The 144,179-nt window shown below is 40.1% G+C and overlaps 1 protein-coding gene across 1 annotated transcript; it reads left to right on the top strand.

The window, feature by feature from the left end:
* Positions 1–23,478: 23,478 nt before the first annotated feature.
* On the top strand, positions 23,479–127,494 carry CDK15 (cyclin dependent kinase 15). Its single transcript, XM_064286807.1, has 13 exons — positions 23,479–23,835; positions 24,564–24,713; positions 24,925–25,022; positions 28,332–28,411; positions 49,873–49,967; positions 50,740–50,802; positions 60,162–60,285; positions 61,908–62,028; positions 76,493–76,586; positions 79,786–79,849; positions 97,664–97,712; positions 104,614–104,753; positions 121,668–127,494. Exons 1-13 carry the CDS (start codon positions 23,713–23,715, stop codon positions 121,775–121,777), a joined length of 1,311 nt encoding a protein of 436 aa, XP_064142877.1. The 5' UTR covers positions 23,479–23,712; the 3' UTR covers positions 121,778–127,494.
* Positions 127,495–144,179: the final 16,685 nt, after the last annotated feature.

Genomic DNA, 144,179 nt, shown 5'->3' with positions numbered 1-144,179 from the left:
GTTTTTGTTGTGAACAACTGATAATAGAGATTTCATTTTCTATAATGGAGAAGACAGGTGAAACATTTTGGCATGGTTCAAAAAGTCTGTTTTTGACATGTTGACTTTGAGATATCTCTTAGGCACCCAAGTGGAAATGCTAAGTTGTTTTTTGGTGTTGTAGGGAGAAATTGGGCCGCAGGTAGATATTTGAGAGCCATTTGTATATATATATGCTATTCAAAGCCAAGGGGCTAGATGAAATCGCCTAGGAGGAAAATATGGATAAGAAAGAGAAGCTAAAGTATAGATAGGGCCAGGACTGAGCCCTGGGAAGATCTGAATTTGGAAGTTGAGCAGAGAAGAAAGAGCAAGCAAGGATGATTGCAGAGGAGTCCCTAATGAGGTAATAGGAAAACCAGGAAAATGCCCACTTCACAGAAATCAAACAGCCTCTCAAGAAGGGTGACGTGATGAATGGCGTTGAATGCCCCCACACAGTAAAGTAAGATAAGGCCTTTGGGTTTGTAACATTAATCTCTGGTGACTTGACCAGAGCAGGTTCAGTAGAGCAGTAGACACAGAAGCTTTACTGGGGTGAGTTAAAGAGAATAGGAGGTGGAGAAGTAGAAACTATGACTAGAGATACCTCCTTCAAGAAGTTTTGCTGTGAAGAGGAATCAGAAATTGAGCAGTTGGGGACGTAAAGGGCAAGTTATAGAATAGATACCCCAAACCCAGCTATGAAAAAAAAAAAGTAGGTGTGCTAGCAAGGCTAGACTTCCTACTGGAAAGAATCTGGCCTTGCAAGGAAAAAAGAAGAGAAATCCAAATATGTCTATATATATTGTCATATGCGCCATACTGTCAGCCCAAAATCTGGGTTGAATTTACTTATAAATACAAGCTCTTTTATCATGCCATGTATTATACTAATTTACAAACCTAGATGGTTCTCTTCTTAGATTCTAAGCTCTCAGAGTGTTTTATGCATTTTTTAAAATTCACTAGAGATTAGCACAGTTTGAACTTTAGTAATTTTTTAATAAATTTGTTTATTGATTTTAACAATTTGTTGAAATGCAGTTCATTGAAACAGACATATGAACTTAGTACCTCTTCTGCCAGTTATGCTGATGGCCATTGGTTCTAGTTCTTAACCTCTGATTACTCACTGGAACGAATTGATTCTCCCACTTTCCTTTTAAGTCACATAAGACAAGGATCCTTCTGGGATCAAAGGACAAGAGGATTGAAGGCCATGACGTAAATATCTGCCTTGGCACAATCCAAGAATGTGTATCTATCTGTGTGTGGCGGAGGGGAGGAGGTAATATGGCCACTAGAAGGTAATGATATCTGGACTAATTTTAATAATATCACAATATCATATTTTTTATAATATATTGTTTGAAGAATGCCTCATATGTATGATAGGTATAATTATTCCTAAATTACAAATGAAGAATTGAGGCCCAGTGACTTGTCCAAGATAATCCAATTATGCTAAGGGCAGAGAAACTCAAGCCCAGGTCTCCAAAATCTAGACCTCCAAACTCCAAATCCTCTGGTTTCCCCTCTCCCCTGTCACATACACAGTCCAACCCCCACTGGATCAAGGTGTTGAGTTTAGGACTTGGGTAAAACACAGGGCTCAAGAAAGAGATGATAGAGAATGTGACAGAAAAGAAGTAACAGTCAGAGAAGGCCAGTATTAGAACCTAACAGAGAATAAGACCGTGGAAGGGCAATATTCAGGGATATGCCTCAGAATGGGGTCAGAATGAATAGTAAGCAAACATTGATTCTAGGCCACCATCCTGTATGTGTGTGTGTGTGTTTCAGGTGAGAGGTGGCATACACACTCATATATACCTACTATTATTTAATAGCCGTTTATTAAGAATCTAAAAGGAATATAAGATACAGTTCATATACTCAAAGAGCTTATTTACCAACCTTTTAGGAGAATAATAAAAATAGTGTGATTAGAATGCACAGTTCAGAAAATAAGTGATCCAGGAGTTCAGCTTGAGAGAGATCAGTGGGGGGATCAGAAAAGCAAGGAGAGGTTCATGCCAGAGATGGAACCTCAGCCTTGAAGGACTTGGAGGAGGGATAGGTACAGAGGAGAGAGAACATGACAGGTGAGAAACACACGAAGTTTCGGTCACAGAATAGCATGGAAAGTTTGTTAGACAGTTGAAGCTACTTAGATGGGTGCAGTAAGTAAGTAGAGGAGCTGACAGGACAAGGCATAGGTGATTAGAAGCCAAGCTAAGGAATTTAGACTTGAATCCATAAATAAGTAGACAGTCTTTGATGGTGTTAAACTTGATTACATAGGTAAGTATCAGAAGTAAAAAAGTAATTTAAAAAATATACTACAGAAAGATCTTCTGGGCTTTCAAAGTAGAGTTATAGGCTGTATTTTAATCTATTTTAACCATTAAAATGGAGACTGTGTGTGTTACCCTTTTTATTCTTACTAAATTAGATTACATTTTCTCTCTCAAGTTAAAAAGGGTAGTTAAGAACATGTTAGACCTTTGTTTTAAAAGCAATGCTGAGATTTTAAGTGGATGAGATTTTAGAAAGGGGCACCCAACTCTCATTGACATCTGCGAGCATTTTACTATGTGGCTGAACTTCATGCAAGAAGACAATGACCAAAATAAGGAGCAAAGACCTGCTGGTGACATAAAATAATATGGTTAAATGATTTAAATAGAAATGCTTCTACTCATCTCCTACCAAAAAGTAGTCAGTGGATTGAATGACTAATCACCAGATGTAGGTAAGCAGATGCTAACTTGTTATTTTTAGAATGGAAGCACATGGCTATAGAGAGCTGTTGAGACATATATTCACAAATCCTGTAACATAAGTAGCTATTACAGCAAGCATATTTTAAATAAAATTTTATTCTATATCTGAATTATTTTTATGGAATGCATGCCTAACAATGTTACACTCCCCTCTCTTATTCTTTGTCTCAGTTTTGTTAAGAAAACCTATTCTGCTGACATATTTTAGCATTCTGATCTCAAGTTAGACATTTTAAATCACTTCTCCCTCCCCTAAAAATAAAGAGCAGTAGTTTGGGGCTAAAATACCTCTTTCTTTCATGGATTACAATGTAAATTATCCTCAGCTTATTTTTTAAAAAAGAAAAGACAACCTACAAAAAATAGTCTCAAATATTTATTTTGCAAGTGAGTTGCTGGACTCTTCGAACGTGCTTTCCCATAGAAACAATGAGGTGAATAGTAGCTCAGTTCCTGTGCTAACCAACAAATGCTATTTGATTTATGGTGTCGCTCAAATACTATGCACTTGCAGTGAAAAACATAGCAGAAAGCATTACTTTTGCAATATTTTGTGATTAAAAAAAAGGAGGAAAAAAACCCTTCATATTGAGTGAGTCATTTTTCATGAATGTGTACTTAAAGAAAGCTTTAAGAGACAAGGATGAGTTCAATGGAAGTTGTGGAGTACAGCTGGGGAAGAGGGAAAGCAGTGCCTTGGAACCTGAGGAGAAAAGAAAAATGAGTACCCTTACATACACAGGGAAATCCTGGTGGCATAGTGTTTAAGAGCTATAGCTGCTAACCAAAGGGTCACAGTTGGAATCTACCGGGTACTCCTTGGAAACTCTATGGGGGCAGTTCTCCTCTGTCCGGTCACTATGAGTTGGAATCAACTCAACGGCAAGGGCTTGGATTGTTTGTTTGTTTGTTTGTTTTTTATATACGCATATCAAAATATCCTCCCATATTTTGAGCCAAGTGGAAGAAGTTAAAAGCCCGACAATTAAAAAAAAAATCTGTATATAAAGCCTCACGTTGCCAATCTGTTTGCATGCTACTGTCAACTGTCATAAACTCGCCCTATGGGGGCACAGGACAGCCACAATGCCGGGGAATGGGGAGCTGATTGGAAACGACTGTTCCTGTTTCCCAATAATGCAAAGTCATAAAACAAACAACAGTCTGTCTTTGTTTAAAACTGATATTTTGTTCATCGTGGATTTTCTTTTGCATTAATTTTGATTTTTAAAAACATATATTAAAATATTCTTTGTCTTGATTATGAAATTTTTGGACATCCCCTTTTGCTTTATGCAGTCCTGGTGGGAAGCAGTGAGGAAAGAAGTCACACAAGGGAGCTCCCCAGACTAAACGATTCCTTTTTTTTAACTTTGGGTTTCCAGCTCCATCAACCTTCCTTGGCTATTACAGAAGGCTCTGCTATGGCCAGGAGCCATCAGGCTACTGGGGGGCTGAGAGCTGAGGAGTGGCAGGCTGTACTTCTGAGGGGGAAGCTGCCTAATCAATTTGCAAAAAATATTAGATTTTTTACGACGTGGTTTAATTCTCTACGTTTTAAGGACTTGGGACCAAGTCTGACTGGTCCATTCCTGGTAACTACTAGGTTTATAAAGGTTTGTAAAGGCAGTTTGAAGGAATAAGAAAATGAAGTAAGTTGGTAAAAGTTGTGGAGAGAAGAAAAAATTTTAAAAAGGTCTAGAGCAAACTTGAGAAAGAGATTGCGTGAGGTGGAATCAACTTGGGTGTGAGTGGCAAGGTCCAAGGGAAATTGGGCTGGGCTGTGTGGTGAGAAGAGAGATTTTGGAGTGAGGCATTCTTTTGAGGAAAAAGAGATTGGGAGGAAAGAAAAGCTGATTTGGCCAGTTCTCCCTCCTGGCCACCAAGTGGTGCTGTCATTACAGGTTTGGCTGCTTTCTGAGGGTTGGCCACGTGTTTGTGGATATCAGCTATTTACAAGTCAGGTGCTGTACCTTGCATTTATTTGTATTTATGTACCCACAATATATGCATATTTTAAATTAATAGTAACTTTTAGGAGACATTTTCAAACAGTTCTAAAACTACTGTTTTTAGTACTGCAGTATATGCTGTACTTCCATGGGAAAGGATAGGTTTCCAAGCTAGACCACTTCACTTTGACAGAGCAAGAAATCTTTAGGGCATTGGTAAAGAAGGTAATGGGAGTGTTTTTATGCATTTCACAGAAATTGACAATGACGGATTGTACAGAGTTACCGTTATTCTTTAGTCAACAGCCTGGGCACTTCTGCAGTGAACTAAGGCCCAGAATGTATACATTGACTGTGAGGGGCTGCTACAAAGCTGCTAGAAAGAAATACCTGGAGTTGAAGATAGTGGGTGGAGGGAGACCACCTCAGCCTCCATTTTCAGAAATGCATGTTTCCTGCCAGAGAGAAAGTTCTTCCTTATTGGCTGGGAATACTATTCTGAGTACCAAGAAACAAAGTTTTCATCCATATACAAGGGAGCAGTGTGCTGGGTTGATCTGCCCACTGTGTATCAGGGGAAAGAGTGCTGGCTCATAGCACTTGGGTACTCATTATATGGAGACATATTAAGAGCACAGACCTTGGAGTTAGATACCAAAAACCTGCTGCCATGGAGTCGATTCCGACTCATAGGGGCCTTTAGTACAGAGTAGAACTGCCCCATAAAGTGTTCTAGGCTGTAATCTGTACAGAAGCAAATTGCCAGATTTTTTCCCTTAGAGCTAGCTGGTAGATTCAAAGTTAGCAGCCAGGCGCTTAACCACTGCACCATCAGGGCTCCTTGAATCGGATACCAAAAAAACCCACGCCTTGGAGTCAATTTTGACACATAGCGACCCCACAGGATTTCCAAGACTGTAAATCTTTATAAACGCAGACTGCCACATCTTTCTCCCACAGAGCCACTGATGGTTTTGAACCACTGACCTTTTGATTAGCAGTCCAGCACTTTAACCACTGCACAACCAGGACTCCTTGAACCAGGTACCAGTGGGTTTAAATTCTAATTCTGACACTCTCTAAGGAACTTCAGACAACCCCTAGTTTCCTCATCGAAAATTGGGCAAAGAAATATCTACATCACAGGACTAAATGAGACAATGTATGTGAGGTGCTTGTTTGTAACAGATCAAAAAATGATAGCCATGTTAGGTGATAATGGCTAATGAAGGGAGAGAGGACCAAGCATGAGCATGAAGACTCTGTGGTATGACTAATTATCTCCCTAGTCTTAACTGGAATCAAGGAGGAAAATGGTCAAGCAGGTTAAAAGCATGAATTTTGAAACCTTGGTTGGAATCGCAGTTCCGTTGGTTCCTGCTTGTGTGGCCTTTGACAAATTATTTAATACTTTTGGCCACAAAACTGTTATGAGCAAATACAAGTAAACCATGTGTTTGCTTATTATCGTTCTTGCTTTCTTTTCTACCTATATCAGAAGACTTGGAACAAACATGTGACAACATGCCTCAGTGTGGGGCCTGATTATCTGTATTTGCAAATCTGTTCCTTATTTTAAGAAATCGGACTTTAAAAATCATTCTGTTGGCATGATGAAAATGTTTTGGAACTTGATAGAGATGGTGGTTTGTGTGACATTGTGAATGTACTAAATGCTACTGAAATGTAAACTTTAAAATGGTTAATTTTATGTGAATATTATCTAAATTAAAAAAAAACATGCTCTTACATTAAAAGTAGAAAATTAAATATAAAATTGGAGTCCCCTATTTCAGTGGGCACCAAATTATCAGTTCAAGTCATTTCTGCAAATTCCCCTAACCCATTCATACTCAAGAAATGAAAATAAACAAGCAATCATACAAATGTGGAGAACAACAGGGAAAATACCTGGTCTGTAGAACCAAAATTTTATATTTTGCTAGACTGGAAATAATAAGTCCTCCACTTTCCCAAAACCTACAGGTATTCCAAGGAGTCCTACATTTTTAAACAATTTTTTTTCCCCAGCACAGTGTAGAGTACAATTGCATTGTTTCATAAGCTAAGCCATTCTGTCACAAGAACCCCTTGCAATTAGATTTCCTTACCTGCCTGTGAAATGTCTTTTTAAGTCTGTCATTTGTTTCCAGTAGTTGTAGAATGGGGGCCTGCACATATGGAATCACTCAGCATTCTTGAGTGTTCCAGCTATAGTTAACAGCTTTGATCCATAACAGGTAAACTACACTTTCACAAGCGAAGGCCAGGTTGTGGGGAAAGGCTGAATGAGAGGCAGGAATTTAATATCAGAGCAAGGAGCATAGAAGTTAAGACTAGGAAAGGAAACATAGAAACTATACATTTGGCATTTCTGGCAGAAATTTCCAGAGCTCTAGAAATTGTCTTCTTAAATCAGTAAGCACTTGTGAAATTTGGAAAAATGGCCAACTTGCTCTACACACTCAATCACTCATCAGTTTTGAACCTTGCTCTTGCTAAAAGGTGGTGGAAATAGAAAATAGCACTGAAATTTACATCAACCTTACTATAAAAATTAAGTACAAATGAACAAGTAGCAAACTAATATACAATAATAATATAAGTCAAGACCATAAATGCCTGAAAAGCTATAGATGACTAGATGTCATGTGCTTGCAGTTCTGTTTATTGTCAGCAGACAGCACTCTGAACATGTAAAAGTTTCAAGTTAAGGCACTCCAGGAAGAAGGAAGAAGTATAATTTCAGAATTGTACTCTGTAGCTTTTATTTGGCCTAAAGATAATGTCACCTGCCTCTTAATGAATGAACAAGACTCATTTAACTATTACTGACTCTTTCAAAACATAATGACTAATTTAAACCTATTAGGCCTAATTATAATAGAGAAAATGACTGTGATGGTTAAGGTTGTGTGTTAACTTGGCTCGCCACAATTCTCAGTGTAGTTATGTAATGATGTAGCTTGGCAGTTATGTAATGATGTAGTTTGGCAGTTAGGTAAGATTTAATTTAGCAGTTAGTTTGTAGTCATTCTCCATGATGTGATCTAATGTAATCATCCAATCAGTTGTAAGAGTTGTAACGGGAGTTTGCTCGCGGGTATGCAAAGGGGAGTTTGCTTGGGGGTATGCAAAGGGGAGTTTGCTTGAGGGTATGCAAAGGGGAGTTTGCTCGAGGGTATGCATCCTATATATATATATGTTCTGGCAAAGCTCACTTACTTGCTGTGGACCCTGCATCTGGGTCATCATCATCTGACCTCCAGTTCTTGGGCCTTGAGCCAGCAGCCTGCTCTTTTACCTGCCAGACTTGAATTCTTCAGCTTGCACAGCCTGTGAGCCAATGGCCTGCCACCTGACCTGCCCATCTTGGCTTTGTCAGCCCCTACAGATACATGACCGCATGTCTCTGTCAGTTTGTCATACTGTGGGCGCTTGCATGTTGCTGTGATGCTAGAAGCTATGCCACCGGTATTCAGATACGAGCAGGGTCACCCATGGAGGACAGGTTTCAGCTGAGCTTCCAGACTAAGACAGACTAGGAAGAAGGACATGGCAGTCTACTTCTGAAAGGCATTAGCCAATGAAAACCTTATGAATAGTAGCAGAACTATCTGATATAGTGCTGGAAGGTGAGCCCCTCCGGTTGGAAGGCACTCAAAAGATGACTGGGGAAGAGCTGCCTCCTCAAAGTAGAGTCGGCCTTAAAGACATGGGTGGAGTAAAGCTTTTGGGACCTTCATTTACTGATGTGGCACAACTCAAAATGGGAAGAAACAGCTGCAAACATCCATTAATAATCAGAACCTGGAATGTACGAAGTATGAATCTAGGAAAACAGGAAATCATCAAAAATGAAATGGAACACATAAACATCGATATCCTAGGCATTAGTAAGCTGAAATGAACTGGTATTGCCCATTTTGAATCAGACAATCATATAGTCTACTACGCTGGGAATGACAACTTGAAGAGGAATGGTGTTGCATTCTTCGTCAAAAAGAACATTTCAAGATCTATCCTGAAGTACAACACTGTCAGTGATAGGATAATATCCATACTCCTATTAGGAACACCAGTTAATATGACTATTATTCAAATTTACAAACCAACCGCTAGGGCCAAAGATGAAAAAATAGAAGATTTTTATCAGCTGCTACAGTCTGAAATTGATCGAACATGCAATCAAGATGCATTGATAATTACTGGCGATTGGAATGTGAAAGTTGGAAACAAAGAAGAAGGATCAGTAGTTGGAAAATATGGCCTTGGTGATAGAAACAATGCCGGAGATCGAATGATAGAATTTTGCAAGACCAACGACTTCTGCATTGCAAATACCTTCTTTCACTAACATAAACGGTGACTATACACATGGACCTCACCAGATAGAACACACAGAAATCAAACTGACTACATCTGTGGAAAGAGACGATGGAAAAGCTCAATATCATCAGTCAGAACAAGGCCAGGGGCTGACTATGGAACAGACCGTCAATTGCTCATATGCAAGTTCAAGCTGAAACTGAAGAAAATCAGAGCAAGTCCACGAGAGCCAAAATATGACCTTGGGTACATCCCACCTGAATTTAGAGACCATCTCAAGAACAGATTTGACACACTGAACACTAGTGACCGAAGACCAAGTGAGTTGTGGAAAGACATCAAGGACATCATCCATGAAGAAAGCAAGAGGTCATTGAAAAGACAGGAAAGAAAGAAAAGACCAAGATGGATGTCAGAGGAGACTCTGAAACTTGCTCTCGAACGTCGAGCAGCTAAAGCAAAAGGAAGAATTGATGAAGTAAAAGAACTGAACAGAAGATTTCAAAGGGCGTCTCGAGAAGACCAAGTAAAGTATTATAATGACGTGTGCAAAGAGCTGGAGATGGAAAACCAAAAGGGAAGAATACGCTCAGTGTTTCTCAAGCTGAAAGAACTTCAGATAAAATTCAAGCCCCAAGTTGTAATAGTGAAGGATTCTATGGGGAAAATATTAAATGGTGCAGGAAGCATCAAAAGAAGATGGAAGGAATACACAGAGCCATGATACCAAAAAGAACTAGTCGATGTTTAACCATTTCAAGAGGTAGCATATGATCAGGAACTGATGGTACTGAAGGAAGAAGTCCAAGCTGCTGTGAAGGCATTGGTGAAAAACAAGGCTCCAGGAATTGATGGAATATCAATTGAGATGTTTCAACAAACAGATGCAGCGTTGGAGGCGCTCACTCGTCTATGCCAAGAAATATGGAAGACAGCTTCCTGGCCAACTGACTGGAAAAGATCCATATTTATGCCTATTCCCAAGAAAGATGATCCAACCGAATGTAGAAATTATAGAACAATATCATTAATATCACAGGCAAGCAAAATTCTGCTGAAGATCATTCAAAAACGGCTGCAGCAGTATATCAACAGGAAACTGCCAGAAGTTCAGGCTGGTTTCCGAAGAGGATGTGGAACGAGGGATATCATTGCTGATGTCAGATGGATCCTGGCTGAAAGCAGAGAATACCAGAAGGATGTTTACCTGTGTTTTATTGACTATGCAAAGGCATTCGACTGTGTGGATCATAACAAATTATGGACAACATTGCGAAGAATGGGAATTCCAGAACACTTAATTATGCTCATGAGGAACCTTTACATAGATCAAGAGGCAGTTGTTCGGACAGAACAAGGGGATACTGCATGGTTTAAAGTCAGGAAAGGTGTGCGTCAGGGTTGTATTCTTTACCATACCTGTTCAATATGTATGCTGAGCAAATAATTCGAGAAGCTGGACTATATGAAGAAGAACGGGGCATCAGGGTTGGAGGAAGACTTATTAACAACCTGCATTACGCAGATGACACAACCTTGCTTGCTGAAAGTGAAGAGGACTTGAAACACTTACTAATGGAGATCACAGACCGCAACCTTCAGTATGGATTGCATGCACCTCAATATAAAGAAAACAAAAATCCTCACAACTAGACCAATAAGCAATATCATGATAAACGGAGAAAAGATTGAAGTTGTCAAGGATTTCATTTTACTTGGATCCACAATCAACAGCCATGAAAGCAGCAGTCAAGAAATCAAAAGATGCATTGCGTTGGGTAAATCTGCTGCAAAGGACCTCTTTAAAGTGTTGAAGAGCAAAGATGTCACCTTGAAGACTAAGGTGCGCCTGACCCAGGCCATGGTATTTCCAATTGCATCATATGCATGTGAAAGCTGGACAATGAATAAGGAAGACAGAAGAAGAATTGACGGCTTTGAATTGTGGTGTTGGCGAAAAATATTGAATATACCATGGACTGCCAAAAGAACAAACAAATCTGTCTTGGAAGAAGTACAGCCAGAATGCTCCTTAGAGGCAAGGATGGCGAGACTGTGTCTTACATACTTTGGACATGTTGTCAGGAAGGATCAGTCCCTGGAGAAGGACATCATGCTTGGCAGAGTACAGGGTCAGTGGAAAAGAGGAATACCCTCAATGAGGTGGATTGACACAGCGGCTGCAACAATGAGCTCAAGCATAGCAACAATTGTAAGGATGGCTCAGGACCAGGCAGTGTTTCGTTCTGTTGTGCATAGGGTTGCTATGAATAGGAACTGACTTGAGGGCACCTAACAACAACAGATACATGAGTCAGGAGATGCCTCCAGCCTGACGTCTGACCCATGGACTTGGAACTTGCCAGCCTCTACAACTGCGTGAGCCATTTCCTTGAGATAAATGTCTCTCTCACCCTTTGTGTGTGTGTGTGTGTGTGTGTGTGTGTATGTATATGTATATACATACACTTCACTGGTTTTGCTTCTCTAGAGAACTCAGCCTAAGACATTTGGTACTGGGAGTGGTTCTAGAGAAACAAAATCATAAGGATGAGTTTTCTGAATTAGTTCTCAAGTCTGACTAATCTTAAAGGCACTGATGACTCTGCCCCCAGTAGTAAAGAGGGCACTGCTAATCCATGGCGTGAAGTGTTAATATTAATAAGCAAAATATCACCACCAATAGATCAGGTATTGGTGATAAGCAAGGCTCCAGGTGATCACATATTTGATACTTTTCTACAGTTTTGTCAGAATGAGACGTACAGGGAAGCTGGTTGGTTGATCCTGCTTTTGCTAGAGAAAGTGGTGAAAAAAAGAGATGAGCTCAGGTCTTCAGGGTCATAGCTCAAGGACTGCATAAAAGACCTCAAAGTTGCCACTTATGCCTTGAAAGAAAGCCTTATTTCTTGTAACAGAGCTGATATTGCCAAAAACCAAACCCAGACTCTTATCATAAGAGTGGCTGAGTGACAATGCCAACTGAATTCTCAACCTCAAATCATGTCTGAACATATCCCTCATTTGGGTGTGCTACTCTGGCCTTTGGAGCCCTGGTGACACAGTGGTTAAGAGCTATACCTGCAAACCAAAAGTTTGGCAGTTTGAATCCACCATGCACTCCTTGGAAACTCTATGGGGCAACTCTGCTCTGCCTTATAGGGTCTATGAGTCGGAATCCACTCGACAGCAATGGGTACGGTGTGGTATGACGGGGTTTACCTCATTGTCATGAGGCTGTGAGGATCAACCTTTGTGCCAGCATGGAGTCTGGCACAGAGCAAGCACTGACATGAGAGCTGTTGCTAATATTACTACTATTAGTCTTACTATTATTATTATAGTTCCCCATTGGAAGTAGATAGGAATATAAGGAAATAAATGAATAATCAAAATGTATGAACTTCATGTGAATACATCTTTTTAAAATATTGTTATTTTTCTACTTTTTATTTAGAAAATTCTTAGACATACAAAAATGAACCTCCATATAAATATCATCTAGCTTAAACAGTTATCATCATTTTCACAAATTTTGTTTTTTTCTATTCCCAACTTTATTTATTTTTTATTAACTTTTATTGAGCTTCAAGTGAACGTTTACAAATCAAGTCAGTCTGTCACATATAAGTTAATATACATCTTACTCCTTACTCCCACTTGCTGTCCCCCTAATGAGTCAGCCCTTCCAGCTCTCCTTTCGTGAAAACTTTGGCAGCCTCCAACTCTCTCTATCCTCCCATCCCCGCTCCAGATAGGAGATGCCAACACAGTCTCAAGTGTCCACCTGATATTATTAGCTCACTCTTCATCAGCATCTCTCTCCCACCCACTGTCCAGTCCCTTTCATGTCTAATGAATTGTCTTCGGGGATGGTTCCCGTCCTGTGCCAACAGAAGGTTTGGGGACCTTGACCGCCGGGATTCCTCTAGTCACATCCAGATCATTAAGTCTGGTCTTTTTATGAGAATTTGGGGTCTGCATCCCACTGATCTCCTGCTCCCTCAGGGGTTCTCTATTGTGCTCCCTGTCAGGGCAGTCATCGATTGTGGCCGGGCAGCAACTAGTTCTTCTGTTCTCAGGATAATGTAGGTCTCTGGTTCACGTGGCCCTTTCTGTCTCTTGGGCTCTTAGTTATCGTGTGACCTTGGTGTTCTTCTTTCTCCTTTGCTCCAGGTGGGTTGAGACCAGTTGATGCATCTTAGATGGTCGCTTGTTAGCTTTTAAGACCCCAGACGCCACATTTCAAAGTGGGATGCAGAATGTTTTCATAATAGAATTATTTTGCTAATTGACTTAGAAGTCCCCTTAAACCATGGTTCCCAAACCCCCGCCCTTGCTCCGCTGACCTTTGAAGTATTCAGTTTATCCCAGAAGCTTCTTTGTTTTTGGTCCAGTCCAGTCCAGTTGAGCTGACCTTCCATGTATTGAGTGTTGTCCTTCCCTTCACCTAAAGCAGTTCTTTTCAGCTAATTAATCAGTAAAAAAACCCTCTCCCTCCCTCCCTCCTTCCCTCCCCCCCTCGTAACCACAAAAGTATGTGTTCTTCTCAGTTTATACTATTTCTCAAGATCTTATAATAGTGGTCTTATACAATATTTGTCCTTTTGCCTCTGACTGATTTCCCTTAGCATAATGCCTTCCAGGTTCCTCCATGTTATGAAATGTTTCACAGATTCGTCACTGTTCTTTATCGACGCGTAGTATTCCATTGTGTGAATATACCACAATTTATTTACCCATTCATCCATTGACGGGCACCTTCGTTGCTTCCAGCTTTTTGCTATTGTAAACAGAGCTGCAATAAACATGGGTGTGCATATATCTGTTTGTGTGAAGGCTCTTATTTCTCTAGGGTATATTCCGAGGAGTGGGATTTCTAGGTTGTATGGTAGTTCTATTTCTAACTGTTTAAGATAACGCCAGTTAGATTTCCAAAGTGGTTGTACCATTTTACATTCCCACCAGCAGTGTATAAGAGTTCCAGTCTCTCCGCAGCCTCTCCAACATTTATTCTTTTGTGTTTTTTGGATTAATGCCAGCCTTGTTGGAGTGAGATGGAATCTCATCATAGTTTTAATCTGCATTTCTCTAATGGCTAATGATCGAGAGCATTTTCTCATGTATCTGTTAGCTGCCTGAATATCTTCTTTAGTGAAGTGTGTGTTCATATCCTTTGCCCACCTCTTGATTGGGTTGTTTGTCTTTTTGTGGTTGAGTTTTGACAGAATCATGTAGATTTTAGAGATCAGGTGCTGGTCGGAGATGTCATAGCTGAAAATTCTTTCCCAGTCTGTAGGTGGTCTTTTTACTCTTTTGGTGAAGTGTTTAGATGAGCATAGGTGTTTGATTTTTAGGAGCTCCCAGTTATCTGGTTTCTCTTCATCATTTTTGGTAATGTTTTGTATTCTGTTTATGCCTTGTGTTAGGGCTCCTAGGGTTGTCCCTATTTTTTCTTCCATGATCTTTATGGTTTTAGTCTTTATGTTCAGGTCTTTGATCCACTTGGAGTTAGTTTTTGTGCATGGTGTGAGGTATGGGTCCTGTTTCATTTTTTTGCAAATGGATATCCAGTTATGCCAGCACCATTTGTTAAAAAGACTATCTTTTCCCCAATGAACTGACACTGGGCCTTTGTCAAATATCAGCTGCTCATACATGGTTGGATTTATATCTGGGTTCTCAATTCTGTTCCATTGGTATATGTGCCTGTTGTTGTACCAGTACCAGGCTGTTTTGACTACTGTGGCTGTATAATAGCTTCTGAAATCAAGCAGAGTGAGGCCTCCCACTTTCTTCTTCTTTTTCAGTAATGCTTTGCTTATCCGAGGCTTCTTTCCCTTCCATATGAAATTGGTGATTTGTTTCTCTATCACCTTAAAAAATGTCATTGGAATTTGGATCGGAAGTGCATTGTATGTATAGATGGCTTTTGGTAGAATAGACATTTTTACTATGTTAAGTCTTCCTATCCATGAGCAAGGTATGTTTTTCCACTTAAGTAAGTCCTTTTGAATTTCTTGTAGTAGAGCTTTGTAGTTTTCTTTGTATAGGTCTTTTACATCCTTGGTAAGATTTATTCCTAAGTATTTTATCTTCTTGGGGGCTATTGTGAATGGTATTGATTTGGTTATTTCCTCTTCGATGTTCTTTTTGTTGATGTAGAGGAATCCAAGTGATTTTTGTATGTTTATTTTATAACCTGAGACTCTGCCAAACTCTTCTATTAGTTTCAGTAGTTTTCTGGAGGATTCCTTAGGGTTTTCTGTGTATAAGATCATGTCATCTGCAAATAGAGATAATTTTACTTCCTCCTTGCCAATCCGGATGCCTTTTATTTCTTTGTCTAGCCTAATTGCCCTGGCTAGGACTTCTAGCACGATGTTGAATAAGAGCAGTGATAAAGGACATCCTTGTCTGGTTCCCGTTCTCAAGGGAAATGCTTTCAGGTTCTCTCCATTTAGAGTGATGTTGGTTGTTGGCTTTGCATAGATGCCCTTTATTATGTTGAGGAATTTTCCTTCAATTCCTATTTTGGTGAGAGTTTTTATCATAAATAGGTGTTGGACTTTGTCAAATGCCTTTTCTGCATCAATTGATAAGATCATGTGGTTTTTGTCTTTTGTTTTATTTATGTGATGGATTACATTAATGGTTTTTCTGATATTAAACCAGCCTTGCATACCTGGTATAAATCCCACTTGATCGTGGTGAATTATTTTTTTGATATGTTGTTGAATTCTATTAGCTAGAATTTTGTTGAGGATTTTTGCATCTATATTCATGAGGGATATAGGTCTGTAATTTTCTTTTTTTGTAATGTCTTTACCTGGTTTTGGTATCAGGGAGATGGTGGCTTCATAGAATGAGTTGGGTAGTATTCTGTCATTTTCTATGCTTTGAAATACCTTTAGTAGTAGTGGTGTTAACTCTTCTCTGAAAGTTTGGTAGAACTCTGCAGTGAAGCCGTCCGGGCCAGGGCTTTTTTTTGTTGGGAGTTTTTTGATTACCGTTTCAATCTCTTTTTTTGTTATGGGTCTATTTAGTTGTTCTACTTCTGAATGTGTTAGTTTAGGTAGGTAGTGTTTTTCCAGGAATTCATCCATTTCTTCTAGGTTTGCAAATTTGTTTGAGTACAATTTTTTGTAATAATCTGATATGATTCTTTTAATTTCAGTTGGTTCCGTTGTGATATGGTCCTTCTCGTTTCTTATTTGGGTTATTTGTTTCCTTTCCTGTATTTCTTTAGTCAGTCTAGCCAATGGTTTATCAATTTTGTTAATTTTTTCAAAGAACCAGCTTTTGGCTTTGTTAATTCTTTCAATTGTTTTTCTGTTCTCTAATTCATTTAGTTCAGCTCTAATTTTTATTATTTGTTTTCTTCTGGTGCCTGATGGATTCTTTTGTTGCTCACTTTCTATTTGTTCTAGTTGTAGGGACAGTTCTCTGATTTTGGCTCTTTCTTCTTTTTGTATGTGTGCATTTATCGATATAAATTGGCCTCTGAGCACTGCTTTTGCTGTGTCCCAGAGGTTTTGATAGGAGGTATTTTCATTCTCGTTGCATTCTATGAATTTCCTTATTCCCTCCTTGATGTCTTCTATAACCCAGTCTTTTTTCAGGAGGGTATTGTTCAGTTTCCAAGTATTTGATTTCTTTTCCCTAGTTTTTCTGTTATTGATTTCTAATTTTATTGCCTTGTGGTCTGAGAAGATGCTTTGTAATATTTCGATGTTTCGGATTCTGGAAAGATTTGTTTTATGACCTAATATGTGGTCTATTCTAGAGAATGTTCCATGTGCGCTAGAAAAAAAAGTATACTTTGCAGCAGTTGGGTGGAGAGTTCTGTCTAAGTCAGTGAGGTCGAGTTGGTTGATTGTTGTAATTAGGTCTTCCGTGTCTCTATTGAGCTTCTTACTGGATGTCCTGTCCTTCTCCGAAAGTGGTGTGTTGAAGTCTCCTACTATAATTGTGGAGGTATCTATCTCACTTTTCAGTTCTGTTAAAATTTGATTTATGTATCTTGCAGCCCTGTCATTGGGTGCATAAATATTTAATATGGTTATGTCTTCCTGACCAATTGTCCCTTCTATCATTATGTAGTGTCCTTCTTTATCCTTTGTGGTGGATTTAAGTCTGAAGTCTATTTTGTCAGAAATTAATATTGCTACTCCTCTTCTTTTTTTGCTTATTGTTTGCTTGATATATTTTTTTCCATCCTTTGAGTTTTAGTTTGTTTGTGTCTCTAAGTCTAAGGTGTGTCTCTTGTAGGCAGCATATAGACGGATCGTGTTTCTTTATCCAGTCCGAGACTCTCTGTCTCTTTATTGGTGCATTTAGTCCATTTACATTCAGCGTAATTATAGATAAATAAGTGTTTAGTGTTGTCATTTTGATACCTTTTTATGTGTGTTGTTGACAATTTCATTTTTCCACATACTTTTTTGTACTGAGATGTTTTTCTTAGTAAATTGTGAGATCCTCATTTTCGTAGTGTTTGGCTTTATGTTTGTTGAGTCATTAGTTTTTCTTGGCTTTTATCTTGAGTTATGGAGTTGTTATATCTCTTTGTGGTTACCTTATTATTTACCCCTGTTTTTCTAAGTAAAAACCTAACTTGTATTCTTCTATGTCGCCTTGTATCACTCTCCATATGGCAGTTCTATGCCTCCTGTATTTAGTCCCTCTTTTTTATTATTGTGATCTTTTACATATTGACTTCCGTGATTCCCTGTTATGAGCATTTTTTTTTTAATTAATCTTAATTTGTTTTTGTGATTTCCCTATTTGAGTTGATACCAACTTAATTTTTTTATGGAATATTTTAAAGCAAATTTTTCAAAGTATGTTATATGCTACCTGTAAATTATTTAATATGCATCTCTAAGTAGTTAAGCATTCAGCTGCTAACCAAAAGGTCAGCAGTTTGAATCCACCAGCCGTTCTTTGGAAACTCTATGGGGCAGTTCTACTGTGTCCTATAGGGTCGCTATGAGTTGCAATTGACTCAATGGCAATGGGTTTGGTTTGGTTTTTTAACTGATAAGGGTTTTTGTTTTGTTTCGTTTTTTACCTTTTATTTATTTACTTATTATTTATTGTGCTTTAAGTGAAAGTTTACAGATCAAGTCAGTCTCTCATACAAAAACGTATACACGCCTTGCTACTTACTCCTAGTTGCTCTTTCTCTAATGAGACAGCATGCTCCTCCTCTCCACCCTGTGTTCCCCATGTCCATTCAACCAGTTCCTATCCCCCTCCACTTTCTCATCGCACCTCCAGACAGGAGTTGCCCACCTAGTCTCATGTGTCTACTTGAACCAAGAAGCCCACTCTTCATCAGTATCATTTTCTATTTTATAGTTCAGTCCAATCCCTGTCTGAAGAGTTGGCTTTGGGAATGGTTCCAGTCTTGGGCCAACAGAATGTCCGGGAACCATGACCTCCAGGGTCCCTCTGGTCTCAGTCAGACCATTAAGTCTTTACAAAAATTTGAGATCTGCATCCCACTGTTCTCCTACTCTGTCAGTGACTCTCTGCTGTGTTTCCTGTCAGGACAGTGATTTGTGGTAGACGGGCACCATCTAGTTCTTCCAGTCTCAGGCTGATGTAGTCTCTGGTTTATGTGGCCCTTTCTGTCTCTTGGGCTCATCTTTACCGTATGTCTTTGGTGTTCTTCATTCTCCTTTGCTCCAGGTGGGTTGAGGCCAGTTGATGCATCTTAGATGGCCACTTGCTAAGGTTTAAGATCTCAGACACCTCTCATCAAAGTGGGATGCAGAATGTGTTCTTAATATATTTTGTTATGCCAATTGACGTAGATGTCCCCTGAAACCATGGTCCCCAAACCCCCATCCCTTGATAAGGGTTGTTTTAAAAATATAGTCACCATGCAAAATTAAAAAGAAATCCTTAAGATCTTCTAACATCTAATTCATATTAAATTTCCATATATCTTTTTACAGTTGATTTGTTTAAATCATGATCCAAACAAAGTCTATATATTGCATGTGTTCGTTGTGTCTCTTAAGTTTTTAAAATTACCTTCTTTTTTAAAATGCCATTTGATTTGTTAGCAAAATCAGGTCACTTGTCCTCAGTTTGGCTGTTTGGTTCTTTGTGGTGGTAAGTTCTCAGCCCTCTGTATTTCTTGTAACTTGTTTTTCGGTCTAGAAACTTGATTAGATTCAGGTTCAATTTTTTTTTCCTTTAGTCAGAAACACATCATAGATGGTGTCTTAGTTTACTGGGCAACTGTAATAAAGTACTGCAAATTAGATGGCTTATAAGAACAGAAATTTACTGTCTCACAGTTCTAGAGGTTAGTAGTCCAAATAAGGAGCCCTCGTGGTGCAGTGGTTAAGAGCTCAGGCTATTAACCAAAGTCAGCGTTTCAATCCAATACCCGCTACTTGGAAACCCTATGGGGGCAGTTCTACTCTGTCCTGTAGGGTTGCTATGAGTCGGAATCGACTTGAGGGTAACAGGTTTTTTGATTTTGGCAGGCCATGTTCTCTCCGTGTCTCTCCTGGCTTCTGATAACCTCAGGCATTTCTCGGTGTTCCTCGGCTTTTAAATACATCTTCTCATGGGTGCCTCTCCCCTTTCTTGTGTGACCTCATGTTAACTTAATTAAAAACATCTTCAAAGACCCTATTTCTAAACAAGGTCACATTCACAGGTACTGGGGGGTTGAAATTTCAACATGTCTTTTGGTGGCTATTATTTAAAAACAAAAAAAAACTGAAAATAACAAACGTTGGTGAGGATGTGAAGTAAATGGAACTCATCCATTGCTGCTGGGAATGTAGAATGGTGTACCCACTGTGGAAGACACTTTGGCAGTTCCTAAAAAAGTTAAACACAGAATTGCCACTTGACCTACCAATTCCACTCTTAGGTATGTAACCAAAAGACTTGAAAAACAAGGACTCAAAAATATACACCAATGTTCACAGCAGCATTATTCACAGTGGCCAAAGGTGGAAACAACCCAAATATCCATCAACAGATGAATGGATAAACAAATTGTGTCTATATCCATACAATGGAATATTATTCTGGCATAAAAAAGAATAAAGTTCTAATACATGATGCCACATGATGAACCTTGAAAACATTATACTAAGTGAAATAAAACAGACACAAAAGACAAATATTGTATGATTCCATTATATGAAATATCTAGAATAGGCAAATTCACACAAATACAGTAGATTAGAGTTTACCAGAGGCTGGGAGGAGCGAGGAATGGGGAGTTATTGCTTAATGGGTCCAGAGTTGTTTGGGGTAATGAAAAAGTTTTGGAAATATATAATGGTGATGACTGCATGACATTGTAAGTGTAATTAACGTCACTGAATTGCACACCTAAAAATGGTTAAAATGGCAAATTTTATGTTATACATATTTTACCACAGGGAGCCCTGGTGGTGTAGTGGTTAAAGTGCTCAGCTGCTAACCAAAAGGTTGATGGTTAGAACCCACCAGCCACTCTGTGGGAGAAAGATGTGGCAGTCTGCTTCCGTAAAGATTTACAGCCTTTGAAACCCTGTGGGGCCATTCTACTCTGTCCTATAGGATCTCTGTGAGTCGAAATCAACTGGACAGCAACGGGTTTTGCTATATTTTACCACTATAACATTTTTTTAAAAAGCACATCGCAGGTGGTGCTGTGTACTTCCTGTTGCATCACAAATGCATCACGATATCTAGCTCAAACCAGGTGCCTTGACACGTTGTTGTTCTTGTGTGCCATCTAGTCGTTTCCTACTTATAGCAATCCTATATGACAGGCTGTAATCTTTACAGAAGCAGAGCGCTAGGTCTTTCTCCTGTGGTGCTACTGGGTATGTTTCAACCGACAAACTTTCAATTAGCAGCCAAACCCTTAACCATTGTGCCACCAGGGTTCCTTTACTTTGACATAGCATGCTGTTAAAATAGTATTTTACATACACCAAAAAAACAAAACTCATTGCCACTGAGTTGATTCTAACTCATAGCAACCCTATAGTACAGGGTAGAACTACCCCGTAGGGTATCCAAAGAGCGGCTGGTGGATTTGAACTGCCGACCTTTTGATTAGCAGCTGAGCTCTTAACCACTGCGCCATCAGAACTCCATTTTACGCATAAAAAAAAAAAAACAAACCCTTTGCAGTTGAGTTGGATTCTGACTCATAGGTACCCTGAACATTAAATACATTTATGTGGAAGGAAAGAGGTAAAGAGGGTGGGAGGAAGAGAGGGAGATGTTTCATGCAAACTTGTCTCTCTCCATCATTGGCTAATATCATTATCTGTACAGGAAGAACTTATTTACTTTGGTAGGTGCTCACTACATAGTTTTTGAATAAATGAAGGAATAATTGACTACTCCTTTGGGACTTGGTTAGTGGGTCCTTTGGGACTTTAATGACGTGGATGGAGTCAAGATTTTGAGATCTTCATTTGCTGATGTGGCATGACTAAAAATGAGAAGACACAGCTGCAAACATCAATTAATAATCAGAACACGGAATGTACGAAGTATGAATCTAGGAAAATTGAAAATCATCAAAAATGAAATGAAACGCGTAAACATCCATATCCTAGGCATTAGTGGGCTGAAATGGACTGGTATGGGCCATTTTGAATTGGACAATCCTATGGTCTACTATGCCAGGAATGACAACTTAAAGAGGAATGGCACTGCATTCGCTGTCAAAAAGAACATTTCAAGATCCATCTTGAAGTACAAACCTGTCAGTGATAGGATAATATCCATACACCTACAAAGAAGACCAGTTAATACAACTATTATTCAGATTTACTCACCAACCGCTAAGTTCAAAGATGAAGAAGCTGAAGATTTTGACCAACCTCTGAAACCGATCAAACATGTGATCAAAATGCATTGATAATTAGTGGTGATTGAAAAGGGAAAGTTGGAAACAAAGAAGGATTGGTAGTCGGAAATATGGCCTTGGTGATAGAAAGCTGCCACAGATCACATGATAGAATTTTGCAAGACCAATGACTTCTTTATTGCAAATACCTTTCTTCGGCAACATAAACAGCAACTATACACATGGACTTCACCAGATGGAATACACAGGAATCAAATCAACTACATCTGTGGAAAGAGATGATGGAAAAACTCAATAACATCAATCAGAACAAGGCCAGGGGCTGACTGTGGAACAGGTCATCAATTGCTCATATTCAAGTTTGAGTTGAAGCTGAAGAAAATTAAAACAAGTCCATGAGAGTCAAAGTGTGACCTTGAGTATATCCCACCTGAATTTAGAGACCATCTTAAGAATAGATTTGATGTGTTGAACACTAATGACTGAAGACCAGACAAGTTGTGGGTTGATTGCTGAAAGTGAAGTTTACTTGAAGCACTTACTGTTGAAGATCAAAGACTAAAGCCTTCAGTATGGATTACACCTCAACATAAAGAAAACAAAAATCCTCACAACTGGACCAATAAGCAACATCATGATAAACAGAGAAAAGATTGAAGTTGTCAAGGATTTCATTTTACTTGGATACACAATCAACACACATGGAAGCAGCAGTCAGGAAATCAAAAGACGCATTGCATTGGGCAAATCTGCTGCAAAAGACCTCTTTAAAGTGTTAAAAAGCAAAGATATCACCTTGAAGACTGAGGTGTGCCTGACCTAAGCCATGGTGTTTTCAGTCGCCTCATATACATGTGAAAGCCGGACGATGAATAAGGAAGACCAAAGAAGAATCAATGCCTTTGAATTATGGTGTTTGCAAAGAATATTGAATATACCATGGACTGCATGGACTGAATATACCATGGAGGGACCAGTCCTGGAGAAGGACATCATGCTTGGTAAAGTAGAGAGTCAGCAAAAAAGAGGAAGACCCTCAATGAGATGGATTGACACAGTGGCTGCAACAGTGAGCTCAAGCATAACAATGATTGTGAGGATGGCACAGGGCTGGGCAGTGTTTCATTCTGTTGTACATAGTGTCGCTATGAGTCAGAACTGACTGGCAGCACCTAACAACAACCACCTCTGGGAGTATTAAGTCTGGGACTATTGCTTCAAGGTGAAGAGGTGGAGGGGATATCTTCAGCTTTCTTCCTGTTGTATGATTCTGTGCTTTCTTTATCTACTAAAGTTGGCTAGATTGCAAATTTATTTTAAAGCTGAAAAGCAAAATACTTTCAGATGAAAGGCAGGAAGAAAATACTCCTCAAGGTGTCCACTTTAGCACCAGTCAAGCCTAGTAAATACCATTATCATTTATATGGATAAGCAAAGTAAATTCATATAAATGATGTATACTAACAGCACTGTCTTGTGGCTGCAGTCTGAAATGAGAACCTTAACTATGCCTGGTTTTATTCTATCCCACATTAGCCACGCTGCTTGCAGTTGGGCACCTACGAATGAAGACAGCAGCCTTTCTGATGTATAGTGTCTTGCGCTGATAACGGAAAACTGCTGAAGTCATGAGGCTGCTCCAGGCAAAGCCCTCATGTGAGTCATATGAAACCTCCAGCAATTCTGACCTCTGGCAAAAAGAGAGTGAACAAGGTCAGGAGAGGCAGAGGAGGAGAGGTTCAAGTGTGGATTTTCTCCTTGAACCTAGAAGATTATGGGTCAGGAGCTGTGTGCAAAGACTCTACACCCTGGATGCAGCTGCTATCGTTGTTCAGAGAGAAGCAAGGCACACAGTTGTCAGAGGACTCAGCCTGTGACGATGGAGGCTGCGGTCGAGGTATTCGTGTCCCTGGCAGGAGCATCTTTCTCTATCGATAAATCAAGGAGTTCAGAGACCCCCTTTCCGTAGTAGGGTCTGATTTTTCTGCAATAGGTCTAGATCAATATAAAGAAAATTCTATTAAAGTCACAGAGAATTTATGGCTGTTGTTATCATATTGGGAAATGTTCTTGTAAACCAAGAAGGAAAAACAATCCTATGCTTTGGGCTGCATGAAACTTACTGGCCTTAAAGTAAAGTTGTTATTCTCTTATAATCTCTGAGTTGCTCAATTACAGAACTGAAGCTCAAAAAGCAAGCTGCAGTATTGGTATGCTGAAGGTTCAAAATTTTGATAATTAGCTCATCATCCTGAGCAAAGCCGTCTAGAAGATTATTCCCCTAAAAAGATATATTAAGTGGACATGGAAAAAAAAAAAAAAAAGCCTGAGTTAGAAAGAGAAAAATTGGAAAAACAACCATCAAAGAGATTAAGGTTAACCCAAGTATCAAAAACATATTTTTAAGTAAAGAAAGGATGCTGTGTTTCAGCAGTAGATATCATTTTGGTCTTTTTTAGGGATCTGACTTTCAGGAAAAGTACCTTTTGGGAAGGTAGGAAGCTTAGAAAATGTTTGAAGAATGAAAATCAGGCAAATAAAGAAAAAATGGTGTACGCCAGCCACCAAGTCTTGACTTCGCATAAATTTTACTTCTGCATTTTTGTTGTTGTTGTTTTTCTCTAGCTAACAGACCTAAAAGAAGCATCATGTTCCATGACTTCATTTCACCCCGAGGGACTTCAAGCTGTCCGTGCCCGGAAGTTTAAGAGTAAAAGGCCACAGAGCAACAGCAATTCTTTTCAGGAAGGGGATCTGAAGCAGAGTTTGCAGTGGGTGAGTGAGCAGCTGATGTTTATCCTGAAGAATTTAATGTGTGCTTGTCTAGGGAGGCTGGCTCTTACTTCCAGGGGAATGATTGCCCATGCCTTCCCAAGGACACTAAGGCGATGATGTCTAATTTCCCTGGTGAGAAAAATGTCAACACTAAAAACCGTGCCCTTTCTCTCTTCCCCACCTCTCACCCCGCCCACTCCCCCTCGAGCAGAGGAAGAGTCTCCCTTTTGGGGTGGCCTCGTCTTACTTGAACTTGGAGAAGAAGCTAGGTGAAGGTTCTTATGCTACGATTTACAAGGGGATTAGCAGGTGAGTGACTCAAAGCTGGGAGAGACTTTACAGATGAGTGTCCCACCCCTTCCTTTTACTTTCTAAAGCTAGATGAGGCATCCAGACCTGTGCAAGACAAGATGGACAACAGGGAGAGGGACAGGATGATGTAAACAGCCTTTAAAGAAAAACAAACCTGTCCTGCCCCAACTAAATCAGTGCACTATAATGTTTGTCAGCCTTTCCTCTCTTGTTTAATAGACTCTGTACTAGTGGCCTGGAGGCAGGCAGTTCGGTGATAGAATTCTCATCTTCCATGGGGGAGACCCAGGTTCCACCTATCTGTCAGTGGAGACTTGTGTGTTACTATGATGCTGAACAAGTTTCAATGGACCTTCCAATCTACGATGGTTTAGGAAGAAAGGCCTGATGATTTACTTCCAAAAATCAGCCCATGAAAATCCTATAGATCACAATAGTCTGATCTGCAACCAATCGTGGGAATGGTACAAGACCGTGCACTGTTTTGGTCCATTGTGCATGGGGTCACCATGAGTTGTAGCCACCTTGATGGCAGCTAACAACAACAACTACTAATTCAAAGAACAATTACTTCTCTTCAACCTGGTGCTAACTGCAGTTTTTAAGGTATCTCTGACAGGTTTTCTGTATCCCTTCCTAAATCACAACGACAAACCTGAGTTTGCTACTTTGTTATTTCACTTTGCCTTCATAGAAGAAGTTGATGTTGGTTTCTGTAAATTATAAAACCAAACCCAACACATTGCCATTGAGTCGATTCTGAGTGGAACCGTCCCATAGGGTTTCCAAGGCTGTAAATCTTTATGGAAGCAGACTACCGCATCTTTCTCCCATGGAGCAAGTAGTGAGTTCGAACCTCTGACCTTTTTGGTTAGCAACCAAGCACTTAACCACTGTGCCACCAGGGCTTCTTCTCTAAAGTATGCAAAAAATGATAAATCCTGGGTTTTCTATACTTGTAAAACATACAAAATGGCTGGAGAATTAAACACTGCATACCAGGAAGCAAACTTTCCATTCTGATAAACAACAAACTTTGTTAAACATATATGGAAGATTCATGAGCTTAACTGCCTTTTAGTTAAGGTGGTGAAAATCAAAAGGTCCGATTTCTTCAATTTATATGTTATTCTAGTAGAAAAAAATAACGGTTCCACAGTGGTAAAAGTTAATTTAAAATATTTAATATAAATACTGTAAGAGTAAATATTGTGTTATCTTAGTAATTGTTATTTATTCGTAATTGTTAAACAGGATTTGTGGGGAAATATAATTTTAAACGTATTGTATAGAGACATGGTTTAATCCAATTCAACAGACTATCCTAGGAACTAAGACCATAAAAGATTTCCTTCAAGGACTCAGCCTTGTAATAGGATGAAAAATACATTAGATATACTTGTCCAAGTGAAAAGCTATGTATACAGAAGCATGTTCATTGAAGCAAGATTTATAATAGAAAAAATAAAAACCTGGTCACAAATATCCATTCACGGAGGACCTGCTAAATAATCATTATACAGTGAAATAGTAAACATCTAAAGTATGATCTGGATGAATTAACATGAAAAAATGCCTAATATTTGAAGAGAAAAAAGGAAGTTACAGAACAATGTACCCTAGGATCCCATTTAGAAAAAATTACTCAGATATAAAGTACATGTATAAATTTATATCTACATAGAAGAGTATGGCAAAAATACACAAGAGATTGTTATATTAGAAAAAGGCAAAAATATCCATTACCCATTACTGTTAAAGATTATCATAAACATTCTGGCCAATACAAGAAGAAAAAAGACAGTATCATTTTTGTGGATTATAGAATCATCTACGTAAAAAAACCAAGAGAAACTATTTGAAGTAGTAAGGAAACAAAAAGGTGATCAGTTACAAAGCCAGATATGCTTATAAAAAGTTGTCTTATGTATTAGCAATACCACTTAGAAAATATAATAGGGAAAAATTACACTCACAGTAGCCACAAAAACATTCATTAGCATTAAAAAATGGGCAGGATTTATATAAATATTTGCTAAGGGACATAAAAGACTTGAGTAAAGAGTTAGAGAAGAATTCATTCATTTCACTAATACGGGGTGCAGTAGTTAAGAGCTTGTCCGCTATCCGAAAAGGTTGGCAGTTCAAATCCACTAGCTGCTCCTTGGAAACCCTGTGGGGCAGTTCTACTGTGTCCTATAGGGTTGCTACAAGTCGGAATCAACTCAATGGCAACTTTTTTTTTTTTTTTAAATGTACCAAGCACTATTTTAGTTAGGAAGGATATATCAGAAAACAAACATCCCTACACTTATGAAATATACATTCTAGTGGTGGTGAGATTTACTGGGTTAGTGGTGGTGAGATAGACAATAAACACAATAGTAAAATACTGAGTTTGTCAAAGGGCAAAAAATGCTATGGAAAAGAATAAAACAGGAGAGAAATAGCATATTAAAACGATACATTTACATATGTGTTAAAATCGTCTGTGTTCTAGGCACTTAGCTTATTCCATCAAAAAAAAGACAAAACAATGAATAAAGGGAGAATAGAAGGAGTTGGGGAGTCCTTGGGTGGAGAAAATGGTTAACGCACTTGGCCACCAACCAAAAGGTTGGAGATTCAAGTCACCTAGAGGCGCCTCAGAGGAAAGGCCTGGAGATCTACTTCTGAAAAATCAGCCATTGAAAAATTTTTGGCGCACATTTCTACTCTGACACACATGGAGTCACCACGAGTCTGAGTGGGCTTGTCAGCAACTGGTTAGAAGGAGATGAGGAGAGAGTGATAAAGGTGGGCCCTGGGCAGATCTATAGCACCTAGAAGGACATTATAAGAATTTGGCTTTTATTCTGCATGAAATGGGAGGTAATAGTAGGTTTTGAACAGAGACGTTCGTTTTAAAAGGATGCTTCTGGCTACTCAGTTGAGTATAGACAGTAGGGGTATAAGTGCACAAGCAGGGACACTGTTAAGAGACCACTGTAATAATTCGGATAAAGAATGTGAATGGCTCAAATAATTGCACAATGAAAATAAAAGAACAATATAGATCAAAACATTTCTTGGATGGATTTGGTAGGGGGTTTTCTCTGTGCTCTTCTGTATTCTTCAAATTTTCTATAATTAACAGATACCACTTTGGTAAACAGAAAAAGTGTTTTGGAATATATATACATATATATATAACTTTTATTTGGGATAATTATAGGTTTATGTGTTGGAATATATTCTGAAGGACAATTACTTCTGTTAAACCACCATTAGTAAGTGTGTGTCTCCCCCACCCCTCAACTCTTCTAGGATAAATGGACAACTAGTGGCTTTAAAAGTCATCAGCATGAATGCAGAGGAAGGAGTCCCATTTACAGCTATCCGGGAAGGTAAGAGCAATAAAAATGGACCCAAGGGACCTGTTTTGAGTCCTTGCCCTGGTCAAAAAAAAAAAAAATGTGTTGAATTTATCCGTGCAGAATCTAAAACCAGTTGCCATCGAGTTGAAACTGACTTATGGTGACCTTATGTGTGTTAGAGTAGAACTGTGCTCCATAGAGTTGTCAATGGCTGATTTTTTTACAAGTAGGTCACCAGGCCTTTCTTCTGAGGTGCCTCTGGGTGGACTCAAACCTCCAAACTTTCAGTTAGCAGCCCAGCATGTTAACCATTTTCACCACCTATTCAGCACCTAGTGTTTTAAAAATATTTCTAGAGGTAATATGATAATTTTTTTAATATGATAATTACAATTTTGTTCTTCATACTAATTTTCCCAGAAGTGTTTGGTTTTTATTTGTTTTTGTTTTTGAGGAAATAAGATTCAGAACTATTATATCACTTGACCAAAACTATTAACTCAATGAGTATTTGCTAAATACCATCCACGTGTTTGGACCCAAGCATGTTGCTAAGGCTATTATCTATGTAACTCCAGAAAATCCATACAAAAGAGAAGAATGTATAATAATATAACATAATCACAATAAACCCTGGTGGTGTAGTGGTTAAGTGCTATGGCTGCTAACCAAATGGTCGGCAGTTCAAATCCTCCAGGTGCTCCTTGGAAACTCTATGGGGCAGTTCTACTCTGTCCTACAGGGTCGCTATGAGTCGGAATTGACTTGACGGCACTGGGTTTGGTTTTTGGTTTTGGTAATCACATTAATTCTCAGTGGACAATTTGCCTGAAAATAGCATATTGTTTAGATAGCACTTGAAAAACTTTCTGTACTTTTAGTGTTGTGCATGTATTTTCTCTATTTCCAGAGCAGTACAGCAAAGCGGGTGAGGAACTTGGTGTCAGTTGGACTTGGATTTAAATCTTAGGTCTATCTTGGGTAGATTATTAAGACTTAGTTTCTTAATTGCAAAAAAAGGGGGTAATTGTGGTGCTTATTTCATTGAGTTGTTATGAGATTTAAATGAAAAAATGCATATAAAATATTTATGACAGAGTCCATTTTCAAGGTTCAATAGATGTCAGCTATTATTATTTCATTCTTGTTCCTTTCCTTTGCTGATGTTTTATTCACCATCAAGATTACTCATAATTTATAATAAAAATTTCAAGAAGCCAACATATTGAAAACAAATCAGTAAAAATATAACTTATTAACATTATTTCATGACTCACTTGAAATAAAAAAAAGAATGTAGAGAAATAGCACTTCTGTGGTCTTGCTCTTTGTGTTTTTTAACTACTTATTTTCCCTCCTTTATCGAGCACTTACTATATGCAAAGTATATAGCTGGTTGTTGTGAAGGATGGGAAGAATAATAAGCCCTGATCTCTGTCCTGCATTGTTTCAGTCCAACAAGACAAGGATTCAAGTTATGGTGTGTGTTATAATAAAGGTAGAAAAGACACTGTAAACTAAGAGAAGAACAAGTTATTCTTGGTGTGGCTAATGGAGTCAGTAGGTTTTGAACCAAGGTTGGAAGGCATGGAAAAAGCAATTTAGAAAATGGGTTTGTAACTGAATTTGATGCCATTTTCAAAAGTCTTACAGGGCCCTTGGGAAATATATCCTTTTTGAATTTAAGTTGTTGTTGTTGTTGTTGGGTGCCATTGAGTTGGTTCCAACTCACAGCGACCCTATGCACAACAGAACGAATCACTGCCCGGTCCTGCGCCATCCTTACAATCATTGTTATGCTTGAGCCCATTGCTGCAACCACTGTGTCAATCCACCTCATTGAGGGTCTTCCTCTTTTCCGCTGACCCTGTTGTGCTTCTCCAGGAACTGATCCCTCCTGACAACATGTCCAAAGTATGTAAAACGTAGTCTCGCCATCCTTGCTTCTAAGGAGCGTTCTGGTTGTACTTCTTCCAAGACAGATTTATTCGTTCTTTTGGCAGTCCGTGGTATATTCAATATTCTTCGCCAACACCACAATTCAAAGGCGTCAGTTCTTCTTCTGTCTTCCTTATTCTTTGTCCAGCTTTCACATGCATATGATGCAATTGAAAATACCATGGCTTGGGTCAGGTGTACCTTAGTCTTCAAGGTGACATCTTTGCTCTTCAACACTTTAAAGAGGTCCTTTGCAGCAAATTTACCCAATGCAATGCATCTTTTGATTTCTTGACTGCTGCTTCCATGGTTGTTGATTGTGGATCCAAGTAAAATGAAATCCTTGACAACTTCAATCTTTTCTCCGTTTATCATGATGTTGCTCTTTGGTCAAGTTGTGAGGATTTTTGTTTTCTTTATGTTGAGGTGCAAGTCATACTGAAGGCTATGGTCTTTGATCTTCATTAGGAAGTGCTTCAAGTCCTCTTCACTTTCAGCAAGCAAGGTTGTGTCATCTGCATAACGCAGGCTGTTGATGAGTCTTCCTCCAACCCTGATGCCCCGTTCTTCTTCATATAGTCCAACTTCTCGAATTATTTGCTCAGCATACAGATTGAATAGGTACGGTGAAAGAATACAACCCTGGTGCACACCTTTCCTGATTTTAAACCAATCAGTGTCCCCTTGTTCTGTCTGAACAACTGCCTCTTGATCTATGTAAAGGTTCCTCATGAGCACAATTAAGTGTTCCGGAATTCCCATTCTTCGCAATGTTATCCATAATTTGTTATGATCCACACAGTCGAATGCCTTTGCATAGTCAATAAAACACAGGTAAACATCCTTCTGGTATTCTCTGCTTTCAGCCAGGATCCATCTGACATCAGCAATGATATCTCTGGTTCCACGTCCTCTTCTGAAACCGGCCTGAATTTCTGGCGGTTCCCTGCCGATATACTGCTGCAGCCATTTTTGAACCTTCAGCAAAATTTTGCTTGCGTGTCTGTCAGTTTGTCGTACTGTGGGGGCTTGTGTGTTGCTGTGATGCTGGAAGTTATGCCACCGGTATTCAGATACAAACAGGCTCACCCATGGAGAACGGGTTTCAGCTGAGCTTCCAGACTAAGACAGACTAGGAAGAAGGACCCAGCAGCCTACTTCTGAAAAGCATTAGCCAGTGAAAACCCTATGTATAGCAGCGGAACATGGTCTGATATAGTGCTGGAAGATGAGCTCCCCCGGTTGGAAGTCACTCAAAAGATGACTGGGGAAGAGCTGCCTCCTCAAAGTAGAGCCGACCTTCATGATGTGAATGGAGTAAAGCTTTTGGGACCTTCACTGGTGATGTGGCACGACTCAAAATGAGAAGAAACAGCTGCAAACATCCATTAATAATCAGAACCTGGAATGTACGAAGTATGAATCTAAAAAAATTAGAAATTGTCAAAAATGAAATGGAATGCATGAACATCGATATCCTAGGCATTAGTGGGCTGAAACGGACTGATACTGAATTTAAGTGGAAGGGCCAAATGGCTATAGGTTTAGCTGGGGATTCATCCTGGTAGGTTCAGGTGCATCCTGGAGGAATGCGTGGTTTTAAGTGTTTATTATAGTGGAAGCTGCATTTACTAATTTGCTTATTAGTGCTCCCCATGAAAAGATGATCGGATTTAGAAAATGATATATGGGTAGGTTAAAGAGTATTTCTGAACATAATAGAAATTCTCAGGTCACCAGCATAAGGGAGAGTCTCTAGGCCGGGTTTACCTCATCCTCCTTTTGTCCCCTTTGTGTACTTGACACTGCCTGTTGCTCAGAGGCAGATGACCTAATAAGCAAGGTAAGCACAGGCTTACTTGTGCTTACTTAATAATCTGTAGTGAACAATTTCACAGGGGTTTCACCACATTTTTGAAACTTTTCTCTACAGATTAGTAAGTGAGCACAAGTAAGCCCATGCTTATCTTGGTTACTGGGTCATCCCCCCTGTCAGGGATTATAAATTTGAAAAGAGGCTTTGATTCTATAGGAAGGTGCTGTAGGGTTGGGAGAGAGACAGATGCCAGCCATACCTACAAGCAAAATCCTAGATGTGGTGAAAAAATGTGCAATTGTCCACTACAGATTAGTAAGTAAGCACAAGTAAGCCAGTACTTACCTTGCTCACTGGATCATCTGCCCCTATAAGGGGCTGTATATTTGAAAAGAGGCTTTGATTATATACGATGGTGCTGTGGGGTTGGGACAGAGACAGATGCCAGTCATATCTAGAAGCAGAATCTTTGAGGTTGTGAAAAAAAGTAAAATTGTTCTCTACAGATTATCTGGTAAGCAAGGTGAGCCCTGTACTTACCTTGCCTATTGGATAACCCTCCCCCCTATTGCTTAACCCTATACTGGAAACCCTGGTGGCATAGTGGTTAAGAGCCATGGCTGCTAACCAAAAGGTCAGCAGTTTGAATCCACCAGGCATTCCTTGGGAACCCTATGGGGCAGTTCTACTCTGAGTCGGAATTGACTTGATGGCAATGACTTATTGCTTAAGGCCTGCTTTGCTCAGATTTATCCCATAGCCAGATTTCTCAGGTTGACATTTTGAGGAACAGTGAAATCTTTTGCCAGTTTTGCTAGCAGATGGTTCTCAGCATGGTTCAGAAAAGCTGTATCTGTATTCAGTCTACTCTAAATGTTTCTTTTACTGCATACACACTGAAGAGGTGCCTTTCTATCACAGGTGTTTGCAATTAAATTTAGTATTATTGTGGACTTTCTTTGTTTTATGCACTTACCTTACTGAATGCTTTGCTTGTATGATATTAAAAACCACAAAAGGATTTTTGACACATTTGAAGCTTGCTAGGTATCCAATTTCCAACAATGAATGTTTCTTTTCCACCAGTGTAAATGCTGGGAGTCCTTGTTAGAGGAGCCATCTCCCCTCAAGAAGATACAAGACCTCATTTGAAAACTTTGGCACTGTCCCATTTTTCCTGCATGAACTTTAAGGATGTGAGACCAGGGAGACAGGAAGTTAAATAAGAAGGGCTGGAAGGCAAAATAAGGACAGCTGGAGTTCATTAGTTAAAATCCAGGGTCACTAGCTAAAAAGGCAACCAAAAGCCACTTGCAGACAAACTGAAAGAGTAATGCAACCTTCTTTAAAAAGCCTTGAAGCAGGAATTACTTTTCCTGAACAGTTTGGCTGCTCTGATGGTATAGCAGCCAAAGATTTATTGGGTAGGATTTTACTACATGTACGGTTTCTCTATATTTAGGTACGATACATATGGCAGTTTATTAGTCTGGTCATTGAGAGCACTATTTGTTTGCATTTGATCTTAACCTGTAATGTTACGAAATTAGAAAAAGTATGAACAGCATTAAGGGAAATAAGCCTTAATATATGTGCCAGGTACTTTTCATGTGTTACCTCTTTCAATCTTCTTAACAACCTTTGAAAAATAGGTATTATTATTCTAATTATGTATATGCAGAAGCTCCAGCTGGTTCAAGATCACATAGCTAACAAAGGGCTGAGCCATGATTCAAAACAATCTGTCCAATTCAAAAATCTATTTTATAAATGCATTCATCTTATGTATTGCATTGGGCAAATCTGCTGCAAAAGACCTCTTTAAAGTGTTAAAAAACAAAGATGTCACTTTGAGGACTAAGAAGCACCTGACCCAAGCCATGCTATTTTCAATTGCCTCATATGCATGGACGATGAATGAGGAAGATCAAAGAAGAATTGATGCCTTTGAATTATGGTGTTGGCAAAGAATATTGAATATACCATGGACTGCCAGAAGAATGAACAAATATGTCTTGAAAGAAGTACAGCCAGAATGCTTCTTAGAGGAGAGGATGGCAAGACTTTGTCTCACGTATTTTGGACATTGTCATGGATTGAATTATATCCCCCCAAAAATGTGTGTATCAACTTGGTTAGGCCATGATTCCCAGTATTGTGTGGTTGTCCTCCATTTTGTGATTGTAACTTTATGCTGAGAAGATTAGGGTGGTCAGCTCCCTGATCCAAGGTAAAGGGAGTTTCCCTGGGGTGTGGTCTACACCACCTTTTATCTCTCAAGAGATAAAAGGAAAGGGAAGCAAGCAGAGTTGGGGACCTCATGCCCCCAAGCAAGAAGCACTGGGAGCAGATCCTATCTTTTAGACCCAGGGTTCCTGCTCAGAGAAGCTCCTAGTCTGGGGGAACATTGATGAGAAGGCCAACAGAGAGAGAAAACCTTCCCCTGGAGCTGACACCCTGAATTTGGACTTGTAACCTACTAGACTGTAAGAAAATAAATTTCTCCTTGTTAAAGCCATCCTCTTGTGGTATTTCTGTTATGGCAGCACTAGATGACTAAGACAGAATTGTTATCAGGAGGGAACTGTCACTGGAAAAGGACATCATGTTTGGCAAAGTAGAGGGTCAGTGAAAAAGAAGAAGGCCCTCAATGAGATGGATTGACAAGTGGCTGCAACAATGGGCTCAAACATAGCAATGATTGTGGGGATGACGAAGGACTGGGTGATGTTTCGTTCAGTTGTACATAGGTTGCTATGAGTTGGAACCAACTTGAGGAACTTAACAACATTGGAATTGTAAACCCAGTCATATACATCATTCTGGCATTATTTTGTTTTACAAAGATGTAACTATGTGCTATGTCCCAATTAAGGGTATAAGCAGGGCCACGCTTTCTCCAAAGGCTCTAGGGGAAGATTCTTTCTTGTCTCTCCCAGCTTCTGGTAGTATCAGGTGCTCCTTGGCTTGTGGCAGAATAACTCAGTCTCTGCCTCTGTCTTCATGTGGCTGTCTTCCCTCTATGACTCTTCTCTTCTTCTAAGGACACCATTTATAAAGAGATTAGGGCTTACTCTAATGAACTCATCTTAACTAATTACATTTGCAATGACCCTGACTCCAAATAAGGTCACAATTACAGAGGTTAGGACTTCAACTTATCTTTTGGGGGAACAACACACTCAACCCATAAAGCTCAGGGTCTAGAAACATTTTTATTCAAAGCACAGTGGGGCTAGGTATAAGAATTGGCTTCATTACAGAATCCTAGATAAACTCATTTTAACTGGCCTGGCCTTCATTAATTCACACACAGTTACTGAGCACCAAATGCCAAGGCCTGCACTACATGCTGGAGGTGCAAAGACAACAACAGGGACAATCCTTTCCTTCAAGAAGCTCACAGACTAGTGAAGTCTTTGACTACCAGACATTCACTATGTGCAGTTGCACATAGTAACTTTGAGAGTCAGCCTTCTTTTTTGTCATTGTAATCTTTTATATTTTCTCATAAATTAAAGGAAAACAGAGTAGAGTAACATCAAAACATCACGACCCACTGCACTTGCAAAGCATCAATTTTCCTAAACCACAAACCCCAATGGGATTAACAAAACCAAGAAATTAGATATTCTTTTGTCATTGCCAGAGAAAAATGATAGTCTTTTTCTAAATTATTTAATATCTTATATTTATGAGAATCAGATTAAATTCCATTTAATTTTCAACTGCTTGGCCATACTAAATACCTTTCTGGACATTTAGAATAAAAAAAAATGCTTTGAGTTTTTTAAACAAGCTGAATAAAGTTCACTCATAGCTATTTTCCCAGATCTTTTGTGTTAATGTTGTTTTCTTCAGGCTTTCAGGGTATTCTCATGATCATACCAAGTTAATAAATACAAATGATCACAACAATGCCTGGCCCATGGTAAGCCCTCAATGAGTGTTAGGTTTTATTATTAATATCATCATTATAAAAGTATTTTACAACTGGCTTAAAAATTTCATTTTGATTTGTATGGAATCTTAAAGACCCCCAATCTATTTTTGTCTTTATTTTGAGGAAAAACAAAAATAAGTATACTTAGAATACTTAGAATATATACATTATAAAAATAATAATTTTACAGAAATCAGAATGCTCTGATTTTAGGATCTCTCTCTTTCTCAATGGACTTTTGCATGCCTCGGCTGATTAGCCTGCAGAACAGACACCACATCCTGCAGTGACATTGATGATGTGACCTTGAAATTAGAAGAACAGCCTTTCTTTCTCATGTTTAAGTCCCACACATCAGAGACTGCAGGCATTTTAGATCCCTTTGGTACATAGACCCAACATTATACTGACAATACTATGAGATAAATGTTTTAATCATCATCCACTATTTCATGCAAATTCCCTAATAATTACTCAATACAATTCACTGTTTCCATATAACTATTTCAGTAGTCCTGGGGTGATAGAAAAACAATAGTAGACCTGGCCATAACACACACAACATTTATAATCTAATGAGGGAGACAACTACAAGAAACAGAGTAAAAACATCTTCAACAGAAATACCCTTGCCAACCAATTATAAGCATATAAATGATAAAACAAAACAAAAAAAAAACATTGCCATTGAGTTGATTCCAACTCATAGTGACCCTATAGGACAGAGTAGAACTGTCCCATAGGGTTTCCAAGGGCAGCTGGTGGATTCAAACTGCTGGCCTTTTGGTTAGCAGCCAAATGCTTAACCACTGTGCCACCAAGGCCCCATATAAATGATAGTAGGTAATTAATGGCTGACTACTAATTCAGTCAACTCTACGGCAATGAGAATAATGTGTACTAATTCAACAGTAAATGTTTATTGAATGTTTACAATAAGCCAGACATTGCAACAAGCAAAAAAGACAAACATGCTTGCTCTCAGTGGAGTGCATATTCTCAAAGGTGGAGACGGACAATTAAAAAAATACATATACTATGTCAGGTGGTGATAAGTGCTAAAAAGGAAAATAAAGCAGGACGTGGGGAGGGAGGATCACTGGAGCAAATTGGGATGAGAGGGCTGCTATTTCATCTAGAGTGGTCAGGGAAGCCCATACCTTATATATATCATTTGAGCAGAGACCTGAAGGAAGCAAGGGAGCATTCATGCAGAGAACTGAGAAAAGAGGATTATAAGCAGAGACAACAGCAAATGTAAGACCCTAAGGTGGAAATCAAAATTGCCAGATAAATTTTGGATGAAGGACTCTACAGATATAGGTCACATTCAAAGAGCAGAACCTATCAAAGTTGAAAATGATCCTACTAAACCTTTGCATAGAATTCCTCACTATCCACTCAAACTAGAGGCTATTGAAGGTCTGAAACCAATAGTGGAAATTTTTATAATTAAAGGGTTAGTTAGACCTTGTTCTATTCCTTGCAATACTCCTATGCTGCCAGTAGGAAAACCAAATGGTAGAGGATGGAGATTTGTACAAGATCTTACAGCCATCAACAAAATTGTTGTTCCTAGATTTTTGGTATTTTCAAATCCCCATACTTTACTTTCCAAAGTTCCTTCCATATTTTAATTGGTTTACAGTAATAGATTTATGGGCTGCCTTTTTTTTTTTTTTTTTTTAGCATACCTGTAGATGAATCTAGCCAATACCTTTTTGCATTTACTTGGGAAAATTTGCAATATACTTGGACTGTTATGCCTCAGGGTTTTACTGAAGCACCCTTCCAAATTTTACATCAAAATCTTAGTGATCTAGATTTTTCTGAAGGCTCAACTTTAATCCATTAAGTGGATGATTTATGTTTGAACACTGAATTAAGTGCCTTAAAAGATTCAATTTATTTGTTGAAACAGTTGGTAATAAAAGGCCATAAGATTTCAAAGGAGAACTTGCAATTTGTACAGAAATCTGTTGCCTACTTAGAACACAATTTATCTAAAAATAGAATAAGACTTTCTTCAGGACGATTGATCACTATTAGAAATTTTCCTAACCCACTACTAAGAAACAATTGCATATATTTTAAGGATTAGCAGGGTATTGTCGAAATTGCATAACCAATTTTTTTTTATAGCCTCTCCACTTCATGATCTAACTAAAAATTCTGTTCCTGAACCATTGCCTAGGGATGAAACATCTGAACAATCCTTTTTAGACCAAAAGAATAACTTAAGTAATGCACCTGCCTTGAGTCTTCCAAATTATGATAAACTTTTCTACCTTTTCATACATGAAAAAGGTGGACAAACTATAGGAGTTTTAGCTCAGAAACACAGAGGAAATCAGAGGCCTATTGCTTATTACAGTCAGAAAATTAGATTCAGTAGCTCGAGCCTATCTAAATTGTCCAAAAACTATAGTAGCAGCTGCTTTGATTGTAGAAGCCTCCTTAAGTTAAGTCTTAGGTAATCTACTGATCTTATAAGTCACTCATGCAGTAGAGGAACTATTAAAAGATTCTCAGACTCAGCATTTGTCAGGAGCAAGACTTACTTCATAGGAATTATCTTTATTAACTCCTTCCAACACCCAGATTAAACAATGTAATTCATTAAATACAGCTTCTCCAACTGCCCCTCTGCTGAACGTGGTGATCCATGTGATTGTGCACAATTAAGTGATCAATTAACTACTCCTAGAATAAATCTAAAAGAGACCTCATTAGAAAATCTGTACTTTTTGTTGATGGATCATATGCAAAAAATACCAATGATAAATATCAATCTGGCTATGCCATTATAAATTAATTTTAATTAATAGAGAATGTTCCTTTACCTCAATTTACTTCTGCACAGCAAGCTGAATTATATGCATTAATTTGAGTGTGTAGAATAGCAAAAGATAAAACTGTAGGCATTTATACTGAGAGTAGATATATTTTTTGAGTAGTGCATGATTTGGCACGCTATGGAAACAAAGAGGTTTTTTGACTTCAGCTGGAACTCTGAAAAATAGCCCCTTAGTTAAGGAATTAATATATGTTGTCCAATTACCAAAAAAAATAGCAATAATCAAAATTGAAGCACATACAAAAAATAGAGCCAGAATATCAAGGAAATGCTTTAACTGATTATTATGAAAAATTAACTGCAACCTCATTGATTGCTAGAAGAATTACACAATATGTCCAAACAGTCATATGAAACATTAGAAGAAGTAGGTTGTGCCTGATTACACATATTCAGCTTTTTGATCAAAGATTCTATAGCAGAATCCTGATCAAAAGGGAAGAATGTAAGAACAAAAATTAAATTTCTCACAGATTTCAGACTCTCTGGGACCTCTGAGAGCAATAGTCCATTAATCATTACCCTGACTTGCCTTAACCTTAGGACTCAAAACCGTAAAATTTTTCCATAATGAAATCACATAGAACCTGGTCTTGGGTGGCTGATTAGTAAAATATTTCAAATAGAAGAAGCAGTTCTTTCTCACAAAGATAATCTTTTAATGGTATAAAAAGGTTTGCCTTGACCAAACATGAATCACTCTCCCAAGAGAGATATGTAACTTCTTATTCTGTACCCAGTTATTTATAACCTACATCTATATTGACTTTGGGAAACCCTGCTGGTGTAGTGGTTAAGTGCTATGGCTACTAACCAAAAGGCTGGCTGTTTAAATCCACCAGATGCTCTTTGGAAACCCAATAGGGCAGTTCTACTCTGTTCTGTAGGGTTGCTATGAGTCACAATTGACTCAACGGCAATGGGTTTGGTTTTGGTTATATTGACTTTGATTATAAAAACCTATGCAAAACCCCCTCTTCGAGGGCATTCTCAACTTTGAGTAGAGAGTGCTTCCTTGGTTTGCAAACCATGATAAGAATAAACTTCAATCATTTTCTTAAAATTTAACTCAATCTATTAATTTTGACAGAAGTGTCCAAGGACCAGAAAGGCTTGAGCCAAGTGAGCAAGGATAGGAGAGTGAGAAGGTGAGGGCAGAAAGGTAATGGGGTGGAGCAGGTAGCTTTGCAAGACATTGTTGAGACCTTTGGCCTTTGTTATTTTGTTGTTCCTGGCATAGTAGACCATGTGATTGTCCAATTCAGAATGGCCAGTACCAGTCCATTTCCACTCACTAATGCCTAGGATATCAATCTTTATGCATTCCATTTCATTTTTAATGATTTCCAATTTTTCTAGATTCCTACTTCATAATTCCACATTCCTATTATTAATGGATGTTTGCAGCTGTTTCTTCTCATTTTGAGTCATGCCACATCAGCAAATGAAGCTCCCAAAAGCTCAACTCCATCCACATCATTAAGGTCCACTTTAAGGAGGCAGCTCTTCCCCAGTCATATTTTGAGTGCCTTCCAATCTGAAGGGCTCATCTTCTGGCACTATATCATACAATATTCTGCTGCTATTTGTAAGGTTTTCACTGGCTAATTTTTTCAGAAGCAGACTGCCAGGTCCTTCTTCCTAGTCTGTCTTAGCCTGGAAGCTGTGCTGAAACCTGTCCACCATGGGTGACCCTGCTGGTATTTGAATACTGGTGGCATCACAGCAACACACAAGCCACCACAGTACAACAAACTGACAGAAGTGTGGGGTTGGTCTTTACTCTGAGTGAAATGAGAGGCCACTGAAGCGTTTGAGGCACTGGAGGGTCATGGCCTGACTTCCATTTGAGGTGGATCACATTGGCTGATCTATAGAGAGGATCAGCAGAAGTCACACAAGGAAGCAAGGAGACTAGTGGGGTAGCATTTGCAATAATACAGCCAAGATATGAAAGGTGTCCTGGTGATTTAATGGTTAAGCACTAGGCTGCTAACCAAAAGTTTGGCAGTTCAAACCCACCCAGCAGCTCCATGGCGATCTGCTCCCATAGAGATCACAGCCTAGAAAACTATATGGGGCAGTTCTATTTTGTCACATGAGGTCACTATGAGTCTAAATCGATTTGATGGCACCTAACAACATGATTGTGTGTGACTTGGACCAGAATGGTGGCAAAAGGAATGGCAGTAAGTGACATGTTCTGGACATATTTTGAAGGTATTGACAAAAGATTTGGTGATGGATTAATTGAGGGCATGTGAAAAGAGAAATTGTCATTTACTATGAGTGACTAATCCTCATAAAATGGATTAATGGCTTAAAAAGATTTCTGCAAAGAAATTGTGGATTGAAGATAAGATTTATAATGCAATTATAAAGAAACAATAGTGAAATAGCAAAATGGACACTCCCTTATTCTACAAAATTGAAACTTCAAGAAAACTATATGAAATAAAAATATATCCAGTGTTATTAGCAATGGAATCCTGGGTACCACGAACAGGAGTTGCTGGGCTACTAACTGAAAAGGTGGCAGCCCAGATCCACCCAGAGGTTCCTCAAAAGAAAGGCCTGGCAATCTGCTTCCAAAAGGTCACAGCCATGAAAACCCTATAGAACACAGTTTTACTCTGATTACATGGGGTCTCCATGAGTTGGAATTGACTCCATGGAAACTGATTGTTAGCAGTGAACTTCAACCTACGTAGGTATTGTTCCCTGAGATTTTTAGCAAATGGTAGTATGAAGCCATCATGATTAACAAAACATTTAAAAAAAATAAACATCGGAAGTTTAAACAATATCATATTTAAATGAGAATAAAATTTTATTAAAAATAAAAGTAAAATATTTTAATAGTGTTATATATTTCAATTTTACATCATTTTTTTAAAATTTAATATTGGTGTATGCTTTGTAATGTGTGTGTGTGTAGATAGAGATATAGATATTTCTACCATGAAATGGAACACTTGAAGATCTATATCCTAGGCATTAGTGAGCTGAAATTGACCAGTATTGGCCAGTTTTGGATCTGAAAATCATATGACCTACTGTGCCAGGAATGACAAATTAAAGAGCAATGGCATCCCATTCATCATCAAAAAGAATATTTCAAGATCTATACCAAAATATAGCACTGTCAGTGATAGGATAATGTCCATACACCTATAAGGAAGAACAGTTAATATGACTATTATTCAAATTTACACATCAACTACTAAGGCCAAAGATGAAGACATGGAAGTTTTTACAAACTTCTGCAGTCTGAAATTGATCAAACATGCAATCAAGATGCATTGATAATTACTGGTAATTGGAATGCAAAAGTTGGAAACAAAGAAGAAGGATCAGTAGTTGGAAATGATAGAAACTACACAGGGGATAACATGATAAAATTTTGCAAGACCAGTGACTTTTTCATTGCAAATACCTTTTTCCAACAATGTAAATGGCGACTATACACATGGACCTTGCTGGATGGAATACACAGGAATCAAATTGACTACATCTGTGGAAAGAGATGGAAAAGCTCAATAACATTGATAAGAACAGTGCAAGGGGCCGACTGTGGAATAGGCCATCAATTGCTCACATTCAAGTTCCAGTTGAAGCTGAAGAAAATTAGAACAAGTCCACAAGAGCCAAAGCACAACCTTGAGTATATCCCACCTGAATTTAGAGTCCATCTCAGGAATAGTTTTGACACATTGAACACTAACGACTGAAGACCAGATGAGTTGTGGGATGAAATCAAGGACATCATACATGAAAAAAGCAAAAGATCATTAAAAAGACAGAAAAAAAAAAAAAAAGACCAAAATGGATATCAGAAGATGCTCTGGAACTTGCTCTTGAACGTCAAGTAGCTAAAGCAAACAGAAGAAATGATGAAGTAAAAGAGCTGAACAGAAGATTTCAAAGGGTGGCTTGAGAAGACAAAGTAAAGAATTATAATGAAATGTGCAAAGACCTGGGGTTAGAAAACAAAATGGAGGAACAGACTTGGCATTTCTCAAGTTGAAAAAACTAAAGAAAAACGTCAAGCCTCGAGTTGCAATATTGAAGGATTTTATGGGCAAAAAGTTGAATGAGATAGGAAGCATCAAAAGTAGATGGAAGAAACAAGGCTGGCATTAATCCAAAAAACACAAAATAATAAATGTTGGAGAGGCTGGGGAGAGATTGGAACACTTATACACTGCTGGTGGGAGTGTGAAATGGTACAACCACTTTGGAAATTGATTTGGTGTTCCCTTAAAGAGCTAGAAATAGAACTACCATATGATCCAGCAATCCCACTCCTTGAAGTGTATCCTAGAGAAATAAGAGCCTTTACACGAACAGATATACGCACACCCGTGTTTATTGCTGCACTGTTTACAATAGCAAAAAGATGGACGCAACCAAGGTGCCCATCAATGGATGAATGGATAAATAAATTATGGTATATTCACACGATGGAATACTACGCATCAGTAAAGAACAGTGATGAATCTGTGAAACATTTCATAACATGGAGGAACCTGGAAGGCATTATGCTGAGTGAAATTAGTCAGTTGCAAAAGGACAAATATTGTATAAGACCACTATTATAAGAACTTGAGAAACAGTTTAAACTGAGAAGAAAACATTCTTTTGTGGTTATGGGGGGGGGGACGGAGGGTGGGAGAAGGGTATTCACTAATTAGATAGTAGATAAGAACTACTTTAGGTGAAGAGAAAGACAACACACAATACAGGGGAGGTCAGCACAACTGGACTAAACCAAAAGCAAAGAAGTTTCCTGAATATACTGAATGCTTTGAAGGCTAGCATAGTAGGGGCAGGGGTTTGGGGACCATGGTTTCAGGGGATATCCACGTTAATTGGCATAATAAAATCTATTAAGAAAACATTCTGCATCCCACTTTGGACAGTGGCGTCTGGGGTCTTAAACACTAGCAAGTGGCCATCTAAGATGCATCAATGAGTCTCAACCCACCTGGATCAAAGGAGAATGAAGAACACCAAGAACACAAGGTAATTACGAGCCCAAGAGACAGAAAAGTCTACATGAACCAGAGACTACATCATCCTGTGACTAGAAGAGCTAGATGGTGCCTGGCTACAAACGATGACTGCCCTGACAGGGAACACAACAGGGAACCCCTGAGGGAGCAGGAGAGCAGTGGGAAACAGACCCCAAATTCTCATAAAATGACCAGACTTAATGGTCTGACTGAGACTGGAAGGACCCCGGTGGTCATGGTGCCCACACCTTCTGTTGGCCCAGGACAGGAACCATACCTGAAGCCAACTCCTCAGACATGGATTGGACTGGACAATGGGTTGGAGAGGGCTGCTGGTGAGGAATGAGCTTCTTGGATCAGGTGGACACTGGAGACTATGATGGCATCTCCTGCCTGGAGGGGAGATAAGAAGGTAGAGGGGATTAGAAGCTGGCGAAATGGACACAAAAAGAGAGAGTAGAGGGAGGGAGTGGGCTGACTCATTAGGGGGAGAGTAACTGGGAGTATGTAGCAAGGTGTATATAAGCTTTTGTGTGAGAGACTGACTTGATTTGTAAGCTTTCACTTAAAGCACAATAAAAATTACTTAAAAAAAAAAAAGTAGATGGAAGAAATACAGACTTATTGTACCAAAAAGAATTGGTCAACATTCAGCCATTTCAGGAGGTACCATATGATCAAGAACCAACAATACTGAAAGAAGAAGTCAGAGCTGCACTGAAGACAATGGCAAAAACAAGCCTTCAGGAATTGATGGAATACCAATTGAGATGTTTCAACAAACTGATGCAGTGCTGGAAGCACTCACTCATCTATGTCAAGAAATTTGAAGACAGCTACCTGGCCAACCTGGAAGAGATCCATATTTGTGCCCATTCCAAAGAAAGGTGATCCAATGGAATGCAGAAATTATTGAACAATATCATTAATATCACATGCAAGTAAAGTCATGCTGAAGATAATTCAAAAAAGGTTGCAGCAGTACATGGTCAGGGAACTGCGAGAAATTCAAGCCGGATTCAGACGAGGATGTGGAACTAGGGATATCATTGCTGATGTCAGATGCATCTTGGCTGAAAGCAGAGAATACCAGAAACATATTTATCTGTATTTTATTGACTCTGCAAAGGCGTTTGACTGTGTGGATCATAACAAATTATGGATAACATTGAGAAGAATGGAAATTCCAGAACACTTAACTGTGCTTGTGTACATAGATTAAGAGGCAGTCGTTCAAACAGAACAAGGAGATACTGCATGTTTTAAAATCAGGAAAAGTGTGTGTCAGATTTTTATCTTTCACCATACTTATTCAATCTGTATGCTGAGCAAATAATTCAAGAAACCGTACTATATGAAAAAGAATGTGGTGTCAGGATTGGAGGACAAATGAAAAACCTGCAATATGCAGGTGACACAACATTGCTTGCTGAAAGTGAAGAGGACTTGAAGCAGTTACTGATGAATGGATTACACTTCAACATAAAGAAAACAAAAATCCTCACAACTGGACCAATAAGCAACATCATGATAAACAGAGAAGATATTGAAGTTGTAAAGGATTTAATTTTATTTGGATCCGCAATCAATGTCCATGGAAGCAGCAGTCAGGAAATCAAATGAGATATTGCACTGGGCAAACCTGCTGCAAAAGACCTCTTTAAAGTGTTGAAAAGCAAAGATGTCACCTTGAAGACTAAGGTGCACCTGACCCAAGTATCACTTTATATGCATGTGAAATCTGAACAATGAATAAGGAAGACCAAAGAAGAATCAATGCCTTTGAATTATGGTGTTGGTGAAGAATATTGAATATACCATGGACTGCCGGAAGAATGAACAAATCTGTTTTGGAAAATGTACAGCTAGAATGCTGCTTAGAAGCAAGGATGGTGAGACTTGATATCACATACTTTGGACCTGTTATCAGGAGGGACAAGTCCCTGGAGAAGGATATCATGTTTGGCAAAGGAAAGCATCAGTGAAAAAGAGGAGGATCCTCAATGAGATGGATTGACACTGTGACTGCAAAAAAAAAAAGATGGGCTCAAACATAGCAATGATTGTGTGGATGGCACAGGACCAGGCAGCGGTGGTTCCTTCTGTTTTACATAGGGTAGCTATGAGTCAGAACCCACTCCACAGCACCTAACAACAACAGATATGTATATAATGGGGTTCAAGGTGAAGGCGAGGGCAAGAAGCTGTTGGTGGGATATTAATTCTAATTTGCATCTGTGTAACTTTACATTTACAAAGCATTTCACATGTGGGATTTGATTCCATCCTCATATCAACCCTGTGAAGTAGAGTCAGGAAAGGCTTTATCTCTTTTTCATAGGGAGTTGATTGAGACTTGGCTTGAGATACTCTCCAAGTTCACTCAGATAGGAAATGACAGACACTCAACAAATATGCTTGATAAGTTAAGCACATACTCTCGACTGAGCATTGTACTAGGTGGTGTGGCAGCATGCAAAAAAAGAGAGAAATCACTCATTTCTGTTCCCATGTAGCCTTAAGTCTGGGCTCAGGAAGATCAAACACACTGTGATTTATCCGATGTGATTTATCTTCCAAACAGTGTTAGACTGTTTACTACATTCACAAAGCAACATATTGGTAAAAGTGAATAAATTTTGCCCATAGGTACCCAGGAGGCAAAAAGTAAAAATGTCATTAAAGCAAAGTGGGATTAACAGGTATATTAGGGCTCCTCTGGTGGTAAGAGGTTCCCAGCTCAAACTGACTTCAGTACAAAAGGACATTCACCAGCTCACAGACCTGATAAAGATTTTTAAACATTTCAAAAATAAGCTCTCAGGGTTTAAGCGGTGTCAGCAGAAATTCATGACTTTCTCTGGCTTAATTTTATTAAGCCCATGGGGGGCTCTCGGCATTTGCTGGTAATCTGGCCACAGATACTCTTTCTAGTTCCTGCAAACTCAGCCCTCCCAGTGGGAAAAGAAAGTACCTCTTTGCTGGTGGTCTCCAAGAGAGTCTTGGGTTCTGTGCTTGTCTCTGAACCAATCACTGTGGCTAAGGGAGTGCTCTGATTGGCCAGGCTTAGTTCACATGCTCACTCTCAGGTAGGGGTGGAGTCAGCCCCACCAGAATAGCTTGGTGGGGAGGCGGGGGTGCGCGGCAGGGAAGCGAAGCAAAGGCTGGTTTCCCAGAAGAAAACAGAGGTGTCCCTGCTAGAAGGCAGAATGGATGTCCGAAATGCAAAACAAATGCTCATTATTACAGGATAAGATTCCTGAAGAAAATAATTGTGTTACAAATTTTGAAGGAGGTATTTGAGTTTGTTTTTAATCCTATGGAATTCTGGGCTGGTAGAGAGTCAGAATGACTGGAAAGCAACTGTTTTAGGCTGGGTCCTCTAGAGAAGCAAAACCAGTAAAGCTTATAAAAATATATATAGACAGAGAGATTTATATAAAGGAAATGGCTCATGTGGTTGTAGAGGCTGGAATGTCCCAAGCCTGTGGGTCAGGATAGAGACTTCTTCTGATTCATGTAGCCACAGGTGCTGGTGAACCCAAGATCAGCAGGTCAGAGAGCAGGGCTCTTGCTCACAGGCTGCAAAGATCGGTGAATCTGAAGATCGGCAGGCAAGACTGCAGGTAAGCTGCTAGCTCGAGTCCCAAGAATTGGAGGTCAGATGAACAGGAGCCAGCTGCAGGATCTAGTGTGAGCAAAAAGCCCCCAAGCCTTGCCAGGATGTCTGCTTATATTGAATGCAGGCTGTATGTCCAAGGAAACTCCCTTTCAACTGATTGGCTACTCATAACAGATCCCATCATGGGGGTGATCACATATCAAATCAAAACATGGAAACGATCACATTATACAACTGCGTATGAGAGTCATGGCCTAGCCAAGCTGACACACTAGCTTAACTACCACAGCAACTATCAACAACAGAGAGTTGGTGCAGGCATACCCTGCAGAGCATTTATTTGAGTTTTATACTTAACTTTTCCTTTCCTTTAAGTCTCACAGAAGGAGCCCTGGTAGGGCAATTATTAAGACTTGGATGCTAATTAGAAGGTTGGTGGTTCAAACCCATCCAGCTGCTCTGTCAGAGAAAGACCTGGAGATCTGCTCCCGTAAAATTATAGCCTAGAAAACCCTATGGGGCAGTTCTGCTTTGTCACACCAGGTTTCTATGATTAGAAATCAATGACACACAATGACAAATCTTATAGGCAATATTTCTTCATGCAGGGATCCCTGAATTGAGACTCATCATCTCCTTATGATTTGTGCCTTTTCTGGTCTCTGCCCTGCTGAAGCCAGGGGTCTGGGTAGGGACTAAGTGATCCGTGGCATATAGAGAGAAAGGATAAACCCAAAGACGGCCTTTCAAACTCCCTCCCAGCCAATCATTGGCTTTTTGTGGTAACTCCCCCCCCATTTAAGGCTGCATTTAACTAACTAAACAGTTGCCCTCAAGTCGATTTCAAATTCATAGCGATCCCATGTGTTGCAGAGTAGAACCTCACTCCATAGGGTTTTTAATGGCTGCTTTTTCAGACGGTGATCACCATGCCTTTCTTCTAAGGCGCCTTCGAGTGGGTTCGAACTGCCAACTTTTTGGTTAGTAGTTGAGCATTTAACCATTTGTGCCACCCAGGGACTCCTAGGCTGCATTTAATAACCTAATGGTAACCTGTTACTGAAGTGGCAAGAGCAGCCCCTAGCCCTCCCCACTCCCATTCCCTTACCAACCCCAGTTAGACTCTCACCTCCTTTCAGGTTTGCATTTTCTCTTTTCCACAGAGGTTTCCAACTAGAAAAAAATTCCCTCTACTCTCTATTGTTTCAACAATTCTTCATCCCATTCTCTTAACCCTGCCTCTCACCAATCACATCCATCTGACTAGTAGCTACGCTCCCCTCCCCTGTGACGTTGAATTTTGGAGAATGGTCACATGTTGCAAAGTCCTGATGTAGAGCGAGAACACCCCACTTCCTGCTCTCAGTGTCCTTTATCTCTCCAGGTACCCTCTCCATAGCTCGGAAGCCAGGATGGTAAGAATCCCAGAGGAGAGCATTTGCAAAGTGCTCTGACTGCTTTGATAAAATTGATGATGTAAATGGAAACATTTCTTGCAACTGCTCTAGCCTATAAGAAAAAAAAAAAAAGTTGTGTAAATGTAATGACTCACCATTTAACAAATAATGAAGATCCTTTGTAATTTTAAATATTATTTCACAAGAGATTTCTTTTCCAGCAGTAAAAACTAGAATGCTTGACTTGAAATGTTTAAAAAATAAATACTTCTTGAAAACTAAAGATACAAGAGAAAGATTAGTTCAAAGGACTAATGGACCACAACTACCACAGCCTCTACCAGACTGAGTCCAGTACAACTAGATAGTGCCCAGCTACCACCACTGACTGCTCTAGCAGGGATCACAATAAAGTGTCCCACACCGAGCTAGAGAAAAATGTAGAACAAAATTCTAACTCACAAAAAAAAAGACCAGACTGGCTGACCTGACAGACACTGGAGAAACCCCAAGAGTATGGCCCCTGGACACCCTTTTAACTAAGTAATGAAGTCACTCCTAAGGTTCATCTTTCAGCCAAAGATTAGACAGGCCCATAAAACAAAACGAGACTAAAAAGGCATACAAGCGCAGGGGCAAGGGCTAGGAGACAGAAGGGGACAGGAAAGCTGTTAATAGGGAACTCAAGGTCGAGAAGGGAGAGTGCTGACATGTCACGGGGTTGTTAACCAATGTCATAAAACAATATGTGTACTAACTGTTTGATGAGAAGCTAGTTTGTTGCGTAAACCTTCATCTAAAGTACAATAAAAAATAATGATAATAAATAAATACTTCTTGATATCTTTAAAGTAGCACTTTCATTATCAATGATTGATTTAATATCTTGTTTAATGTTTCTAGCGTCTCTCCTAAAAGGTTTGAAACATGCCAATATTGTGCTCCTGCATGACATAATCCACACCAAAGAGACACTGACATTCGTTTTTGAATACATGGTGAGTTGCTCCAGAATTTTACAAAGTATAATGAAAAATCCTAACACTTATATAATGAATCTCTTAATATTTTATGGCATGATAAAACTTTCATTACAATGTGAAAGTATCATAGAAATTTTCATTATTATGGTTAGTAGAGCCTTATTGTTTTTGCACCCACTCTTTTGTCCTGCTTCTTTACCTACTACTTTTGCTATTCTCTGCCCCTTCATCAACAATAATAAATAAACATTTTGAGTTCACATCCTAAATAAGACTTTTGTATTTTAAAATCTATTTTTGATCACTGTCTGAGGAGAACTTAACATCTTTTCAGTTCACAAGGAAGACATAAGTCACAGAGTTTTTTGTTTTTGTCTTTGTTTTTTTAATTGTATAGAAGCTTACTAAAGAGCAATTCGTTTTGTATTTTGGCAAGAAAAAAATATTCAAATAAGCAGAAAGATATAAGGTTCTGTGTACTTGACTTTCCACCAAGGACACTTGGAGGGTGAAAAAAAACACAGTGTTGTGTTCAGTGGCATCCATTTAAAACGAGCATCTCTGTGCCCAGAAACAGGATTCCTTCTAAGAGCAGCCACATTAGAAAGACACGTCATGGCTGCCCTCAGCAGTTGAGTCTCAGAAAACCTGGTTATGTTCCATTTGCACCTTATTGCCAAAAATTCTGAGCTTCATAATACCTTCTAACAGCCAAGTCTATGTTCTGCTTTAGAATGACTATCCAAACGCCACTAACTTCACTCTCTTTCTCCACCGTTTTGTTTAGGACACAGACCTGGCCCAGTATATGTCTCACCATCTGGGAGGGCTTCACCCTCACAATGTCAGGGTAAGTATTTAAGGATCAGGACCCTCTTATATTTCACCCACAGCAAGAGAATTTTGAAACAGACAGCCATCACAAAGTTCCATAAGGCTGGATAAGAAGATAGACATCATTGATAGTCTAGAGAGAAGTTAAAAAAAAAAAAAAAAGATCCCCTTCAAGATACAGAACAATGTCTAGTTGTTCTCTGGACAGCCTAACTCTGTGTGTCATTCACTGCCATCATGCAGTTGTATCTTTAGAAGTATAAACCAATTGAAGAGAATTACGTCAAAAGGAAAGAAGTGAAGCTAGGTCATCGTTAAATAAGTGCTTTCTTCATGGCAGACTACTGTGATAAACTTTGCATGATACTTCTTACTTACCCACTAGAATGAGCAAACAAACTCCCTTTGTTCAATCTTAATCAGTTACCCTTTTACCTGTTCTATCGATCAGTTCCTGTTATACATATGGGACCAACTTCCATTTTTCCAGCCACTAAAAAAAAAAAACTAGGATAGAAATAATAATAAACTCTTAACTAGCTGTGTTTACACATCTGTTATAATTTTTAGAAACCATTCGTATTTCATACTTTTTATACCCTAAGGTTTTACTGGCATTGATTATTAATTAGCTCTTAAAATAGCCATGAGATTTGTACATGTGTTCATTCATTTAACAAATATTCATGTATTCACTTATTCATTCAAGAAATATTTATTGAGTACTTAGTACTATATTCTGGTCTATGGTTTCAACAAAGAATAAGTTGTGTTTCTTTTTTTCAGTAAGTTTAGTAAGTGAGAAACTTAGTGGACAGTAAGTCCAGTAGGAGATACAGACAATTAAGTGGGCAGTGAGAAGCAAAGCAAAGCAATGGTTATGACCATGTTAAGTATGAATTCTGTGGGACCACATAGTGGGGGGACCTAATCCAGTCTTGGAGGCAAGGGGGAAAGGAACACTTGAGAGATAAGGGGTTGAGAAGAGTGAAAAAAATATTAAAATAGCTAAATGGGCAATGGCAAAAAACCAAAAAAAAAACAGCAGAGAGAGCTAATTGGGGAAACTAAAAGGGAATGTCTTGTAGTGTGGTAAGGACCCATTCAATTATCTGCATGATCATGGGATTTCTTTTTATGGAAGTGCTTAGCAATTCAAATAGAGGAGCAGGGAAAGTAGACAGTTGTATTAATCTAGGGTTGGGGTTTTGCCAAATACATGAGAGGGAAAGACAATTGGGCAAGAGAGTTGACGAGATTGTCAAGAAAGCGGTTAAAGTGATAGTCAGTGACTTCTAACCTGAGTCTAATCGGAAGGAAGGAAGCGAAGATAGACAGGTTGCTGATAGCTAGGGAAAGGGTAGAAGGGTCAAGGAATGAGAGGTGTTGATTAAATAGAAGAACAGTTGAAGAAAGAAGAACTGTGAGAAAGACTGAGAAAAAGTTTTCAGGCTTTAGTGACTATCACATACAAGATACTGTGCTAAATGCTTAGAAGGATCAAAAGACGTAGAAGTCATGATTCCTGTTCTCAAGGGACTTACAGCCAAAAACAGGAGATAAGAAATTACCTAAGCATACCAACACTACACAGGACATTTGTGAATAATGGCAAGTAAGAAATAAGAGCAGTTCTGTAGATGTGCAAAGAAGTCACATCTCTCCTAGTCTTAAGGGGTTTCATTAAGCCAGGCCTTAAAAGATGCATTGCATTTCAAGAGGCTGGAATAGGGGAAGGTGTTACAGGAAGAGGAAAAGTCTTCAGCCAAGGCTCGGAGAAGGGAAGTCAAGAATGTGTTCAATGAAGAGCATCCCAGAGTCAGGGACTGTGAGGGTTAGAAAAAAATGGCGTTTTTTCAATCTGCAGGTTCTGATCTATTAGTGAGTTATGAAATTGATTTGGTGGTTAGCAACCAGCATTTTTTAAAATGAAATACAATGAGTGTGAAGAAAATAGAACATACTAGAGTGCATCACACTTAGTAAGAGTAAGTACTGTATTATTTTGTGCAAATTTTTGTTCCAGCTGCAATGGTACTTATATTTATATATAGATATGAATACTAAATATATGTATATTTCATACTATGGGTTACAGTGTGTTTTTTTTTTTAAAAAAAAAAAACCTTGAAAAACACTCGGCTGGTCTAACTTCTTTACTTTGCAAAAGAGGAAACCAAAGTTTGAATAGGCAAATATTTTGCCTGAGGTTCTAGAACCAGACTTTGTCATTGCTAAAAGTGATGCTTGGTTAAAATTCCTCTTCACTAATGCCATACTATGTCTCTGGTCTGTCAGGCAGAAACACAGAGTGTATTAGTGAAGCAGGGTACATAAATCTGGGGAAACAGACAGAGCAAGTGGCTGAGACCCTCACTTTCTAAGAAATAATGGACTTTATTCTTAGACAGTAGAGTCATTAAAGGGGTTTGAGTTAAGAGAGAATGGCATAACCAGGGGGAATTTATATAACCGTGGTCTGTGGAGTGGATTAAAGAGAGGAAGAGACTGGAGCCAGTTTCCAGTTAGGAGTTTATTGATGTGGTCTAGCCCAGTGCTTCTCAAACTTCAATGAGCAGACAAATGACCGGGTTATATGAGTCAATAAGTCTAGGGTGAGGGCTGGGCTTCTACATTTCTAACATGAGCCAAGGTGATGCAGGTGCTGCTAGTAGAGGACCAAACTTTGAGTAGCAAGAGAGTAGGGAGAAGTAATAAAGACCAAATTATGGTAGTGACAGTAAGAATGGAATGAATGGAACCTATGTGAAAAACAGTAACAAAGAAGAGTTCAGCCAGGACTTAGTGATTAACTGAGTGTGAAGAGGGAAAGGATGGGCCCAAACATGATTGATTTTGAGTTTGATTACCGAAACCCATTGCCGATGAGTGGATACTAACTCACAGTGACCCTGTAGGACAGAGTAGAACTGCCCCATAGGGTTTCCAAGGCTGTAATCTTTACAGAAGCGAACTGCTACATGTTTCTCCTGGGGAGCAGCTGGTGGATTAGAACTGCCAACATTTCAGTTAGCAGCCAAGTGCTTAACCTCTGTATGACCAGGACTTTTTTTTTTTTTTTTAACAATTTTTATTGTCCTTTAAGTGAAAGTTTACAAATCAAGTCAGTCTCTCACATATAAATTTATGTACACATTACTACATACTCCCACTTACTCTCCCCCTAATGAGTCAGCCTGCTCCCTCCTTCCAGTCTCTCCTTTCGTGACTGTTTTGCCAGTTTCTAACCCCCTCTACCCTCCCATCTCCCCTCTAAACAGGAGATGCCAACATAGTCTCAAGTGTCCACCTGATACAAGTAGCTCACTCCTCATCAGCATCTCTCTCCAACCCATTGTCCAGTCCAATTCATGTCTGATGAGTTGTCTTCGGGAATGGTTCCTATCCTGGGCCAACAGAAGGTTTGGGGACCATGACTGTCGGGATTCTTCTAGTCTTAGTCAGACCATTAAGTCTGGTCTTTTTATGAGAATTTGGGGTCTGCATTCCACTGTTCTCCTGCTCCCTCAGGGGTTCTCTCTTGTACTCCCTGTCAGGGTAGTCATCGGTTGTGGCCAGGAACCATCTAGTTCTTCTGGTCTCAGGATGATGTAAGTCTTTAGTTCATATGGCCCTTTCTGTCTTTTGGGCTCATAATTACCTTGTGACCTTGGTGTTCTTCATTCTCCTTTGATCCAGGTGGGTTAAGACCAATTGATACATCTTAGGTGGTCGCTTGTTAGCATTTAAGACCCCAGACACTATACTTCAAAGTGGGATGCAGAATGTTTTCTTAATAGAATTTGTTTTGCCAATTGACTTAGAAGTCCCCTTAAGCCATAGTCCCCAAACCCCCGCCCTTGCTCCGCTGACCTTTGAAGCATTCAGTTTATTCAGGAAACTTCTTTGCTTTTTGTCCAGTCCAGTTGAACTGACTTTCCCAGGGCTCCTTCTGAGTTTGATTAACCAGGAGAACTATAGCTCTAGTAATAGAAATAGGGGAAGAAGTTTGTTTAAAGAGGAAGAGCCCTGTTTCAGACATATTGAGCTTCTAGTTCAGGTGGGATATCCAAATGGAAACGAGGGGCAAAAAAGAAGATAAATGCTCAGGAGGGAGATAGGAGCTGGCGAGTTTGTAGTTAAGAATAAGAGAATGGATAACCAAAAAAGCAATCATACAAAGTAAAGAGGATTGATGACAGAACTTTGCCTTCAGGGGATGAGAAGAGGAACAGGGTAGCAGAGGACAAAAGGAAGCTGCTTTTAGGAATGGAGAGGATTCAGAAAAATATATTGCCATGGAAGTCAAAAGAAGAGACCATTTCAATAAAGCATGATTGAGCATATCACAAGCATCTGGAATACAACTGAAAATCAGTCTTGACAGCAAGGAATTTATAGATTTGTGAGGGATATACTAATAAATAGATGAAGTTATTAGGGGTTGTCATGGATTGAATTGTGTCCCCCCAAAATATCTGTCAATTTGGCTAGGCCATGATTCCCAGTATTGTGTGATTTTGTCATCAGATGTGATTTTCCTGTGTGATATAAATCCTACCTCTATGATATTAATGAGGAAAGACCCAATCTACAATATTAGATTGTGTTTTAAGCCAATCTCTTTTGAGATATAAAAGAGAGAAGTAAGCAGAGAGACAGGGGAAACCTCGCATCACCAAGAAAGCAATGCCGGGAGCAGAATACACCCTTTAGACCCGAGATTTTTGCACTGAGAGGCTCCTAGATTGGGGAAGATTGATGACAAGGACCTTCCCCCAGAACTGACAGAGAAAGCCTTTCCCTGGAACCAGCACCCTGGATATGGACTTCTAGCCTCCTAAACTATGAGAGAAGAGATTTCTCTTTGTTAAAGTCATTCTCCTGTGGTATTTCTGTTATAGCAGCACTAGATAGCTAAGATAGGGGCATATGGAAGCACAAAGAAAGAAGTTATGCAATCTAAACAGGTGGGAGTAGGGATGATGTTCCCTACAGTGGAAGCAGCAGTGAAAATGCTGTGATGCCAGAGAGGATGTGGTATATTCCAAGAAGTGGAAGTAAGTCAGTAAGACCGGAGTTTAGAACAGAAGCCCTGGTGACACAGTGGTTAAGCTCTCAGCTGCTAACTGAAAGCTTAACCACTGTGTCACCAGGGCTTCCGTAGATGTGGCAGTCTGCTTTCATAAAAATTACAGCCTTGGAAACCCTATGGGGCAGTTCTACTCCATTCTGTAGGGTCGCTATGAGTCAGAATTGAATTGATGGCAGTGAGTTTGGAGTTTAGAATAACACCATTGTTAGGGGTTAGAGATGAGGCTTGAGAGGAAGTAGGAAACAGAGTGTGAAGGGAGAAGGGCCCAGGTAGGTCATGCTATTCCATATGAGGAGCCATTAACTGGTTTTAATTAAAGAGGTAACAAATTCAGATTTTCTTTTTTAAGGTTCACTCTGGTGACAGTGTGGTGAATAGATTGGAGGAAGGGCAGTGCATCTTCCTGAAATGGTCTATTCTCCTGACCCCACACTCTCCTTATTTTTTCCTCCCAAGCCATATACTTCCATAGTAGCCTTCTCAGCCTTTACTCATTCCCTAAATGTTGGTATCTGATGGGGTTCCATTCTCGATGGTGAGGCTAATCAGGAGAACAGTGGTACAAATGTGAGACAATAGTGGAGAAAAGCGGAGAGATACATTATCAATTAGCCAGAATTGTTGGGAGAAGGAAGAGGCAACAGTGAGAAGATTTTTCTGGCTTTGGGTATTAAGATAGATGATGGTACCATTCACTGAAACAGAAAAACAGGAGGAAAAATGGATTTGGAGGGATATGCCATAGAGAGTTAAGTTTTAAGCATGCTGAGTTTGAGGTGATTATGTGATGTCGAGGTGACCTTCAGATTATATGGGCCTAAAGTTTAGGAAAGAGATTGGAGTTGGAGATAAAAGTTTTGAAATCATTAGATTATAATTATTAATTGAAGCAATGTCAGTGGATATGATAGCTGAGAGAGACTACATAGAGTGATGAGAAGAAGGTCAAGGCTAGAACCCTAAGGAATATCAATATGTTAAACACTGGTAGAGGAACTGGAACCTATAAAAAGAACAGGGAGTAGGAGAAAAAATTGGAGATTGTGGTGCCAAGGGGAGAGAGAGCTTCAGGAAGGGAGAGACAATCAACAATGCCAAATGCTGTAAAGATAAGGAAAGAGAAGTATCCATAGGATTTCATGGCAACAGCATTGGTGACTACATTTGGAATAAAGTGATCATCAGAGAAGCCATTTTATGGTGTGATGAATTTCACATTTCAGAGGACGACCAGTTCCATATGATGGCAAGATCCAGTGTGTGACCACGGGAGTGAGTGGCTAAAGTGGATTAGAGAAGATCATTAGAGCTGAGGAGGTTTCCTGAAGTTGGTTTCATGGGCACTGATGTCATGAAGCAACAGCTGTGAACCAGGAGCCAGTCTTCAGTGAATGATGGAGAGTAATTGGGAGTTTAGTGGACGACAGTAAAAACAGGGTAGAGGAACATGTAACTGGATGGCATGAAAGTCCAAGAGACAGGGATTTTTACTGAAGGATGGAGTATAATGGTTTTGAAGTAGTATTAGGGAGTGAGGAGACAAGTGACCCAACCTTTCAGTGACTCAAAAGCATGAGGAAGTTGAAGAAAAACTAGCATCTACTTGAGAGTGCTATAGGGAAGCAGTGAACTCAGGATCTCATTTAAGGAAAGAAGCCAGAAGGAAAGTCATCAGAGAGGTTAGGTTGTAGGGAATTTTTAAACAATGATTGAGGAGTGGAGAGTGAACATCGAAAAAGTTTGGGTTAAGTGAGAGGAAGCACAGAGCCGTATGGAAATGAGTTTATGGTTGAAAAATGTTTATCACAGAGGCCTATATTTTGATTAGTGACCAAGGAAGACAGGATGGAGATCATAGTGAGGTTAGCCTGTTTCCAGTTTCTAATACAACAAGTTCCAAGGATCTCTAGTGGGTGGAAGGACACAGGCTTCCCTATGAGGAGTTGGTGCTGACTGATCTGATTGTGTTTTTGAGGAACCCCTAGCCCAGGTGGCACTAGCCCAGTGGAATTATTCCCAAGAGCCTCATTGTGTTGGAAACAGCACCAACCCCCAGGGTATGGGAAGCCTTTCTGGAAAAAAGTCACCCACATCTGTCTTGATGTTGACTGAGAAAACGTCACTGGACTTGGTTATATCATGAGGAAGTAACTAGTGAAGCTTCAGCAGTGTTGAAGGAAGAGTCCAGGTTGCAAGGGATGAAAGAGTGAGTGGGTGGTGAGGTTAGTCAGCACAGACTGCAGTTTTGAGAAGTGTGGCTATGCAATACCAGACCTTAACACCTCAGTGGGTTACCGTGTACAAATGCTTGTCTATGTATGTGGAGGCAGAGAGGAAAGGAATAGAAGTGCAAGAAAGCAGGAGGTGAGTATGACTAATTAGTGAAAACAGTATATGCTTGGGACATGAAAGATGTTTCAGGCTGACCCACTAAGAGGCTCATCTCTGACTGAGCCAGCTGACTCCTTCCCTGTCAGTTTTAAATTTTCTGTCTTTTCTCCAGTTTCTTAGGAGGCTGTAGTGGAGCCAGGCAGGTCTGAATTTGAGTCCTGGCCCTGACTCTTTCTAGACATGTTTCTAAAGCTTCTTTGAGCCCTAGTTTTCTTATCTGTAAAGCAAGGACAAGCATAGCTGCCTCACAGGGTTGTATTGAGGATTACAAAAGACAGTCAGCATTTAATAACGTTATTTTTCTCTTTGTTCTTTCATCTCTATCCTGCAACTGTCTCCACCTTTCTACCTTTTGTCTCTTATCTGTCTCCAATTCTCTCTTTATTCCTTTCACATTGAAAAACATATTTTAAAACACATATTATAGCATCTTCTCTTTTACTTGGAATTTAAGTTCATACTTTATATTGTCTTTCCCATGAACATTTAGATTTACAACCAAGTGCAGGGCTTAAATATCAGTATATGAATTTTGTGCTCTGGTAGCCTAGTGGTATGGCAAATGGTAAAATGAACAGTGTGTGTGTTTGAAGCACCAGAGAGAGTACTGGGGAGACTCATAGAGCCACTGAACATTTGAAGTAGGAGTCACAAAACATTCTTAACTTTCTTAAGTGGGTTGTGCACCTGATGTGGGACCTAAGTGGCACGTCCACAGCCACAGTTGTGCTGTGACAGGTAAATTCTCCAGGTTCCTGTTTCAGTATCAGCCCATGCTATTCATTAACTTGGCTCTATTGTCTCCATGCCATTGTTAACTCAGTACAGGTCCTAGCATCTCTGAAGTTCCTAGTTTCCAAGATGCGATGGGAAAAGATTTAGTCACACAGCTCTGCATCTGTCATTTTGCCTATGTCACCAGGAATGCTGCAGCTGGCTCTGTCTTTTCTAAACTGCCAGAACATATTCTCAGTTGGCATAGACCTTTCACTAACATTGGTGTTTGAATTCTCAATTGTCAGTAGCATTGGAAAATAGCAAGACACTTGGAATACTAAGCATTCTTTCATTCCTTAAACTTATATATTGGTAGAAATCTAATAGTGTCTTTGGTTTCTGTGCCTCGTACCCACATGAAACATTTTTAAATTTGGTCCCAGAATGTATTTTTCCTGTTTTTTTTTCCCCCTTCTCTTTCTTCTCTTTTCCCTGTACTGTTTATTCCTTTTTCTCTTTCAATTTTTTTTTTTGGCAGGGGGAAGGTGGCAGGAAGAGATCTAATTTCTTTTGGTTTCTTTTTTAATCTGTACTATGTATTTCACTTGTTTTCAACTTTGAACTTAAGACTTTAAAAATAGGTTTAAAAAGATAATGAGTCCTTTATTTCCTATTCTCCATCTAAGGATATATTTCCCAGTCTAGTCTCTTTGTGTAGTGTTTTTTAAAGAGTTTCGTATCAGAGAGGCTGGAAAACTTAAACAGTTGTAACCTTAAAATATAATTTCCAGGTCAACTTTGATCTTAAATGCCAATTCCATTTGTGGGGAAATAATTTTTTTTTAATATTTCACATTTAAATCAATAACTAGTGTTCCAAATGGAACTTCAAAGTCTCACTTTAGATTTTTAAGGAAGAGTAATTGCTTCTTTATCAAAGAAATGAGACACCAGGATAAGCTAGAATCCCTTTGTTTGGAACATGGTCGAGTTGCTTGCCTTTCCTCGTGCTTTTTTTTCTCTCTCTCTCACTGAATGTAAAATCTTCATTTATTTTTAGTTTCTCCAGAGACACTTTTTACTATATTCTTTCAGATGACTGTTTTTGATTTAGAGGGGAAATCAACGTATAGTGGCTCAAATCTGCTTAGTATGGTATTCATTCCTTCCAGCTTTTCACGTTTCAACTTTTGCGGGGCCTGGCATACATCCACCACCAACACGTTCTTCACAGGGACCTGAAACCTCAGAACTTACTCATCAGTCACCTGGGAGAGCTCAAACTGGCTGATTTTGGTAAGTCGGCCCTTGGGTCTCCTTCTGGGCTGTGAACAATGATGCTTCTGTGTGCACATGTTTAAAGCATTGACTAGGCCTGGTCTTTGAAAACTGGAGGCCAGAGGAGCATGATGCTTTGTGGGGATGTCAAACTACCATATAGGAAGCGTGAGGCAAGAAACGAGGAGATTGGTAGCTTCTTAGGATTCCATCAAGACCCCATCCAATCAGATGCCCAAAACTTGGGCATCCTTATATCCCACTGCTATTTTTGATATGGTGATATCTGTAGAGTGAATTGTACTTAGTAGGTTTCACTAAATGTGAGTGGATATACAAATTCTATCAGAATAGATCAAGGTTATCCCAGGATGACAAAATAAAGGATATCTCTGTGTAATAATTTCATCTCTTCTACTAGATGGTAAACATTTTGAGGGCAGAGCCTGGGTCTGTTTTTGCTTATCGCTGTATCCCTAGTGCCTGGCACCACAGCAGGTGCTCAGTAAGTTTTTGTTGAAAACTGGTTCCACCTGGGCAGAGGAATCTTTCCTCTTTGTTTGACATACATCAAACAGTGATACTATACCTACAGCATTTTATTCTGAGATAGAGGCTTTCATCCTGACATGTAAGCATTTAGCAGACATTTATCAATTCCCCACAACAGAAAACTCATCTATTGAGTTCCTTTCTAGCTATACAAAAAACAAACCCATTGCTCATGAATCAATTCTGACTCACAGTGACCCTATAGAACAGAGTAGAACTGCCCAGAGGGTTTCCAAGGAGCAGCTGTTGGATTTGAACTGCTGACCTTTTTGGTTGGCAGCCATAGCATTTAACCAGTATGCTACCAGGGCTCCCTTCTAGCTATAGATCATGTGATTCTATGAAATAAGTGGCTGACTGACCAAAAAAAAAAAAAAAAAAACTCATTTTGCAGAGGAGCCCTTGAGAGAGACTCATAAGGTCCTACTAAACTAATTTGGATTAACAGTCTCCACTCTTAAAAACTGCGTGTTCCTGGACTGCAAAAATGAAGGGCAACCATATTAAAACAGAGCTCAGTTGCTGTAATAGAGACCCAAAACTAGAGAGGCTTAAACAATTTAGAAGCTTAACTTCCCCTCACATAACAGTCCAACCTAAGCAGTTCAGGGTTTGTATGGTGGCCCTGCAGTGTCTTGGTCCAGGTTCCTCTGGTCATGAGGCCCCACCATCCCTAGGGTATTGCCTCAACTGCCTATTTCAAGATGGCTGCCACCTTCTTCTCACTTCAGCCCAGAGGAAAGAGAAAAGGGAAGCGGAACATTTGACCCCTCCATTAAGGACGTAATCTGGAAATGCACACATCACTTCTACTCATATCATATAAGCAAGAACTCAGTCACCTGACCACACCTAGGTGCCACAAAGGCCACATCTAATTGCAAATCAGGCCAATTATAGAGAAATTCCCTAGATGAAATGGTGCATGGGGGGCAAAATAGCTGAGTAGTTCTATTAAAAACACCCAAAGTTTGTACATTATTTTTAAAATGTTGTTTACCAGTTATACCCTCCCTGGTAGAATGCACCACTATGTCTCTGCAGCATGTCCCAGGACAAAGGGTTCTGTGCTTTTCCCCTTTGGACAGGTCTTGCTCGGGCCAAGTGCATTCTCAGTCAGACATATTCTTCAGAAGTTGTAACTCTCTGGTACCGCCCTCCAGATGCCTTGCTGGGAGCCACTGAATATTCCTCCGAGCTGGAAATATGGTAAGAACCAGTACCAAGAAAATGTGAGTCATCCCATTCATGAGGGTTGCTTTATCATCCATATGACGTTTTTAATAATAGTTCTAATAATGACAATCACTAATATTTGTACACAGAAACATAAAAGGCTTTAATACATATTTTATTTAGTGTTTGCAATCATTCTATGACTTTTTACAGTTAAAGATTCTGAGAGCTAGAGAGGACTTGCCCAAAGCATCTTCTGAATCTGATGCTCTTTCTACCATGCCCCTCCTCGTAGTTCTCTTCAATCCTTGGTCTTTTCTTCTCCTTTACGCCATGTCCTCAGAGGAACACACGTATACCCCCAAACGACAGATACACACACAACATACATGCATGCACACTCACACATGCCCAAACACAGTTCAGAGCCTACTGAAAAGAGCATACAGTCCAAGACTCAGGAGATCTGAATTTCTAATCAAATACTCTTGATTATGTTATTTTGAAGAAGTCACATATTCTGTTCGTGTCTATATGTTTCTTTATTTTTTAAATGAGAGTAATAAACTCTCCCCATGAAGAGTTAAATGGGCCTGTAGTGCAAGGATAAGAACCAGACAGGTGCTATAGAGCAGAACCAGGTCACTGAGGAGCCTCTCAAATTTATAAGGTACGGTAGTAAGTGCGGGATCTCAGGCACTCATCATCCTACAACAGTGGTGTTAACATTATCTGGATCTTATTCCTGGAGTTATCCCAGTCATTTAGGGGTCACAGCTAGATGTGTGGTGACTTTGAATTCATTGCCAACCCCTCAAAGGGATGCCGTAAGGATTGTTGTTGTTTGTTAGGTGCCGTCAATTCCAACTCATAGTGACCCTCTGTACAACAGAAGGAAACACTGCCCGGTTCTGCGCCATCCTCAAAATCATTGCTATGTTTGAGACCATTGTTGCAGCCACCATGTCAATCCATCTCATTGAGGGTCTTCCTCTCTTTTGCTGACCCTCTGCTTTACCAAGCATGATGTCCTTCTCCAGGGATTGATTCCTCCTGGTAACATGTCCAAAGTATGTGAGACCAAGTCTTGCTATCCTCCCTTCTAAGGAGCATTCTGGCTGTATTTCTTCCCAGACAGATTTGTTCATTCTTCTGGCAGTCCATGGCATATTCAATATTCTTTGCCAACACCATGATTCAAAGGCATCAGTTCTTTCTGGGTCTTCCTTTATTCATTGTCCAGCTTTTGCATGCATATGAAGCGATTGAGAATACCATCGTTTGGATCAGGCACACCTTAGTCCTAAAAGTGACATCTTTGTTTTTTTAACACTTTTAAAGAGATCTTTTGCAGCAGATTTGCCCAACCAATGCGTCACTTGATTTTGTAACTATTGCTTCCATGGACATTGATTGTGGATCCATGTAAAATGAAATCCTGCTGTAAGGATTAAATATAGTAAAATACATGGGCTTCTTGTAGTTCTTTAGAAGAAAGGGGTTATGGAAACAAAAGTCCCTTTTTTTTTTTAATAAATAATAGATTTTTTAAAAAATTGTATAATAGAGTTCTAAAATGCAAAAGTAGGCTTTTGGATTTCCCAAAGAATCGAGAAAGGTTGCAGAAATTTTCGTCCAGAGTATATGGAGTCCTTGATTTCCTGATACCCAGTATCATTTCTAGAAATATCACCTACTAGTCAAAACCCTCCTGAAACTGTCAGCTCACACTGCTCTGAACTGGCACTTCAAAGGCCTTCCGCAGGCTCTGAATTTCTCAGCTATTAATGATCATTTCCTACTCGGGCTTCAAGGACAGGGTGAAGCTTCTACCCGCCACTTTAAAATTTTGTTTTATTATGGAAATTTTAAAACATTCAAATATATGTAAGCAACTAGTCATTCTCAACCAGGGGCAATTTTGCTCCGCAGGGGACATTTGGCAATGTTTGGAGGTTTTTTTGTTTTTTTGGTTGTCACAACTGGGTGGGGAGTGCTACTGGCATCTAGTGGGTAAAGGCCAGGGATGTTTCTAAACCTACTACAATGCCAAGGACAGCCCTTCACAACAAGGAATTGTCCAGCCCAAAATGTCAATAGTGTCAGGATTGAGAAACCGTGTTGTAGATTACGAAGTATAGTAAAGTGAACTCCGTGAACCCACCACCAACTATCAGAACTACAGCGTAGTCAATACTGTTGCGTGTGCTTTCCTATCCACCTGCCTCTCCATCAGAGGTAACGTCTACCCTGAAATTTTGGTCATCATTCCCTTACCCTTTTTAAAAATATTTTTTACATTTTTTGTGTTTTCTAAATAACACATTGTTTTGTTTTTCTCTGCTTTTGAGCTTTTATAAAAATGGTATCACATTGTTTTTAGTCTTTTGTGGTTTTTCTTTTTTCACTCAATATACTTTTTTTTTCCTTTGTAATCAGTATAGTAGAAACTTTACTTGCCAGTCTATATTGACTCAGCCATCAGAGGGCTCATATAATGGAGAAACTTTATGAGTACAACTCATCCTTTCTTTCTTTCTTTTTTTTGACTTTTTATAACTTTGCTGAGGTATAATTGATATTCAATAAATTGCCCATATATCTGAAGTATGCAGTTTGATAAGTTTTGACAAACGAATACATCAGTGAAACCAACACCAGAAGCAATGTAATAAACATAATCATTGGCCCCCCAAATTTCCTCATGCGCCTTTGTAGTTCCTAACTTCCCCCACTTCTTCTCCAGGCACCCACTGACCAGCTTTCTGTTACTATAGACTAGTTTGCATTTCTTAAACTTTTATATAAATGGAATTATACAGCATGTACTCTTTTTTGTCTAGTTTCTTTCTCTGAGCACAATTATTTTAAGATTCATCCATGGTGTTGTCTGTATCAGTAGTTTATTCCTTTTTATTGCTGTATACTATTCCAGTGTATGAACATACTGTACCACAATTTGTTTATCCATTCACCAGTTGATAAACATTTGAGTTGTTCCCAGTTTTGGGCTGCTAGATGTAAAGCTGCTATTTCTATTCATGTACAAGTCTTTGTGTGGACATATGTTTTCATTTCTCTTGGGTAAATACCTAGGTGTGAGATGGCTGAGTCATATCGCAGATGTATGCTTAACTTTGTGTGTGTGTTTGTACTTTAGGTCAAACTTTACAGAGCAAATTAGTTTCTTATTTAAAAATTTGTATACAAATTGTTTTGTGCCGTTGGTTGCAATCCCTGCAGTATCTTGGCGCTCTCCTCCTTTCCACCCCTGTTTCCCTGTTTCCATTTGTCCAGTTTTCCTGTCCCTTCCTGCCTTCTCATCTTTGATTTTGAATAGGTGTTGCCCATTCAGTCTTACATATTTGACTGATCTAAGAAGCACATAGCTTTAGTTCTGAGTTAGCAGAGTGTCCCAGGCCATAGTCTTGTGGGGTCTTCCAGTGTCTGTCAGATCGGTAAGTCTGGTCTTTTTTCATGAATTTGAATTTTGTTCTACATTTTTCTCCTGCTCTGTCCAGGAGCCGCTATTGTGATCCTTGTCATAAAGGTCAGTGGTGGTAGCCAGACACCATCTAGCTCTTCTGGGCTCAGGCTGGTGGAGGCTGTGGTCCATGTGGTCCATGTGGCTGTGGTCCACTTAGTCCAGTGGACTAATATTTTCCTGGTGTGTTTGATTTTCTTCACTCTCCTTTGCTCTAAACATGATGGGACATTAGATGTACCTTAGATGGCTGCGTGCAAGCTTTTAAGACCCCAGACACTACACTCCAAAATAAAATGTAGAATTTTTTTTTATGAACTATGTTATACCAATTGATCAGAATGTCCCCTGAGACCATGATCCCCAGCCCTCACTCAATATGTTTTTAAGATTTATCAATGCTGATCTGTGTAGCTACAATTTATTTTCTGTTGATGAACACTTCAGTTTGTTTTTTGTTTTGTTTTGTTTGTTTTTGCTTTGTGAACATTCTTGGTATTTATATTTAAGGATTTCTATAGGGTACTTACCTTGGAGTAGGTTTGCTATGTCACAGGGTATGTGAATATTCAAGTTCATAAGATAGTGCCAAATTGTTTTCCAAAGTGGTTGTAACAACTTACATACCAGCAATGTATTACATAGTCCCGTTATCCACATCCTTACCAATGTTATATCAAATTTCTTAATTGTTGCTAATCAAGTGGGTAGAACAGTATCATGTTGTAATGTTAATTTGCACTTCCCTAATTACTAATGAACCTGGACATCTTTTCATGGGTTTGCTGTTTGTGTTTCACTTCTAGGAAATATCTGTCCATGTCTTCTGCTCCATTTTCAGTTGTGAGCTCTCTTTCGATTCATAAGAGTTCTTCATATATTTAGGATACCAATCTTTTATCGGTTATGTATGTTGCAAGTAGCCTCTCCCAGTTTGTGGTTTATGTCGTCTCATCTTTGTGCTGTATTTTTGAACAAAAGTTCTTAATTTTAATAATGCTGACCTTATCCGCCATTTCTTCTATGGTTAGCCCTTTTTGTTTCTTGTTTTAAAAATCATTCCTTCCTTGAAGTCACAAAAGTTGTGAAGTTTTTCCTTTCACTTTGAGTCTTTAATATGTTGGGAATTGACTCTTGTATATATTAGCCAGTTGTCTCACCCCACTGTCTTCACTGAGCAACCATGCCAAATCACTCATATGTCAAGTTCCCATAAATACATAAATCTATTTCTAGGTTCTCTATTCTGTTCAGCTGGGGTCAATTTATCTGTCCCTGTACCAATGCCCCACTATATGAATTTTTATAACTTTATAATAATGTTTGATATCTGGTAGGACAAGTCTCCTTACCCACTGATCTTTTTCTTCAGTAATATTTTTACTATTTTCCCCCCTGTGATTTTTCATATAAATTTTAGATTCAGTGTTTCAAGTTTTACGAAAAATCCTTCTGGGATTTTCTTTAAAATTGCATGGAAATTACTGAATGAGGATAACTAACATCTTTATAATATTGTCTTCCGATTTTTGAACATGGTATATCTCTCCATCTGTTATTCCTTAATGCCTTTTAGTAAAGTTTTATCAGTTTCTCCCTAAGATGTTACACATCCTATTTTAGATCTATTCCTGGATGTGATATTTTTATTACTATTGTACATTGTATCTTTTATTTTTAAAATACATTTTCTGTTTTGATTGGGTATATATAAATGTAGTTGATTCTTATTTATTGATATCATATTCATCCACCTTTCTAAACTCTCTTATTATTTCTAGTATTAAGTAAATGGAGCCCTGGTGGCACAGTGGTTAAGAGCTTCGCAGCTAACCAAAAGGTTGGCAGTTCGAATCCACCAGCCGCTCCTTGGAAACCCTATCGGGGCAATTCTACTCTGTCCTATAGTGTTGCTATGAATTGGAGTTGACTTGATGGCAATGGGTTTTTTGTTTTGTTATTAAATGTATAGCCATTTCATCCATAATGACAATTTGTTTTTCTTCTTTTTCCAATAATTTTACTTTGTATTTTTTTTTTTTTTTTTACCTTATCTGCCTTATTGCACTGGGTAGAAACTCCAGTCCAATGTTGAATAGAAGTAGTGACACTAGGCATTCTTTTCCATTCTTCTCTTGTTCCAGAAACCAAAGGAATTGCTCCTAATAGTCACCATTTAGAAACATTTTTGCTGTATGATTTTTATAAATACCCTTTATCAGGTTAATTATGTTTCCTTCTATTTTTATTTTGCTAGGAGTGTTTATCTTAAATGTGTGATGAAAGTTATTAATTTTTTTGTCATCTGTTGGGATAATCTTATGGTTTCCTATTTCAATTCTCTAACGCAGTGAATTACTTTATAGATTTCCTGATTGCAGTCCATAACCCAACTTGATGTACATCCTTTTTTATACAACATTGGATTCCATTTGCTAATATATTGAGCTGGGAAGTATTTCTTTTTTCTTATTACCTGGGAAAGTTTGAATAGATTGTATATTTGCCTTCTCTACTCTCTTTTTTTTGGCGGGGGGACCAGTTTTGCCAAAAATCTATTTTATAAGTCTTGTCAAAGGAAACACTTTGAGCTTCGTTGATCCTCTCTATTGTTAATCCTTATTTTCTATTGTATTAATTTCTACTCATGGCTTCATTCTGTCCTTCCTTGTACATTGTCCTCCACCCTTACCTATTAAAAACCTGTTGCCTTCAAGTTGATTCCAACTCATAGTGAACCTATAGGGCTTCACTAAATGTCTAAAGTTTGCCCCATGTTGCTTTAATTTTCAATTTTTTTTTTTAGTTGGGAAATATACCATACATCTAAAGAGCGTTTGAACATATATATATATATAATACATGTTTTTAACAATAACAAAGTAAAAACCATGAACTCAGATTATAAAATAAATTATTGCCAGTATCTGAGTAATTTGTTTTATGTCTCTTCCAGACATTGGCCAGAGGTAATCACTGTTCTATCTTTTATCATGGTCATTCCTTGCTTTTGTCTATAGTTTTACCACCTACATACACATGCCTAAAGAAAAATAGTTTCACCTATTTTTTAACTTAACGCAAAGGGAGTCAGTCTATGGGTGATCTTTTGTGACTTGCTTCTCTCACTCAAAATCATGTCCGTAGAGTCATTCATATTGAATCGTGTGCTGGTACTTCACTCACTTTTATTTCATTGCTATATAGTTCTCCACTGTATGAATATGTAGCAATCAGTTGTCAACTCTACCATTGATGGATATTTGGATTGCTTTTAGTTTTTTTTTTGTTATTGTGAATAATACTGCTATCAACATTTTTGTACCTGCTTCCTGGTGCAGAGAGAGAAGATTTTCCACCCAGGAGTGGAATTGTTAGGTCATAGATTATACATTTGGCCAGCTTTAGTTGATACTGTTATACTGTTTTCAAAGGTAGTTGTAACAATTTACATTCTCACCATCGTTTATGAGAATTCCTCAATTTGTTTGATATCGTTTGATTTCTTTCTTTTAATTGTCATTCTTGAGGGATTATTATCGTATCTCATTGTGGTTTTAATTCGCACTTCCCTGATTAGTAACAAAATTGTGTGGTATTCCTGGAAAACAAAAATAACCTGAATCTAATCATGAGGAAATATTGATAATCCCAGTCTGAGGGACGTTCTGTGAAGTACCTGACCTCTGCTCTCTAAAAAGGTCAAGCTTTTAAAAGACAAAGAAACACTGAGGAACTGCTCCAGATAAAAGGAGACTAAAGAAACATGCCAACTAAATGCAATGCAAAGTCCTAGTTGGATCATTGGGGGAAAACAGAACTATAAGAATATTATTGGGACAATAGGTGAAATTTAAATATGGACAGTATCTTAGACAGTGGTATTGGATCAATGTTAAATTTCCTGATTTCGATAATTGTATCATGGTTATGTAAATAAGTGCCTTTATCCTGAGAATATATACACAGACGTATTTAGAGGTGAAGAGTCGTGATATCTGCAACTTGTTCTCCAATGATTAAAAAAAAAATAAAGAGATGGAATGATGAAGCAAAAGTAGCAAAATATTAGCAATTAGTGAATCTGGGTAAAAGGTATAAGAGTTCTTTCTACTATTCTTATAACTTTTTCATAAGTTTAAATTATATCAAAACAAAAAGTTACCCAAAATTTGAGAAAAACCTAGTTGTCACCAAAAATGGTGTGAAAAGCACTGGCCTAGTATATGATCATTTTGTAATTATTTCACGTGTGTTTGAGAAGAATGTATATTCCCGATTGTTGGATACAGGGCTTTACATACGTTCAAGGCTGTTAATTGTGCTATCCAAATCTTCTTTATATCATTTTAGTCTGTTTTACCTCAGTGAAAGGTATGTTGAAATCTTTTACTACATTGTTGATTTATCAAAATTCTTCCATTTTTCCTTTATATATTCGAAACTATTTTAATTAAGAGCAAATAAATTTAAAACTGTTCATTATTCCTTCTTGCACTTTAGACCTTATTTCTGGAATAATTTTCCTTTCTTCTGAAGTAAATCTTCTAGGATTTTCTTTAGGGTAGGCCTGTTGATGGCAAATTCTCTGTTTTCCTTTTCTGAAAATAAACTCTCATTGTTGAAAAGTAGTTTTGATGGGGGGTATAATTCTAGATTTGAGAGTTATTTTCTCTCAGAACTTTGAAGATGTAATTCCCCTGCCTTTTGTCTTGCATTGTTGTCGTCGAGAAGTTTGCTCTTAGCCTGATCACCTTTCTTTTGCAGGTAATTTCACTTTTTCTCTGGCTGCTTTTAAGAATTTTTTCTTTCCCTTGTTATTAGGCAGTTTTCACTATGATGTGCCTTATGTGGATTTCTTTTTACTTCCCCTGCTTAGTATGTACTGTGTTTCTTCTAATTATGAATTCAATATTTCTGTCACAATCACTTACTTTTGATTATTAAGTCTTTTCCATTCTCTCTATTCTGTATTTCTGGGGCTCCAATGAAAGATTATTAGATCTTATCTTTCTATTACCTATACCTCATTCTGTCTTTCATATTTCCTATCTCCTTAACTTTCTGTGCTCTATTCTTGGCAATTTCTTCAGCTCATCTACCAGTTCTTTAAGTCTCTCTTCAACTGTGTTATTCCTTGCCTTTTTACTATTGTTGTTGTTAGGTGCTGTCAAGTTGATTATCACTCATTGTAATTTCATGTATATGAGACCTTTTTACTACCACTAAAAACCCACTGCTGTTGAGTCAATTCTGACTCATAGCGACCCTACAGAACAGAGTAATGTATGATAAGTATTTCATGAAGTTAACCGTGAATAACAATGACATTTACAAAATAAAAATCCAAATTATAAGTTAAAATTCTTGTGGTTCATCACTCTGATTCATTCCATTATCTTTGTTCTTGCCTGGTAAAACTCGAAAAGTAATGTAGAAATAGAACAATAGCCATCTTCAAGTGGGTTTACTATATTTGTTCACTCTCAAAGTGATTGCTAGATATTAGGTGTTTACATTGGGATCTCCTCCCCCCCCCCTTTTTTTTTCTTTTCAGAGTGATAACAAGGGAAGTGGGTAGGGAGATTTCCAATTGACAAAGGAAAAAAAAATCCTGTTTTGCTAGGTTATGCAACCCCACAGGTTTCAAACTGAATGCCTTTGCAGGAGGCAGATGACGGGGGTAAGCATTAGAGTCTTTGTCTTAAAGAAACCAATTATAACTAGTAACACAAGAGCCTCTCATTCAGAATGAGCACTGGTAGCAGTTGTGCCAGTGGGGGGCCCAGAGCAAATGAACAGATTATGGAAAACGTACAAGTAGGGCACACTGGTTATTCCCAACCTTACAACCAACATTCTCTAATCTTCTAACATCTTTTCTTCTTTCACTGCTAGCTTTTCAGACCTTAAAATATTCCATAAGGGGTTTTTAATGAGAAAAACTCAATGTTTTAGGATGGTTATACTGGCTTTTAAAGAAGGATTTATTTTGATACACAGAGTTCTCTATTCAGAACTGAATTCAAAGCTGACGGTATTAGCACCTCTGAAAGTTGCTCCTGCTTAAGAAGTTCTTCACAGCCGGGTTTCTCACTGCCAACTTCCAAATATAAAGAGTAGCCCTTGGAAAAGCAATTTGAAATGCCTAGTCACTGCCATATATTGTGTTGCTCTGAATTAATTTCAGTGGAGAAAAACGAAATACTGATTCATTTCTCCCAGCAACATTTTTTATGTGTTCCTTGCACCTCTGAAAAACCTAAAACTCCTGAGATGGTTTATTTCCCCAAGGATTGCCTAAGGAATTTGAGGAATCTTTTTCTCTCTTAGGGAAGAATTTGTTCGCGCTCAGAATGAAGAGTTCAAAAGACTGCCAGAAAAAAAACAGAAAACATGTAAGCTGCTTCCTTTGACTTGACTGAAGAGCCACAGTTAGAGCAGTAAAATGACTTAACGCATCTCTCCCTTCTGGAATGACTGACTGTTTGATGCCACCCGATCTTTTTTTTCCCTTGTGTGTGAAGTTCCCCTTCATCTACATGGGCTGCCCCAAAGGTATCGCCACAGAGCAGAAATCCTCAGAGAACCCTAAAGATACATAGTGTAAGAAGAGCCACAGGAATGAAGATTTAAGGACAAAACAGGAAAATGAAAGGAAATAGGAGCTGGTTCCCTATCTGGACCTGCATGTTCAGAATATTTAAAACATTTGCTTAAGGCTAGTCTGGAATGGGCAAGATAGATAATAACCACATGACTTATATTCTTAAACTTAAGAAGCAAATTAAAACAGTTCTGAAGAACAAATGAAAAAAATAGGAAGATGAATTGTAGTTTTTAAAGAGCAGTGTTTACACCTATAAAACATCTTTCATCTTTCGAACTTAAGGTGAACAATGCATTTTCCTATCAATGAGTACATATTTATGGAGGATTCCATGTGCTGAAATATAAGTGATTTAGGAATTCTGTCTGCCTTGTAAGTGTTCTAAATGTTGAGACTACTAATCAGTGATGTTTATACACGTGTGCATGTGTACACTCATGTACACACAAATAAATGAGTAAGCTTAGACTCTGGATTTCTTAGGTAAGCAAGGTATCACCTTGTCCCTAAGTAAAGCTTAAAAAGAAACTCAAAAGAATGACTATATGGCATCCATCCAAATGCAAATGAAGAATTTCCAACCATATATTAGCATTTTATCTCCATAACACAAACATCTTTTAATTCTTGGTGCTTGCATAATGGCCTGAATTTTCTAGGTTTCTGTAATATGTTTTACATAACTTTGTGCACAGCCCTAGGAGTGTAGAAGTTAAAAGACTGAGAAATTGTGTGACAAAAGACTTCTTTCTTGGTTTGCCATAATGACCAGTATGAAAAGACACCAGGAAAAGGCGGCAAGCTTTTTCTAGACCGTGAAAGCCATTTTTGGGCGGGGGGGGGGGGGGGGGGAGGGAGGGATAGGGCAGAGGGGATGTGAACTACAGGTTTAAACCTAGGAATGACTGTGTTTTTTTAAACCCTGTTTAAAAAACTCTCAGCACACCTTCTCTGACTAGTGGTTTGTGAGCTCCTAGGGTTTCTGGAGTTTTTTTTGAGGTAGAGGGTTTCTGGAGGGTGTTTGGGGATGGGTGGATTCAAGTCTTCAAAAACCATTACAGTTTCATTTCTATTTTATAATCAATCAATAAAGTAATTACTTTCATGTTTCTCACACACACACACCACTTCGAAATGGAATGGTTTGAGACCTTCCAAATGCATATCGAGAAAGCATGGGGAGTGGTAGGTTGGTGGTTCTTACCAATTTGGTTTCTTAGTTGGTTTATCTCTTAGTTGGCTGTTTTTAGTGACCAGGTTGGTTTTTAACCACTAGACATTTTTCCATTACTTTTACTGTCCTCCATATATTGTCTAATTTATACCTTTTGTATCTAACAGATAAATAAGGAAGTGCTCATGATCATTAGCCATTAGAGAAATGCAAATCAAAACTACAGTGAAATACCATCTCACCTCAACATTACTGGCACTAATAATAATTTTAAAAAAACAGAAAATAACAAATGTTGGAGAGGCTGTGGAAAGATTGGAACTCTTTTGCTCTCCTGGTGGTAATGTAAAATGGTACAACCACTATGGAAAACGACATGATGCCTCCTTAAAAAACTAGAAATAGAAATACCATATGATCTAGCAGTCCCACTACTAGGAATATATCCTAGAGAAATAACAGCCATCACACAAACAGCCATATGCACACCCATGTTCATTGTGGCATTATTCACAGTAGCAAAAAATGTAAACAACCTAAGTTTCCATCAACACATGAATGGATAAACAAATTATGGTACATACACACAATGGAATGCTATGCAACGATAAAGAACAATGGTGAATCCATGAAACATCTCACATCATGGATGAATCTGGGGGGCATTATGCTAAGTGAAATAATTCAATCACAAAATGACATATATTGTATGAGACCACTATTATAAAAACTGAAGAAAAGGTTCATATACAGAAAAAAACAATTTTTGATGGCTATCAGGGAGGGGAGGGGTGGGAAGGGGGAATCACTGTCTAGATAGTAGGCAAGTGTTAACTTTGGCAAAGGGAAAGACAACACACAATACAGGGGAAGTCAGCACGACTTGACCAAGGCAAATTATAGAAGCTTCCTGGACACACCCAAACACCTTGAGGGACCGAGTTACTGGGGCTGAGGGCTGGGACCATAGTGTCAGGGGACATCGAGGTCAATTGGCATAATGTAGCTCATAAAGAAAATGTTCTGCATCCTACTTTGGTGAGTAGTGTCTGTGGTCTTAAAAGCTTTCATGCAGCCATCTAAGATGCATCTATTGGCCCCATTCCATCTGATGAAAAGGAGGATGAAGAAAAGCAAAGACATAAGGAAAATACTAGTCTAAAGGACTAAAATGGGTTACGTGTACCACAGCCTCCATCAGCCTGAGCCCAGAAGAACTAGATGGTGTCTGGATACCACCACTGACCACTCTGACAGGGATCACAATAGAGGGTCCTGGACAGAGCAGGTGAAAAATAGAGAACAAAATTCAAATTCATGAAAAAAAGACCAGACTTACTGGTCTGACGGAGACTGAAGGAACCAACAAGACTACGGCCCCCGGACACCCTGCTAACTCAGAACTGAAGCCACGTGCTTCTTAGATTAATCACGTATATGAAATCAAATGGGCAATACCTGCCCAACAGCAAAGACAAGAAGGCATGAAAGGATAGGAAAACTTGAGGAATTGCAACGGGGAACCCAGGGTAGAAAGGGGGAGAATGCTGACACATAGCGGGGATTGCAACCAATGTCACAAAACAAGTTGTATATAAAATGAGAAACTAATTTGTGCTGTACACTTTCACCTAAAGCACAATAAAATTTAAAAAAAAGAAATCTGCTTTCTCCTACACAATTAAGATAAGTTAATTAGCAGGTTTCCAAAGTACACCTGGTGGATTCGAACTGCCGACCTTTAGGTTAGCCGTGGAACTCTTAACCACTACACCACCAGGGTTTCCATGTGTGCCTACAGTCAGATGGAAAAAGTCAAATTTATCATATGTAATGAATACATATAAACAATATTAAAGATCATATTTAAAATGAACTTGATAATAAATCTTTAATGGTATGATGATCTATAATAAAATACTTAAAATTCTTTTTTTATGATGCCACACAAAAAATGGCAAAACGATTAAAGGAAACTTGTACAACTTTGTGTTAAAGGGGTTTGAAAGTCAAAATTGAGAAGTGTTGGATGAAGGTCATAATCTCTGTAATTGATTGGTCATCTGAACCATTTTATCACTTAAAAGACTTACAAGAATTAAAATTTGAATTATTAACGTAATAAAATCTAACTCCTTATTATCCTTCAGAAATTATCCTCCGGTTTGACCACATAGGAAAGAAATTTTATTTTATCCTATTGAATCTATTTTAAGATTCACATTTTCTATTAAGTCTGTCCAAACATGCTTCTTAAAATCAGTGACATCTTCCAATAGCAGTCAGCCAGGCTGCAGCTGTGAGGGTAGTTACCATTGCACACGCGTGAACATCAAACGTGCCAGCACCAGAATTCGCAGAATGGATGTCAGTGACTTGGAAGAAAATCTTGCAGACAAGAAAGTTTTTAAACCCTAGAAACAAAATGGTTGTGGGGAAGGAATGAATCACACATGCTTAGCAACATCCTTTAAGCAGGAGTCAAAAGTAGGCTAACTCTATGTAATTGCAAATCCACTTTAGGAGCTCAAACACCACTGGCTTTTAGTTCTTTTATAGATTCTTTTAAGAAATGCTACATCATCAAACTGTTGATATAGTGGATGATACCATGTGTAAACATAGACATCAAAGTGTCTGGGTTGAATCCTGAATGTAAAAAAGTTTTAGGAATACCTAAACCAATTTACTTCGCTTATGTTTCATTTTTTGTATATACAAGTATGCTATATGATAAAAATATCTATGTGTAATTAAATTTATAAAACCATTTCAATAAGTATAAAATAAACATTCTGGTCATCATGTCATATTTAATTTGCAGAGGTGTTTTGTTTTTGCTTTGGTTTTTTAGTGGTACATGAAATAATGGTGCCTCTTACAATTGATTTCATCTTAGATTTGATGAATGAAGGTGTTAGACTTGGGGTTTTGGTATTTTCTCCCCTTCTCATAAAATACCCAAACCCCAGTGCCATCAGGTTAGCTTATTAGCTAATAAGCTGTCTATACAATGTTCCTAACTGCTGGTTGTGTTCCATTTTAATGAAAAATCTGCAGGCTGTTCTTAATTTTGATATAGGGATTTTTTTTTTCCCCCAAGATTTTTAGTAGCACGTGGCCCTATTTAACTGTCGCTGAAATACTTCTAGGGAGAAGTGCTAGTAGTTCTGTTTCATGTGTATGGTTTCCTTGAAAACTTCAGGTTAATTCTTGTTTCCTTTGCTAGGGGTGCGGGCTGCATCTTTATTGAAATGTTTCAAGGTCAACCTTTGTTTCCTGGGGTTTCCAACATCCTTGAACAGCTGGAGAAGATCTGGGAGGTAAGAAAAGAATTCCTCCTAAGTTTTGAAGGAAATAACTGCATTTCAAACTTTGAACCAAATTTGCCTTAGAGGCAAATGAAGCCGTCCATCTGCTTTGAGACACTGAGCCATATATTAAGGTTGGTGTTTGCCATAGATGTAAGCATCTTGGGGGTGAGTGGTCAGGAAACCCCCTGTTGGCCCATAGCAGCCCATGAATCCACCTCACTGATGACATTCAAGTTGCCTGCTCTCTATTATTATTATTATCTCAACCTCCCAGGGCAATTTCTGCCGTTGCTACTTAGGCACATCCCTCTGCTCTGACACACATGGGGTTGTCATGAGTCAGAATTGACTCAATGGCAACTGTTTTATTTGAAAAATATTAATATTAACACATTGTTGTGTGTTTTAGTATATTTGAAACATTGTATATAAATTAATTTTTATATTACTATTTGTAAGTAGCCATACTCTTAAAAGGAATCATTTACAGTTCTTTGCAGTTAGCAATGAACAACAACAACAACAACAAAGAAAAACTAAACCCATTGCCATTTAGTCAATTCTGACTCATAGCAACCCTATAGGACAGAGTAGAACCTCCCCATAAGGTTTCCAATGAGGGGCTGGTGGATTCAAACTGCCAGTTAGCGGCCGAGCTGTTAACCACTACCAAAACCAAAACCAAACTCAGTGCCGTCGAGTGGATTCCAACTCGTAGTGACCCTACAGGACAGAGTAGAACTGCCCCACAGTTTCCGAGGAGTGCCTGGTGGATTCAAACTGCCGACCCTTTGGTTAGCAGCTGTAGCACCTAACTACTGTGCCACCAGGGTTTTCTTAACCACTACAGCACTTAGAAATCCTGGAGCAGAAAGAAGAGGCTGGAGTTTTCCCAGGATCTGATGGGAAATTTCAAGTTTCAAGAAATGACCTTAGTGAATAACACTGGCCATCTGTAGGATATTTTAGGTAATTCAGTAGATAAATGACTTTGGACTTGAATCTGGACATAACGTACCAAAGAATGAGTGATGCAGAAAAAAAAACACCACGTCTTAACAAATCAGTCCAACAGATCCTGCCTAGGAAGCCATGTTCATTTCTACCATTATCTTTATCACACTGCAGTAAATCAAAGGGACTTTATTTTGACATTTATGACAGCTCATTACAAATTTAAAACAAATAAACGTATTAGAAATACACTGGCCTGGAGTCAGAGGACGCAAGTTCCAAACCCAGCTCTAATGAGATACGAAGTAGAGAAAATCACATAACCAACCTCCCTTGGCCTTGGGGTCTTAAATTGTATTTGATTCTCTGACCCTATGAAGTTCTGACTTTTTGAACAAAATTTAAAGAGAATGTCATCACTCCCATCATTCATGATCAATATTCTTCTCTGTTCATTTGATTTCACCCTCAATAAGTTAAGGTTACTGGGTTAAGTTATTTTTTCATGTTTACCAATCTGCATAGCTCATTGCTGACTTTCAACCTGTACTTCAAAGAGACAGTTCCATATTTCTTATCTATACTTTATGGGCACCGGGAGGCCAGATTCATTACATTTTACTTTCCTCTGGTCCTGTTCAAGCAGGTAGAAACCACAGTTTTGTTATCATATCTGTAGTTCCAAGATCTGAGGACAAAATGTGAAAGTTACCAGTACATCTCAAGCATGTTAGAAAATTAAACATATTACCAACAGCCCCCTGAATCTGTATTTTACCAAATGTAGTCTACACAGAGAGAAATACAAGAGCTATTTTGGGTTCTACGGTATTTGATGCAGGAATTGCTTTGTTTACACATGCATCTGTGCAAGGACATAAGATGGTAGGTTAAAAAAGAATTAGCTCCCGATCCTCTGGCCCTCTCCCACAAAAGAAGAATTAGTCCAGTTGGTTTTTCAAAATGGACTCCAGGATTCTTAGTGTTCCCCCAGGCTCAGGGTGGTTAATAGGAAAAGCCTATAATCCTCTCAGTAGCTTTTCAGTTTGTTTAGGGAATGGATCAAAGAAGAAAGATTTTACTGGGTGGCATGATTTTTTTTATTAGAAGGGAAAATAGCACTTCAATGTCTTTTGTGTAAGGGCAAGCTTAATAGGCACCAAAAAATGTACCTCTCAGCCAGAGTCCTACTCAGCAAGCCTGTAGATATTAAGATTCCAGATTCTTCATTGATTATATTCAGTCAATGTTGGGCAGTTGACTTCCTGCCAGAACAATTAGGCTGGCATCTATATCCAGTGCTTTACAGATAGAGTCACTAGACTCTTTCCATGAGAGATGATTCTAAGAAGAGTTATATTTTAGTGGTATAATGAAATCTATTAGTGTTTCACTAATATATATTTTTTACTAATACTTTGCTAATGTAAAAACAGTGTAACTTGGGCTCCCATACATTACTGGCTATGGGTTTTATGATTAACAGATACTATACTTAACAGAATGGTAAGATGATGCCTACAGTGGGAGTCCTAGTGACAGCTCCATCTAAAGTCTGAACTTTTTTGGCTTTGTACTGTAAAAGATTTCTTTTCACACACATTCTTAATTGAAACTAGACTTTCAGTTTGATAAATCCAAAGCACAGGCCAGTTGTTTTTCAAGTGATATTGTTACCATTACAATTCAACAGTGACGAACCAAAAACCATATTCCAAGCGTCTGGACCACAGAGAAAATAAACGGATGAGATGAATTTGGTAGAGAGGTTTGGGGTCATTTTTAGCCAGCATTCCATAAAGGTCAGTAATTTGAATCCTTTTTAATTTGAGCCCATCAGGGAACAGCTGAATGCGCATGCTGAGGCATAATTTACGTTGTCAGGTGTCTCCTGTCAATATATATATATATGGTCATCTGATGTAAGGTGAAAGGACATTTGCTCCTACCTCTTTAATCCCCAGCTCCCAAGATGGCATCCTCATGCATCATGATCATGCAATAAGTGTTTAGTGACGAGGATACGACTTTAAGGAAGGCTTTGTGGTCTGCCTTACAATAACAAGTGAGTTAGTGAAGATACAGGCTCAAGACCATAGGAATACACTACAGTTTTGTCTAAGAAGTTACCAGTGTTAGAAACACATCAGCTGGTATAATGTGACATGTATCTACTTCTTCCCTATTCCTCCCTAGTCTTTCCTTCACTTATCTGTATCTGCCTCCACCCTCACCTTTCTTTGTCTTTATACAGGTGTTGGGAGTCCCTACAGAGGATACTTGGCCTGGAGTCTCTAAGCTACCTAACTACAATCCAGGTAATATTGACCCAAGCTTCCAAATTCCCTGATGATTAAAAATGTAATGAGAGCACTGGCCACAAAAGCAGGGTGTTCTTCTTGCATTGTGAACTCAACAGCAAAGATAGCTCTAAATGAATTTCTAGTCATATATTCCTTAGTGAATCCTTTCACAAGTGAGGACACTAAAATAGTAGTCAGGGTAAGATCAGTTCCCCAACTCTGCAAAATACAAGCAGTAAACTGGATAAGAATTTGCAATGACTATCATAGTGAATCATATGGACTCCACATCCGCTTCTGAACAAGATGGATCGACACAGCGGCTACAACAATGGACTCAAGCATAACAATTGTGAGGATGGCACAGGACCGGGCAGTGTTTCATTCTGTTGTACATAGGGTCACTAGGAGTCAGAACAGACTCAAAAGCACCTAACAACAACAGCAATGGCACAAAAGAACAACTTGAAAAGATGGTCTCACATTTGAGCCCCATGACTATCACTGAGTTTATTTGCTAGATTATTGTACCTCATAAAATATAAAAGAAAGCTAATGTAACTGAGGGAGTTAGATACTCACTAGGCTTAGGATAGGCCAGGTAATATATCTCTAGGTTATACTTACCAAGAATTCATCCTTTGGTAACGACCCTTGGTGATTTTCTGTTGCACGTTTGGTTCTCCAAGACTGGCTCCTGGAGCTGGGGGCGGGGGGGGGGGTGCGGTGGTAAATTAGGAAGTGATCAAATTGTTTGCCCATGGGGAAATCTTTGAGAAGGACTCCCATGGCCAAGCCAAGGGGATCAGATTGGCCAGTAGTCTCTTCAAGGATGTTGAGAGAGAAGGGAAGAGACAAGCAATGAGGATGAAGGGCTGTGTCAGAGGCTAGAGAAGCAAGAGTAACGGTGATACCAAAGCTCAACTCTTACTGTCAGGACCAAAGGGAAGATAGATACAAACAAGGACAAGGACAAGGTTAGGGTGAATGTGGTTCAAGCCGTATTTTCTAGCCTTTATATTTTTACATTGTCCCATTACTACAAACAGATTGTGTGATTACAAATTGTTATGATTACTAACTTTGGTATGAAATAATTCTGGAAGTGTTTCATTAGAGAAGGAAATTGTAGGAAGATTAAAAAGTGATTAAAGAGGGAAACAGAAGACATAAGAGGTTGGGGATTTCTTCCCCCCTTTCTTTTCTCCAGAATCTAATAGTTTCACTCAAACAGCCCTATGTAGAGATTAGACATCTTAATTTCACGAAGATTACAGGAATCCTACAGCAGGCTAAAGATTAAGTATAAAGTCCTTTTAGCTGCTTTGTGAATGGTCATATCCACTGCTAAATAGTCTTAGTATTATTTACAAATGATTCAACATTTCTAACTCTTTTGCTAGAGTTTAGCACATGAGAAAAAAGGCCACTCTCTGACCACAAAGTTTAGAGTAGTGCCCATTTCCTTTCATTTGGAATAGGGAGGAATAATAACAGGCTTCCTGTGAGACTATGGTCCAGTCTGCAATAGCTCCTATCTCCAGTTGCCGTGGTTTCCAGGAGAACCTGGTTCTCATCTTTTCCTACCCTGCCAACACCTCTCCCTACCTACCCTCCTCTTCAGATGAAAATGGGACCATTTTATCTTCCTCAGCTTCCTTAACATGGATGCAAGGAGAAGTTTAGGGCCCATATGGGTTTTAGAAAACATGATTTGAATCATGTCCAGACAAAGTTGCCATGGTGAGCATATGTTTCCCCCAAACCTCAAACATTTGGGTTTCAGGTTGGTCCAGGTATTAAGCAGCGATCCTTAGCACAGAATGCTTTGGTGAGAACAATAATGATAGAAAAGGGGCCAAAATGCTTCTTTCCTGCTGGATTCTATACTAAATAAGATAGCTAGGTTCCAGTAAAACAGGAAGAAACATGCTACATTTTTCATTTTGCTGGCATTTCAAAATAATGCCCAATTTTTTATTTAAGAAGAAAATTTTCCAGATCCAACTTCAATAGGGCACATATTTTATATTGTTTTTCTTGTAAGGATTCAATTTAATTCAAATCACTCAAAAATGTTCGAGTGCCTACTATCTGTCATAGAAGAAGTACAGCCAGAATTCTCCTTAGAAGCAAGAATGGCAAGACTACGTCTCACGTACTTTGGACGTGTTATCAGGAGGGATCAGTCCCTGGAGAAGGACATCATGCTTAGTAGAGTCTCAGCGAAAAAGGGGAAGACCCTCAAGGAGGTGGATTGACACAGCGGCTGCAACAATGGGCTCAAGCATAACAATGATTTCGAGGATGGCACAGGACCGGGCAGTATTTCATTCTGTTGTGCATAGGGTTGCTACGAGTCGGAACCCACTCGACAGCACCTAACAACAACAACAACAACTATCTGTCAGGTGCTGAGTGATGTGTGGGGCCTGCATGGATGGATAAGGTATGTTCTTTGATTTCTAGAGCTTGGGTTTGTACTTCATGCATTCATCTACATCCTTTCACCGGCTCTCCGTATTCCTTGGGTGCTCATTTGCAAGCCCTGCTTCCATAGGCTTGGGCAGCTTGTGGCTGTGTGCCAGGCTGAGCTTACGGAAGAAAGGGAGTTGTAACCTTAGCCACAGCCAAGATGTCTAACTCCATATTAGTAAATCTTGAATCTCCAGCCTATCTTGGACATGGGGTCAGCACTATTAATAACACAATTATATGTACACATAGGTTTTAAAAGGGTCATCAATCTCTGTGTTCTAGGAACATCCCCTTATGTGAATCAAGAAGTCCCTTTTGAACACCTCCCACACCCATCCCCACCTGAACTGCATCTGCTTCCATACACTCGAACTCCAGTTATTAAAGGGATAAGCCAGTTGCCATGGAGTCGACTTTGACTCATGGCAACCCTGCGTGTGTTAGAGTAGAATTGTGCTTCATAGGGTTTTCGATGGCTGGTTTTTTTTTTATCACCACGCATTTCTTCTGAGGCACCTCCAGGTGGATTTGAACTTCCAGTCTTTCAGTTAGCAGCCAAGCCCTTTAAATATTTGTACCACCCAGAGACTCCATTAAAGGGGAGAACTGGAGCCAGAGAAATGTTACAAACGAGAACTGTGTTCACGCCATTCTGGATATGATTTCCATTTCTTTCCTTTTCATTCTAAGTAGTAGTAAAAGCCCCTGAACTTTCAGTTCAACCAGTACAATTTTGAGGGAGCTGGAGAGCTCAGAACTTGACAGAGCCATCCAGCGTCCATCCATATCTACTCTGCCATTTTGAGGCCCTATCTGGATTCTGTCTAGGAGGACAATACAATTTCTGTTTGTACAGGTTAAGAAAATAATAATAATCACCTGGTGCTAATCTAGCAGCACAGATTTCTCTCACCAGTTACCTGCTTTCTTGGGCTCTGATGAGTAGGGTTGTAGGTTTTCTAGCTATCAGTTAAGACTCTTGTGCCTGATTAAATGTGGACAAGATAAGAGTGATATAAAAATTTTGAAAACTGGCCTTTCTCTCTCTTCTTCCTCCCTCCCTCCTTTCCTTCTTTCCTTCTTTCTCCCCTACCCCTCATTTTAAGCAAGCTGGCGAGAGCTCTGGGTCCTCCACTTCAAAGGGCCAGTTGTCTTATTTTGATGTGGGCAGATTGAGAAGTAGGCTTTGAAAAGTAGGCTCTCTTTTTTTGTTGTTGTTTAATCTTTTCTCCTGGGATAGCTTTCAGAGCAATATATCTGAGTGTCAGTAAGGGGGTTCTGACGAGCACGGATTCCCAGACTCTCAGCAGGATCATTCTCTAACAGAAATATAAAAGTGAAATATTAAAAACCCTGGGACGTGAACTCCATCTGCAGAGTAGCCAGTGTCTTGCCTGCTTGCACCATGGGAAAAAAAGATCTCCTTGAAAAAAGAGGGAGGAGAAAGAAAGTGCTTTGAGTAAGAGGTTTACAGGTTTAGTAGAGCATAGTAACATCCCCTCAAAGAAGTGGGTGTTGCTCTGTGACCCCCCAAAAGGCTCCTCCTTTGACTCAGCCGCCAGAACACTCACCCTCCCCCAGCAACACACCTCCTTTTCACATGCTAACCGAGGCTCCAGTGATTGGCTGAACAATAAACTGGTCACACTTTTTAAAGGACTGCCATCTTTCACACAATTAGCCAAGACACATTAATCAAACTGGCGGGGAGCTGGGACTAGGCAGTGGGGGAGGGGAGAAATCTCGGTGATCCTTCCTAATGGTCCACGGGAAGCAATACTAATAAAGAATAGCATTCTGGAGGGGTCTCTACTATCGGAAAATCTGAAAAGAATAAAACCCCAAATGATGCCGTATCTGGGATGTCCTGGGTTCCTGGCACAGAGGAGCCCAGAAGCTTAGAGCAAACTGGATAACTGTCTTGGCTAAACTCAGCTAATACAAGCCGGTAGCGTGAATTTGAACAGTGAACCTCTAAAGATATTTTTACAAAGTTCCTCAAGCCCTATTAGCTCCTCCTTTCACCCCCCCCCCCAAGAAAATACTCCGGAGTCAGTGTCCTTTTGGGTCTCAAGCACTTCAGGATCCAACCGGACAGTGGGTCTGCCGAACCACAGCCTACGTTTTACCATCAGGACCGATGGGAATAAAGCATATAGAAGTACCATTTAGAACCTATTCAGAGAAAGTACTAACTGGCAAGGTGTTGATCCTAAACCAAGTATTCGAAGAACATTAAAACAGTTAATTTTAAGAGAAAAAAAAATGATTATTGTTTATATTTTCAATGGTAACATCCCCTGAGTTTTTCAAAGTCCTTTTAAGTCGATTTTCCCGATGGCAGTATAGAGCTGATAAGATCATCCCCTAGAGACCAGTTTGCTACAGAATCATGTAGGGCTTTCAGAGAATCAACTAAATATTTAGACATTTCTCAGCTCAAGTAAACCGAGGCCTTGCTCCTCTGGAGGTTGTCCAGTCACCATCTCATTAGAAGCGAAGATCCTGTGATAAAGAGTAACTTATTTTTCCCTGCCCACATGATTGCAGCCCAGTTGTGGTTTTTAATGTGTCATTGATTGTTTCATCCAACTCCTTTTGCTCCACTGAAAGGGTCTGTCGTGGCTCTGTTTGCTTCCTTAAACACGGTTTCTGAAAGCGCTTCATGCTGTGTGAGCTCAAATCCTAGCATTAGTGTACTGCTGGGTTCATTTCACCACACTCAAAAGCACTGAGTTTAAATCCCTCTCAATTCCATTTGAGGCACCAGAAGACTTTATCCTTCTCCACTAATGGTTCCAAGTTTACATCTAGATACTGGGGGTCAAGGACAGGAGAGGATTTAGAAATAACAGTGCATGACATTAGTCAATGCATTTGCCAAATTGGCAATTAGTTCCTGATGTGCGTGCAAAGCATTTTATTCCTGTCTCTTTGATGCTTGTTCCCATAGAGAAGGGAATAGAGTCCACCGAGGCCTTCAAACTTTTAAAGAAATATCTGCTGAAAATCATGCCTGATTTGTGACATGAGCTCAGCCGCAGGGAAGCATCCGGGATTATCCTGGTTCTTTCAGTCTCAGGAAAGAACACTGCACGTGGAAAGTTTTCCTACTAGAGGAACTTAGGGGAAATCAGAAAAGCAGTACTAAATTAGGTGTACAATAAACAATAGGCAAATGGATCCTACTGATGCCCAGTCATTTTCAGAACGCTTGCTTTTTCAACTTCTGACCACCAGGTGGAAGCAAGAAATAACAGGGGACTAACTGAATACTGACTTCAGACAGGATTATATTACAGCCGTGTAGCCTCACTCGCAGAATGTTTTATTTTGACCTTAAACCAAATGTGAAAGCTTCTCTTCGTCTGACTGCACTGTGGGACAGATGAAGAGTGAAATCTAAATGGATCCTGGCCCCTATTGAGATGATAAAGATCTAGAAATGCTTTGAGTTCAGAGGGTTCTAAGCCTGTCTCTGTGTATTTGCTTGAACACAATCTGCAACCCATACCCTCAGCTCCGTCACATGAGCTATTAGCTGAGGGAGTTACTCTTTGGATTGAACTAAAGGAAGGATATGGGCTTCAATTCTTATATGGAGTCAGTGGTGTCACTAGGGGTCTGCGGGGTGCTTTTGACCTTACCAGGTGACATTTTCAAAGAGGGTGACACTATCAGAGAGGGTGTCTATATAATTTTTGTGCAGTGTTTCAGCAGAAATTTATTATTTTTTATAAAAATAACCTTGTAGTTAGTTTTAACAACAAAAACATTTTTTGTAAACTCAGCTTACATGTATCAATATAGCTACAAGGCTAAAACTCTATGCTAATTTACTTTTTGAACCTTCTAAAGGCCTTCAGTCAGAGCTGTCATTATTACCTAATTACGACGCTTCGAATCCTGTGATTTCATGTGCGTGTTCTATAAGCATGCGCTGTTGTTTTCGTTGCTGCCAGTGTTTTTATAGTCAATGATTTTGTCAAATTTTCTGGTATGTTAGCTACAGTATTGTGGTAATTAGCACAGGCGGGGGGTGACACCATGAGTTACTGAACTGGGTGACACCAACCCTAATGACACCATTGTATGGGGTGGCAAGTCCAGGCTCCACCTTTTACTATTTGGAGGAACTGGAGGAAGTTACTTATTTCCCTGTTCCCTAAACTGCAAAGGAGCCCTGGTGGCTCAGTAGTTAAGGTGCTTGGCTGCTAACCCACCAAAAAGTTGGCGGTTCGAGCCCACTAACCACTCTACAGGAGAAAGATACGGCAGACTGCTTCCATAAAGATTTACAGTCTTGGAAACCTATGGGGCAGTTCTACTCTGTCCTACAGGGTCACTATGAGTTGACATCAACTCGACGCCAGTGGGTTTGGTTTTGGTTCTAATCTGCAAAATGGGAGAAATTCTGTCATTTCAAAAGTGCTCTCTGTGTGTCAGGCGTTGTTGTTGTTAGGTGCTGTCGAGTCAATTTTTCAATTCATAGTGGCCCCATATGACAGAGTAGAACTGCCCCATAGGGTTTTCTAGGCTGTAATCTTTACAAAAGCAGATCGCCAGGTCTTTCTCCTGCAGAACCACTGGCTGGGTTCGAACCACCACCTTAACCTTTGAACATACATAGTTGCTAACCCTCACTACAGCTGGCAAGGCCAGTGCTAGTAGGAGTAGCACTATTTTACAGATGAGGAAACAGAGGCGTTCTCCCAGGTTCAAACAGAGGTGTTCCCTGAATTGGAGATAGGTCAATTCACAGCCAAATCTTGTACTCTTTCCATTAATGATGTTGTATCCCTCAATCCCATTTTGCAGGGTGGTTCTGAGAAATAAATGAAGTTCTTGAAATGCACCCACCATCATGACTAGCTTCGAATACGTGCTCAATAATAGTTAGTACCCGTAATGTTTTTTACGCGGTGTGGTAGTTTAGCAGGAGTCCTGTTGACAGAGATTGGCTGTTAGAACCCAAAAGCTGCTCCACTGGAGAAAGATGTGGCACTCTCCTTCCGTAAAGATTGTGGTTGTTGTTATGTGCCGTTGAGTTGGCTATGACCCCCAGGAACCCTATAGGACAGTGATAGAACTTCCCCCATAGGGTTTCCAAGGAGTGGCTGGTGGATTCAAACTGCTGACATTTGGTTAGTAGCCAAGCTCTTAACCACTTCACCAGGGCTCATCTACTCTATCCTTTAGGGTCAGTATGGAAACCCTATGAAGCAGTTCTACTCTGTCCTGTAGGATGGCTGTAAGTTGGAACCAACTCGACGGCAATGGTTTTTTTTTTTTTTTTTTTTGGCAGTTTAGCAGCTCAGTGGCTTGCCATGGTTCAGACCCAGTTACCAGCGTGTGAGAACTGCTGCTTTCCAGCGCATCTCCTCCCCTAAGCCTGTTTCTTTATATTTAGCTCATTTAGAATTCTTGGCTCCCCCTGATTGTCAGGCACATCTCTTGGCTCCAGAATTGACTTTGGTCTTGCTTGCTTGGCCCTAAACCTTACCTGGATTCACACATGCTGAGTGCTAACCCTCAGTTTTCAACAGCAACCTACATTAGCTTGAGCACCTGGTAAGGCTGCCCCTTTCTGGTGAAGGATCCATTCTGTTCCCTCCACCTGAACCACTGTGAGATGTCTGCCCACTCCATGCCCACACCGGCCCTTCACTGGGAGGATCCCTCACTATCTACATCCTACATAATGAATACCCAGCACACACACACACACATATACACAAACCAAAACCCCTTGCAGTCCAGTCAATTCTGACTCATAGTGACCCTATAGGACAGAGTAGAACTGCTGTAATCTTCAAAGAAGCAGACTGGCACATCTTTCTCCCATGGAGCAGCCGATGGGTTCAAACCACTGACCTTTTGGTTAGCAGCCAAGCATTTAACCACTTCACCACCAGTGCCCCTTTGGCTACCTAGGACCAAAAACCCATTGTCTTCGAGTCAATTCCAACTCAGTGTAACCCCATAGGACAGAGTAGAACTGCACCATAGGGTTTCCAAGGAACAGCTGGTGGATTCAAACTGCCAACCTTTTGGTTAGCAGACAAACTCTTAACCACAACACCACCAGGGTGTCCTGAGTGCCCAGCAGAGGCTATTAAATGACAGACAGAGTTAGGGTTATCATTGTTAATTTTACCAAAAGCATTCATTGCACTGGGTGGGGGCAGGGAGGGGAAAATAACAGCGTGGTATAGTGGAAAGAGTGCTGAAGTTTTCTACAGAGCAAACCTGACCACTTCTAGTGCTTCTAGTATTTTACACATGTCCCTCGCAGGCACATAATAGGTACTCAATAAATATTTGTTAAATGTAATCAATTACTAGGGGTTAGAAAAGCTAGATTCTAGTTCCAGTTGTACCCTCTAGGACTCCGATGATCTTTATCCTGGCTGCCTGCCTTGCCTAGAAAGTGTACGTAAGTTATTATTCACCTTATTACTATATTTTCACACAAATAACCGTGCCTTCTGAGATTGTCTGCTGGCCAAGTCCTACCCCTCCTGTCCCCCCAGGTATTTTCATAAGCACTCTATGCTAATTTTTTTTACAGCAACATGTGGAAGAGGATTGGCATGAAGGTGTTTGTGAGGGTGTCTTGAGGGGGTGCAGCTGGCAAACAAACACAGAAGATGCACATTATTTGTGTAAAAATACAGTACTGGGTAATACAGTAAAATTTGTGAAAGCTGAAACCTGTGAAAGGTGGAAACCTGTCAGAAAAGGAAAACTCAAATATTTTCTACTAATAGAAAGGAATAGAAGTGGTAAGCTGCACACTGTCAAAGACGGAAAACTCGCACGACCTGGAAAAACAAGGCAGTCCCATCGAGTTCTGGCTCTGCCAGGTTTAATTGTAATAGCTACTATTTACTGAACAATAACTATGAGTTGGGCACTTTACATACATTATGTCACTTTGATTCATAACGGCTCTATAGAGTCCTGGTGGTACAGTGGTTAAGCGTTTGGCTGCTAACCAAAAGGTCAGCAGTTCCAGTCCACCAGCTGTTCCTTGGAAACCCTATGGGCAGTTCTAATCTGTCCTATAGGGTTGCTTTGAGTCACAGTTGACTCGATGGCAACCGTCCTATCACACAGAGGGAATGTTATCATCCCTACTTTACAGATGAGAGAGCTGAGGCTTAGAGAGGTAGGTGTCTTGTGTAGGGTCACCCAGCCAGTAAGAGGGTGACCAGAACACCCAGACTTATTGCACTCCAAGACAGAGCTCTTAGCACTATTCCGCACTGCTTTCCAGCCATCAAAGAGCAAACGTTAAAACAATGCGCTAGACTCGGGGCCCACTAATAACACTTTTCCAAGTCTGTTTGCAAATGATTATGTTCTTCAACCCAGACTTACATTTAGGATCTGTGAGCTTGGCGACATGTTTCTGAAATGGAATGTGAGTGGGACTCCGGCAGCCCTCACTCGCTACAGCTAATGAAGCCGCTGCGTTCTTGGAATCTATGAACCGTGATTGGGCTCGTTACCGTTTCACTTCTGGACAGCTGCCGAAAGCTCCCGGGAGTTACTATTAACATCTTTATTAACCCGACCCCAAATCAGTCAGTGAAATTAATTTAGATACACAGTCCACTTTGATCTTCATTAATAGTTGCTTCTAGTTTCTACATTTATTTTTAGTTTCCTCATCTTTAATTTATTTGGTGGCAATGATTAGCTTTTATTGAGGGGGACTAGATGATCTTAGAAAGAATTGCAAGTAAGTAAAAAACAGGTTAAAAAAAAATTTTTTTTTTTTTAACAGGGAAAACACTGCCATGCTCCTTTTCAGTCCAAAGAAAAGGGGCCTTAAGGTTCCAGTATCATGGAACTGGCTCAAACCAGAGAGGGTTTTTTATCCTCGAAGCCAGTACCTTATACATCTCTGTAAGACAACAATATGGGTAAGTGGGCTGCCCCGAGTTACTTTTAAGATATTTTAAGATTAAGGTTTAGTAAATTTATTTCATTTTTATTTTTTATGCAAGCATCTGTCTTAGTCATCTAGTGTTGCTGTAACAGAAATAGCACAAATGGAAGGCTTTAACAAAGAGAAATTTATTCCCTCACAGTCTAGTAGACTAGAAGTCCAGGGAAAGGCTTTCTCAGCCTTCTCTTCAATGTTCCCCTGGACTAGGGACTTCTCTGTGCTGGGACACCAGGTCCAAATGACGTGCTCTGCTCCTGGCACTGCTTTCTTGGTAGTGTGAGGTCCTCTGGTCTTTCTGCTTGCTTCTCTCTTTTATGTCTCAGGAGATTGCCTCAAAACACAGTTCAATCTTGTAGACTGAGTCCTGCCTTACTAACACAACTGCCACCCGTTGTCCGTCATTAACATAAAAAAAAAAAAAAACCATTGCCATACAGGCAGAATTTACAACATATAAGAAAATCACACATTTGGGAATCATGGCCCAGCCAAACTGATACACACAGTTTTGGGAGGACATAATTTAATCCATGACAGCATCAAATTCTCATTCACAAAGCAAATATTTATTGAACACTAGGTGGTAGGAAACCCATTGCGGCTGACTTGATTCCGACTCATAGCGACCCTATAGCACCATAGAGTTTCCAAGGAGCACCTGCTGGATTCAAACTGCCCACTTTTTGGTTAGCAGCCATAGCTCTTAACCACTATACCACCAGGGGGTCCATAATAATAAGGAGAGGAGGGGGCAAATCTAGAAACATCTGAGAGGTGGAGTCAATGGGAGGTCCATATGTGTTGTGAAGGAGAAACCTATGTCTGTTGAAATGAGAGACTGATAGCGCTATTCACTGGGACCGGTAATAAATGGGAGAAGGGACAAATTTGTGAGCCAGGTAATGAGTATAAGGTTTGAACACCTTGAGAGTAAGATAACATGGGACTACCAGGTAGAGATGTCTAAAAAGCAATTAGAAATACAAGCCTCTGACTATAAAAGAGTCCCTGATCTAAAAAAAATACAGAATTGGGAGTGTGTAGAAAGAATAGAAAAACCCATTGCCGTTGTGTCAATTCTGACTCATAGCGACCCTACAGGACAGGGTAGAACTGCCCCACAGGGTTTCCAAGGAGCACCTGGTGAATTCGAACTGCTGACCTTTTTGTTAGCTGTAGCACTTAACCACTACGCCACCAGTGCTTCTGTATAAAGAATACAGAGGTGATATTTAAGCCCCAAGCATGAACTGGATTGCCCAAGGAGGGTGTATAGAGAAAGAAGACCACAACGGAACCCTTGGCGACCAGTTCTGAAGGATCAGGCAGAGGAAAAGGAGCCTTTGGAGGCTGAGAAGCAACAGCCAGAGAAGCTAGAGAAAACCAAGAGGTAAAAATACCACCGACCATAATAAGCTCATAGAGGGCAGGGTGCTGTGTATTTCAGTGCTCAGCAAAAGATCCCATGTAGTAGGCCCTGAAATATTTGTAGAGACTAGAAGGGAGTGATGGAAACCCTGGTGCATAGTGGTTAAGCGTTTTGCTGCTGACCAAAAGGTCAGCAGTTTGAATCCACCAGCCACTCCTTGGAAACCCTATGGTGCAGTTCTACTCTGTCCTATAGGGTTGCTATGAGTTGGAATCAACTCAACAGCAATGGACTTTTTTGTTTTTGTTACAGGGGAGTGGTGAATATTGTCAAACGATGCATCGTCAAATATGACAAAAACACTGAGAGTGTAAGATCAAGCTATTACGGTTCAAAAGTTACTTGTTGGGTGGACAGACATTAAGCATGGTACTGCCCCTGGCAGAAAGGAGACTCCCTCCACCTTCTCCATCCACCCTGGGGTAGGACCTGGCCTCCCCTTCCTCTACAGGGGACCTGGCCTCAGAGGATTGGATATTTTCTCAGAATTCTCAGCAAATTTTGATGCAGAGTTAGAAAAACGATAGACTACAAATATGAGCGGGAATACCAGGTTCCAATGCCAAGGAGCACCCTCAGGGAGGGCGCTGGCATTTAGTGTCCTAATGAAGCCCACAGGACCCTAAGGCCTGGTGATGCAGCACCAGAGAGCCAAGTTTAGAATTCTTGAGCCAAAGATTGAGGAAGCTACCATGCCAGCCACCTGAGGAAGAGTGAAGCAAGTAGCTGAGAGAGCAATGAATATGTGTGTTTGTGGTAGAGGTGAGGCAGAAATAGAAGAAGAATAGCTATAGATTTTTCAGTGTGGTTTCAAAGTTTTAAAGTTGCTGCTTGAGGTAGCTAAATAAGGCTAGCAACATTATCAACTGTTAAAATATATGGTATCTCAAGAATTCTTTGTATTCGGGAAATTCCAGAGGAGTAGTTCGGTAGACCACGCTATAAGATAAACCCTAGGGTGATTGTGGCCAAGTCTATACTAACTAGAAAATGTTTTACCTTAAGCTAAGTCTCAAAATGGTCCTGGTGATGTTTTATCCATCCATCAACAAATCTCTGTTGACTAAGGTTACCATACTTGAATTGGTTGTGAAGTAAACTTTATTAAACAGTTATGAAAAAAGGATTATTTTACTATGGTAGCAACAGTTCTGCCCTCATTTTAATTTTACTTCATTTAGTTTGCAAATTAAGCTGTTCAGCCTTTTTTGTGTCCTTTTGCAACTTACTTTGTCTTTCCTGCCTCAGATTCCAATTGAACGCAAATGGCAACTCTTTTTAAGAGAACTGCAGTGGATGGAGGCAGTGAGAAATCTGGTCTAATGATTTACTATAATCTTAGCAGGAGGAAGGGAAACAAGCTAGATCCAGACCTATTATTTTTAGGGGCTATTGAAACCAGAGAAACCAACTCATTTTTAAAGGGTGCCGTGTAAAACGCCTGTCTGTTTGTGGATCATTCTCTCATTGATCGCTAGCAGTTTAACTACTGGGAAAAATCAATGCCAGAGAGGCAAGGTCACTCAGCATCAGGTTATCTGCATAGGAGTGGGAGGGTAGGACACACTTAGGCTTTGGGCTATGGCTCTTCTTCATCAGGGCTCCCTGACTGATCCTGGACACATCAATCCCTCTAACTCAGCTAGGGTAGCTACAAAATAGGTGCGGAAAAAAGTCAGGCACAATCAGTCAGCGAGAGATGTGGAACCTCAAGTACAAAATGTTGTTGCTCCTGGGTCAACTCTTTTGGGTCGTCCTTTTCTAGTAGGATTTATGAGAACTGGTTTTCCTTTCTCATGCTTCCTCTCTTGCAACCTTTAACAATGTAGTAACTGTCAGACACTGTGTTCTGCAATTTTATGTACATCGATGAATTGCATTCTCACCAACCTCACCTGAGTTATTATAGATGAGGAAATGAGCTTCAAGAGGTGTGTGGCAAGTTGCCGGTGAGTGGTAGACTCTGCCCTCTTTGCTAGACCAGAGATCCTTAGTCTTAGCTTCACAATAGAAACATCTGGAGACAATTAAAAACAACCGTAACAACACAACAACTAATCAACACCTGGACCCCCCTCCCCAGACTAGTTGAATCAGACTCTCTGGGGAATGGAGCCAGGGTTTCATTTCTTAAAAGCTCTCTAGGTGGTACTAATATGTAGCCAGGCTTCAGAACCCCTGTGTTAGAACATGCTGCCTCTCCAAAATGAGAGGTTCAAAATAAGAAAAAAAAAAAAAAAGGAATAAGACTAACACATATTGAGCCCCTTTACATATCAAACGCTTCATTTTATTTAATCCTTCCAGCAGCTGGAAACCCTGGTGGCATAGTGGTTAAGAGCTATGGCTGGCTGCTAACCAAAACGCTGGCAGTCCGAATCCACCTCCTTAGAGACTCTATGGGGCAGTTCTACTCTGTCCTATAGGGTGGCTATGAGTCAGAGTCAGCTTGACGGCAACAGGTTCTTTCTTTTTTCTTTTTTTTTCCCCCAGCAACTGGAAAATTATTTCTATTTTACAGATTTGGAAACTTCTCTGTTACTTAAGCAGAGAGGTTAAGTAATTTCCCCAAAGTTCTAGATCTTGTACATGGCAGAAAAGAGATTCGAGCCCAGGCGCGTGTTCTCGTTACTACACCACACCACACAACTTGGAGCCATGTCTTTGGCCCATGCTGAGGGCTCAGAAGAAACCCAGCCAGGCTTGTAAGAACTGGAGGTTGGAGCCAGTTAGAATTTAAGTAGAAGGAAACGGCAAGTATAGAAGGTTTCAAAGAGAACAAAAAGGCAGAAATATCTAGAAAGGACAGAGAGGAGCATAAGGGTAGAAGAGGAGAGAGTATAAGGCAGAAATATCATTTTAAGTGAGAATTGAGATAGGTGGCACAGTGGTTAAGAGCTTGGCTGCAAACCAAAATGTTGGTAGTTAGAATTCACCAGCCGCTCCTTGGAAACCCTCTGAGGCAGTTCTACTCTGTTCTATAGTGTTGCTGTGAATCGGAATCAACTTGATGGCAGTGGGTTTGGTTTGGTCTGGTTTCTTTTTTTCTCAGTTTAGAGTGGGAAGTAGAAGGGATTTGATAAGGTATATCAGACAAGGGAAAGAGGCAGAAAGGAAGGAAGCGAAGTCTGAGGAAACACTCAGTACCCAAATTCTTACAACAACCCTGTGCAGTAGGGACTAGAATTATTCCCCTTCTGTAGATGGAAAAACTGAGGCCCACTGAGGTTAAACAACACCCTCAGGTCATACAGCTAGTAAGTGCAGAGCCCAAATTCCAACCCCAAGTCCAGGGTGCCAGTGCCTAACCACACACTGTCCACAACTGCCCATCACGGTTCAAAGGAAGAGAAAGAAGGAGAGACAAGTAGAATTTATTTTGTTACATGCTCAGATGCAAACACTATAAGTTCATTATCTCACTGAATCACTTCAGTGTCCTTGCGAGGTGAATATGACCTCCACCTTCAGTTAAGGAAACTGAGCTTCACCTTGGTTAAAATACCTCCCTTCAGGTCACCGTGAAATTCAAGAGGTGGAGTCAGTATTCAAAGCCAAATTCAGCTGACTTCAAACGTATGCTCTTTCTATTGTTCCACCAGAAGTACAACTCTAAAATTGGGAATAGTACTAAAATACTAAAGGCTGTTGAGCTTTGAGTTCTTTTAAAGAATTATCTATATGGGATTAAATTGACAAGAGCAACTTGAAAGATTAGGTAAGAAATTTAGGGGGCAGTGAGTTTATGGCAATGGGGGGCAACAATTCAGAAAAGGAGAGTGAGAATGGTTGCATACTCAAAGAATGTAGTCAGTATCACTGAATTGTACACATAGAAATTGTTGAATTCTTGTATGTTCGGCTATGTATATTCTCAACAACAATAAAAAAATTATTTTTAAAAAATTAAGACCAAAAAAAAAAAAATGGCACATAAGGCTCTAAGAAGGGAAAAACAGAAATTGGGAGATGATTGAAATGACTTTCATTATGTTTGTTGGAAAATAGGCTCTGACTGAATGAGGAAGTATTTTCATTTTGTTTGGCCAGGGAAGAACTGTAAACAGGCAGCATGCAAACACATTTCTTTGTAAAACAGACCCGTGAGGGGGAGAAATAAGGCAATATCTAAGAAAGTGGTTTGGAAATAAACATACTAAAGAAATACCGGGTATTCTTATCTTTACTGCTTATTTGAATTTAGGTACAATCACGCTGAACAGAGAGTAAGTCACCTGTACGACCAAGTGCTTCCCTTAGTGCCCACCTGGGACTATAAAACACCAGCAGAGTGTGCACGTTTGATTGCATCTGACCTTGAAAACTCAACTTAAATCACTTCCTTTGATCACGCTTTTACTCTACTGCTCTTAGCACTATAAATTCTACTTTTAATTGAACTTACTTAAAAAAAATTTTTTTTCATTGTGGTGAACTATATGTAACAAAACATTTCGACCATTGTTACATGTATTTTCAGTGACATTAATTACATTGACCATGTTGTGCAATAATCACCATTGTCCATTTCCAAATTTTTTCATCGCCTTTCACAAAAACTCTGTATCCCTTAAGCAGCATCCCTGTCCCCTCCTCTCACCGTCTCTGGTAACCAGTAATGACTTTGGTCTATGTAAACTGAACTTTTCTTTTTTTTTTTTTCCAAGTTACAAAAGTAATATATGCTTTTTTATATTAAAAAATAAATAAATTTTATTTATTTATTTAAGAAAGTGGTATGGAAGTAAGAAAAGTAAATCTTTGTAACTACTATCAACAACTTGGTGAGTAGTTTTTTATGCACACAAATGTATGTATTACCAAAATAATTTTTGCCCAAATATGATTAAATGTTTTGTTGTGGTAAACAGCCTTCTTTTATCCCGTTCCAATAGGAGGTGGAAGAAGAGACGTTTTAAACCCCCAAAATAACATTTCAGGCCCAAGAAGGTTATAAGGCAGAAGTATCATTTTAAATGCGAGTTGAAATACTTCTTTCTCAGTGTGGAATGGGAGTAGAAGGGATTTGTTAGGGAGCATCGTCCCATAACTTCTTATATCCCCCAAAGCTTATGGCCTGTCTATAAAGTGAGCATTCAGTTAGTATTTCTTGAATGAATGAGAAATTGTTTCTTTTCATGGTGGTTTTATTTTGGGTTAAATAGTATCAATATCAAGAATAATAGAAGCACCTGTATCCGAATATAAATGTTATCAAGAGTGCTCCAAAGAAAATGATAATTTTTACTATCATACATTTTGGATTATTCAAGCCAGGATTCACTTCCATTTTTACCACAAGTGGCATATAAACTCAGTCCTGTTACTTTTGTACCACTTATTAGACTTTTGAGACTTTGCCCTGTCATCCGTCACCACATGACTTTTCATGCGTGTATGCTTTGTTCTCCCAAATGAATTGTAAGCTCTGCAAGAGTGGGAGGTTTCTTCGGAGTTCTTTTGTATACGCCACAGCACTTGGTACATGCTCTGCACACTCAAACCAAGCCGTTTCCATCGAGCCGCTTCCAACTCATAGCGACCCTGTAGAACAGAGTAGAACTGCCCTATAGGGTTTCCAAGGCTGTAAATCTTCACAGAAGCAGACTGTCATATTTTTCTCACACCAAAAACCAAAAAAAAAAAAAAAATTTGTTGACTTTCTGCTTTTTGTGACATCCCATAAAAATCATAAAAATTTACAGTGAGAAGAGCCCTTAAAAATCATCTAGTTTAAAAAAAAAAAATCTAGTTTGCCGACCCACCCAATACCTGACTCCTATTTTACTCCCAGCCAAGAAGAGCACCTAGGTTTTAATAATATTTTTGGCAATAAGATTTTAGGATTATTTGTGTGTGTGTGATAAATATATAGGTAACAAAACATTTGGCCCTTCTATAATCTTCACAAGTACAGCTCCATGACATTAATTATGTTCATTGTGTTTTTGTGTGCACTTTCCAGAATGGTTCCCACTGCCTAAACCCCAAAGCCTTCAGATGGTCTGGAACAGGTAAGCACCTTGGGGAGCTTATTCTTAAGCAGCTTAGAAGGGGCATTTCCCTGGACCTCAGTCCACTGAACGAGCCTCAGACAGAGGCCGCTGGGATAGCCAGGGAGCCACCTGTGATTCTGTCAGTTTTTCTCTGTGCACCATTTTACTGTCAGTGAGTTTGGTCATTAAAACTGTTTTGTGCCCCTCAGCCATGCCCCAGGCCCCGAGAACCAGGCAGTGTTGGCCTGCAGGAAAACCTAGTGGGTTTATTATTCTCTGACATAGAGAAACCAAATAACATCATTGAGTGGCTATTGGGGTGTAGGGGGGCGGCTTGATTCATGGAGGTCATGCTTTCCCAGGCCCTCTCTACGCAGTCTCGGCTCAGACCAGGGCAGACTTTTATTACCAGCTTTCAACAAATCCCTAGTCTCTTTCGCAAAGTAAAACAGATAATAGAGACATTCTCAGAATAGTTAGCTAACTAAGCCATGCCAGGCAACCTCAGGGCTCAGAAGAAGTCTGTGTTTTCGGACAATGACCAATTACAATAACCAGTATTATTTGATCTGAGAGTAATTAGCCGAGGCTCTGTTCTTTTTGCTTCAGTGAGGAGGCAAAAAGGGCAGTGAGGAAAACATCAGAGACGGGGAAACGAGCTCAAATGTCAAAGAAAAACACACCCTCGCAGGTGGGGAGAAATGGGAGAGCGCTCCACTGGCCAAGGTCCTAACTGATCATTTGAACGTTGTTCTTTGCTGAAACTGTGGTGTCATTTAACCTAACCATATTTCGTTTGATTTCTCTATACTTGCTGTTCATATACTTTAAAAAGCCTTCAAATAGACTGAATATCAGGATCCAAAGAGTAAAGTGAATGAGGAGCACAGAAGTATGGCTACCAAAGGATCTTTTATGGGGAGGGACAAGTCTCCCCGCGATATCTGTATGTCCACTTATTTTCAAAAGCATGGTACAACCTGAAACTCCTCCTTATTTTGGAAGACAGGTTCCTGGAAACTGCTATTTATTATTTCATTCAAGAGGTGCAAACTTTCTCTTGTTCGCATTGCAGGGCCCCCCTAACCCCTGGCTAGAGATATTGGTGGTGCCCTGTGGCTTTCTACCCTTTCACTACTGGGTTCCAAAGCATATGGTAACTGCAAAACAGCAAAGCACCTTATTACTCTATGTTGGGGCTGCCACCACTGCCACATGGCAGAAGATGGTGCCGCCAGCCTCCTGCTATGGCCCCATCTGCCCTTTCTTCTGGCCCTGAGCAGGACTTGAATTCGCTGGATATTCCTCCGACTTTCCTGCTTGCCCACAACAGCCATCTTCCCTGCGGCTCCCTTGCCCCCAACAATGTCTGTTTGCCTTTCCCCAGATGTTTGGCTTCTCTGCTCAAATCCTCAAACCTGGAGTAATGGGTACAGCTGTGCTGTCTAATATGTGTAGTTATTTAAATTTATATTTAAATTAAAATTTCAGTTGCTCAGTTGACTAGCCCTCAGTAACCACATGTGAGCAATGGCTACCACATTGGACGCTGGAGCTATAGAACCTTTCCATCAGCATAGAAAATTCTCCTGGACAGCACTGAACTAGATTATCACATGACAAAATTCTTGGGTCTGGGAAGCATTTTGTCACTGCAAAAAGAGAATTAACATGTGGCTAACAGTGCTCTCCATATGTTACTTCATTTAATTCTCACAAATCTGATTCCCATTTCAAATATGAGGAAACTGAGGCTCAATGAACTTAAGTAACTTGTCCAAGCTTGTCCAGCTAGTAAGTGGTGGAGCCAGGATTCATTTGATAGAGGTCTGTGTGGTTTTGTCAATTCAATTAGATTGCAGATGTGGTTTGCACTGGCCAAGGTGCCAGTGGTTTTTCTGAAGATTCCTGCAGAGCTATAATGGAACCATGCATAGACCTGTAAATGCATCTCAGGCCTTGCCTGGGGTTTGATGGTGACCTGATTCATGTGGGCCCACTAAGTGTGCACTTATTTTTCAGCTTGGTTGTTAAATTGTAGCACAGCTTCTCTGATGTGGTTTCTTCTTACTGTTGTACTTATTTTTTGTGGTGGGCATCTACTTGACCACATCCTAAATTGACAGCATTAAAAAAAAAAAACCTACTCTCTACTCCTGTCCTTTTTCTCTTACTGTAACTGTAGGTGAAAAACACAAAGAACCCAGTGGAGCTCATAGTGAGCAGCCTTGTATTGCAAACACATAAGGCCCTTGCATGGTAAAGGCCGATGGCAGTGATGGGGAAGGGATTTTTCAGACTTGCAGCCAGGCCAGGCTAAGAAATCAAGACTGTCTCCTCAGGCCCCTGAGAACCACCAGGTTTTTAGATGTGTCGAGGGATGGATTAGTAGATGGTGCTTTACATAATTACCAAGTCTGATTGTGTATGTTTCTATTCTGGACTTCTAAAATTAAATGTGGATGTCATTGTCACCCAGCACATCTTTTAAGATCAATGTACTATTTCCACCCTTTATAGGACTTTTATAATCAATGGGAACTGTGGCAATTCAGGTTGGCTGGAATGAATCTTAACCTCGTACACAGGGACAGGCACTCTCCCATGCTGCTCTCCACGGACTACTGGAAAGTGGGGCAGCTCTTCTAGCTGATACTACCCAGAAACCAGTGCCGTCGAGTCGATTCCGACTCATAGCAACCCTACAGGACACAGTAGAACTGCCCCATAGAGTTTCCAAGGAGTGCCTGGTGGATTCAAACTGCCAATCCTTTGGTTAGCAGCCGTAGCACTTAACCCGTATACCACCAGGGTTTCCATAGGCTGATACTATGAATCAAATTTTATCATGTTATATGTCCTTCAACCTAGGAATTTCGGTTCTGAGAATTTATCCTAAGGAAGTAATTGCACAAGTGCACAAAGATTTCTCTTTGAGGATATTTGTCACAGCATGATTTTAATAATACCCCCCACCCCAACAAAAAAGGTGACAACTTAAGGTTCCAGGTATATAAATTATGGTATGCCCACGTAATGGAATGCTATGCAACCATTAAATGTCCTAGGGGGCTACTTGTAGTATGGAGAGATGATCAAGACAGACAAGTGGGAAAAGCAGGTTGCAACAGCATATATAGTATAATACCACTGTTTTGTGAAACAAAAAATACATTTGAGAATGTATTTTCAGAGAAAGGACTAAAACAGAACAGCAACGCAATGGTGATTAAAACTGAGTAATGGGGTTATTTCAGAGCGATGGAATAGTTTTGATTTCCTTTCTCTGCATTTTCTAAGTGTTGTACAATAAATATGTATTATTTTGGCAATGGAACACATCTCACTTCTTCAAATGTTACTTGAAGGAGTGGTTCACAACAGGGCTCTTTGTCTTTAGTAACAGTGTTTCGTTAACTGGGTAGATTCTTTTAATCCTGCAAGATACTCCTGGCAAATTCGGTAGTTAAAATCACAAACCAAACAAATAATATTTATTAACATTTGGCATATATGGAAAGGTGCTGGTAGGCAAATTAATGTTTGTAATGTTCACTTTTCATGACAACTTTCATTTCCAAATTAGGAGTTGTAAGCAGCATGTAAAGAATTGTTCTCCTAGGAGTTAGAGGAGGCTACAAATTGTAGAACTGTGACACTAAGGGCAATGGATAGTAAACAATGTCCACAGCAGAAGAAGCAGAATGTTACAAACAGGGAAGGGGTAGGAAATGAACATTTGTGTCCAAAGAGGCAGGATTTGCAGTCCTGGGCTTTTTTCTAGCTCCCAAATGGGAGTGCACTATGTTAAAAAAAAAAAAAATGTTAATAGCAAGGTGGAAATTATGAGTACCTTGCCAAAGGCCTACACCTCGTGCCCCCACCTATGCTGCTAGTACACATTTAGGCATAAAGGGGAGACCAAGAGCGCTCTGGAAGGAGAAATCCCTGTGGGCCCTTCTTCAGGCCAGGAACTGAGAAGACTCTGCCCTGGGCCCCCTTCTCTTCTAACTGGCCTGGAAGACAGCACTGAGGATTTGCACATAGGTCTGTGAAGCAATTATTCCTGGGTTGGAGGGGAGTTATCTGTTGGCAGAAATGGTTTTATGTCATGGGAATCAGGTATCTGAAAGTCTCTTATGTAAATTGTATGCAAAGATTATGCAAATTATAACTTCGAGCCAAGACTTCTAGCATCTCTGCATCATGGCTCCTGGAAAGGTAAAGGGTGTCTGCTCCTTCTCGCTTTAAATTTTTATGTGTATTGGACTTGAAGTAAGCCCATCGATTTTTGCTTATTTGGGGATTTGGTAAGGTGTTTCACGGCCACACAACTTAATTTTTTTTTCCTTAGACTTGTTTTTTTAGAGCAGTCTTAGGTTTACAGAAAAATTGTACAGGAAGTACAAAGTTCCTATGTACCTGCTCTCCAACTGCACACTGTTTCTCCTGTTCCTAGCATCTAGCATTCCTGGATCATGTTTATTAGAATTGATGAACCAATACTGATACATTGTTGTTAAGACCATAGTTTACATTAGGGTTCACTCTGTCTGTTGTATAGTCCCATGGCTTTTGACAAATGCATATGTCCCCTGTTACAGTATCATACAGAACACTTTCACTGCAACTGTAACACAAAATCCCCTGTGTTATACCTGTTCTTCCCTTCCTTCCTCCCCCTGAGCCCCTGGCAACTACTGATCTTCTCACTGTCTCTATAGTTCTGCCTTTTCCAGTGTGTCTTATAGTTGGAATCATATATAGCTTTTTAGACTTGCTTCTTTCACTTGTTGTTGTTGTTGTTACGTGCGATCGAGTCGATTCTGACTCATGGCAACCCTATGTATAATAGAATGAAACATTGCCCAGTTCTACGCCATCCTCAGAATCATTGCTATATTTGAGCCCATTGTTGCAGCAACTATGTCAATCCATCTCATCGAGGGTCTTCCTCTTTTTCACTGACGCTCTACATTACCAAGCAATATGTCCTTCTCCAGGGACTGATCCTTCCTGATAACATGTCCAAAATACGTGAGATGAAGTCTCGCCATCCTCACTTCCAAGGAGCATTCTGGCTGTACTTCCACCAAAAATGATTTTTTCGTTCTTCTGGTAGTCCATGGTATAGTCAGTATTCTTTGCTAACACCATAGTTCCAAGACATCAATTCTTCTTCAGTCTTCCTTATTTGTTATCTAGCTTTCATATCCATATGAGGCAACCAAAAGTACCATGGCTTGAGTCAGGCACACCTTAGTCCTCAAAGTGATCTTTGCTCTTGAACACTTTAAAGAGGTCTTTGCAGCAGATTTGCCGAATGCAATACGTTGTTTGATTTTTGACTGCTGCTTCCACAGGCGTTGATTTTGGATCCAAGTAAAATGGAATCCTTGACAACTTCAAGCTTTTCTCCATTTATTATGCTGCTGCTTATTGGTCCAGTTGTAAGGATTTTTGTTTTCTTTATGTTGAGGTGTAATCCATACTGGAGGCTGTAGTCTTTGATCTTTATCAATAAGTGCTTCAAGTCCTCTTCACTTTCAGCAAGGAAGGTTGTGTCATCTGCATATCGTAGATTGTTAACGAGTCTTCCTCCAATCCCGATGCTGTATCCTTCTTCATATAGTCTAGCTTCTTGAATTATTTTCTCAGGTACATATTGAACAGTATGGTTAAAGAATACAATCCTGACACATACCTTTCCTGACTTGAAACCACAAAGTATCCCCCTGTTCTGTTTGAACGACCGCCTCTTGGTCTATGTATAGGTTACTTATGAGCACAGTTAAGTGTTCTGGAATTCCCATTCTTCGCAATGTTATCCACGATTTGATATGATCCACACAGTTGAATGCCTTTCACTTAGCAATATGCATTTAAGATTCCTCCATGTCCTTTTGTAGCTTGATAGCTCATTTCTTTTCATGGGGGACTAATACTCCATTGAATGGATGTACCGCAATTTGTCCATTTACCTATTAAAGGCCATCTTGGTCATGCAATTTAATTCTAAATGTCAGACAAACAAACTTGCCCTGCTCTCGGTTCTTCAGCTCTCAGCTGAAATGGCACCTCCTCAGAAAAGCCTTCCCTGACCACCTCCTCCTGTTAGAGGCCAGGTTCCAGGACTTCTTATTCACAGCTGTACTTATGCATTTGAATGCGAACTTGATTAATGTCTGACTCCCCTACTAGACTGTAAGCTGTTAGTAGGCAGAGTCTTGTATTTCCCAGGGCCTAATTTTTTTTTTTTTTTTACCACCTACACTAGCATATAGTAATTGCTCAATAAATAGATTTGCTGATCTCTAAATATGTGATGCAGGTACTTAATTAAGTGATCTTTCTTCCTATGCTTTATCTCAGGGGAAACCAAGAGACCGTCTCAACGAATAACTCTGGGGGCTGAGCTTCAACAACACTGTAAATAAGGGTATTTTCTACCCAGGCTTCACCCTCAGAATCTCCTTCCTCTCTCCTTCCCCATAGTCATTCTATGCTTGTGGCTCTTAGAGTCTAGAGCCTGGAGAATATTTTTAATTGGGCTTTTCTGCTTGGTTGGGGCTGCCATGTCCCTCAAAGAAGAATCCTTAATTATGTATTTCTGTTTCTATAATTATAATTCTGTGTCCTTTATGTGCACATGGTGCCCACAGACACAGTGGGGGCAGGGGAGCGAAATAATAGAATGCTGAGATTGTCCCCCTCATCTTAGTTACAGGACAGGTAAGAATTTCACTATGGGGGTGATTTTCCCACCTGCCATTAATTTTAGTATTCCAGGAAAGTTGTACTTGAAACACACTTGCCAATCTAGCCACATCCTTTCCATTCTTTTTTTTCTTTTCTCTCCCTTTATATTTCAGAAGAGAGACCTGTGGAGAAACTTTATTTTTCTCTCCCACTTTTCCAGGTTGGGCAGGGTTCCTGAAGCTAAAGACCTGGCCTCCCAAATGCTGAAAGGCTTTCCTCGAGCCCGGGTCTCTGCCCACCAAGCACTTGTTCATGATTATTTCAGTGCCCTGCCATCTCAGCTGCACCAGCTTCCCAATGGTGAGTGAGGGAGAGAGGGTGTGTGTGTGTGTGTGTGTGTGTGTGTGTGTGTAAGTGTTTTCTCTGAACAGTGGAGAATCATAGAATTTACAACCAGAAGTGTAGAAATCGGTTTGCCTGGGAAAACAAGACGGAACTCAATCTTGCTTGACTTTTTTAAGATTCTCTGAAACTCTAAAATCCTGGTGGAGAGAGGTGACAGGACTTCCTACTAATAATCCAACATTTCATTTAGGCACATGGAAGTTGCCTTGGACGTGTTTGCTTTAGCTAGCATCTGCCAGGAGAAACAAAACCAAATTTCTAACCACTGCCTTTCTCTTTCCATAGAGAGTAAGATGATAGGTGGCATGGATATGTCAGGAGAGGAAAGCTGGCGGGTCCTTATTGGTAACATGATACAGCAGAAGGAAGTCCCGGGTGGATCCTGGGGGAGGGGTGCATCCTCCCAGGCTGGATGCCCACTGGGGACACACAGTTACCCTGAAATTAGCCTTTGCTGCCTGGGCCTGAAGTCATGCTCCAAATCTGAAATTTGCGGAGGGGTCATGTGATGGGAGTACATCTCATGTTTCTCAGGCTGTGGTCAGGAAGGGCCATGTGGAGGATGCGGGCAATGTGGGCACGTCCGGGCTGCTTGGGGGGTACTATCCCTGGGTGGGGTTCCTTGGCAACATCTACCATCAGACTGAAAGCAGTTTTTAAAAGCAGGACTTTGAACGGATTGGTTCCGGTTTAAACTCCTGCTGTGAATTTTCATTTCTAACAAGTTCCCAAGAAGTTATACTTAAGAATCACCTGGGGATCTTGTTAAAATGTAGATTCAGATTCAGTATACCTGGGGTGGAAATTCAAATTCTCAGCAGGGGTTTGAGCTAGAACAAACTGGTTAGAAGCCCTGGTTAGAAGTCCTAAGCCCAAGAAAAGAAAGCTAAGAAGGAGGGTCTAGGGGCTCAGACTGGCAAGAGGGTATTGGAATGGAATTGGGGGAGGAAATGGGGGTAAGATATGATGGGGTGGGGATGAGGTGGGGAGCTACTGCCCAAGAAGCTTGGACATACAGTGCAGTCAAAAGTTCCAGGGTTTGTAAACATGGCCATTTAGTATCTAGGACATTGTCCTGCAATTGTCTGAAGCTCTCAGTTTGGGACTTCTCGGGGTATTTTATTTTTTTAAAGTAAGTCATTTAGAATCTTCAACTATCACCGTAATCATACAGCTGGGGTTAATGTCTTACTTAACCCCGAAGGACGAGTCAGTCATCAGTATTTATTAAGTTGCCATTAAGTGTCAGGAACACATTAAGTGCTATAAAAAGTTGAGGAAAAGGAGACTTGGCCTTGGCCTCAAGGATCTTATGGAGTGGGAGGAAAAGAGAGTGAGGAAGAGGAAACGGCACCCTCGTACACATATTAGCACAAATCATATCTAAGCAACTAAAATCTGTGCATAATCAACTGCAGATGTCCAGAGAAGATGTGTGTGCTAAAGGCAATGCTTTGGAGGGACTAGAATAATTCAAGTGAGATGGATTAGACTGGAGGGGAATCTGCAGTGGAATTTGGAAGGAGGGGAGGGACATGGTTTGGCCTAAGGGTGGAATAAAACACACTCCAGACAGACTTACAATTCTTTATTCGTCCCTGATACCTCTGCCTCCATTTCATCCCCATCCCTCCCCGAATCTCACCCCAATACCTTCTTCCCAGTCTGAGCCCCTAGATTCCTATTTCTTAGCTTTTTTCTCTTGGGCTTGGGTCTTCTAAATCTACCATTTCATGTAAATATACAAACTTGGACACACACACACACACACACACACTTCTCTCCACTTAAACTCCCCCTTGGGCCCTTCTCCTGGGTCTGTTGTTCCAGGTACTGAGCACCTTTGCGGATCTTCAAAGTTTTCTGGGCACCAGCTTTTGCCCAAAGGGTAATTAGGAAGAAACAATCACTGCCTAAGCTGATGTGTTGTTAGAAAGTGTGGTTTTGATTCTTCCTGGCAGACCCAAAGCAAATCCACCAACAGAGGGGCTCTGGTACATGTCTGTCTAGGTGAGTATGTTTGTGTATGTGTCTGCGCACACACATGCACGGGTATGAGAGGAGAGAGAGAGGGAGAAAGATCTGTATTCCTTCTCTGTTCACCCAGCCACAGAGCCCAAATCTACTCTGACACTTTTAGAGAAATGAAAAGATGGAATCTTGCAGGAGCCTGCCTGCGATGGGGCTGGGGGGGGGGGGGGGCGATAGCCAAGGAGTGCTCACAGCAGGAGGGAAGTTGACTTTTTTTTATACATATAGGGGTTTTTCCATGCAGAGTTTAAATTATGCCTGATAAAAGGAGTTTCGTGGATGTTTCAGTTCTTTCAAATTCTCCTGGCTTCCTCCCAATTAAATGAGGTTTGTCAAAGCCACAGGGCTCTGCTGCTGCTGTCGCGGCCGACAAGCACTTCCTGTAGCGACATCTCCAATCCCCGAATCCCTGAGGGAGAAGATGAAAGGGCCGGCACCAAGAGACAGGGGTGGGGGGGTGGGGGGGTGGTACTGAGTGTGCATGTGTGGTGGTGGAGGGGAGGGGAAATAGGTACAGAGACAGACCAACAGGACTCAGGACAAGGAGACAGAAAGCAGAGCTACCAGGAAAATTGGAAAGAAAAATAGAGGGCTGGGGCCAGTTTGTGCACTTCCAGGACAGCAGTCCTCACCAAGGGCATGCTGTCTACTAAGGGTTACATTCCCTTGGCCTGGCACTGCCAGTCTGCTTTTTCATTGCTCCTGGCAATGCACCTTTATTAAGAGCCTCCTTTTTTTTACATAGGCAGAGAGAACCAGAGGGCTATCACGGTCCCCAACCTGCAGGGACACAGAATCTCCATCTCTGTGGTTGGCTGTCACAGGCATAAGAAATATGCAAATATAAGACATGCTCTTGGGAGTGACTTTTAAGGAGAGTTTCTCTGCCATAATTATGCAAAAAATTTAGCTCTCCAGTGGCATTTCGGTATGGAATCATTTAGGGGCTTATATTTATAACATTTTATTATTCTGGTTGCAGGATAACAGAGTTGTCACTTTAAAATATATTCTGTTTTCCACAGTAGCCCCCAAGAAGATAAAATACTTAGGAATAATTCTTACCAAAGATGTAAAAGACCTATATAAAGAAAACTACAAAGTACTACTGCAAGAAACTAAAAAGGACCTACTTAAGTGGAAAAACATACCTTGCTCATGGATAGAAGACTTAACATAGTAAAAATGTCTATTCTACCAAAAGCCATGTATACATACAATGCACTTCCGATCCAAATTCCAATGACATTTTTTCATGTGTTGGAGAAACAAATCACCAACTTCATATGGAAGGGAAAGAAGCCTCGGATAAGTAAAGGATTACTGAAAAAGAAGAAGAAAGTGGGAGGCCTCACTCTACCTGATTTCAGAACCTATTATACAGCTATAGTAGTCAAAACAGCCTGGTACTGGTACAACAACAGGCACATAGACCAATGGAACAGAATTGAGAACCCAGATATAAATCCATCCATATACGAGCAGCTGATATTTGACAAAGGCCCAGTGTCAGTTAATTGGGGAAAAGATAGTCTTTTTAACAAATGGTGCTGGCATAACTGGATATCCATTTGCAAAAAAATGAAACAGGACCCATACCTCACACCATGCACAAAAACCAACTCCAAGTGGGTCAAAGACCTGAACATAAAGACTAAAATGATAAAGATCATAGAAGAAAAAATAGGGACAACGTTAGGAGCCCTAATACAAGGCATAAACAGAATACAAAACATTACCAAAAATGAAGAAGAGAAACCCGATAACTGGGAGCTCCTAAAAATCAAACACCTATGCTTATCTAAAGACTTCCCCAAAAGAGTAAAAAGATCACCTACAGACTGGGAAAGAATTTTCAGCTATGACATCTCCGACCAGCGCCTGATCTCTAAAATCTATATGATTCTGTTAAAACTCAACCACAAAAAGACAACCCAATCAAGAAGTGGGCAAAGGATATGAACACACACTTCACTAAAGAAGATATTCAGGCAGCTAGCAGATATATGAGAAAATGCTCTCGATCATTAGCCATTAGAGAAATGCAAATTAAAACTACGATGAGATTCCATCTCACTCCAACAAGGCTGGCATTAATCCAAAAAACACAAAATAATAAATGTTGGAGAGGCTGTGGAGAGATTGGAACTCTTATACACTGCTGGTGGGAATGTAAAATGGTACAACCACTTTGGAAATCTATCTGGCATTTTCTTAAAAAGTTAGAAATAGAACTACCATACAACCCAGAAATCCCACTCCTTGGAATATACCCTAGAGATATAAGAGCCTTCACACGAGCAGATATATGCACACCCATGTTTATTGCAGCTCTGTTTACAATAGCAAAAAGCTGGAAGCAACCAAGGTGTCCATCAACAGATGAATGGTTAAATAAATTGTGGTATATTCACACAATGGAATACTACGCATTGATAAAGAACAGTGACGAATCTGTGAAACATTTCGTAACATGGACGAACCGGAAGGCATTATGCTGAGCAAAATCAGTCAGAGGCAAAAGGACAAATATTGTATAAGACCACTATTATAAGATCTTGAGAAATAGTATAAACTGAGAAGAACACATACTTTTGTGGTTATGACGAGGGGAGGGAGGGAGGGTGGGAGAGGGTTATTTACTGATTAGTTAGTAGATAAGAACTACTTTAGGTGAAGGGAAGGACAATACTCAATACACGGAAGGTCAGCTCAACTGGACTGGACCAAAAGCAAAGAAGTTTCTGGGATAATCTGAATGCTTCAAAGGTCAGTGGAGCAAGGCAGGGGGTTGGGGACTATGGCTTAAGGAGACTTCTAAGTCAATTGGCAAAATAATTCTATTATGAAAACATTCTGCATCCCACTTTGAAATGTGGCGTCTGGGGTCTTAAATGCTAACAAGCGGCCATCTAAGATGCATCAGTTGGTCTCAACCCACCTGGATCAAAGGAGAATGAAGGACACCAAAGTCACACGATAACTGTGAGCCCAAGTGACAGAAAGGGCCACAGGAACCAGAGACTTACATCATCCTGAGACCAGAAGAACTAGATGGTGCCCGGCCACAACCGATGACTGCCCTGACAGGGAGCACAACGGAGAACCCCTGAGGGAGCAGGAGATCAGTGGGATGCAGACCCCAAATTCTCATAAAAAGACCAGACTTAATGTCTGACCGAGACTAGAGGAATCCCGGCGGTCATGGTCTCCCAACCTTCTGTTGGCCCAGGACAGGAACCATTCCCGAAGACAACTCATCAGACATGGAAGGGACTGGACAATGGGTAGGAGAGAGATGCTGATGAAGAGTGAGCTACTTGTATCAGGTGGACATTTGAGACTGTGTTGGCATCTCCTGTCTGGAGGGGAGATGGGAGGGTAGAGAGGGTTAGAAACTGGCAAAATTGTCACGAAAGGAGAGACTGGAAGGGCTGACTCATTAGGGGGAGAGTAAGTGGGAGTATGGAGTAAGGTGTGTATAAGCTTATATGTGACAGACTGACTTGATTTGTAAAAGTTCACTTAAAGCTCAATAAAAATTATTAAATATATATGTATATTCTGTTTCCCCTTTGATCTGGAAGATGCCAGCTATTATTGTCTGCCTTCTTTTTCTGAAGAAGACAATTAAATCATGAAACCTGTGAATGATATATATGAAGAGTGGAAGAACAGTCTAAATCCCAGTGACACAGAAATTCCCATGAAATGAGAAAATTGGTCTCACCCATCCATTTCTGTTTTCATGAAGCTGGCAAGTTCTGAATAACACTTTCTCTAAGTTGTGGCAGTAAGCTTATAAAGTCAGAGGAAATTTGTCAGGGAGTTACTTACTATGAAAAACCAGGAATGCCAGGATTAGTCCCCTTTTGGAGCACACACTTACGTGGAGAAGCATGAATATTAGAATGCCAAGCATGTGGGAACTTATGCCAAGCTCTGACATGTTCCCTTATTGACTTTTGAACACCTGAAGAAACACTCGTTGAAGGAGAAATTATTGGTAGTCCCTCTCAAAACACACCCAACAGCAAGCTAATTGCTTTTGCAGATGGCCACTCAGACACCAGCTTTCGGCCACACTTGTGGTCCTCCTGGCTGGAGCCCACGGTGCAGGATGTCAGCTGGGGCAGCTAAGACCTAAAATTAGGCCCTTGGCAACTCTCTAATCTTAGCTGCAAGTTCAGCTTCTTTGCTTAATTCCCTTTGCCCTCAGCATGAACTTGGGCTCTGGGACTGGAACAGTGTTTAATGATTTGGGAATGGGGGGAAGGCAAAAATCATTAAGCTGCCCCTTCTAGAAACTGGCTCCACTTCGTTCTTGCAGGAAGCCTTCCAAATGTTATCCTTAGAAAATTAAGACTGATTTTGGATACTAGCCATTTTGGACCACAGACACTGATCTACAAAAGTATTTTTTATCTGAGGCAAATAAATGCTGAGTGATTTAAGAGTCTGGTCCTTAAGCCACGGTCCTTGATCATCAGGACCTCAAGGCTGACTCTGTCTATGGGCTGGTCCCATTTTGCTTTCCAAATCCCTGGCTTGAGTCTCTCCCATTCCTTCCTAGACTAAATCCTCATTCTTCTTTAAAACAGACTTCATAGAAGTCTCAGGCAGAGCAATAAGGCAAGGTAAAGAAATAAAAAGAAGAAGTAAAATTATCTCAATTCGTGGATGATATGACCTACCTATATAGAAAATCTCAAAGGATCCACGAGAAAACTTCAAGAGCTAACAGAGAATTTGGCAAAGTTACAGGGTACAAGGTCAACAAACAAAGATCAGCTGGGTTTCTATACATGAGCAATAAGAAATCTGAAAGGGAAACAATTCCATTTACAATAGTATCTAAGAGAATAAAATGTTGTTGTTCTCAGGTGCCATTGAATTCTGACTCATAGCGACCCCATATATAACAGAATGAAACACTGCCCAGCCCTATGCTATCCTCGCAGTCGTTGACATGCTTAAGTCCATTGTTGCAGGCACTGTGTCAATCCATTTTGTTGAGGGTCTTCCTCTTTTTTGATTAACCTCTACCAATTGTGACATCCTTCCCTAGGTACTGGTCATTCCAGATTATCATCCAAAGTATGTGAGACAAAGTCTCTCCATCCTCACCTCCAAGGAGCATTCTGGCTGTGCTTCTTCTAAGACAGATTTGTTCATTCTTCTGGTAGTCCATGGTATATTCAATATTCCTTGCCAATATCATAATTCAAAGGCATGGATTCTTCTCCAGTCTTCCTTATTCATTGTCTAGCTTTTGCATGCATATGAGGTGATTGAAAACACCGTGGCTTGGGTCAGGCACACCTTAGTCCACAAAATGACATCTTTGCATTTTAGCACTTTAAATAGGTCTTTTGCAATAGATTTGCCCAATGTGAAATGTTTGATTTCTTGACTGCTGCTTCCATGGGCATTGATTGTGGATCCACCCAGCATGGATCTCTTGCGGTCCCTCGGCCAGGTAGCTGTCTTCCAAATTTCTTGGCATAGATCAGTGAGTGCTTCCAGCATTGCATCTGCTTTTTGAAACACCTCAACTGGTATTCTGTCAAATCCTTAACAACTTCAATCTTTTCTATATCATGATGTTGCCTATTGGTCCGGTTGTAAGGATTTTCATTTTCTTTACATTGAAGTGTAATCCATACTGAAGGCTGTAGTCTTTGATCTTCATCAGTTAGTGCTTCGAGTCCACTTACCTTTCAGCAAGCCATGTTGTGTCACTTGCATATCACAGGTTGTTTGTCTTCGTCCAGTCCTGATACCCCATTCTTATTCATATAGTCCAGCTTCTCAATTATTTGCTCAACATACTGATTGAATAAGTATGGTGAAAGGATACAACTCTGACATACACCTTTCCTGATTTTAAATCACACAGTATCCTCTTGTTCTTTTTGAAGGACTGCTTCTTGGTCTATGCACAGATTCCTCATGAGCACAATTAAGTGTTCTGAAATACCGATTTTTTGCAATGTTATCCATAATTTGTTATGATCCACAGAGTCAAATGCCTTTGCATAGTCAATAAAACACAGGTGAACTGTTTTCTAGTATTCTCTGCTTTCAGCCAACATCCATCTGACATCAGCAGTGATGTCCCTCATTCCACATCCTCTTCTGAATCTAGCTTGAATTTCTGGAAGTCCCTGTCGATGTACTGCTGCAATTATTTTTTAATTATCATGAGCAAAATTTTACCTGTGTGTGATATTAATGATACTGTTTAATAATTTCTGAATTCTCTTGGATTACCTTTCTTTGGAATGGGCACAAATATGGATCTTTTCCAGTTCATTGGCCAGGTAGCTGTCTTCCAGATTTCTTGGCATAGATCAGTGAGTGCTTCCAGCATTGCATTTGCTTTTCGAAACATCTCAATTGGTATTCTGTCAATTCCTGGAGCGATGTTCTTCGCTGGTGCCCTCAGTTCACCTTGGACTTCTTACTTCCATACCATTGGTTCTTAATCATATGCTACCTCCTGAAATGGTTGAACGTCTACCAATTCTTTTTGGTACAGTGACTGTGTATTCTTTCCATCTTCTTTTGATGCTTCCTCTATCGTTCAGTATTTTGCCAATAGAATCCTTCAATATTGCAACTTGAGGCTTGAATTTTTTTCTTTATTTCTTTCAGCTTAAGAAATTCTGAGCATGTTCTTCCCTTTCATTTTTCTAACTCCAGGTCTTTGCATATTTCATTATAATACTTTACTTTGTGGTATCAAGCTGCCCTTTGAAATCTGCTTGGCTCTTTTACTTCATCATTTCTTCCTTTTGCTTTAGCTACTGTGTGTTCAAGAACAAGTTTCTGAGTCTCTTCTGATATCCATTTTAGTCTTTTCTTTCTTTCTTGCCTTTTCAATGACCTTTTGCTTTCTTCATGTGTGATGTCCTTGATGTTAGGGACATGAAGGACTTATACAATGAAGACCATAAAACACTCCTGAAAGAAATTAAAGGAAACTTAAATAAATGGAAAGATGTTCCCTGTTCATGGATTGGAAGACTTAATATTGTCAAGATGTCAATACTACCAAAAGCGATATATAGATTCAATGCAATCCTGATCAAAATTTCAACAGCCTTCTTTACGGAAATAGAAAAACTAATCCTCAACTTATATAGAATGGCCAGATGCCCTGATTAGCTAAAGCAATGTTGAAAGGGAAGAACAAAGTAGGAGGACTCACTTCCTGATTTTAAAACATACTGTACAGCTACAGTAATAAGAACAACCTGGTACTGGTATAACAATAGACACAGAGACAATTGAAATAGAATTGAGAGTCCAAAAATAAACCCACACATCTATGGTCAACTGATTTTTGACAATGGTGCTAAGTCCATTCAATGGGGAAAGAAGAGTCTTTTCAATAAATGGTTTGGGAAAATTGGATTTCCGCGTGCAGAAAAATGAAACAGGACTCATGCCTCACACCACATATACACAAAAAAATTCAAAATGGATTAATGACCTAAATGTGCAAACCAAAACCATAAAATTCTTAGAAGAAAATACAGGGGCAATGCTGTCAGGCCTAGCTTTTAACAATGGATTATTTGATATAATAACAAAAATACAAATAGCAAAAGACAAAATAAATAAAGGGAACCTCATAAAAATTAAAAAGGTTTTTCATTACAAGACTTTACAAAAAAAAACCTGAAAAGACAAGCTACCAGCTGTGAGAATATCTTCAGAAACCATATATATGATAAGAATCTAACAACCAAAATATGTATAAAACGGCAACAACTTCACAACAAAAAGACAAATAATCATAAAATGGGCAAAAGACTTGAATAGACATTTCACCAAAGAGGCCATTCAAATGGCCACCAGACACATGAAAAGACGCTCAGCATCATTGGGATCAGAGAGATGCAAACCAAAACCACAATGAAATACCATATCACTCCCACTAGGATTGCTAAGATTTTAAAAAAAGAAAATAACAAATGTTGGCAAGGATGTGGGAAAATTGGACCCTCACCCATTGCTGATGGGAATGCAAAATGGTACAGCTGTTGTGGAAAGCAGCGTGGCGGTTCCTCAAAAAACTAAAAATAGAACTACGATATGACCCAGCAATTCCACTCCTAGGTGTATACTCAAAAGACTTGAAAGCAGAGACTCAAAAAGAGACTCGTACACCAATGTTCATTGTAGCACTATTCACAATAGGCAAAAGTGGAAACAACCTAAATGCCCATCATCAGATGAATGGATAACAAAATGTGGTGCATATATATAATGGGATACTACTCAGCCAGTAGGAGAAATGAAGTCTTGATACATGGAGCTTGAAGACATTATGCTGAGTGAAATAAGCCAATCGCAAAAGGAAAAATATTGTATGACCTCACTTATATTAAAAGACAAGAAAAGGTAAATGGACAGAGACCAAAATTTAGTAGTGGTTACCAGGGGCAGGAGGGAGGAGGGAAAGGGGGGGTTATCAGTGATGGAAAAATCACAATGATTAAATGTAGGGTTGTACAACCAATTATTGCAATTGCTGTCAATAAGTTTTTCACCTATAAAAAGTTGAATTAGCAAAAGTTTTGTGATATATGTATTTACAATTTTAAAAAAAGGGGGTGGGGGAGAGAATAGCTTCAGAGGCTACTTATGTACAACCAAACACCTCATGGGATTTGGTTCCTTGGTTTTGGAGGTTTAGAGTCATAGTTTCGTGGGACAGCCCAGTTAATTGGCCTAATAACATGCTTAGTGCTTCTGCTCTACCTCCTAGTTCGTTACATAGTGCCTGGGGTTTTATAAGCTTACAAGCAGCCATCCACAGCACAAAAATTGATCTCTTCACCTGGAACAACAGAGGAAAAAGGAGAGTCAGGAATGGGAGGAGGATATGGAATAAGTGGCTAATTGCCACCATTAACAACTGCCTTCTGTACCATGAGACCAGAAAAACTGGATGGTACCCAGCTACCATTACTGAACATTTTGATCAAAGATTCCATAGATGAATCCTGATCAAAAGGGGGAAAATGCAGAACAGAATTCTAGACTTTATCAAGCCATGGAGGGTGGATAAACCCCTGAAACTCCTACCCTGAGAATCTTTAAACCTTAAACCAAAAATATCCCTTGAAATCATCTTAAAACTGAACAATACCTTGACAAGTAAAAAAAGAAAAAGGTCTGCCTTGAGCATAACGCTCTTTTAAGAACTATCTATATGGGATTAAATTGACAATAGTAACTTTAAAAAGATTAGATAGGAACCTTAGGCGACAGTGAGTTTATGTTAATGAGGGAGGAACAACTCAACAAAGGAGAGTGAGAACAATTGAACAATTGGAAGAATGTAGTCAATGTCACTAGACTGTACATGTAGAAACTATTGAATTTGTGAATGTTTTGCCGTGTATATTCTCAATAACAAAAACAAAATAAAATTTAGAAAAAAAATAGATTTTAGCATCTTAGGAAAAAAAATCTTAAAACTTAAGAGCTTGCAATTACTTCACAAGTATTTTTCACAATGTCCCACAAGCCATGTTATCAACCTATACTTACACTTGTAGGGAGAAAGAAGGCATAAAATGTACCTCCACCATTAGTCACACCATCCTAGCATCTGCACTCTGGAAATTCTTCAATAAGCATTACTCATGTTGCCCCATAATACCTGAGTGATTTTGTTAGTTATTTTGTTTTTTTGATCTACTAAAAACTTCAGGCCTTTTTAAAATATTATCTCTTTACATGTACTTGAAGATACCTATAATACCACTTCCCAAAGCTCACACTTTTCTGAGCTGAATCCCTTTAACCTTTTGCTTTGTTTTTAATAAATCATTTCTCCCACTCTTCAGCCATTTTGTTTCATTGTTGTATTCTGAACCTGTTCCAGTTGTTTTGCTTATCTTTGAGGCTGTGTGGCCAGCTTGGACTCAGGTTTCTACCATAGTGGGAAAATGCCCTGGTGGCCCAGTGGTTAAAAGCTTGGCTGCCAACAGAAAGCTCAGCAGTTTGTTATTCACCAGCCGCTCCTTGGAAACCCTATGGGGCAGTTCTACACTGTCCTATGGGATCGCTGAGTAGGCATCGACTAGATGGGAACAGGTTTGGTCATTCATTGAATACTTACTGAGTGCCTCTTGAGTGTGATATCGTGAGGGACACAAAAATGAATTAGCCATGGTTCCTGTCCTCAAAGAGCTTACAATCCTTAAGGAAATGAGACAAGCATATAAACAGCTGCAGATCAAATAATACACATGAAGTATTCTGGGCACTCAAAAGAGGCAAGATTAACTCCAGCTGGGAGTTGGAGGATGCCTTTGTGAGTGGGTCTTGAAAGATGATCGGATCTTTCAAGGGTATTCCAAGAACATTCCAAGCAGAAGAATGTCATCTTCCTGTTAATACTACCATCATTCTGAAAGTCATTTTCTTTTTAATAACAATGGCACACTGCTGACACATACACCATGGTAGTTTTTATCATTATGTCTTCTTGCAACAATTTAAACATTCTTTAACATTTATTTTAGTTCTTTGTGTCCTTCCTCAGGATTTCAAATCTATTTTTTTTTTATTGCTTTTATTGTCTGGTCTACTAAAGTGTGTCCCTAGGTGGAGCAAATGGTTAAGTGCTCAGCTACTAACTGAAAGTTTGGCTGTTCAGACTCACCCAGAGGCACCTCAGAAGAAAGTCCTGGCAGTCTGCTTCCAAAAGGTCACAGTCTTGAAAATCCTATAGAGTTGCATTTCTACCCTGCAACACATGGGGTTGTCATGAGTTGGAAGCAACTCGACGTCAACTGGTTTGGTTTATTTAAAGTTTATTCAGAACGTTGTCATTCCACAAGCAGGTTTTCAGGGTTTGGGGAATGATGGGGAAGAGGGAAGGGAGATTCTGAGCCAGTTCTCTTGACCCTGTGCTGATTACAGGAGTTTGTAATCTAAGGCCACCCGCTCTACCTTTTAAATTCTCTATTAATCAATACTAGTCAGTGAGAAACAAGTTAGGAAGTATCCTCCGTAGCATAATTCTTTACCTTCTGTGTTCAAAGTTGTCCTCAATCCATTCCCATACATTAGAGGAGATGCTGAGTTGAGAGATGGTTTCTAGTGTTGCATAGAGCTGTGTTGCTAGGAAAAGTCTGGGTAAAGCAAGTCTCCCAAACCTACCAAGCCCTCAAATTGGTTAAATTTGTTAGCTTCATGGGCCAGAAGAACTGTCAAGTAAAGCTAAACCCACTCAGGAAAGAGTTTGAGCCTCTAATAGTGGAAAAGCATCTTAGAGATTAGCTATTCCATATTCTCATTATATAGATGAGTCACTGACACACCAGTAACAATACTTGTAGCTGCCATTTGGTAATAGGGAAACACTTACGCTATGACATGAGCTAAAAGACAATAGAACTCAAAATTGCATATAATAATATACCTGTGAAAATGTGTTATGCATATGAACAAAACTGAAAGTTAGCTTCCAAAAATAAATACTCTTCTAGCATAGGGGCTTATGGATGATTTCTTTTCCTTTTTCAAAGCTGTCTTTAATGTTCGTGTTATATTAGCTTTACAGTTAAAATAAAGTGAGAAAAATGGTACAAAATATCAGAGCTCTGGGTTGGGAGTTGAAGGACCTGAGTTTTCTTCTTTTTCCAACTTAACACGCATTTTTTGCCTTTGTGAGCCTCAGTTTCTCCATCTGCACAATGGGTTAACACTAATTTCCATCACCCCAGACTGACCGACTGTTTATTTTACGAAGTTCTTAACTCACTGAATGCAAGGGTTCATAGGAATGCAGTCCTGGGAGAGTGAGGGGCGGGAGTGAGGAAAAGATAAATAGGCACTAATTAATTTTAAAAGAAAGATCATCTGCTTTAATTGGAAATGCATATGTGCTGTGCCCCTAGTCAGAGTTTTAAGTGCACTCCCTGTTAGGTAGCAACTTCGATTTGAAGTGCTATGTGATCCTTTGGGCTTTTGAAGCTATGAAGTCTATATACATACACATGAGTTAAAATGACCGTGTAATCACGAGGCTGTGTGCACTCTGAATAATTCAGTGCACTAAGCAGCCCTGGCTGGTAGATCAATGGTGTCCAAGAAGAGCGCAAAGACCACGTGACAAGGAAAATTACCAGACATTTTGGAATGATACTTTGATTTCCAGGCTTTCTTTTTTAACTGGTGCTTTCTCTTTTAGCCGTTTCAGGCAAGTAAGAGGTTTGATTATCTTGTTTCCTGTGAAAGGTTATTTAGTTCCTCAATCCCATCAGGTCACTTTCTGCACTTCAGTGCACCAAGCCTTCGCCAGGTTATCAGCCAGGAAGAGTAAATGGAGACACCAGGATCAGATTTCTAAAGGAAGGAAAGTTAAAGCAAAGTTTGAAAGAGGTGACAGCCAACAGCCACAAGCTTAGGAACTCAATTAGACTGAAAGACAACTATCTCATTATCTCGTTCTTGAAATGATCTAAATACATGAGAATCTAAAAGTTTTAAATAAATTTGTCCTACTGACTGTCTAGATGACTGAATTTCTCTTCTCAAAAAATTTCTAAACACCGACTTTCATATTTATTTATTCTCTGCGCAAAGCAGCCACGATAATTATGCTGTCAGATTCAGTAAGCTAATGAGGAGTCACCAGAGTGGAAGGTTTTGCATTTGTGAGATGGCTAGAGAGTCGCTTCACTGCTTTTTTCTTTCTTTTTCTTTTTCTGCGTGTTGGGAAGTTGAGTGTGGCAGTCCAGGCCAGACTGGGATCCTTTTGATTAACTGGTTGCTTTCCCAGCACTGTTCTGCCAGATAATGTTTTTCTCTCTCTCTCTCTCAATCTGGGAGCTGCTGCTTTTGAGAGGCAAGGAAGCCTTAGGAAAATTCCAGCCCTTCATGCCACTGTCCCCAAGGCAAGAGGACGCTTCTCTCTGAAATAAGTTCCGGAGATGATTTGGACTTGAGTTGATTCAAGAGTAATCTTTAAAGTTTACACACTGTTTATTTTAGCCAGGCAGCTTGAATGTCTTCCCTTTCCAGCCTAGCAAATGTATAATTTCAAAGCAAAGGAGTCAGCGCGACAGATCACCCACAGCATCTAAGACAGAAGTTTAGGCGGAGGGAGGCATAAGACAGAAGTTTAGGCGGAGGGAGGCAGAGCTGGCCTTGGGGGTTCATTTCTTCCCTTTGGCTCTGAGCAGCTTCCAGTAAACAATATTATTAAGTCATTTTACACTTTCAGTGATTCAAAGCTAGAAGCTTTTCACTTTGTTAAATTGTATAATATTTAACACATAGAGCAACCTATGTTTGTTCAGGCTGAGAACCTTAGAAAAGAAATGCCCAGGTAGAAGGATGCCCTGAGCAGGTTTTGTGAATGTGCTTTGGTGACCATGTGGTCCCTGCCTCTCGCTGTTTTCCTCAGACAATTATGTTGCTTACGCTTTTAAACATAGTTACTATTTATTAAGAACTTACTGTGTCTCAGGAAAGATGCAAGCTTTTTTTTTTTTTCATGTATTATCTTCTTTAAACTTACAGCAATCTGCCAGAAAGTTTTATTATCCATATTTGCCAGATGAACCCCTTAAAATGTTAGCTTTTGGAGAACTTGGTCCATAGCTTTAGTATAGTAAGCACCCAGGAAAAATGGGACTAAGAGGCATTTACAAAATGGAGATTTCCAGTATTTGAACTAACCAAATACATGAATTGAGGACAAAAGTAGTATATATATTTAAAAAAAAAAAATTTTTTAATTACAGAAGTTGCACTTTAGAGTATTTAAATAGATTACCTGATGCAGTTCGAATCTGCCAGGCGCTCCTCGGAAACTCTATGGGGCAGTTCTACTCTGTCCTATAGAGTCGTTATGAGTCGGAATTGACTCGACGGCACTGCGTGGTGGGTTAATGCAGCTGATAGAATTTGAGACTTTTGAAAACATATTTCACCCAGCATGATGCTTATTGCCTAATATCTTGGGGACTAAACTCTAGACTCCTTGGCATAATGTTAAGTCCCTCCACCATCTGGTCGCATCCCATTTTTCCAACTTTGTCTTCTAATCTGTCTGGCTCTAATCATGCACGATGACTTGTGGTTCTCTCAAACACTTTGCTTTCTCCGTGCCTTTGCTCCTGCTGATGCCTCAGCCAGGAATTTCCTCCCTGGAAGTCCATGACTATTGAGGGCATAGTCATCTTTCAAGACTCAAATGGCACCTTGTCTACGCTTGTCCCATGTTCCTCAGTAGACTTCGCGTTAGGGTGGGAATTGTCATTTTTTGTTTGCACCTCACTTTTGACCCTTGTTGGTTAGTGTGTGTGTCTCACAGTTCTATTCCTGTTTTTACTGCATTGCCCAAGTATTCATTCGGTAAGTATGGATTGCATTGAGTTGAATAGGAGCCACTTGACAACTGTTAGTAGATTTATACTGACTCGTGTATAACTGACTCATATTAACTGAGGATATTCCTGGCTGAGGGATCAGTAGGAGCAAAGGCACGGAGGAAGGAAAGTGTTTGAGAGAACCACAAGTCATCACACATGATTAGAACAAGATAGACAGGAAGACAAAATTGGAAAAATGGGTTGCAACCAGATAGTGGAGGGAGTTAATATTATACCAGAGAGTCAGTTATACATGAGTCAGTATAAATTATTGGTAAATAAGTCTGGCTCTTGTTTTGACGTCTCTCTTGGTGACACATATTGCAACAGACATAAAAAATACACTGTTAAAAAAAAACAAAAAAAAAAAAACACTGTTAAAGCCCCCAGGAAATAATACGTTGGTGCTTTTCTCTTTTTCTCCCGACAGAGGAGTCTTTGTTTACAGTTTCAGGAGTGAGACTAAAGCCAGAAATATGTGACCTTTTGGCCTCCTACCGGAAAGGTCACCACCCAGCCCGGTTTAGCAAATGCTGGTGAAAAGAAAGGGAGTGATCACCAGGATTCTTCCAGGCAAGTGGTGACCCAACAGTGAGGCTCCTTGCGGCTGGAATTGAAAAGTGATCGCTGTCAGGTGGAGAAGATATTGTTCACGGAGTCAGAGCTCCTCTGTTCTGTGTCTGGCTCTTCATCTCCAACTCTGGGGACAGGTGGCCTAGCTCTTCAGGCCTCCATTTCCTGAGCTGTGAGAAAAGGATCATAACATGCATCACCTACCTGTCTCTCCTGCTCCCAGGGGATGAGAAGGCTCCTAAGACAGAGCTTACAGAGCACTCTGGGACCTTCAAGGGGTGCTGGTGGTACAGTGGTTAAAGCACTAGGCTGCTAACTGAAAGGTTGGCGGTTCAAACCCAGCAACAGCTCTGTAGAGAAAGATGTGGCAGTCTGCTTCCGTAAAGATTACAGCCTTGGACACCCTATGGGGCAGTTCTGCTCTGTCTTATAGGGTCTCTATGAGTCAAAAATCGACTCGACGGCAGTGAGTGTGGTGGGACCTTCAGCTGAAACATATGAAATAAAGGATTAGAACTGATATGCTCCCTTAACTAGGTAGTTCTCTCTATCAGTGGGTATGACAAAAATCGGCAGGGGGACCACCTCTTCCAATTTGCCCAAGACTAAAGGGTTTCTTGGGATGTGGGACTTTCAGTGTTAAAATTAGGACAGTTTCAGGTAAAGCAGATGGTTGGTCACCTTAGTGACACAAATTACCACCTGGCCTGGCCTGCCCACAGGTGCCAGAGAAGATCTGGTTCAACAAGTCTTTGGCCCTACCCAGAAGGTGATTTTAAAGGCCAGTGAGAACCCAGACTTCATTGCTGCAGGCTTCTCAGGCTACACCTTCTGTCCAGTTGGTCACAGGAAGTCCTTTCATTTCGGGTCAGTGCTGGGGACCACAAGGGCCTGATGGGGGAGGCAGGAGCCATCACAGATGTCAGAGATGCAGCTGTTCCTGTGAGTCGCCTCAGTTGGCCTAGGGCAGCCTAGCCTTCCAAGGTAATTTTGAAGAGGAAGGGGTGCTATGGAGGATTTTCTGAAAGTTACTGTTCCTAAAAGCAGTTCTTCTGGCAGGCACAGGAAGTCAGGTGGGAAAACTTCAAAAGCCACCATAGTAAAGACACCCCTAGGTGTCACAAGGGTGCTTCCCATACTGGATCTTCCATTCTGGGTAGAGGGGATGTTGATCTACATAGAGTAACCAGGGTGGAACCCATGTGCAGAGCCAGCCGGCCAGGACTTTGGTGACCTTAGCCATATCCTAAACCATAAGCACTATGGTTTGACTATCCCTTTCTCAACCACTGCTTGGCCATGCTTCCTAATAGTACCTTTGGGGCCTAGATGGTAACCACTGGCATACTCCCTACACATTCACACCTGACTTCATTCACAGGGTAGGCATCAGCTCTTTGCCACTTTCTCTTAGATGTCTTATCTTTGACTGTCACTACTATTTAAAGGCATATCAAAAATACCTGCTTTCTCTTTACATGAACAGATACATGCACACCCCCGTTCACTGCAGCACTGTTTACAATAGCAAAAAGGTGGAAGTAACCGAGGTGCCCATCAATGGATGAATGGATAAATAAATTATGGTATATTCACACAATGGAATACTATGCATCAATAAAGAACAGTGATGAATGTGTGAAACATTTCATAACATGGAGGAATCTGGAAGGCATTATGCTGAGTGAAATTAGTCAGTTGCAAAAGGACAAATATTGTATAAGACCACTATTATAAGAACTCGAGAAATAATTTAAACAGGGAAGAAAATATTCTTGATGGTTACAAGAGGGGGAGGGACGGAGGAAGGGTGGGAGAAGGGTATTCACTAATTAGACAGTAAATAAGAACTACTTTAGGTGAAGGGAAAGACAACACGCAATACAGGTGAGGTCAGCACAACTGGACTAAACCAAAAGCAAAGAAGTCTCCTGAATAAACTGAATGCTTTGAAGGCCAGTGTAGCGGGGTGGGAGTGGGGTTTGGGGACCATAGTTTCAGGGGACATCTAAGTCAATTGGCATAATAAAATCTACTAAGAAAACATTCTGCGTCCCACTTTGGAGAGTGGCATTTGGGGTCTTAAACACTAGCAAGTAGCCACCTAAGATGCATCAATTGGTCTCAACCCACCTGGACCAAAGGAGAATGAAGTACACCATGGACACAAGGTAATCATGAGCCCAAGAGACAGAAAGGGCCACATAAACCAGAGACTACGTCAACCTGAGACCAGAAGAACTAGATGGTGCCCGACTACAACTGATGACTGCCCTGAGAGGGAACACAACAGAGAATCCCTGAGGGAGTGGGATGCAGACTCCAAATTCTCATAAAAAGACCAGACTTAATGGTCTGACTGAGACTGGAAGGACCCCAGTGGTTATGGCCCCCAGACCTTCTGTTGGCCCAGGACAGGAACCATTCCCAAAGGACTATGGGATGGAGAGGGATGCTGGTTAGGAGTGAGCTTCTTGGATCAGGTGGACACTTGAGACTATGTTGGCATCTCCTCCCTGCAGGGGAGATGAGAGGGTAGAAGGGGTTAGAAGCTAGCAAAATGGACAGGAAAAGAGAGAGTGGAGGGAGGGAGCAGACTGTCTCATTAGGGGAATAGCAACTGGGACTATGTAGCAAGGTGTATATAAGTTTTTGTGTGAGAGACAGACTTGGTTTGGAAACTTTCACTTAAAGCATAATAAAAGTTAAAAAAAAAAAGCAAAAACCTACTTTCTGACTCTTCTAAGATCATTATATTTAGACATTCGGGAAGAGGAGGGGAGTTTGGAATTAAGGCATTTCATGAAATACCAAAGTTTGTATTTTGACAATATACAATTAGAATTATAATTGGCAACAAAATAATATGGTTTTTCCCAAGTAAAAATGTTTTTCTAGAGCAGAGTTTTTACTGTGTAACTATGCCATTTTAAACCCAGACTTAAAAGAACAGGACCACCCTTTTTTATAAAGTGAAGGGTTTGCCCTCCGTGAGATAATGGTTATCAAAGACTCTGATGGAATGGTCTTAGATGGTGGTGCTCAATAAACATTATTATTATTTCTATTGTTGTTATTAAATTGTTTTACTAAGCAGTCAGAAGGTGGAGGGATAATCCTGTCTCTCTTATCTACAGTGGCCTTGCAGAAAGAATTGTTACCTGTAGACATAAATTGGTCATAATAGAAAATCAATTAACTGTAGCATGTCAAGCTTGGTGCCTGTGCCAGGGACTGAGTAGGGAGGAGGCAGATTTAGCCTCTATTGGAATAATCTCATGATGTCCCTAGGCCCTTGGTAGTAATGTAAGGAGATAAAAGCCGTAGGAGATGAACCACAATAGGGAAAAGCTAGAGCAATTAAACTGTTTAATAAATGGCTTGGGATCAGCAAAATCTGGGAGTGCTGGAATTAAAGAGGATGAAAGCAGTAATCACACGGACAGTTGGGGTCTGTGAATCTTTTCCGCTAAATTGAATTTATGTTAAAATATTCTCTTTTCAGAAGAGTCAAAATGTAAATTGGGATATTAGGACTTGGCAACTGGTAGCAATGCCTCAAAATTGAGACATTAATCCTCAAATGCCAGTTTCAGGTATGAAAAAAAAATTTCCACTGATGTTTCCAACGTAGAACTGGAGGGGAGCTAAAGTTTACTGGGTCGTATATGCCACACACCAGTGCTACAGTGGGCACTTCACACATCTTTCAAAGCTTGGCCTGATTTGTACAGTGGATTGTGGTGAGTTACAACTGTAGTTTGCACACACGAAGATAGAGTATGATTATTTTTAAAGTTGTCTTAGTTGTCATTACCAGGGCAAGAAGCTGCCTCTGTTTCAATTTGTCATCACCTTTTCTATCAATATCTATGATTCCATCAATTATTTTGTGACCATGTTTAACAGATTTTCCTTACTCAGCGTGTACTATATTATTCATTACTTTGATCTTATTTATTCTTTATTCACATCTAGGGCTACTTTGCTGCTATTTCAGTTTTCATTTGCTTCAGCTTACGAAGAAATTTGAAAGCTAACTTCACACTGGACCAGGGATTTTATCACCTGTGACCTGGAATATTTTAACCATTATGTTCAAGGCAACAGCACATAATGCTTGAAGGAAAAGCAATGGAAGGTTTTTGCTGTTGTCATTCACCTAGAATTTAACATCTTGGATCTATGATTGGCCCAAAAATCAGACATAGACTGAGATAGCCTAAGAACAGGGCTTCTGAATAATTCCGTCTATTTCATCATTTGATAGATCCCTGGGCCAGAAGGTCGGCTTCCCAATAGGACAGATGGGAAACTGACAATTGAGAGAATTTGGAGACAGAGCTGGTGCTTACGGAAGCCTGTCACTCCTGTGTTCACTTACAATTTCCCCCAACAAAAGGACTTCTGTGGCAAGGAGAGGATTAGTCTAAAGTTTAGAAAAATCTCCCAGGGAAGATGGTTTCTTGGATAAAGTTGTCAACAAAAGGACTTGCTTAAGACTATTCGTTACGATTTCCTAGGGGGCGCTTCTCCCATCACTGACAGGATTATCAGAATACCAGTTACACCCGCATCCCACCCCAGCTGAGTTTTAGGAGTTTGGATTGAGTTGCTGATTAGAATTGAATTTCAGGCTATCTCCTTTTACTGAATCCTAATTGTCTATGATGATGACAATATGATGAGGAATCTAAGCCCTGATTTGATGGTGAAAATACTGAGTAGATAAAAAAAATAGACAGGAGCAAATAGTTCCAAAGATGTAATTCAAACCCTGTTACACCACCAGACACACACACACACGTACACACACACACATCACCATCAAGTAAAATGAGAGATCTGTCTCAGCTAACATGTGGACCATTTTCTACAATGACTCCTTCTAAAAGAAGCTAAAAGAAACCAAGGAAACTCAAATTACTTCTGGTATTACTGTCTGCCTAAAGACCATCTGCTAAGGAAATGTAGTAGTCTAGAAACCAGAGAGCCTTATATATCTTTAGAAGATCAAGGAAGAACTTTTTAACGGAGAATTAAAAAAAGCAGTAACTGTTTACCCAAAGTCTGAGATGGAAGAAAGAAAAACTCGTAGCGATAGTCCAAAGAAATCTACCTTAGTGAGTATCTTGATTCTCCTAAGGTAATCGACAAAACCTGTCCAGATATGCCTGAAGACAAGATGAAACAGTGTGGGCTGGATGAAGGGGAAGATATGTGTCTTAAATAATGGTGGTTATCCAACCAAGAGAAAAGTCCACAGTGATATGGGACAGGGTTCAGCCTTAAGTCACATCCTGCTCAAATGTTTTTATTAATCACTTGAATAAAATCAGAGAAGATATACAACATATTCATACAACTCACTGAAGTAATTATTGCTGGTATTAACTTATCCCATTTTAAAGAGGAGAGAACTGAGGCTCAGAGAAGTTAAATAACTCCTCCACATGGTGGAGGAGCTAAACCAGAGCTAAGATACAGATCTGTTGACTCCAATGTCTACTATCTTCTCAGCAATCACAGGCCTATCAAATTTGTAGAATACATAAGTTTTGAAGAGGCAGCTGATGCATGTATTGGACCATGATTCAAAACACTGAGACCTTGCTAAAAGCTAAGGAGCAATGAGCCAATAAGGCATTTACTCATATCAAATTTCATCTGATTTAAAGTCTTAACACAATGGGCCTTCAAATGTCAACGACATAAGTAAGGCTGTGATTTAAAGGGAATTGGTACTTTTAATTATGAATGAATAATATGATCTGGCCACCGCCAAAAGCTAATGCTAATACTTTTAGGCTACGTAAATGTAGGAATAAGATAGTGTGCCAAAGAAGAGAAATAAAGAGTTTTCTCTACTGATCAGACCACATCTAAACTATTGATATGTTCAACTCCACACATCACATTTTAAAAGAAATTTCATGTTGAAGTAAATATTTATTGTGCACCTACTGGTATATAGATATTATCCTGTTTGAGCCTTTTAACAAGACTAAGAGGTAAAAAAAAAGAAAAAAGACTAAGAGGTAGGTGTGTTTATTCCCCATTTTACAGAGATCACTGAGAATCAAATAGCTAGGCTCCCTGGGTGGTGCAAACTGTTAAATGCTCTACTATTAGCAGAAAGATATGGCAACTTGATGGTAACTAACAATAGGATTTGGTGCTCAGATTCTCTGGCCCCAAAGCTATAGCCCCCAACCCCCACTCCCACTCTGTGCTGCACGCTCTTAGGAGGGCGACCAAGGGAGTAGAGGGCATGGGGACCAAGGAACAAGGAGGAAAGGTAAAGGAATGGAGAGTTTAGCCACAAAAAGAGAAAACCCAGGTGGCAGAGTAACTCCCTCCAGATGGTTAAGGGCTCTCAAGGAACAAAGGGGCTGGCCCTGGGCTGGGTGGCTACAGAACAGAGCCTACAGATTGACCACTCAGGGATGCTATTTTTGATGCAGCAGGAAGAGTTCTCTGCCAGTCCCACCTGTCCACAAGTGGAATGAATTCCCACAACAGTAGTGGCCTTCCTCGCCATCCCATATGTGGAATGCTATAGGAGGGATTTCCATATTGGAGGTTGGAATACCTGACCTCCAAGATTTCATCTAATTTTAAGATTCTCTGATACTGACTTTTGAATGACTGTCTCACTTGTGCACAGACTACTCTTTGAATTATGTTAGGATTCTATTGTTGCAAGAATAGGTCAATTCAGTATCATTTTTTCTTTTTTAAAAAAGGATTTTATGCAAAAATGGAAATTGATAAAATTATCCTCTTTAAATTACAATTCAATATAAATTATGCTAGTGCTTCTTTTTCTTTTAATTAATGGATTTGCCTATTCAAAAGCTTAATAAAAATCATGTATAAGACACCCAAAACATCATTTCAATCTTCTTTCCTTCCTTGATTTTGTGAAAGGAACATCCCTGGACTTGTGCATATATTTTTCCTCTCATATTTTTTGTTGATTCCTTTGTATGGACACACACTGGACTTTTAAAACTGCAATTTATTTGTGCTCAATTAAACATATGAGTAATTTTGGTGGTCCTTACTTATTTAGTTATTAGTGCTACACACCTAATATTTCTGTCTCCCAGACTACATAATTGGGTACACTTCCTGGCCCACTCCTTGGTGGATAGGGCCCTGCGATTAATTCTGGCCAATGACTTTTTCCCCCCTTAGAAAAAAATACAGAATAGTTCCATTTACATAAAGCACAAAATATGCAAAGCTAAACTATGTATTGTTTGGGAATAAAAATGTGGCCAAATTCTAACGAAAGGCAACCAGTTGCCATCCAGTTGACTTTTACTCGTGGCAACCCCACATGTGTCAGGAAAGAACTGTGCTCCAGAGCTTTCAGTGGCTGATTTTTTGTAAGTACATCACTAGGTCTTTCTTCTTCTTCTTTTTTTTTTTAAATAATTTGTTTTATTTTTGTTGTGGTTGAGAATATACACAGCAGAACATACACCAACTCAACAGTTTCTACATATACAACCCAGTGACATTGATTACATTCCTTGAGTTCTGCAGCCATTTTCACCCTCCTTTTCTGAGTTATTCTTCCCCCATTAACATAAACTTACTGACCCCTGAGGTTCTTATCTAGTCCTTCAAGTTGCTGTTGTCAATTTGATTCCATATAGATATATCTTAAAATAGCACAATGCTCAAGGCAGACATTTTTTACTAGTTATTGTTTGGTTTTAAGAAGATTTCAGGGGATATTTTTGGATTAAGGTTTAAAGATTCTCTCAGAGCAATGCTTTCAGGGTTTCATCCAGCCTACATGGATCCAGAAAGTCTGGATTCTATGACAATTTGAAATTCTGTTCTGCCTCCTCCCCCCCCCCCCATTTGATCAGGATTCTTCTGTAGAATCTTTGGCCAATGAATTTTGAGTGGAAGTGATGTGTTCCACCTCTGAGCCAAGCAGTCATTTGATTGTCATTGTAAGACCCTCCATATTTCTTTTTTCCTCTTTTGTTACAGTGATTATCAACATTCAAGATGGTGGCCTGGTCCCAGAATTAGGAAATGTAGGACAGAGTCTCCAGATGACATATGATGAATATGTGGTGGGAATAAGAAATAAAATTTTATTGTTTTAAGCCACTAATATTTTGGGATTATTTGTTACTGCAGTATACCCTATCCTACCCTTACAGTTCCATAGGCATATAAACCATAGAGCTATGCTGTCCAATATGGTAGCTACTCACTACATGTAACTACTTAAATTTAAATTAATTAAATAAAAATTCAGTTCCTCAGTCACACTAACCACATTTCTAGTGCTTGATAGCTATATGTGGCTAGTGGCTACCATACCGGATGATGTAGTATAAAACATTTCCAACATTGCAGCAAGTTTTATCAAACAGTGGTGACATAGTCTACGGTTTTACTAGAGTAGATAATATCTTCTAACATTTCTTGATATTTGATATTTTAAGCATGTTTCTAATACTAGCTTAGAGTTAGTCTCAAAAAATTTCACTGTTTTAAACTAAGTCTCGGGAAACATCCAGCGGAGGTTATCTTTGGGAAGAAAATAAGTCATTCTAAGCAGTACATTTCTTAGAACCAAAGAGCTCGGAAAGTCTGTTCTTAAAGGCTACGTTGATATAGAGGATTAACACATTTTCGTTACTCTTGACACATTTCATAAATGAATTCCCAAAGTAGTTTTCTTTAGTCCAGTGAACCTATTCACATTCTCTATTTCTAACTCTTCTGTATTCCTAAGTGAGTTAATGTGCATCAGGTATAAGATCTACCGTGCTTAATAGTGAATTCATCCAAGTTTATTGTCATTCTTGTAAACAGCTGTTTCTATTCCATGAACATATCCAATAATATCACTGGATATTATTTAAAAAAAAACAAAAAACCTGAGAGAGCCCAAAACTTAACAAAGATATAAAATAATCCTTTCTATCCATTCATTAATTCACTCAGCAAACATCAAAACACTAGAAGTCAAAGATAAACAGTTGCCTCAAGGACCTCATAGTCTAATGGGGAGTTAGATGGAAATAAATACAAGATCCAGTGACAACCTATAAACCTGTCTTTTCTCAGAGGAGATGAGGATTAGGCTTTTTCTTCAAGTGAAGTTTGCTGGCAGGTAGGCAATCGAGGGGGTGAGAAGAAGACAGCCCTCTGTGAGGGAAATGGAGAAGGGAAAGGTTGTCTCTGACTGCAGGGAACTGAAAACCCGAATTCAATGGCTTAAGCCATGAGGATATTATTTCACATAATAAGAAATGCAGACATGACAATGCCCAGTTGAAGAAAAGGGTACCTCTCCCTGTGTGCTTTTTTAAAGAAAGCCTTTCCCAGACATCCCAGCACAGCCCCCTTCACATCTTACTGGTCAGACTGTCACAGGTCCACCCAAACTGCTCGCAAGGTAAATAAGATGTCTGCTTTATAATTTGCATGATTTACTTCTGATCTGGAGATAAGATCACCTTTCCTCAGGGGCACATTCCTGAATAAAATCACAGTTGCCTTTTAACTGAGGGAGAAGTGGGGAATGACTATTAGGGAGACAACCAACAGAATCGGCTAAAAAAAACTAATTGACTATGGGATTGAGCGGCATGGGTCACCGTGGAGAGTGAAGAAAGCCGTAAGGTTTCCAGTCTGGGGGCCTGGATCACTTGTTACATCCTCGTATATACCAGTTGTCATCAAGTTGATTCCAACTCATGGCGACACCATGTGTGTCAGAGTAGAACTGTGCTCCATAGGGTTTTCAATGCTGATTTTTCAGAAGTAGATAGACCTTTCTTCTAAGGCACCTCTAGTGGACTTGAACCTCCAGCCTCTCAGCAGCTGAATGTGTTAACCGTTTGCACCAACCAAGGACTCTGAAACATGGTAAGCACTGTAAACATTAGATGTTAGATTTATTAGTAATATATTTATTAGTAGTAGTTGTGGTGGTGGTGGTGGTGATCATCATAGTGACGGTAGTAGCAGCGGTGATGGTGGTGGTTTTCACAGTCAAGGTAGTAGTTACTAGTCATAGTGAAATGGAAGATCAAGAAAAGGAAGAATTAAAGGTGCCAAAGACCACAAGGTTCTGCCTGACAAGAGAAGGCAGGAGGCCAGGAGTAGAATAAGAAACCAAGTTAAAGAGCAAAAGAGTTAAAGAGGTTGAGGTTTGAGATGAAGTTGGTGGGGGAGCAGGTAACAACACATTGCTCTGTTTGTGATGATAGTTGGCCTTGGCACCCCTGGCTAGTTAGGGCTGCAGGGACTTTTATAACAAAGTGTACTCGGGTTTCATTAACCTCCTGCTCTAATAACAGATTCAGAAAGTGAGGATCAGAGTTTTAAAATATAGATATTTTTCTCTCCAGATGAATTTCAATTCCTGCAAACTTTTATAGATATCATATGGCACTTATTTTTTCTGTCTGATTTTTTTTCTTTTTTTAAGTTTTGTAGGTGTTTTGTAATTTATTATATTTAAAAAATGTTTGGAGAAAGACCTAGGGAATTCAAGGCAGGAAAATGCAAAAGGCCAGGCTAATAGCAGTGGCAGAGCCCACTACAATGGCTACCACAGAATGCACATCTCTGGAAAAGACAATTCCCCAAAAGGGTAGCTGGCGAAGGCAGATAAAAGACTGAAGTTGGGTCATGTGACAAATATCACTGGAGTAACAGTACTGGGGCCATAGATAAAAGCCCACTCCTTCTGGTCACGTGAGACAGCTTCATTACGCTCCCAGCAGGGGGCTAGGGAGTCTGGATGCCATTTTTATTTATTTATTTATTTGTGGGTTTTTTCCCCCTCATTCTGTGATAATGAGAAAATGTTTAAACTGCCATCTCTGTGTTTAAACATTTCTTCCTACTGACAGCAGCGGGATACCCCTTGATCAACTGTCAGATTGGAAAGTGCTATTTTTCTGGAAAGTAAACAGCATGTTAGCCGGTTGGAAATAATTTTCTGTTTATTGGTAGCTGTTGTTCTAGGAGTCATGGAGCCCTGTGACAGCACTTATCAAGTGAGGAATGAGAAACTAGTTTGGAAATATCTTTAAGACACAGCTCTGACAAGAGGGCCTTACTATTTTTTGATAGAATATACTCTAGAAAAAAAGTTAAATTGAAATGGGCAAAAAACTTGTCCCGTGTTACCAGCTTCCGGAGATACTTGCGGCAAAAGTGACACAGAATCAAAAGCAGGTTCATGGAATGCCTGAATTGGAAGGGTCCTTGGCAGTCAAGAAATCCTTATTTTACTGTTGGTGAAACTGAGGCCCAGATAAATGCCTTGGAGTTCTCTCACAAATAAGAGGAATACCTACTTTGTAGAATGAATGTATGGGTTCATGGTATAACACTCAGTAATGTGCCTGACACAGAGTAGGCACTAAAAAAATTGAAGTTTTCATTATCATAGTAAGTAAAACTAATTGAAAAGAAAGTTAAACTGAACAGCATGTCTGTTTATACATCTGTCTCCTCTTCAGAGTGTGAGTTCCTCAAAGGCAGAAACTGTCTGATTTATCTGTGTGTTCCCTGGGACCAGAAACTCAGTAGGATTCATTAACTTATCCAGTCACTCAATAGCAAGCATTTATTAAGCTAATGAATGAAATGAATAATATTTGCGTTAGAACAATGGCTTGCTGTTTGGGGGCATACAAAGACTCACAGACTTTCCATCTTACCTAGGAAACTGAGAATCACAAACTTGGCTGGTGCAGGCTACCTTAGAGGTCATTTTGAAGCTCTTCATTTACAGGTGAGGAAATGGAGATAGCCAACCAGGAAAGCCAATTTAATTTTAATATTTAATAAAGATTTTCTGAGTTATGAGTTGATGGGTTACTGAATCGACTCGAGGGCAACGGATTTGGGTTTTTTGGTTTAGTAGGAATATAAGTCCATGTCTGTAAAGGTTGGCCCTAACAGTAGCTTGTCAGGTGAGGGATACTTAGCTAGGACAGCACCAGGTTTTTCACGTGGTGAGAAACTGAGAGGTTGAGACGAATTTTAAGAAAAATCACTGGAAGCACATTTGAGTAGTGTCAATTCCAGGCTATGCAGTTCCTCCCTTGGAAAAAACACATCTTAAAAAAAAAAAAAACATCTTACTCAATATGAATTTAAATTTATTTTGCTCTGTCCTTTCTAAAGGCAGGTAGAAGGCCCAATTTAGATCATTTAACAGGCGTCATTTAAGCAACAGCAAAGAACAAATAAATGCGCATAGCAGATGTAGTCCTATAAATAGGCCTCGTTTTTAAAATGAGCCCCTTCAATGAATGTGTCCCTGTGATTCAAATCACTCCTAGGCAGGTCTGAAAGCCACTTTCGGGCAGCCTAGCATGGAGTCTCCCAGATGAGTGAAAGTGACTGGACTTGGCCTCAGGAAGGCTGATCTGGTGTAAGGCGACAGCCCAGAGTGTTGGTGACGCACGTGTAGGAGGAAAATCAGGAGGTTCTTTGTGCCAGCCACCACCACTTTGTGTTGCTCTGATGCTGGAAGCTATGCCACTGGTATCTCAAATATCAGCAGGGTCCTGGTGGTCAGGTTTCAGTGGCGTTTCCAGAATAGGACAGATTAGGAGGAAAGGCCTGGTGATCCACTTTTGAAAATTAGCCAATGAAAGCCTTGTGGAACCCAACAGAACGTTGTCTGACTTGCTTGTTTTGGACAAGTCACCAGTAGGGATCAATCGCTTGAGGGAAGGCACGTTTGGTGAAGTAGAGTGCCAATGAGGGCATGGGAGACCCTTGGTGAGAAGGATTGGTACAGTGGCCACAAGGATGGGCTCGAGCATGCTGGTGATCATCAGGATGACGCAGGACTGGGCAAAGTTTCCTTCAGTTATACATCAGGTCTCCATGAGCTGGAGCCCATTTGATGGCACTTATGTCTATCTATCAATCCATGGGTTGATTTTCTTGTGCCAAATGGCCAGTGCCATTGAGCCATGGGTGCCTTAATGCCCAGGAAGCATTTTGACACAACGAAATGCTACACCTCTTTGGGAGGTATAGGTGCTCTCCTCCAGCCCTGTGTGCCCTACTGTGGTATAAGAAAAGTCTGGTGTGGAGGTGTGTGCTGGCCTGAAAATGGAATTTAGGCCTCTTAGCTTCAAGAGGAAGGAGCCCTGATGGCACATTGGTTAAGCGCTCAGCTGTTAACCAAAAGGTCGGCTATTCAAACCCACCAGGCTCCACAGGACAAAGATATGGCAGTTGGCTTCCATAAAGATTACAGCCTTGGAAACCCCATGGCAATGGCAGCACTAGGGTTGGTGTCACCCAGTGCAGTAACTCATGGTGTCACCCCTCTCCCCTGCATGGGTGGGGTGGCCAGCGAACCATGCCCCTGATGGGCTAGCGGCCCAGCGGCTGCGCAGGGCGGAGCTCTGTGCTGCTCAGCCCCACCTGTCCCACCTCACCCCTATGGCTCCTTGCAGCTGCTCCCATTGGCCAAGGCAGAGAGCCTCCTCTCTGCCTAACGACCGGAGTGAAGTCAGTGCAGCTGCACCCTGGCTGCGGGAGGGTGTGTGTGACGAATTACTGCACTGGGTGGTGGATGACACCAGCTCTAGTGAAGCCATTGCCTTGGCAGCCCCTCCACTGGTGGCCCCAGCCCTGCCCGCTGCCACCAACACCGCGGACCCTGGGGTCATCTTGGTGTCACCCCTCTGACAGTGTAGGGGGTGCGATCCACATCCCCAAACCTCCCTAGCAAGCCACTACACTATGGGGCAGCTCTACTCTGTCCTACAGGGTCGCTATGACTCAGAATCCACTAGATGGCAATGGGTGGTGGTGGTGGCAGCTTCAAGATGGCTATTGACTTCTGTCACACAGAAGTAAAAAAATAATAATAATAAAGGTTCCAGACCAGCCAGGGGCTGAGCTGCAATGTCAGGTTTTCCTCTGACCACTCGGGGTTTTTTTAGTGCGCCTGTGTGGAAGGCCCATGGGGAGGGGTCCGGGAGAGTTCCGGGTGGGCATGGGGGTAGGCAGGCAGCCCCCAGTCCCAGATAACAAGCTGCTCTCCAGGAACATGTGTCAGGAAAAGTGCTTGATCAGAGTGTCACTTGTGGGCCGAGCAAGAGCACTAAGTGGTTCTGTCTGTCACCTCCTCCACCCCCGCTGGAATTTGGCCACAATCTGATGGGAACACTTTGTCCACTTTGAGGAGAATTCTCCACTATCAGTAAGGCCGTTTTTCATACTTAGGCTATCTCCAAAGGCTTTCAGAACAGCTCTCCCCAGGGCAGCTTGTGAGGGAGGGGGTGGGGGGTAGAAAGTGGGGTGGAGGAACCAAAAGTCACTCAGCGCAGGGCATGTTGAGTCGAGGTTTTCATTTGCATTTGCGTTTAGAATTAAAACAAAACCTTTGCCTTCAAGTCAACCCAGACTCATAGCAACCCTATAGGACAGTGTAGAACTCCCCCATAAGGTTTCCAAGGAGTGGCTGGTGGATTCAAACTGCCGACCTTTTGGTTAGCAACTGAACTCTTAACCACTGCACCACTAGGGCTCCTGCGTTTAGAACAGAAGCCCGTAATGGAAAACGAAAAGAAAGCTCACTGTAAGTTTGACAGAACCTGTTTCCTGAGGACCAATATGTGCTACACGCTGCTCCTGCAGCATCAGGCCTTAGTCCTGATTACAGCCAGGAAACTTGGGAGGGGTCCCACGGCAGATAAGTGGTAGGCTAGGCTTCAAACTCAAATCCAGTATATGTGACTCAAACCCCTGCTCAAGACTGTCCTCATGTCACTGTGAACAGCACTGGCAAGGCTTCATAAACAGCTTGGTAGGAGGGGATATCAGAGGCCAGCTTGGGAGCCAGCATGTCTGGGTTCAAATCCTGACTCTAAAACTTTGTAGCTGAAGGCCTTTGGGCCAGTTAATTAACCTCATTAGGCCTCAGTTTCCTTGGGTGTAAAAATGGGTCCAATAATAGCACCTATAGTACCTATCTCTAAGAGCATTACAGATTGATATGAGTCACAAATATGATCATTATTATTGATATGAATTGGTATGAATAGAAGTGTGTGTGCACACAATGTGGCAACAAAGAAAAACAATACTCATGATCCATGGAGCATCTGAGGTCTCAGGGTGGAACAAGTTTATGCTCATCTACTAACCTAAAGGTTGGTGGTGTGAACACACCCAGAGGTGCTGTGAAAGAAAGTCCTGGAAATCCGCTTCCATAAATTACAGCCAAGAAAACCCCATGGAGCAGTTCTACTCTTAAAACATGGGTCGCTAACTGTTGGAATTGACAGCAACAGGTGTTTGGTTGGTTGGTTGGTTGGTTTTTTATGGAGCATCTACTACATGCCACACTACAGCCTAGGTGCTTTATATATATGACCTTATGCTTTACATATATGATCTTATTTATTCCTTGTAGCTATCCTGCAAGGTAGTTAGTATGAAGCTCAGAGAAGTTAAGTGACTTACTAGAGGTCACACAGCTAATAAATAGTGCAGCTGCCCTTTGATCCCAGGACTGCCTCAGAGCCTGTGTTTCTAATCACTATGATACTTTGCCTTTCTCAAGAAATAAACTTTTTAAAAAGTAAATTTCAAAAGTGATTACCTTCAAGTGTGTGTTGTCTTCTAAAGAAATCCCTCTGAAAGGTGCCAACTTATCCCATCAATACTGCCATTGTTCCAACTCCCTGGCCGTTAGAGCCATCCACAAGCCTTATGAGAAAACTAGTCTCATCTAATTTTTTTATCCTTGTCTTTTAACCTAAAATAGTATTACGTAACTTGATTATTCACCTTATTCCCCAGCCTTTGATCTAAATGAATTCTGGCTGTTGTTACAAACCAAATCCACCTCTAAAGGATAAATATTTGCCCCATCAGGATACTCAAAAAGAATGTACTTCAGTATCCAAAAAAAGACGATTCAGAGTGTTTTTCATAGCATCTTTGGAATAAGTGATTTGCTTTCCAAGGAGACTGCTTTGAAGGGGAGACTCATGTGGGATGCATAAGCTCTGGTATGTTTATGCAAAACATAGCTTAAATTTCCTTGTATAAATTCACATGTAACTTGCCTGGAAGCCCCAGACAGTCAACTCTGTTAAGACAGGGGAGATTGATCAGGTCACCCAGTCCTTTTGAATTGTGTCTTGCCTGAACTTTTAAACTCTTATTTAGTGGGTTACAAACATGACAAAAGGCCTCATTGAGGAAAGGGACTCCCAACTAAACAGAGACGCCCTCACACACATCCCTTCCACCATTCTTTCTGTGCTGCAGTGCTGAGCCCTAAAGCAGAAATGGCAATTGTAGAGACAGTGTGTGTTGGGTCCTGTAGAGACAAATGGGAGTGTTGGGTACAACTTTTTTCATAGGAAGTCAACAATTCCCCCATCTTGGAACTACCCTGGCACTTAACATCAGTGCCTCCTGATTGTTAGAAACTTGATGTTGCACACAAACGCAGATAGTGCCAAGCCAATGTTGACTCCCCCAAAATTGTCGATTTTTCTATGGCCTTCCATTTGATAACGAATTTAATGTCAGACACAGACAACCATCCTTTCATGGCCTTTCTCAGTTTCCAACACTTGATGAGTCAGGTTGGCTAACCCAGCCCAAAGACATTCTAACTGGGTTTAGTCATTAGACCGGGCCCTACTTAAACCTCTTCTTGCAAACTTAAAACATAGCACCTTCTACTTTTGGCTGTAGCATAACTTTGGTTTCTTTAAACTCTTGTTACTTTTAGCTTTGCTTACATTACTGCCTAGTTCTTCCCCAAAGCCTCCTTTCTCCTCGTACTCTGCTTCCCAGATGTTCAGAACCCTGAATATCCCATATGACAAAATGTATGTACACTGTAATTGTCCAAGTCAGTCAATTTTCACTTACTTTGGTCTGGTTCTATTAGTCTTATCGGTTAAATAGTAAAGCTTCAATTGTTGCAGCAGGCAGAATAACGATCCCTTGAAGATATCCACGTTTTAATCCCAGATATCCATGTCCTAATCCCAGGAACCTGTGAATATGTTAGGTTACGTGGCAAAGGGGAATTAAGATTGCCAATGGAATTAAGGCTGCTAATCAACTGACTTTAACATAGGGAGAGTGTCCTGGGTGAGCCAAACATAGTCGCAAGGGTCCTTAAAAGTGGAAGAGGGGGTAAGGGTGATACAACATGAGAAATGGACCTGCTATTGCTGGTTTTGAAGATGAGAGAAGGGGGCCATGACTCAAGGAATGCGGAAGGGAAAGGGGAAGGAAACAGATTCTTCCCTAGAGCCTCCAGAAAGAAACACATTGTTATTGACACCTTGATTTTAGCCCAGTGAGACTCGTTTCAAACCAATGAATTACAGCATTGTAAGATAATAAATTTGTATTGTATTGCCCCTAAGTTTGTGGTAATTCGTTACAGCAGCAAGAGGAAACTAATACAATTAAAAATTAGCTAGGACCTAAATAACCAGAATACTCATTTCTCTGACATTTGTTTCTGCATATCACTTTTGAGAGAAATACTCAAATCTCAGGAAGAGCTTAAATCAACAACTTACTTGTAAGCAAGATCTTAGATTGGATTCTCTTAAATCAGTCCCTAAGAGGAAGTGTTGGGGGCTAAAGGTTTATTGGGAAAAACTCTCAGGAGATGCACTTGTAAGAAGTGAGGAAGGCAAGACTTAGCAGAGGGAGATGCTGGCCTGTTATGCAGCTGCAACTGAGGCCTGAGCTGATCCTACAGGCAACACTAGAGAGCTGGAATGGTCCTTCAAAGCTATCCCAAACTGAGGAAAGGGGCTGAACCTTTGTATTTACATCACCCAATCTGGGAGAGAGCATAACCTCGGCAGGTACAGATTACCCAATAAGCAAGGTAACCTGTGTGAAATTGTGCACTACAGATTAGTAAATAAAACACAATTAAGCCTGTGTGTACCTAGCTTGCTGTAAGGCTGTGTGTACCTTGTTTACTGGTTAACGGAGACTGAGGGCGATGCCCAGAGAGGAACACAGCCAAGCCATCTCAGCTGCTAGGGAGATGGCAGGAAGCCCCCATGGTGTGCAGCGGTTAAGCACTCAGCTGCTAACCAAAAGGTTAGTGGTTGGAATCCACCAGCCGCTCCGCCAGAGAAAGGTATAGCAATCTACTTTTGTAGGGATTTACAGCCTTGGAAACCACAGGGGCAGTTCTACTGTGTCCTGTAGGGTTGCTATGAGTTGGAATCAACTTGAAAGTAATGGTTTTGGTTTAGGGATGGGAAGGAGCCCTGGTGGTGCAACGGTTAAGTGTTTGGCTGCTAAACAAAAGGTTGGCAGTTCAAAACCACCGAATGGCTCTACGGGAGAAAGACCTGGCAATCTGCTACCATAAGGATTACAGTCAAGAAAACCCTATGGGGCAATTCTACCCTGTCACATGAGGTCTCTGAGTCAGAGTTGACTCAGCAGCACCAAACAACAACAAGGGGATGGGTGAGTCGGTCCTGAGGAGGGATCTGGGCAGAAGAGTACTATAGTATTCACTACAAGCAATCAATATTTCTAGGACATGTCCTGAGATCAATATATATTCCACCTCATCTAAAAAATGATAAGAACCATTATTTGTTTAATGCTTCCTATGTACCAGATGGAGCCCTGGGCAACACAGTTAGCACCTGGCTATTCAACCAAAAGGTTGGTCATTGAAACCCACTCAGAGATGTCTTGAAAGAAAGGCCTAGTGGTCTGCTTCTGAGAGGTCACAGTCATGAAAATCCTATGCGAAGTTCAGTTCTGAAACACAAGGGGCTGCCGCGAGTCGGAATCAGCTTGACAGCAACTGGTTTGGGTTTTTTTGGTTTATGTACCAGATGTTATGCTAAGGACTTTATACTCCTTATCTCTAGTCCTAGCAAAGCAACTATTCAGCTACATTTCACAGATGCAAACACCACAACTTAGAAGCTCAGACTGGTGAAGCAACTTGTCCCAGGCCACCCAGCTAGTTAAGTGGCAGAGCTGGATTTTGACATCAAAGTCGGCTCACTTAATCCCCTGTTCACCACAGAGCACATGGAGCATGTCCTCAGGATGCTTCGAAGACAATTAACATCCACAAACATCATCCAGACACTGCAAGATTCTTGGTGCTCAAAGAAAGACAAGATTATACTCAGCGAACTCTGCTTCCCAAATAGGAAAGGGGCCGAGACCAATTGATAAAATTTTAAACAAGGGTTGAAATGAAAAAGAACTTCTGGTGGCCCAGGAGTGGTTGAGTAGATCAAGGTTTGTACTACACACTCTAAATCAAGATTAATTATGTTTTTACACCATATTGTACATGGTGAATTGGGTCATTGTTTTTTACTTATGCCTCAGTGTTCTCTTTCCAAATGGAAGCTCCTGGGGGATAATTGTCAAGACATGCTAACTCTCCTCATGTGGCCCCAGAGTACTGCGTCATACACAGGACAGCACTTAATAAATACCATCTGATGGTTTTCTTCTCTCACATTTGTGGTCCCAAGCCCCATCTAATGGCCTACAATGCGGTGTCATTCACTGTAGCACTCTCCCTGTGGGTTAGGTCCAAAAAAATATGGCACTCTGGAAAATGCTATAAAAGCTCTCTTCTTTAATAAGTAACCTGGTGTCCCGTGATGGATGCTATAAAATCACCGGCTGGCTGCTGTGTTCATAGCCGTGTGGGCCCATTAACAGCGTCTGGCCCTGTGGTAACATACTTCATATCCTGGAAAGGAGAAGGTGGTCACCAAAGTGCAAAAGTGAAAGCATTTATTATAAATAACACTAGGTGACCCTGGAGTAAACACAGCTGTGCCCTCCCAGTGTCATGTCCATGGTGCTCCCTCGGTAGATTAAAGAAATCCATGCTTTATGGGGCTATCGCTTATTCCGTGTATACACAGAAGTCTGTTTTTCTATCAAACTGCAGCTTACTGCATATAAGTTTTCAGACCCAGGAATTGTGTGAAATGGAGATGCTTCACTCAAATGTTTATCCTCGCATGTTGTAGTACAGTAACACCTGTGAAAGCTGGAGCCTGTGAAAGGCGGAAACCTGTCAGAGAAGGAAAACTCAAATATTTTCCACTGTTGTTGTTGCTAGGTGCCATCGAGTTGGTTCTGACTCATAGCAACCCTATGTGCAACAGAATGAAACACTACCTGGTCCTGCGCCATCCTCACAATCGTTACACTTGAGCCCATCGTTGCAGTCACCGTGTCAGTCCATCTTGTTGAGGGTCTTCCTTTTTTTCACTGACCCTCTACTTTACCAAGCATGATGTCCTCCAGCAACTGGTCCCTCCTGAAAGCATGTGTGAAGTATGTGAGACAAAGTTTCGCCATCCTTGCTTCTAAGGAGCATTCTGGCTGTACTTCTTCCCAGACAGATTTGTTCATTCTTCTGGCAGTCCATGGTATAGTCAATATTCTTTGTGAACACCGTAATTCAAAGGCATCAATTCTTCAGTCTTCCTTATTCATTGTCCAGCTTTTGCATGCATATGAGGTAAGTGAAAATATCATGGCTTGCGTCAGGAACACCTTGGCCTGCAAACTGATATCTTTGGTTTTCAGCACTTTAAGGAGGTTTTTTGCAGCAGATGTGCCCAGTGCAATACATTGTTTGATTTCTTAACTGCTGCTTCCGTGGGCATTGATTGTGGATCCAAGTAAAATAAATCCTTGACTTCAGTCTTTTCTCCCTTTATCATAATGTTGCTTATTGGTCCAGTTGTGAGGATTTTTGTTTTCTTTATGTTGAGGTGTAATCCATCCTGAAGGCTGTAGTCTTTGATCTTCACAGGTAAATGCTTCAAGTCGTCTTCACTTTCAGCGAGCAAGGTTGTGACATCTGTATATTATAGGCTGTTAATGAGTCTTCCTCCAGTCCTGATGCCCTGTTCTTCATACAGTCCAGCTTCTCGGTTTATTAGCTCAGCATGCAGATTGAATAAGTATGGTGAAAGGATACAACCTTGCTGCACACCTTTCCTGATTTTTAAACTACACGGTATCCCCTTGTTCTGTTTGAACGACTGCCTCTTGGTCTATGTACAGGTTCCCCAGAAGCATAATTAAGTATTCTGGAATTCCCATTCTTCGCAATGTATTCCATAATTTGTTATGATCCACACAGTCGAATACCTTTGCGTAGTCAATAAAACACAGTAAACATCTTTCTGGTGTTCTCTGCTTTCAGCCAAGACCCATCTGACACCAGCATTGATATCCTTCATTCCACATCTTCTTCTGAATCTGGTTTAAATTTCTGGCAGTTCTTTGTCAATTTACTGCCGCAAACGTGTTTTTTTTTTTTTTTTTTTTTTACCCCCACTAATAGAAAAGTGGTAAAACTGCACCCTGTCAAAGGTGGAAAACTTGTGAGACCTGGAAAAACAAGGCAGCCCCATTGAGTTTCAGCTCTCACGGGTTTCACTGTATTTTCAAAAGCGAATGAGTGAAATGGAAAACAATTTCTCACATACATAGTTATCACAAAAGCAAGGATAGGGGCATGAGGTTGGGTTCCTATTTGTTCCTAAATGGTTTACACAATATTTTTGGCTCTGCACAACTTGTAGCTGCCCTTCTAACTTCTTGCTGGCTCCTCCCACCTTTCCCTGACACCCCTATCCTGCCTCTGTTGGTGGTAGAGTGAGTGGGAGACTTCACCAAAGAAGGTTCAGGGCCTGGCTCTGCTCTGACATTCATTAGTCTGGGGCTTGGGCTATTCCTTTAACTTACTGACTTTTATTTTTCTCTCCTGAAGTTGGGGAGAATGAGCTCGGCTTCCTGGAATTGTGCTGAATTCTACTGGTTGTCCTCAAAGTGGGTAGCAGAGTGGGAAGAGAGTGGGGGCAAGCAGATGTTTTCCCCTTTTTTTCATTGACAAGAAAGGTGTCAGAAAACCACTGTGAGTCTACTAAGAGTAGCCCTTTTGTGTATTTGTGTGAGGTTATTGGGGCATCCTTTAGAAATATAGATATAAGGTAATTTGGGAAGCCTCCCTTTTATTTATTTATTTTTTCCCTTTAAAAAGGCCAAAGTGCCTTGAAATCACTGAAGATAGCCTGCCTTTGACCGAAGAAGGACAGAGGACTGAAGGAAGGAAATGCGAAGAGGCAGGAGGTGGCCCTTTGTGTTTTGGAAGAAGTGGTCCTGCTCCCAAAAGGAAGACAGGGGGATAGCAGATCTCAGCCGGCAGGAGCTGATGGAGAAACAAATCCTGGCCCAGCTCTCCTGGACTAGCCTACATGTGAATTGAAAGAATAACTTCTGCACAAGAGCTCACTTAGGTGCCTGAAGATGTCACTAGAACAGAGGA

The sequence above is a fragment of the Loxodonta africana genome, chromosome 6 (assembly GCF_030014295.1).
Source record: "Loxodonta africana isolate mLoxAfr1 chromosome 6, mLoxAfr1.hap2, whole genome shotgun sequence".
NCBI classification, from domain to species: Eukaryota; Metazoa; Chordata; class Mammalia; order Proboscidea; family Elephantidae; genus Loxodonta; species Loxodonta africana.
This window is presented reverse-complemented; position numbering and strand designations above follow the sequence as displayed.

Coding starts and splice junctions, on each gene's coding strand:
- CDK15 (XM_064286807.1), top strand. CDS start 23,713: ATGGGTCAGGAGCTGTGTGCAAAGACTCTACACCCTGGATGCAGCTGC. Junction 76,587..79,785: donor AGCTGGAGAAGATCTGGGAG/GTAAGAAAAGAA, acceptor GTCTTTATACAG/GTGTTGGGAGTCCCTACAGA. Junction 79,850..97,663: donor GCTACCTAACTACAATCCAG/GTAATATTGACC, acceptor TGCACTTTCCAG/AATGGTTCCCACTGCCTAAA.